Source organism: Pelophylax lessonae, assembly GCF_965119305.1.
Source record: "Pelophylax lessonae genome assembly, chromosome: 4".
In the NCBI taxonomy this organism is placed as follows: Eukaryota; Metazoa; Chordata; class Amphibia; order Anura; family Ranidae; genus Pelophylax; species Pelophylax lessonae.
This window is the reverse complement of record NC_138771.1, coordinates 79,063,736-79,188,628: the sequence shown is the minus strand read 5'-3', so window position 1 is coordinate 79,188,628 and position 124,893 is coordinate 79,063,736. Positions and strand designations below refer to the sequence as shown.

The following is a 124,893-nucleotide window of genomic DNA, read 5'->3' as shown; positions in this document are numbered from 1 at the left end:
ATCAAGGGGTTAAATGTAAGCCTAAGAGAGTGATTCTAACTGTGGAGGGGGTGGGCTTGTGTGATGATCACAGAGACATGCGATCCTATATAGCAGGATCGCATGGTCTCTGTGATCATGTCAGGGAGAAGTACAGACGGCTGTGTTTACATCAGCCAACCGTCCTTCTCTGTCAGTGGGGAGAGATCGCCGGTGTCAGGCGTGATCGCCCCTAGCTCCTCCCCCCCACATGTACGGGGCTTTGCCTGGAAGAGTCAGCCTGCCACAGTACATCTGCAGCGGCTGGACGTAAAGTGGTTAAGGTCAGTGACCAATATTAAGCAAAAAGAAAGACTGGGCAAAAAAAGGCATTCATGAAAGAGTTCCAAGGCAAAAATCACTGCTGACCAAAAAGAACACAAAGGCTCGTCTTACATTTGCCAAAAGGCATCTGGATTATCCCAAAGACTTTTGGGCAAATATTCTGTGGACTAATGAGACAAAAGTTTAACTTTTTGGACGGTGTGCGTGCCGTTACATCTGGCATAAAACTAACACAGCATTTCATAAAAAGAACATCATACCAACAGTTTAGACAGTGAGCCTGAAATAAACAATAAAAGGTAATAGGTACCCACATCCATATTGACATCAAAATGGAAAAAAATCAGGGACAGAGACTGTTGTCCTCAAGACGACAGTCTCAAAAATAAAAAGGGGGAGGGGGGAAAAACCCAAATGGGTAATTGGACTTTCTCTGCTTTTTTTTTAAAAAAAGGAGAACACGGACAAGTAGTCCGACAATCGTTCATTGGACACAAGACATCTAAAAAATACTTATTATAGTCAAGACACAGTGCAGTAATTCATATTTAGGCGTATATTCCTCAACATGTTTCGTGGTGGTGATCCGCTTCTTCAGGAAGACAGGTATATACACGCTCTCTAAAAATAATGACAACATGTGAATGGGTGATACCAATAAATAAGTATGCAGCATAAAATATACAGAATATACAAACAATAACACAAAAAAAAAAAAAATTATTTTACTTTTTGAAATGTGGACAACATGGACTATTGTAGATAAATCTGGTCAAATAATGGTATAATGTGTAGTGGTAGTAAAAGCCTACTCAGAAAGAGAAAAGAAACAGGAAAAAGGGGGGGGGGGGAGAGGAAGGTAGGAAAAGGAGGGGGGTGAAAAGGGGAGAAGGAAGAGGAAAGGGGAGGACACAAAATAAGGTGAGTGAGAGGAAATACTAGTAAGGTACATAAATGATTAAAGTAAGCTGGAAGTAAAAAAAACTGACCTGTGTTGATATACACATGTGAAAAATACCAGTAGAATCAGAGAATTTTAAACATCAAATGTGACCTTGATAAGGTATATTCACATGAAGAAAGGGTACAGCTGCAAGGTAGGAATCATAGGGCCTCAAAAAGATGTTCGATAGGCAGAAAAAGCCATTTGTGGAAACTATGAACCCTGAAAAATGGGGGTGAAAAAAAAAAAAAAAAAAGCTTAATATCACCTGTAGTGATAGGTACCGAGAAAGTTCAATTACCCATTTGGTTTATTCCCCTCCCCCTTTTTTGAGGCTGTCTTCTTGGGGACAACTGTCTCTGTCCCTCATTTTTTCCATTTCGATCATACCAACAGTCACACATGGTGGTGGTAATGTGATGGTCTGGGACTTCAGGACCTGGACGACTTGCCATAATTGATGGAACCATGAATTCTGCACTCTACCAGAAAATCCTGAAGAAGAATGTCCAGCCATCAGTTCCTGACATCAAGCCCAAGCGCACTTGGGTTATGCAGCAGGAAAATATTTAGAAAAACACCAGCAAGTTCACCTCTGATTGGCTCAAAAAAAAAAAAAATAGAATTTTGGAGTGGCCTAGTCAAAGTCCCAACTTAAATCTGGTTGAGATGCTGTGACATGAACTTAAACAGGCTGTTTGTGCTTCAAAACCCTCCAATGTGGCTGAATAAAACAATTCTTCAAAGAGTGAGCCAAAATTCCTCCACATTGCCAGTCAAACACGTGATTGCAGTTGTTTCTGCCAAGGGTGGCACAACCAATTATTAGGTTAAGGGGGCAATTACTTTTTCACGTAGGGCCAGGTAGGTTTTGACAGTTTTTTTTTTCTCTTAAGGCCCCTTTCACACGGGTGCCTCTGTGTAGCTGATTCTGCATGCTCATCGGTTGATCACTCTGCTGATCCCCACTGAGCAGGCAGATGACAGGTCCGCGTCTGTTGCGCTGTGCAGAGTGGACACGGACACAGTCCCATTCTCCTCTATGGCGAAATCAAACAAAAACGGACTGCCTGTCAGTTTCCATCTGATCTGTTGGACTGATAGAAAATAGGACCACCATCCTTCTGGTTTTTTCGGACAGGATCAGATCAAATGGCGGCGCCACTCCATAGGATAAACTGGAAGGTCTGATCAGGTTTACCTGAAAAACTGACAGGCGGACCTGAACGGACACAGCCCATGTGGCACATGTCCGTTTACACCCACTGCTACATAGAGAAGAATGGAGGTTCCGATCAGGTCCGCCTGAAGAACGGACAAGCGGACCCGATTAGAACGTTTGTGTGAATCGGCCTTTACCTGACATGATTCTAATCCTAGTGGAACTTCGGAAAAAAATGCAACAGAGTTGCCAGTAGTTTGCCACATCATTCTCCTTTGCATCCTTGATTAATGTTTCAGTGTACTTGTAAATTTTGTCATTGGATGAAGACAGAATAATGCTTAGCCTTGGATTAGACGAGTAACTGGCACATTCATGCATAGCACCAGAAACCACGTGCAGATACCTTTTTGATTTGGACTGGTCTGGATATCGATTATGTATGGTATTGACTGCAGAGCGATCAACTGAGAATTGCCTAAGTTACTGTATTGCAAATATATCTGTAGAATGCAGATCCCTTACACATGTGATGAACGTTTATACTGTATTTAGACTATATCAATTAGTATCAGAGTCTGGCACTAATTCACAGTGATGTTTGATGCATATCTGAGCCCACTTAATCCTTGGAATTCATAAAGTGCTTTGCAGACCATAATCGGAATTCTGTTTAGTACACTTTTGGTAGGTAAAGCTGAAGTTTATATGTTTTGGGGATACAGCAGCAGACATTATTTGTGTCATGTTGCTTATCCCATTAGGCCTCGTTCACACAGGACACTGTAACCCATGGCCTGTGTAGGGCCGGGTTTACAAGGAGAGGGATGTGCTGGTGTTCCGTGCATCCCTGTGTAGGAAGTCCTATAGCTGTCAATCGGGACGCAGCAGCTGCACGGACACAGCCACTGCTCCCAACCTGATATCCATGCGGATGCATGGCCCTAAACTTACCGGGTTGAGCTTTTCTCAAACACAGCCTGGTGATGGATCTTAAAAGAACACTTAGTAACCCATGGAGGAAGCCTAGGGTTCCACCAAGCTCTGGTTGAGAAATGTTTTTGAAGAGTGTAGGCCACTTGAGTGATTTAGTAACAGTCTGTGTGTTAGGAAAGAAAGAAGAGCAGGGAACTGGTTGCAATAGCGGCTTGTGCTTGAGAGATGCTGGGATCATGGAGGACCGGCAATCATTCAATAGAGCAGCATGCATCGGAAGGAGGCTGTGTGGATTGCCATAGGTTTGAGGTCATGGACCACAGTAGTTGGCTCCACAGGCTGAGCATGTCTGGTCTAAAGTCTGTACGCTAAAAGATGCTCCTCCTCTCAGAAGGTTTGGATAAAAGTTGGCCACTATAAGGCCAAATGTTTGTGAACCATAAACCATTGCGCCTCGGGCCACAACAAGACAGAACATGCACATCTCTTGGCAGTGTAGGCTACTTTTGTAGTCTCCATAACTACTTTTCGGGTAAAGAAAAAGAAAATGGATGTCCTGCTCCATGGGGGGGGGGGGGTGTGTTTGCTGTCCCTGCCATTTGGTATCCCATATACAGGAACAGGAATGCTGTATATGAGATACCAAAATAATCTTCCTTTATTCTCTAATGCAGTATTAAACCCAAAACACTTATGATATGGCAGCTTATCATTTCTTAGATCTGATGGCCACATTAGTTTTCTGTTCCAAGCTTTCTTCTATTTACATCAAGTGATCCAGGCCATTAAGTATGTGGTTCTAAAAAAAAAAAAAAAAAAAAAAAAAAAAAAGCTCTCTTGCAAATGTATCAGTTTACAGGGATTTGACAAACCATTCAACACGGACAGGGGTGCTTACAATGATCATTGAGCAGCCAAATCCTCCGGGGCTAAAGTGGTTAAAATCTGCTAGTACATATAACACTACCCCCCACTGACAATGCTGCTGTCCAAATGTACCCCCTGTGCACATTCATCCAGAGTTGGGGCACTCTAATACAGGAGATATGCTATTGGCCAGATCACCTGGTGAAACAAAAGGGGAAAAAAAGCCTATAAAAAGAATGCAGTCACCACATCTAATGATTGGTAAGCTGCAATAGAATACATTTCTGGCTTTGGGTTTAATACTGCTTTAAAATAGCCAGAAGGAACAAATTCTATTCTGACATGTTTCGCGATAGGTACAGCACAGTGCTACGCTTCGAGCGAAACAATGTGACAATAGAATTTGTTCCTTCTGGCTATTTAATAAAAGATTATTTAGCGTCTCGGGGTACAGCATTCCTGTTGCAGAGATTAGCGATTTCTTCTGGGGAGATGAGACAAGCCAGCATTTGAGAAGTATTTATGGATTGTGAAGCCTGATCTCAACTGGACAGCCTGTGAAATATCGGACATTGAATAAACCCAGTGAAACAAAGTTATAATTAGCAAATAAATATTTTATTATAACTGTATTGTGCAGATTCAGTACCATCTTCTTTGCTATAGAAGTAGTATGCTAGCAATGTGGTTTTTACATTTTGAAATCATTATACATATTTGAAGGCAAAAGAATTAAATGTATTTACTAAAACAATTAGATAACACACCGAACCAATTTCAGCACATCATTTTTCCACTTAAGTTTCCAGTTTGGTTATACATGTACAGTGCAAACAGGGATCCGTGCTCAACAATATGTATATTTACAACACTCAGCCACCCATAGCAATAAACGTCAGTGATGTGTCCCATGATAGCTGTGATATCATCAGTCATTTTTTCAAAGTGGTACTTAAGTCATACATTTTTTTCTTTTACCATCATGCAAAAAACCCTTCTGTGCTTGTTTCTGCCCCCCCCCCCCCCCCCCCCGGTACTTACCTGTATTGATCCAGAGCTGTGCTTGTCTGGACTTCTCTCCTTTCTCTTACAGACTTGGCTGAGGGAAGTGGAAGTCATTGGCTCCTGCTGCCATCAGTCAGATCCAGTGAGGCGGGGTCTAGCCACACTATGTTCATCAGTGGACTCACACAACCCAGCATGTGTGCTACTATAGGAAGCGGCTTCCTCTGGTGGCACACACACAGAGGAGGAGAGCAGAGACCTCTGGTGGGGGACCCTAGAACAGGAGATTGGGCCTGCTCTGTGCAATACATTGCACAGAGCAGGTAAATATAACGTGTTTTTTTTTTTCTTTTTTTAGAAAAATAAAATAAAAATTACAAGTCACTTTAACCCTTGGCCTCATGAATTTGGAGCCATCTAATTCAAAAAGAACAAATAAAACTTTAAGTACATGTCCACTCAAACTTTTTTCATTTGCGTGGGGAAGGTTAAGAGCCCATTCAGACTAGCGCGACTTGTCAGGTGACTTGTCAGCCTGACAAGTCGCGGTAGGTCGCAGTCCATTGAGTAGTACAGGACCCGTTCTAATAGGAGCGACGCAAGTCGCTCCGACTTAGAAAAAGGGTCCTGTACTACTTTGGGGCGATCTGGGAGCGACTTGCATAGACTTCCATTATGTGAAGTCCCTGCAAGTCACGCCGAAGTCACGGTGCACGCGACTTCACAGGTCGCCCCCCGAAGTCGGATTGCCTCAGTGTGAACCGGCTCTAAAAAAGGATTTACCCTTACTACTTCTCTTGAGGACATTGTATTACTAGACAGGACGTGAGGGGAACTAACCAACAAGAACACAGATGGTAATAAACTGCTTTTCTTTAGTAAAGTAGGGGTAGGCTAAAGTCTCCATCAGCGTCTTTAAGCTGCCTTTGCCCATATTGCAAATTTTCCCTTATTTCCTGTCTGGTGAAACCATTCTTAGCAGGGCAGGGAAACTCTCCGTAATGGAGTCACCCAGCAGAAGGTTCTAATCTTTCTCTGTCCAAATCTAGGAAAAAAGATTAAAGGTATTTTTGCACTAAACTAAAAAACAGATTACTCTAGAGCCTCCAACATGAGGTCCCCACCTCATAAAGACCCCATTCAATCTACTTGCTAGTTACATTTCTTGATAGAAAGAAGCCCATCTATTCAACTAGAGTGGGTCCCAAAGAGCATCAATATATCCAAATGGCAGAGCTGGAATCCAATATTGGGAAAACAATTGCAGGTAGTGGAACCTATCTTAGTACTTCAAGTGGTTCTAAAAGGCAGGTTATCCTAATGCATTCTGTGCATTAGCCCCCTAATACTTACCTGAGCCCCATCTAGATCCAGTGATGTTGCACAAGAGCCTCAACCATCCAGGACCCTCCCTCATTGGCTGAGACCGCAGCTGTGAGCCATTGGCTCACACTGCTCTTAATTAAAGCCAGTGAGCCAATAGGGAGATAGAATGGACACAGAGCAGTTTCTTGGCTCGGGTGCCCCCATAGCAAGCTGCTTGCTGTGGGGGCACACAGCCGGAGGGAGGGGCCAGGAGTGCCGGCAAAGGACCCGAGAAGAGGAGAATTGGGGCCGCTTTGTGAAAAACCAACTGCACAGGTGAGGTAAGTATAACGTTTAAAAAAAAAAAACGAGACTTGAATATCACTTTTAGAGATATCGGAATCCTCTCTGGGTTTCTGGCCCCGTTCACATAGGGGCGATCCGACTTCGGGTGGCGACCTCCGAGGTCGCGGTGCGAGCAGCGCGCCGCGACCTCGGAGCGGCCGCCACGGACTTCATAACATTGAAGTCTATGGCAGTCGCCTCCTGGTCGCCCCAAAGAAGCTCCGGACCCTTTTTCTAAGTCGGAGCGACTTGTGTCGCTCCTATTAGAACGGGTCCGCAGCTTCCCTATGGAAGGCGACCTGCGGCGACCTGTGAGGCGACCAGGTCGCCTCTATGTGAACGGGGGCTTAGAGGACAATTGTTTTGTTTTTTTCAACAAATCCAATACTTTGAATCAGATGAGCCTAAGGGATATTCCTAACTGTATACAATTCATTCAGGGCCTTGGGAGGAAAGTAAATACACAACGTTCGCTCAAATAGTTGCAACACCAGGTTGTTCATTTTGGCAATGATTTAAAGTTTTTTGTTCTGTTCAGGGTCGCGCGGTTTCTCATTGTATGCATGAGATTTATAATAGGAGAGTGTTAAAACTTCTGGCTGATTTTACTTAATTGGGTGCAGGCTCTTGCGGTTTACAGTATGAATGTGAATGAAGCCGGCACTTTATGGTCATTTTTAAGCAGCGTGCATAAAGGCAACACAGCCTCCCTCCTCAGGGCCTTGTCTTTTTTTGCTTCTATTTCTATAATACAGCAGAGGTAAAAGCAGACCCACTCACTACAGATGCCTTCCTGTCTCTCACAGACAGAAAGCTTTCGTCAGTCCTTAAAAGTTCCTCACAGAGGTTTTAGGAGTTTGACATTCCCACTCTACATGGGAGAAGCTCTGTAAAATCTGGCTTCAGTCGATTAAATGATCTCAGATGATGGTAAATTGAGTTGACATTAGTACAGTTGCAATCCTTGCTGGATAGCAGGGAACATGTTTTCACTTGTTGGTCAGAGACCGAATACTTTTTTTATGTAATATGCGCTGGTAAAAGGGTTGTTTAGGCCCCTGCAGCTATGGTATAATACTACATAGGTTAACAAAAAAACCACGGTGGCAGACTGGACTTGTAGTTTTCTCATTCACAAATTTCTGTGAATGAATGATGCAGCTGTGCGGGTGCATTTTCAAAAGAGGACAGCCTATGTGAACTTATCCTTTAACAAAATTTCAATGGATCAGCATAAGGAAAACAAAAGAATTACTGCACAAAGTGCATGAAAACAAGTGCATTAACGTGAGGTATCAATGTGACAGAACCGGTGTAGCGCTGAAAGGGACCATTTTGTACTAAACTCAGATTACAAGTATCTATGCATTCAAAATGGGGCATAGATTTGAAGGAGAAGTGCAGCCAAAGCTTGTTTGGCTGTACTTCTCCTGTGCGTCACAGAAATGCAGTTCGTTCTGCACTCCTGTGACCCATTTTCAGCAGACAGCTGGCTGAAGCCCGCTGTCGGCTGACGTGACAGAGGCGGTCAAGGGTCGGGCAAGATCGTGGTCAGGATGAAGAACTGGCACCCGGCTCAGCCTCTCAGCGAGCCGCTAAGCCGGCTGATCCCGTCTCCTCCATAGCCCAGCGCTACAGTGAGCGTGGGGGGCACAGCAGAGAGGTGCTGACTAACCATCATCAGCTCTCTTCTCAGGAAGCTGCGAGAACCAAGCAATCAGCGGTCCTTGATTACTAAGTTCTCGGTGTTAGAGAGACTGGGGGAGAGATGCAGCATAGCACTGATGCTGCATCCACCTAGGTAGGTATGATTTTTTTAAACACCCCCCCCCCCCCCAAAAAAAAAGAAAAAAAGAAAAACCTACATCTCCTAATAGCATTTACAAATGTAATCGTGCATAACACTACTTAACAGCAATTTAGATTTTTCTGAAATTGTGGTTAAATATGTACGAAAAAGATTTTATGCTATTTTCAGTTGAACTTACGTTAAATATATGGATATCTTTTCGCAATTACTACCTCTCTCAGCACATCTAGTGTGGAATTGATTAAAATAGGATACTTTTTTTGTGTGAAAGACAAGAACTAAGCAAATATAAATGCTAAAATAGTGTGTGTTCAGTTTTGGAAAGTGGGGAGGAGGTAAATCAGCCACAGGGGCCGCGCAGGGAATTCAAACCGGAAAAATTTGCAAAAAACTGCAGGATTCTCAAGAAATAGAAGAAACTACTGGACAACAGCACAGCTGTGTCTACCTAGAACTCCAATTTACATCCACTGTAGGTCAATTGAGCCTGACCGAATCAAGGATGGCTGTCATCATATAAATTGACACATTAAAAGTGAACTGTCCCTTATGAAAATAGCATTTGTGTTCTAAAAGCATGGCCTCTTTAATCTAATAAAGATATAAAAACAGGCAGAAGCTGCCATATAGCTTCTGAGTGTCAAAAAAAAAAAAAAAAAAAACTTCCAACGAACGCAGTAAATTAGAAATAAATGTAGATAGTGTAAAAATTTAAATACGTCTTTGTATCAGCTTCCTGTAATCCCGACCAGCAGACTGGGAAGTGGAGAGGCAGCATTAGCAGTCAATAAGGCTCACCAGTAGTGCTCATGTACAGACTGTGAACATAATGGCAGAGAGCAGGAGAAGGACCTCATCAGCATTCTGCTGCTCTTTTGTTAGTCAATCAACAGGCTGGAGTGTGTTATGACTAGTTTACTTGACTACACAAATGCTGCTGAATTTGTGAAGGCCAATGAAAAAGTCTGTAGTGTCCATCTAGCAGGGGGTGCCTGAATCAAAGTAAATAATTTTGCAGGCATATACTATATATGATAGTTGTAGTATATTTAGTCCTACAATTTACCTTAAAATATTTATCAACACTTTGTGGCCACAGATTGGCACATCTGTTTGCACAGAGCTAACTGAAAACCTCTAGGTTATGAAAGTACCATCGTTTGTCAGCACAGCAAACCGTTTAAAATGTACTGTTCAAAATAAAAATCAAGTATAACACTGGTTGATATGCAGAAAGTTAAAGAAAACCGAGTTATATTTTATATACAACATTGCTTCCTTGGGCTTCATTCACATGTGCAGCTAAGGGGTGGTAAAACAGGGCAATTGAGCTGCAGTTGCTCCCAAAAAACCTGCCTCAACCTGGACATGCAGTCCCAAAAATGACAGCATGTCACATTCAGCGGTTGTTACCGCCGCTGAAAGCAACTAATTCAAGTCTATGGGGCCACCCAGCAAATGCACTCAATGTATGCAACTGTGGTCTGGTGCTGTGGCACTTACAGGGTTAAATCAGGCGATGAGGAGACTTCATAATACTGTCTCTTCGCTGGTAAAAATGCCCTCTAAAGAGTGATACAAAACAGATCTCTCTTCAGATGGCACTGCACATGTGAGCAGGCTCTTAAACACCTGAATGGGCCGTGTAAATAACAGTTTGTTTATATGGCTGAAGCTACATATGCAAGCCGCCTGTTATTCTACACAAAGGCTCTATGGATACAGAGGCATGCCTAATTGGACATGCATGCAGGGGCAGGTGAGCGGCCCAACGCACACCGTCTGTATTCAGAACCACGCACCCATCTCTGCACACCTTTGGAATTAGGACATGTAGCGGTGTCCCCATAGAGTATCATATGCTGCCTGTAAGCAGCTCCAGACTCATCAAGCTGTACGAATCACAGAATGTGAACGAGGCCGTATTGTTTGGAAGGCGAGGCTGTCGAGGTTAATTTTTAACAGCACAAAACTCTGAAAAAACACTGTTTAGGGATATCATTAAACTTCATAAAAAGGTTAATTATAGCACAAGAATCAGGTCACTGTAAACCCGAGTGAACATTTCCTTCTAAGTTATTAGACAGAGGATCACTGCAGCACAGAAATCAGGTGAAGAGAAAAGTGGAAGAATGTAAAACATGAAGCTTGGTCATTCGTCCCCTGAGGCTGCATTGTAAACCTGTAGTGTGATTAGAATGATGGTTTATGGAGACTGTGCTTCATCAGGACTGAAATCTAACTCAACTGCTCAACCTTTGGAACAGAAAGCCAATAAAACTGGCCTGGAAGAATTTGCTTTATGGAGTATTATAACCATTTAGCTGGTAGGAATGTGAAAGAATTGCCAGGTAATAGGTCTCTTGTGGGCCAAGTGATGAATGACGGCACTCCTGTATCTTAGAAACATGTGTCCTATCAAATAAAGACAAAGTTATTCGATATGATCACCAAAATAGTGTTCTTTGGATCCTCCTGTCAGGGCTTCATTTCTTCACCCTAAGATGTGAGGTATGTGCAAACTTGCTTATATCTGTAAACAGCATTTTAAAATTGGTCTCTATATATTACTTCACAATGGTGCATTGCCTTTCTTTCCGGTAGCATCACAGGCTCTGATAAAAAGTGTGCTTCCCTGGTGCTGCAGAAGGCACCATCTCCTCTTCAGAAAGGGTTCAAGGTGAACGAATATATTGCTGTTTTCTGCTGGGTCTGTGGCAAGGCAGCAGCAGTCCACAGGACTTAGGCACTGGAACAGGTGGCGCAAGCTGTGCTCTCTCCTTGTCTGTAGCTTTGCATTTGAATAAAGCACTTGTACATTCCATATGTGTTGAGTAGTATCTGCCTGGCTTTGCTTTGTACGTCCTCCCACTTTGATGTTGAACCAGGACCTGAAATTAAAAATACAAAATAAAATTTTGCCTTTTCAGAAAATAAAGACTTGTACTTCCCTCCGTGGGTAATAAGCTGTCGTTGCCTATGCAGCCGGTTTAATGGTCCGGCTATTTGAAATCCCTGCTCTTCTCCCTCTTCTTTCCGGAATGGATGAGCGTGATGTTCTGGTCCTGTCCAGCCAGAATCACTCTGGTCCATCCTGAAGTGGTGCAGAAAGAGGAGGGAGAAGAGCGAGGATTTTAAACAGTCAGACCGCTACACCAGCTGCATGTGCACTGACAGCTCATCACCCATAGAGGTAAGATACAGCAGGGACCCTGGGAAGGGTAGGGAGGATTATTGTGTTAGTTTACTTTTTCATTTTTCTGAAAAAGGTGAACCAACTCATGAAAAATATTAAAGTACGTCATATTGATCCCACACCGAAATGCTCAATAATACAGACAACACTGCAAGCTGCTAGACTAACTACAAATACCAATGCATTAGACCAGGGGTCAAGCAAAGGGCCAGTTCACTGTCCTTCAGACTTTAGGGGGGCCAGTGGGAGTAGAACATGACTTAAGCTTGGTGATCAGTGGGATTAAAAAGTAATTACATTGTGCCTGTGGTCAGTAGTGGCAGGAACCGCGCCACATCCCCGGGTGTCAGCGGCAGGAAACGCGCCACATCCCTGGGTGTCACCGGCAGGAAACGCGCCACATCCCTGGGTGTCAGCGGCAGGAAACGCGCCACATCCCTGGGTGTCAGCGGCAGGAAACGCGCCACATCCCTGGGTGTCAGCGGCAGGAAACGCGCCACATCCCTCGGTGTCAGCGGCAGGAAACGCGCCACATCCCTCGGTGTCAGCGGCAGGAAACGCGCCACATCCCTCGGTGTCAGCGGCAGGAAACGCGCCACATCCCTCGGTGTCAGCGGCAGGAAACGCGCCACATCCCTCGGTGTCAGCGGCAGGAAACGCGCCACATCCCTCGGAGTCAGCGGCAGGAAACGCGCCACATCCCTCGGTGTCAGCGGCAGGAAACGCGCCACATCCCTCGGTGTCAGCGGCAGGAAACGCGCCCCATCCCTGGGTGTCAGCGGCAGGAAACGCGCCCCATCCCTGGGTGTCAGCGGCAGGAAACGCACCCCATCCCTGGGTGTCAGCGGCAGGAAACGCGCCCCATCCCTGGTGTCAATAGTGTTCCAACATTTATATCCGTGGAAGGATGTATGGCCAATCACTGGTGCCAGTGGAAGGAATAGGGCCCCACTGTTAATAACAATGAGAGGAATTTTGCCACACTGTCGGGGTCAGTGGAAACAATGGTGATCATCGGTATCAGTAGGAGGATATAAAGCTCTTAATCAATGAGTGAAATAGTGCTCCAAGGGTCGCAAAAAGGCAAGCAAAGAGTGCCATCTGGCCCTTGGGCCACAGTTTGGGGACCACTGCATTAGCCCCACAGCAGGGGCCTTAATGCCTCTGTGGCAATAATATCCCAAACAGTGCTGTGTTGTCATCTCATTAAAAGAAGCAAAGAGCTCACAGAATTTCTGCCAGGATCAAAAGGCATTTTTCTCTACTTGCAAAATTTTCAAAACAGATAAAACATGGGGGACCTCTGCATATATTGAAGAGATACACTGCATTTTAATAACCATGCTTATTTAAGGGAACACAGATGGCAAGCCTAGCATTTAGTCATTTTATTTTCTACGTTTTTTTTATTTTTTTATTCTGTGTACACTGAAGTTGTGTTTACAGAATTGTCCAACAATTACGAATGGTCTACAACAGAAAGACTGAATGCAAACCAATCTAGCTGACTGATGAGATCTGCAGGTACATGTAAAATACAGTATACTCCATCACAAAATCTTTTTAGCCAATTTTTACATTTGTACATTTAAAGGGTTAGATCACCTTTACAATAAAAGATCCCATGCATCCTAGCATCCACAGTACATTAAAAATAATGCCTGGGTTTTGAAAAAAAAAAAAAAGATTATTTTTAATATATCTTATGTATGACCTCTCCCAAGCCTGTCAATACGCTTCTGTCCTGCCTAGATGGCAAAAAGGATTTTCACCAGCATACCTTGGTATATTAACCTTGTCCTTTACTCATATAAAGTAACAGGCATCACAGGCCGATGTTTTGGGACCTTGCAGGATCCCTTTTTCAAGGCGGATTAAAAAAGGGATTCTGTGAGGTCCTGAAATGCTGGCCTGTGATGCCTGTTACTCTATGTGAATAAAGGACAAGATTATCACTATACCAAGTTATGCTGAAGATCCCCATTTTCCTGTGAATGCATAGTGACATCATCCACTAATTCTCTACACAAACTGTGGGCAACCCTGTAAGGAGTGGGACAGATACACAGATACAATACAACTACTCTGCCTAGATGAAAGATTCGCCAGACTTTGGGTGGGAGTTTATAAGAATGAGCGATCTGGCTTGTTCAAAATGCGTGCTTGTGCAGTCTCTCCCCTTCACACAATGCAGCGTTCAGCCTCCGCTACAACAAAGGGAGAGAGCACACTGTACAGGCGCAGGTTTTATTTGAATAAGCCAAACCTGCTGTTTCTGGGAACCTGGTGGGCGCACTCAACATCTGGTAAATCATGGCAGGCAGGTGGAGGGGTCACTTACCTAGGATTTTTTTTTTTTTATGACAGGTTTAGGAGAGGCCATGCACAGCCTACACGTGTGACATACAAAATAATTATTTTTTCAAAACCAGAGTGATATTTATTTATTGTAATGCGGATGCTAGAATGCATGAGCAATTTTATCGCAAAAAGTGAAGTAACCCTTTAATGCTGCATTATAGTCTACTTTAGAATTATAATCACAATTCAGCACCAACTTACTGAGCTGTAAATTGATTATGGCAGCAGATTTCCCTGTGGTCAGTGACCAGACATTAAGTTCTTCTACAGAGTACACGTCCTCTATTTTCATTAGGTCATGTTTGATTTGATCCACATTCAGGTGCCTCGGAACGCCTGGAATAAAGTAAAGTAGGATTTCATAAGCTGGGACATTCATGTGTAAACATGTTCTGCATATATTGCTAGTATAAAATGTTATTACCGTTTAATCATAAGCCGACACTCCCTACAGAATAATTACACAATAGCCAGCTTGTGTAAGATGATTATTGCAATCAAAGATCCCCTATTGTCAGCAAATTGCACAACAGTCAATGTAAAACTCCAAACATGTCAGATATTAAAAAAATAAATAAATAAAGTTATAACCGTGTTTATAGGATTCTGCTTACCTTCAAGTATTATAAGCACGGTGTCTCGTATAAGCTTCAGGGTTGTGATGACGACAAGTACAGAGAATACGTAGGTACAGATTGGATCAGCAATTTTGTATTCTGGCTGAAAAGATAAAGTTATTTGTTACATCCTCTGATTTTGCCTTTCAAAAATATCTAAAATGGTATAATCCTGTCCTTCAATCAAGATATCATTTAAATGATACACTGCCAGATCTAGGCAAGGCCTAGTATCTTTGGTTGCATTTCCTAGTAGAAGGAAACGGAAAACAACAATAGTTGCCCTATTCTGCAAGTGTGAAAATTATTTTCATAACCACAAGTCAGGCAGAGGGCAACTGATTAGCCACCAGTATTGCCCGTTCTCTCCCTGCAGCTGACCGTTCCCCCATTACGGACTTGCCGTGCTTTGTTCTGCACTGTATCCTTGTGTGCAGGTAGCCATTTTGGTAAAGGGTTTTGCTTTTTCATGTCAGACTCTCCAGTGAGCAGCACTCCTGAGACTTCCAGTCAGAGGCAGCAGTGTCTTAGATCTCACACTGCAGACATACAGCCATGAAGCTATTAAAGAAGAGCTCTCTACTATGTAAGCTTTAGAAATTGCCTTCCCTCTGCCTTCACAAATGCTGCACATTGTTTCTAAAAAGCAGCGTAAATATTGGTTTTAAAATCGGTTTCCTACGGTCATGTGACTGCACAGCTCCAGGTCCTTGTTTGCGGCTGGGAAAGCCGCCAACGGTGAGGAATTCCCAGAGCAGTGATGTCACCCTACCAGTGCCAATGCTCTCGGTGTTGAGGTCTCTTACTGCCCCGGCCACTCTTCACCATGTCACTGCTCTGGCCACTCTTCGCCATGACCCTGCTCCGGCATCTCTTCGCCATGACACTGCTCCGGCCACTCTTCGCCATGACACTGCTCCGGCCACTCTTCGCCATGACACTGCTCCGGCCACTCTTCGCCATGACACTGCTCCGGCCACTCTTCGCCATGACACTGCTCCGGCCACTCTTCGCCATGACACTGCTCCGGCCACTCTTCGCCATGACACTGCTCCGGCCACTCTTCGCCATGACACTGCTCCGGCCACTCTTCGCCATGACACTGCTCCGGCCACTCTTCGCCATGACACTGCTCCGGCCACTCTTCGCCATGACACTGCTCCGGCCACTCTTCGCCATGACACTGCTCCGGCCACTCTTCGCCATGACACTGCTCCGGCCACTCTTCGCCATGACACTGCTCCGGCCACTCTTCGCCATGACACTGCTCCGGCCACTCTTCGCCATGACACTGCTCCGGCCACTCTTCGCCATGACACTGCTCCGGCCACTCTTCGCCATGACACTGCTCCGGCCACTCTTCGCCATGACACTGCTCCGGCCACTCTTCGCCATGACACTGCTCCGGCCACTCTTCGCCATGACACTGCTCCGGCCACTCTTCGCCATGACACTGCTCCGGCCACTCTTCGCCATGACACTGCTCCGGCCACTCTTCGCCATGACACTGCTCCGGCCACTCTTCGCCATGTCACTGCTCCGGCCACTCTTCGCCATGTCACTGCTCCGGCCACTCTTCGCCATGTCACTGCTCCGGCCACTCTTCGCCATGTCACTGCTCCGGCCACTCTTCGCCATGTCACTGCTCCGGCCACTCTTCGCCATGTCACTGCTCCGGCCACTCTTCGCCATGTCACTGCTCCGGCCACTCTTCGCCATGTCACTGCTCCGGCCACTCTTCGCCATGTCACTGCTCCGGCCACTCTTCGCCATGTCACTGCTACGGCCACTCTTCGCCATGTCACTGCTACGGCCACTCTTCGCCATGTCACTGCTACGGCCACTCTTCGCCATGTCACTGCTACGGCCACTCTTCGCCATGTCACTGCTCCGGCCACTCTTCGCCATGTCACTGCTCCGGCCACTCTTCGCCATGTCACTGCTCCGGCCACTCTTCGCCATGTCACTGCTCCGGCCACTCTTCGCCATGTCACTGCTCCGGCCACTCTTCGCCATGTCACTGCTCCGGCCACTCTTCGCCATGTCACTGCTCTGGCCACTCTTCGCCATGTCACTGCTCCGGCCACTCTTCACCATGTCACTGCTCTGGGAATTCCTCACCGTCCGCTCTTACAGCAGCCACCCAGGACCCAGAGCTGTGCAATCATGTAACTGCTAGGAAACTGATAAAAAAAAAAAATGCATTTACATTATGCTTATTAGAATCTTTATGCAACATTAGTAAAGGCAGAGGTAGGGCAGCATTTAAAGTCTACTTAGAAGAGAGCATTTACTTCTACTTTAACACAGAAGTGCTTAGGCACCCTAATATACCAGGAACTGCACTGCTAATTTTCAGAGAATTCACATCAAATACGTAGTTTTTTTTCCCAGGGTACCGCTTAAGCGCATTTCTAGATGTTCTCTACAACATATCAAATATTTACTATTTGAGTTTAGGTTCACTTCAAGGACCTATTCACACCAGGTGTGGTGGGTTTGTGCTGAAAAAGTAGTACAGTATGCAGTAGACCAGCACAATGCAATCCACTGCCTTGCACTGCATTCAATATAAATGAAATAAATGCCACTTTGTGATATTTCTTTAAATTTTTAAAGTTCATAAAAAAAAAAAAGGTAACGCACCGGTACTGGCACATTAGCACTGCTGTCACCCTGCCGTATACCAGTGGCTGCATTTTAGCACAGAAGTTGCTGTGAATGGGTCCTAATAAAACCCTCTTTTTTTCCATTATAGGCTGACAATTATTCAAGAGGATAAAAAAAACACTGATTACAGTTCTTAACAGATGAACACCGAACCCTCAGGTTGCTGGCTTATTTTGTCAATGAAGCCGAAATGTAGTAATTTTGTCATAGCTGACATGATGATGATCAAGAACTATGGTTGGTTTCTGATTACTAGCAGAGCATGAACCGGGACTGAGAGCCACCATTGCACACAGGAGGCTCTCAAAGGAAGGAGGTTTATTAAAGGATAAGTTCACCTTTCTGAACATGTTACACCCAAATTTAAGGTGTAACATCTTCAGCATCAGACCCCTATTCTCTAGGGTTGCCACCTCATGCCTTTAAACCAGGACACACATTAATTCCACAGGTTCTGTGGCTGATTAAGGTGGTTAACTGAACTTAGTGCCTTATGTGCATTCTATTAGGCTCAGAACCTGTGTAATCCATTTGTGTCCTGGTTTAAAGGGATGAGGTGGCAACCCTACTCTCCTCCAACCCCCCCCCCCTTTCCATGTAACAGCAAGCCAGGGATCTTCCCCCTGCACCCACTTTCAGAATTCAAAGAGACGGTAGCCATGTGAATCAAACTACAACTACTGTCAGCCTTTGCAGCTGTCGGCTTGTAGTTCTCAATAATAAGAGGCATGGAGGAGCTCGGCTAAGAGGAAAGATTAGAGGAACTGAATTTATTCGCTCTTGAGAAGAGGAGATTAAGGGGGGATATGATCAACATGTATAAATACATAAGGGGTACATATAGTGAACTTAGTGTTCAGTTGTTCACTTTAAAGGTCAACACAGAGGACAAGGGGCACTCTTTACATCTAGAGGAAAACCGATTTCGTCTCCAAATACAGAAAGGTTTCTTCACCGTAAGAGCTGTGAAAATGTGGAATAGACTCCCTCCAGAGGTGGTTCTGGCCAGCTCACAAGATTGCTTTAAAAAAGGCCTGGATTCTTTCCTGGGTGGACTAAATTTAAGTGGGTACGAATATTTATAGGTAAAGTTGATCCAGATAATATCCGATTGCCTTTCGGGGGATCAGGAAGCACTTTTTACCCTGCTGTAGCAAATTGGATCATGCTTTGCTGGGTTTTTTAGGCCTTCCTCTGGATCAACAGCGGGTATAGGATTGTGTATATGGGATTGTATGGTTGGGTTTTCATTACTGTTTTTTTTTTGTTTTAGTTGTTTTATTGGTTGAGCCAGATGGACTTGTGTCTTTTTTCAACCTGACTATGTAACTACCAGGATGCTGTTGAGAGCTCTAGGTAGTTCATTGAGCTTCCTGTCATTCAGTAACTGCCTGCCTGTATCTGAAGTACAGACAGTCCGCAGGACCGTGGATGTACACCTACGATTGCTGATCATGGATGCAATGGTTTACAGTCTAACAAAAATGAATAAGTACATAAATGCACAATGTTTTACCTGCGAAAAAAAAGGGCATTTATTATTATTATTGTGTGTAGAGGGTAAAGGCTCGTGCTGGTCTGCACGACAAGGTAATGCAGGCCAGCCACAGAGCCTGGGGGTTTAAATGTGCCACATATACTGAAAAAATATTTCCACACTTCCAAGCAATATTTAAAACAATGGATACAAATTTTATTAGTGTTTGTTTACAAAATAATACCAGAGAAAGGGAAAGACATACATATACAGTACACAGATAGTATATTAATTATATTCATTACACTCCAGGAAGCCCAATAATAGGGGCTGTACAAATAGAAAAGGAGCTGGAACTACGCGTTTCGTAGAGAATGCTTCTTCGGGCTCCAGCAAGTAAACAAAAACTAATAAAATTTGTATCCATTGTTTTAAATATTGCTTGGAAGTGTGGAAATATTTTTTCAGTATATGTGGCACATTTAAACCCCCAGGCTCTGTGGCTGGCCTGCATTACCTTGTCGTGCAGACCAGCATGAGCCTTTACCCTCTACACACAATTTTTGCTCTTTGGGGGAGGTGCCAACGAATGTCTGTTTAAAAAGCCGCTATCTCCCCTACCACAATTTTCCTTATTATTATTATTTTTTTGTAAAGGTGAAGCAACGTATGTAGATTGCAGATGGCAAGGGGTTAAGGGAAAAGTGTACTTTTAAAACACATTAGCTCTTTCAATAGTGACACCCAACAGCTCTCCAAATATATCCTGTTTATCCTGTTATTGCTGCCTTTTCTTTTCCTGTGAGCACAGGCCAATGCAACTAAAAACATTTGTCTCCATTGTGTCTGACTAATCAACAGTACAGAAAAATGGTTCGAAGAGATTTTGATAATTGAGTGCCAAGAGACCTAAATTTAAAGTTCCATACACCACTACAGACAAGGTGACTAAACAAAGTAATGTTTACACAGACCTTGGTCTGTAATGATTGGTCTCAAAAGAACAAACTAATGAAAGGCAAAGGTGAAAGGTTATATTTTCCCCAAAGTTGTTTGGTATCCTATGTATAATAGATTAGCTAATGTATTTAGGAGGAGAACAGTTATCCCCTAGGTAAAACCAATCCACTCTATTAGAAAGAACTGTTTAGAGACAGAGGACCACTCTTCTCCAGGCTGATTAAAATCGGTATTAAACCCAAGAGAAAACCTTTATTATACTGCAGATTACCACATCTTACAGTGAGGGGAAAAAAGTATTTGATCCCCTGCTGATTTTGTATGTTTGCCCACTGACAAACAAATGATCAATCTAATTTTAATTGTAGGTTTATTTAACAGTAAGAGACAGAATAACAAAAATATCCAGAAAATGCATTTCAAAAAAGTTATAAATTGATTTGCATTTTAACCACTTAAGCCAAAGACCTATTTCTGACACTTTTGTTTACAAGTTAAAACCAGTATTTTTTCCTAGAAAACTATTAAGAACCCCCAAACATTATATATATATTTTTAGCAAAGACTCTGGAGAATAAAATGGCGGTCATTGCAATATTTTTTGTCACGCGGTATTTGCGCACCGTCTTTAAAAACGCCATTTTTTTTGGAAAAATTACGAAAAATCACATTTCACTGCATTTAAAAAAAACTAAACAGTAAAGTTAGCCCATTTTTTTTGTATATTGTGAAAGATGATGTCATGCCGAGTAAATAGATGCCCAACATGTTACGGTTTAAAATTGCGAACACCCGTTGAATGGCGACAAACTATGATCAATAGAAATCTCAATAGGCGACGCTTTAAAATTTTTTAACGGTTACCAGTTTAGAGTTAGAGTGTGGCTCTTTTTTTTAAATTATTGCTCACGCTCTGGTGATCGCGGCGATACCTCACATGTGTGGTTTGAACAGTGATTTAGTGATTGAACAGTGATAGGTGTTGATTGCATATTAATTTGAAGTGTATATTCATTTTAATATATTTATTATTGCTCTATTTTACACACATATACCTTGTGCATTACTATATCACAGTTTTATACTTATCTATTTATTTTATTCACACCTAATATACCGGCAGCGCCAATTACCCTATTTCCCACACACCATTTTATATAGTCTTTGGACTGTAGTCTGGGATAGGCTGCAGCCCATCTCTATATATATCCTTTTATTCCTTGTATAACCTTAGCGCGGATTTTACTCTTACCAATTAAAATTGGGTCGTGGATGGGTATTCTAGCATGACAATGACTCAAAGCACACAGCCAAGGCAACAATGGAGTGGCTCAAGAAGAAGCACATTAAGGTCCTGGAGTGGCCTAGCCAGTCTCCAGACCTTAATCCCATAGAAAATATGTGGGGGAGCTGAAGGTTTGAGTTACCAAACGTCAGCCTTGAAACCTAAATGACTTGGAGAGGATCTGCAAAGAGTGTGACAAAATCCCTCCTAAGAGGTGTGCAAACCTGGTGACCAACTACAAGAAGCGTCTGACCTCCGATTGCCAACAAGGGTTTTGCCCCCAAGTACTAAGTCATGTTTTGCGAAAGTGGTCAAATACATATTTCACTCATTAAAATGCAATTTTATAATCAATTTATAACTTTTTTGGAATGCGTTTTTCTGGATATTTTTGTTGTTATTCTGCCGCTCACTGTTAAAATAAATCTACCATTAAAATTATAGGCTGATCATCTCTGTCAGTAGGAAAATGTACAAAATCAGCAGGGAATCAAATACTTTTTTCCCCTCACTGGATGCGATGGATGCAATAGTTTCCTTTAGTCTTTTCTTTCTTCTCTTTTCATGTGGCGCTCCAGCCTGTCTGTTTTTTAACGGAAAAACTTTCTTGCAGTTACAGGGATGAGAGAAATCATTTGACCCCGACAGGGGTGCTTAAACTGATCAGTTTTTATGTAAAACATTTATCCCAAAAGAAAAAAAAATGTATTTTGCTGTAACTGCTTATAAAGTGTTAGCTGGAGTTCATCTTCAATTTGTTAGTGTGTAAATTTGCTAGTCCATTAAAACTCCCACCCCCCCAGACGGACAATGCTGCTGTCCAAAGGTGCCCCTGTGCTCCTTCATCCAGAATCACCAAACACAAAAAAAGGTGTGGGGGGGAGCCTAAAAGAAAAACGAATGCAGCCAAATAAAAATGATTGGTAAGCTGCAATATACATTTTTGGTTTTGGGTTTAATACCACAAGTTCATTTCCCAGAAACAATGTAGACAAGGATAAAACTGCAGGCCATTCAGCTGCCAATAGCACAAATCTTCATTAAAGGCAGCCCAATGGCTGCAGAGTCACGTATACAAATAATTACTGTACACTTAACACTGTAAGGAGCAGACAACCTTATCGTTGGCTGGTTACTTAGCCTTGAGGACCTGAAAAACTTTTTTAGGCTTCACTGGCTGCATGCTTGTCAGGAGGTCAATAAAACCAGAATCCGGACTATAGCCTGATACTGCACCTTTAAAAAGTCAATGACAGATTCCATTTAGCGATCGTTGCAGACTGTGCAATTTTGTGGCAATCTATACACATTGTTCAATTAAAGGGGTTGTAGAGGTTCATTTTTTTCTAATAAAAATAAGACATGTTCTACCTAATTGCTCTGCTCAAGGGTTTTGCACAGAGCAGCCCTATTTCTCCTCCTCTTCTGGGGTGCCCCACAGGCGCTCCTGGTTCCTCACTTTCATCGGGTTATCCCACGGAAAGCCGCTTTACATGGGGGCACCCATGCGGGCTCGCTCCCAAGTCCCGCTGCTACGTCCATTAACAGAGACAGTGGGACTTGGCTCCGCTTTACTGGATTGATTGATAGTAGCAGGAGCCAATGGCTCCTGCAGCGATCAACCTGTCCAATGGAGAGAGACGGCGGCAATCGGGCTCATCACTGGATTGGATCAGGGCTCAGATAAGAAAAAGGGGGGGGGTCCGGGGGCAGCTGCAGCAAAGCAAGTTTTTCATCTTAATGTATAGAACGCATCAAGGTGAAAAACCTTGAGACTTCACAATCATTTTCAGCTTTTTCATTAAAAAAACAAAAAAAAAACAGAATTTTTGTAAAATCTTACCTGTAAAATTCCTTTCTCCGAGTCCTCCGACAGTCGCCGCCTCCTCCAAGTCATCACTATTGGGTATGGACTTCCGCTCCGCAGGAGTAGCTAGGCATAAGACTTAGTCAAAAGAACAAAAGCATTTGCATAGACACACCCATGGGGGCTGTCCCACTGGTCAATACCCCCCTGCAGTGATCTCTCCCAACTCAGTTTGGTAGAATAGCAGTAGGTAAACAAGAAAAAACCCCAAAAGAGGGGCGGCGACTGTCGGAGGACTCAGAGAAAGGAATTTTACAGGTAAGATTTTACAAAAATTCTGTTTTCTCTTACGTCCTCCGACAGTCGCCGCCTCCTCTAAGTCATCACTATTGGGATGTCCCAAAGCAGTGTAGACATGAGGGGTGGGAGACGCAACTGTAGAAAAGGCAACGCAGTACCCACATCAGAGAAAGGAACCTTACACGCACAGTAAGAGAACCTTCTGGGCAACAGAAAAGGCTCAACAGGAGCAACAGCCCAGGAAAGCAAATAACCCCTGACAACATCCAAGGAATGCAATGCAACCTCCTTAGGATGCTTAGGCTTCGTACAAAGCGAAGGCAGGACAATGTCCTCATTAAGGTGGAACTCAGAGACCACCTTAGGAAGAAAAGACGAATGAGGTCGCAAGACCACCTTATCCTTGTGAATTACCAAGTAGGGAGAGCGGCAAGACAACGCCGCCAGCTCCGACACTCTGCGAGCCGAAGTGATCGCCACTAAAAAAGCAACCTTCTTAGACAGCAGAGGCAACGATATCTCCCAGATGTTTTCAAAGGGAGCACGCTGTAACACGGACAGAACCAAGTTCAAGTCCCATGGAGGTAAAGGCTCCCTCCTGGGAGGAGCCAAATGTCGAACACCTTGAATGAAGGTGCGAATTAAGGAATGAGACGCCACAGGGCGTTGGAAAAGAATAGCCAGTGCAGAAACCTGGCCCTTTATTGTGGCCAGCGCCAGGCGCTGGTCCACACCAGCCTGAAGGAAAGCCAACACTCTTGACACCGAGTACGAGCGAGGGGAGAACCCCCTGGACTCACACCAGGTGAAAATAAGCTTTCCATGTACGGTAATAGATTTTACCAGACAAGGTTTTCCTAGCCTTGATTAGAGTAGGAATGACCTCAGGGGAGAGACCCCTGTCCCTCAGGACCTGGGTCTCAACAGCCAGGCCGTTAAAGCCAGCGACTGTAAAGCAGGATGGAAGATCGGTCCCTGAGACAGTAGATCTTACCGCATCGGCAGCCGCCAAGGAGGCACCACTGCCAGGTGAACAACGTCGGCGTACCCGGACCAGCGCGGCCATTCTGGCGCTACCAAACTCAGCAAGTGCGGTTCCGAGGCTAACCTACGAAGGAACCTGGACAACAACTAAATCGGAGGAAAGGCATACATCAGACGATACTGATGCCAAGGGGCCACCAACGCATCTGAGGTGTCTGCCAGAGGATCGCGCGTTCTTGCCACCCTGTGGTTTAGCCGAGACGGGAACAGATCCACGTCCGGAGATCCCCACTTCGCACACAGCATTTGGAAGACCTCCGGCTGCAGGAACCATTCCCCCTGGTCCAGGGTCTGGCGGCTCAGATAGTCGGCCTGCCAATTCTCCACACCCGGAATGTGAACTGCTGAAATCGCCGGGACATGAGTCTCAGCCCAAGACAGAATGGCGGCCACCTCCCGGTGCCCCCTTGGTGGTTGATGCAAGCCACCACGGTAGCATTGTCCATCTGTACCCGAACAGGACGGCCCCGAAGTCGATCCGACCACTGGAAGAGACAGAGTTTGATCGCTCTCAATTCCAATATGTTGATCGGAAGGGAGGATACCTCCTCCGACCAAGTGCCCTGGGCAGACCGGTTGCCCAGGACTCCACCCCAGCCCGACAGGCTGGCATCCGTGGTAATCACTGTCCACAGTAACGGACGGAAGGATTTGCCTTCCGACACAGCCGGGGACTGGAGCCACCACAGAAGGGCCATTCTGGTCCGGCGACTCAAAGAGACACTCAGATCCAAGGACTGAGGTAGTCTGTCCCACCTGGCCAGGATCTCCGCTTGAAGAGACCGCGTGTGAAACTAAGCGAAGGGTATCGTCTCGAAGGTCGATACCATCAACCCTAGGGACCGCATGCAGGTCCCGAGTGACGAGGATGGATTGTCCCTGAGAGACCTGATCTCGTCCTGTAAGGTCTGGAGCTTGTCCTCCGGCAAGAACACTTTTGCCTGAGCAGAGTCCAGGATCATTCCCAGATAGGGAAGACGAACCGAAGGAGACAAGGACGACTTCTGCACGTTGATGGTCCATCCGAACTCCTGGAGCGTCTGTACCGTGGTGGACAGATCGCGCAGTAGGTTCTGGCTGACACTCGATCTTAAGAGGAGATCGTCCAGATACCCCAAGACCGCAATGCCCTGTGCCCTTAGCAGGCCCAGAACAGGGGCCAGCACTTTGGTAAAGACCCTTGGAGCCGAATCGAGACCGAAAGGTAACGCCACAAACTGATAGTGGTCCTCCGTGATTGCGAACCGAAGGTACCTCTGGTGACCCTCGAAAATGGGGATGTGTAGGTACGCATCCTTCAGGTCTATAGAGGCCAGGAATTCCCCTGGGCTCAGGGAGCCGACCACCGAGCGGAGAGATTTCATACGGAACTTCCGAACACGCACGAAGCAGTTCAGCGCTTTCAGGTCCAGAATAGGACGTACCTTGCCCTCCTTTCTGGGCACAGTGAACAGATTGGAATAAAACCCCCGAAACCTGTCTTATCGGGACAATCACCCCCTGGGCAAGGAGGTCCTGCACCGCTTGATGCAGGTCCTGCAGGCGTCCTGGAGTCAAATGAAGATTTGAGGGAAAAAATCTGTCGGCCGGCCGGGAAAGGAATTCGATCTTGTATCCTGATAGAATGATTTCCTGAACCCACCTGTCCGGAATTCGGAGCAGCCAAGGTTGGAGGAAACCGCACAAACGTCCCCCCACCCCTGAAACGGATGAGGGCGCCCCTTCAGGCAGAGGCGGATTGACCCGCCGCACCGGCATTGCCGGATTTCTTCTGGCTACCATGGCCCTTGAAGGGCTTGCCCTTGGTCTGATTCCAAAAGGCACGAAAGAACCCTTGATTGAGTCGAGAGGTGGAACTCCGCTTGCCACGAAAGGACTTGTTCTTCGGGTTCAGGGGCAGCATGGTGCTCTTTCCCCCCCGTGACGCCTTTTACCAAGGTATCCAACGCCTCGCCAAAAAGGCGAGAACCTGCATAGGGAAAATCAGCAACTGTTTTCCGTAACATCTGGTCAGCCGACCAGCTCTTCAGCCAGATCAATCGACGGTTAAGCACCGCAACACTAGATAGGCGTGCAACCAAGGGAGCCTCATTTAAGGCCGCATTGCACAAATACATGACTCCTTGGTGAATTTGGTCCACCATAGCCAGCGTGGCAGGCGGGGCAGAATCAGACGCGAGGTTGCGCCTAAGCACCTTAGTCCAATCAGCCACCGCCTGAGCCACCAGAACGGACGCGAAAACAGGTTTGAGCAAGGAACCCGCCACCGTGTAGGAATGGCGGGCCAGAGACTCCAACCTTCTGTCCGTGGGATCCCGAAAAACTGGGGTCTCCTCAGTAGGAATCAAGGTAGCCTTGTTTAACATGGCCACAGTGTGATCCACCTGTGGAGGCACACACCAGCGCGATTCCGTAGGCGGCGCAAAGGGATAAAGCAACTTAAACCGACTAGGGACCATGAATGGACGCTTTAAAGTGCGCCACAGTTCATTCACAGTATAATGAAACTCAGCGGGGCAGGGAAAAACCTGCGCCGACTTGCGGGTCATGTGTACCAAAAGAGGACACAACGCCCGGAGGACTGGGCTCATCCTCCAAGTGTAGCGTTTCTTTCACGGAAGAAATCAACTCATCCATGGTCGTGCGTTCCTCAGGCGATCCCGGGGAGAAACAACCCCCTCCACCTCCCCCTCAGACCCCAGAGGGTCCAAGGATGAGCGAGACCCTGAAAAGGGCACGCCCGCCGCAGAAGCCACATCACCATCTGAATCAGAGGAGATAGATAATCTGGGTCTTTTCCTAGCAGCACGTTCAGCCATCAGCACCTCCATTTTGGACACTAAAGAGGCCACTACGGCAGCCAAATCAGGTATAACAGGGGCCACAGCAGGACTGGGGTCCCCCACCAGGACTGGAGGGAATTTGCTGTCCTGAGAATCCATTGCCCAAGTTAGAAAACAACAGTGCAAAAAAAGGTACTGGCCCTTTAAAACCGCTGCGGAGGTTTTAGAGCCCCAAAAAGAAGAAACTGAGCCAGGAGAGACAAAACAGAGTTAAAGAAGAGACAGTCTGCAGAGCCCCCACAGAGTGTTACCACATCGATCGCTGCTTAAGAGGAAAAGGAAGTGAGGTAATCGGAGGCTGAACTAATAGCTGCAATAACCCAGGGAAAATGGCTGCCCATAGAACTGAATGGGAGGCTTCGGCAAAATGGCCACCGAACATGTGCTCGGAACAATCGTTCTGCCACACGCAAGATGGCGCCGGATGGCGCCAAAACAGCATGTATTGTAGCCCATAGTGAAGCCAGACATGCTTTCCCATACTAAAAATGGCGGAACGCACGGTTTTTCCCCGCTGCGGCCGCCACACACACAGTCTGCACCCCCAAAAACACTGAAGTGACACAGGGGAAAGGGCCCCCAAAAAAACACAGCACCGCATGTACAAGAGACCCCCGCAGGGATCGCATCAGGGAGCCCCACACAGGCACAGACATAGGGGACACACAGCAACACAGGACTGCCACCCCAGACAGAGGCCCCACACAGAAGTACTTACCTGTACCAGATGGCGTGGGGTGCCTCTATGAACGGAAAGCTGCTGTCCTCATCTGACAGGGAATGCCGTTAGCCAAGGACAGGACACTGCAGCACTGCAGATGTGTCCAGTGAGGTAGCCACCTCACGGCTGCATCCCTGCTGCGAGCAGGGATGGGTCATTCATAATGCCAGGACGAACACATGGCTGAACGCTCGATGGCGGGCTGGGGGTCCCTCTGACCCTCTGCCCTGGAGAACCAGGGCGGTCAGTCCGATTCCCAGCTCCTCAAGAATCCATCTTCATCTGAAGAGTCGACTAAAAGCTAAAGCTGACAAAATAAACAGCTAGTATAACAAGAAAAAACTGACATTTTCAAAGAAAATCAAATAAAAAAAAAAAAAGAAGATTAGAAAGGCTGAGACTGTAGCCCCAGCACAGGGAAATCCTAACTACTCCTGACGCTAGGCAGAAACAAACTGAGTTGGGAGAGATCACTGGGGGGTATTGACCAGTGGGACAGCCCCCATTGGTGTGTCTATGCAAATGCTTTTGTTCTTTTGACAAAGTCTTATGCCTAGCTACTCCTGCGGAGCAAAAGTCAATACCCAATAGTGATGACTTAGAGGAGGCGGCGACTGTCGGAGGACGTAAGAGAAAACCCGATTTGGTTTCTAGGCAGAGCCGAACCAGATTTTGCACTCTCCAGTTTTAGTAAATAACCCCATCAAGTCTTGTGCATCTATTCTGTGCTTATCCTACTCCTTCCATTTAAATTTCTCCTGTTCACCCCTACATCATACTATTATCCCTCTCATGCAGCTATATTAATATGGCAGCTATATAATGGAAAGTCGATAATTCACACAACACCATGACATAACCTGTAAACATTACTGTGTTCTCAAAGACTACACGTTGGTCTAGTCCTGTCCCTGACAGATGTACAAAGAAGCTGACATGGCTTTTGGAAATACAAACATGAAAAGGTTATGCAGAAAAACTAGATGTACAGCATGTTAGTCTGCATTGAAAAATCATCTAGTAAACCACCATTTCAAATCTATTATGATTGAAACTCCTGAAACTATTATTGCATTCATGAGCATATCATATAAAATCTGTTGGTGAATGCAATGCTGATTTGTTTAAATGCAACGGAAATTCATTCCAAGCCACAATGTCAGAATGCAGGTGAAGGTTTTACTGCAGTTCTTCCAATGCATCCTCAAGGGAGGGCTGTATGAATGTGATCAGGAACAAAATGCAATGGCAAAATGCTGTTCTATACATTATGGAATGTTTATCCATGGCACACTCCCTTCCTGTCCACAAATTGAACTCAATAAAGCGGACAGCATACTGGACTACAGGCCCCTACATTGGCTTTGCTAAAGATAAAATGTAAAAGTTTTACACTTTCAACAATGTACGATAGTCTTAAAAATATCAAAAAGACATGTCATGTAATGTTATGTTGGTAGTAGCAATTTCCTCAGAAGAAAGCTAACTTCGTAATTGTCTGTAGCACTGTTAAAGCCTGCAGCCACAATAAAAAAAAAAAAAAACTTTAAAATCAGCACAACAGCAGAATATGTCCCTTGTGTTGATTCCTCTGCTGTTAGTAGTAATTGCAGAGGCCCAGCTATGCCCGCTCTTTCTGCCCAGCTGCTTTATTCATAGAAGGCGTAATACAGCTTCCATTATCGGAACAAGATCTATGAATTCAGGGGGTGGTGCATTCATAAAAGCTGTAGTACGGCTTCTATTACTGACGTAGCTGGCCAGAAAGGGCGGGCATAATCATGCTCTCTTGATGAGCCTGTGACAGCCCTTTAGTTGTATTACTCCTACCACCATAATCCTTTGGTGGGGAAGGGGCAAGATGGAGAAAGATTACTACTAACAGCATAGGAATCAGCACAAGGGATATGATTGTAAGTTATGCCCCTTACTGACCAAATTATGTCTCTTCTGCTGATTTTTCTGTTTATATTGGCTGCGCTTAGGCTTTAAACTATAGTTAATTATGCCTGCAATGTTACCTGCCAAGTTGCCGGGATTTACAACCGCAGGCACATTTTCAGAAATTAGTTCTATAGCAGCTCACTTTTTTTTTTTTTTTATACAAAGGCACATAAGAGAACGTTGCCATCATCCAGATGTGCTGTAGTGTCAGTATATGTGCAGGTATATACAAGTGTGGGTATAGGATTGTGTATATGGGATTGCATGGTTGTGTTTTTTTTTTTTGGTGAGCTAGATGGCCTTATGTCTTTTTTCAACCTGACTAACCATGTAACTATGTATATACTCAGGACCTTCCTCTTTTCCCTGCTTATAGTAATCAGTTAGGCAGGGCATAGCTAGGGTTTGTAGACTAAATAGGAGCAAGTTTCTCTGATGACCAGCTCGTCTTCTCATTATGGAATGAACACCAAAAGGATGGAATGGCTCCATGAGGCACTGGTAAAATTAAGCAGTTTACATTTTGCACATAGAAGCAGGCTAGATGTGACCCACCTTTTCAATGTTGTGGGATAATCCCATATACAGTACTGATATGCACCACAGACAAAGGGAAATATGGCCAAGCCCTGTTACCATAGGGGTAAATTTACTAAAGGTTAGTGCATGGGATTTGAAGGTCACATGACTTTTTTTTTTTTTTTTAAATATCGCATGGAATAATAAAAGTCAATTCATCAAAAAAATATTGAATGTGAGGTATAATAATAAATACCCAATATTTTGTTAAAATAGTGAGATAAATACTGCAAAAAAACATGAGATAAATCACAAAGGCCGGGTTCACATATGAGCGTCTGTGGGTTCCAGCCTGGGGTCCAGTGCGTTTCTGATCCAAATCTTTTGCCTGGATTCGCATCTGCACCAGACCCTTTTGGCATCCGCATAGCGGCCACCCTGGACACGTGTGAACCGGCTTCATTAAAAGCCAGTCACACTTGCATGTCATGCAAATTGGATGTGGTAAAAACCACATCTAATTCGCACATGTGAACCTGGCCTAAAGTCAATTCACCAAAAAAACACACATTCGTTACTTATCACCTCGTATTTGCTGGTGGAATTTTAGAAATGTGCAAAATATGCCCTGGTTCACACTGAATGTGACTTTGAAACTGAGCTACTTCACTTGAAGTAGAACGATTTAAAAGGCGCAGATCAGTGCGATTTCAGGTGCGACTTGCCTGACATCTGCGCGACTTCATGCACAGATATCTATGCAAGTCGCACCTAAAAATCGCCAAAAAATAGCGCAGGCACATCAAATCGGTGCGGCGCCGCAAAGTCGGAGTTGCACTGATTTGAAAAGCTCTATTGCTGACAATAGGGAACTGTCAAACCGCATGACAAGTCGTACCGGAGGCTAAGAATTATAGGAACTCTGCACTGGCCAGGAAGTGAAAAGTATACAATGCAGCAGCATGAAAATGTTCACCTCTGAGCTCAGGAATGTATATAAACTAACATTTTATCAGAGGGAAATCGTTTTGTGAATGAAAGCATATTACAGAATAATGTTTTTATAGGTCGCCTGCCATAGAGAAGCTGTGGACCCGTTCTAATAGGAGCGACACAAGTCGCTCCGACTTAGAAAAAGGGTCCGGAGCTTCTTTGGGGCGACCCGGAGCGACCTGCATTGACTTCAATGATATGAAGTCCATGCCGGCCGCTCCGAGGTCGCGGTGCGAGCAGCGCACCGCGACTTGTGAGGTCGCCCCGGCAAGTCGGATCGCTCTAATGTGAACAGGCTCTAGATTGTGAAAAAACAGCGCCAAAAAGAACCCCAAATTTAATCTCTAAATATCACAAAACAAATATTTAAGGAATTTAGGAAATAACATTTTTTTGTGAATTGACTACTTTTGAGATAAATACTGCATAAGTTATAACTCAAAAATTAATGCGGTATTCATCTCTGAAGTGATTTTACCCCATAGTCACAAAGTACAAAAAGCATGCACTGTCCACTTTTGAATGTACTGTATGTGGTATATACAGAAAGAGGGCAAAATTACCTTGAATCGGATGATGTATGCAGCAATCAAAACCCCAATGCTTTGAGCAAGATCTCCAAGCGCATGTACAAATGCCGCTCTCACCGCAAGGCTACCATGGCTGTGGCCATGAGGGCTGGGAGAAGAACTTGTTGGAGCACTATGAGAATGCGAGTGGGAATGAGGATGGCCCGCCTGGTTTAACAGAAACCCCATTCTGCAGACAAAAGAAAAATAAAATGTCAGGAGCTGAAGAAGAAAGTCCATATAAAAGATGTTCTACGTAGCTCGGAGAGTTCCACTTTGATTTATTTATGAGACGGTCAATATTGGACTTCATTCAAAGTAAACTACATAGTGTGTACAAAGTAAATGCCAGCAACTGAATAAATAAAAAGTGAGCACAAGGTTCTTTCTCAGCATACCTATAGGAAAACAGTGAAGAAACAGATAGCACCTTTATTGCAAGTAACAAATCAACTAGAAGAAAAGCACTTGGCTAATCTGTGTATAGATATTGTGGTGTCAAATTGTCCAGATTTTCTGGCAGCTTTGCTACAATTGTTTTCCTAGCACCTGGTGAAGTTTGCCAAATTGGAGAGGCAGGGGTAGCACCCATAAAATTACTATTAAAGCATCTGTTTGTTTTTTAGCACTTTCAGCAGCCAAATTAATCCCTTACCGATTATGCAGCTTATTCATCTTTTATCCTTTCCTTAAGTGATTGTAACGTCTCGTTTTTTGTTAAACAAACATGTTCTACTTACCTCCTCTGTACAGTTGGTTTTGCACAGAGCAGTCAAGATCCTCCTCTTCTCAGGTCCCTCTTTGCTGCTCCTAGCCCCTCCCTCCTGTTGAGTGCCCCCACAGCAAGCACCCAACTAAAGCTGCAGTTCCGTGTGTCCATTCAGACACAGTTGTGAATCAGCCCCACCCCCCTCTCCTGATTGGCTGAGACACAGCCGTTGTGATATTGGCTCCCGCAGCTGTCAATGAAAGTAGTTTAGCCAATCAGGAGGGAGAGTCCCGGACAGCCGTGATCAGAGAAATAGATTTTATGGTATTCAAAAACCCCATTTTCTCTTTCGTTCATTGACAGACACAGCTCCTGATATTCTTAACCACTGGGTTATACTGCCCCCTACAGGAGTAGGACACTAGGCAGAAAAAAAAGAACAAGTCTAGCTATGCCCATGGGCAGTCCCAGGGGGTATACTCCCTCTCTCTGTTATAGGCACTCAGTTTAGTTACAAGCAGTGTCTGGAGAATTACAACTCCACATAGGGGTGGGTGCTGTGTCCATCAATAAACATCAGAGAAATGGATTTTACTCAAAAATCCCATTTTCTTTTTCATTCATTGATGAACACAGCTCCTAAAATTCATAACCATTGGGATGTCCCAAAGCAATGTAAAACATGGAGGGGATGGAACAGCAAAAAAAACTCCTCAGGCTAAACAGTAGCCAACCAGGCAATGGGAGCTCAACCAAAACAACTAGAGCCCATGTGAAAAAAAACAAAAAAAACAATACACCCTCAAAGAGGATCAAGTCCTCTAAACAGCAGCCTGAAAAACCTTGCGGCCAAAAGAAGCATCCGCAGATGCCAAAACATCCACTTTATAGAACTTTGTGAAAGTGTGCACCGACGATCAGGTGGCCACCTTGCAAACCTGCGTCAGTGATGCCTGGTGACAAAGCCCAGGAGGCACTATGCGCCCTAGTAGATTGCGCCTTAACAGGGAAAGGAGAAACCTGACCCCTGATGGAATAGAACAGACAAGGAATCAATGCTCAAGGTGGTGCAATTGCCTGATGACTCACACAGGTGAATGCCCCGGCTCGCCTCTGTGAAAACTTGATAAAAGAAAAGGAATTGGCAGCACTCCAGGTTGAGTCAAAATCCAGATTTATTGACTGGACATCCAAATAGGACAAGCGTGACAAGGTAGACGCGTTTCACACACTGACTGTGTGCTTAATCATCCTGATGGAATAGGCCTGAATCACCATCTGTCTGATCCATATGGCAATGGTAGCAGAAGGTGCAGACAACCCTTTACGAGGTCCATCTGTGAGCACAAATAGAGGGTCTCACTTCCTGAAAGACTCCGTAGCTGCCAGGTACACCCTAATTGCCCCGACCACATCCAAAGCATGCAAGACAATTTCCTTTGGATGTTTAGGCCTGGAACAAAAGAAAGGCAACACAATTTCTTAATTCAAATGAAAATTAGAGATAACCTTTGAGAGGAACGATGGACAGGGGTGAAGAACCACCTTATCTTTGTGAATCACCAGGTAAAGTGGACAGGATAACGCCGCCAGTTCCGCAACCCTGTGCGCAGAGGTCATAGCCACCAAAAAGGCCACCTTCTAGGACAGCAGGAGAACCTCCCAAGGATTCTCAAATGGAGGCTTCTGGAGAACCGAAAACACCAAATTGAGATTCCAAGGCGGCAACTGAACCCGCAATGGAGGAACCATACGTTGGACACCCTGAAGAAAGGTACGCACCAGGGAGTGTGTGGCCAAAAGTCATTGGAAGAAGACCGCCAAAGCCGACACCTGGCCCTTGATGGTACTTAAGGCCAATTTCTGTTCAACCCCTCATTGAAGGAAGGTCAAGATCTGAGCCGAGAAGGAGCGAGGATTAATCCTAAGAGACTCACACCACGCAATGTAGGTCTTCCACGTACAATGGTAGATCTTCCTAGAAGTAGATTTCCTAGCTTTCAACAGGGTAGGAATCACTGACTCCCATAAACGCCTATTCTTCAGCACCTGGCGTTCAACAGCCAAGCCGTCAAAACCAGCAACTGTAAAGCAGTATGGAAGATCGGTCCTTGGGACAGCAAATCCTCCCTGAGAGGAAGCTTCCAAGGACATCAGCGACCAGCCGCACCAGATTGGCGTACCAAGCCCGGTGAGGCCAGTACGGAGCAACTAAGATGACCAGAATCCCTTCTGCCTCGAACCTACATAGAAGCCTTGGCAGAAGAGGGAAGGCATAAATCAGACAATACTGACCCCAAGGGGCCACCAGCGTGTCTGTGGCATCCGCCAGAGAATGCCTTGACAGAGCCATAAACCTCTGCACCTTTTTGTTGAGTCGAGACGCAAAGAGGTTCACCTCGGGGATGCCCCACCGGAGACACAGTTGATGAAACACCTCCGGATGAAGGGACCACTCCCCTTGGTCCAACGCCTGCCAACTGAGGTAATCCGCCTACCAGTTTTTCCATCCCAGGAATGTGTACAGCGGAAAGGGCTGGAATGAACCGTTCTGCCCACCTTAGAATGCCGGGTACATCCAGAGCCGCCAAGACTCTTCTTGTGCCCCCTTGGTGATTGACATAAGCCAAGGCCATGGCATTTACAGATTGAATGCGTACTAGACAACCATGAAGATGGTCTGTCCAATGGTCCAGACACAGTCTGATCGCTTGGAGTTCCAAGACACTGATCGGTAGTCTGGACTCTTCCAGCGTCCAGATCCCCTGAGCAGAATTCTTGCGGAGGATGCCTCCCCAGCCAGACAGGCTGGCATCCGTGGTGACCACTGTCCAAAAAAGGGGAGGAGGGATTTGCACAGCCGAAGCGCAGGAGAACGAAGCCACCATATCAGGGACTCCTTCGTTCCCGACTCAGCTGGATCCGATTGTCCAGAGACTGCGGAGTCTTGTCCCATTTGGTTAGAATCTCCCTTTGCAGGAACCTCGTATGGAACTGTGCAAATGTAAATGCCTCGAAGGTAGACACCATCAGGCCCATCACCAGGATGCAAGTCTGGAGGGATGACCATCTGTTGGACAGCAGGAGATGAATTGCAGCCTTCAATTTCTGGAGTTGGTCCAGAGGAAGGAGTACTCTCCCTAAGGCAGAGTCCAGAGTCAGGCCCAGATAGTCCAGCTTTGTGGACTGAACCAGAGCAGACTTCTGAAAATTTAGAATCCAGCCGAACTCCTGCAGAGTTTGCCTTGTGATCTCTAGGTTTTTCATCAGCCGAAGGAGACTCCGCTCGCAGAAGGAGATTGTCCAAAAAGCCAAGTACCGCAATCTCCTGTTGGCGTAACAATGCTAGAACCGGGGCTAACATTTTTGTGAAGACCCGAGGAGCAGGGGCGAGACCAAAAGGGTAAAGCCACAAACTGATAATGCTCCTCTCCCACGGCAAAGCAGAGGAAGTGCTAGTGACCGGCACATATTGGAATGTGAAGGTAAGCATCCTTGATGTCGATAGAGGCAAGAAAATCCCCCTGATGCAGGGATGCCACCACCGTGATCTTGTACCTGGACCGAATTACTTTGTGGATCCACTTGTCTTGTACCAGGGAAGTCCACGGGTCCGGAAACCAGCGAAGACGTCCCCCTGCCCCCGATACGGGTGAGAGCACACCTTCATGCTGAAGATGCCTTGTCCGTGGGTCTGGAGGAGCCCGCTCTTGGCTTGCCAGACCAGGTTCGTTTGGATCCTCCAAGAGGAGGCCCTGAAAGGCTTCGAGCCCTTGGCAGTTGACCCTGAGGGACAAAAAAAACAAAACAAAAAAAAAAACTTATGAGCCAAGGGGGGGGGGGGGGGGGTTACGTCTACAACAAGGATCCTTGCACCTAGTAGCCTGCAGAAGAAAAGTACTCTTTCCCCCTGTGAGACCTTTAATGTCATTCAGGGTATCCCCAAACAGGTGATCCCCTTGAAAGGAGAGCTCAGTCAAGGTCTTTTTAGAAGTCTGGTCCGCAGGCCAGCATTTAAGCTAAGAGACACGCCAAAGGACCACTGCTGAAACAGAGAGCCGAGCCACTAGAGGAGCCGTGTCCAAAAAGACATTACAGATAAACTGTAGAAACTGTAGCCCCTGGTCCGCCAATTCCACAAAGGCAGCCCCGTTCTCCCTCCAGGTCACAGCATAAAAACTTAGACCACTCGGTCAGAGTTTGCGACACCAGGGTAATGGTGAATACCGGCCTGAGTGCCGAACCAGCCAAAGTGTGCATATTGCAGGCCTTCGCCTTCCTGTCAGCTGGATACTTAAAGGCCAGGGACTCTTCAACTGGAATCATGGTTGTCTTGTTCAATCTGGAAACTGGAGAGTCCACCACTGGTAGAACAATCCACTTCCTAATAAGGGACTCCTCATAGGGGTAACACCTAGTAAATCACTTAGGGACCCCAAGGGGATGCTTTGGTCATCCCCACTCTTTAGCGACAATTTTGTCAAAATAGGCAGGAAAAGGAAACGCCTTTGCTGCTCTGGATGGCTTATAAGTGCCAAAAGCTAACCTGCGCCTTCGTTGCCGCTGTAGCTGCGGCCTCCATCTTCAAGGTCTCACACACAGATACAATCAGTGCTTCCGCCAGTGCCTTTTCGTGCGCGGTTGCAGATGTGGAGGAATCATCCTTACTATCTGAGGATTCCGGGTTACGTGGTCCCAGACCCAGCAGGGTGACCCACATCAGATTCAGGATCCAATGAGACAGATGAGGCAGGGGGCGCTTTTTGCTAGTCCGTCGCCCGAAAGCCACCTCCACCTGGGACACAAAGGACTCCAGGACTGCCGTCAGTGCATCGATGGATGGTGGGGACCCGGAAGACCCTGCAGCCTCAGAGAAGGGGGTCAGGTGGGGAGATGTGCTCCAAAGACTCCATGAGTCACCAGGGGGACCCCACAAAGTGTAAAACACTGCAAAGGGACAACGTCCACCGCACTGGCAGCACCACCCCGTTGCCAGGCACAAGCACTAAGCGATCCTCAGCAGAGAGGGAGAGAAGCCCACCAGACTCACCACCCAGCAGAAACGGGCACCTGCAGCCACTAGCATAGTCTTTACTCCACGTGCAAAGACCAGGAAGGGAAAAGATCCAGGAGTCAGCACCAGGGGATGAGGAGGGACTCCCACCGCCGAATTGGCTGCCCACAGGGCTTCACTGTCATGGTCACCGCTGTTTTCAATGGCAAGCCACTGCAAAATGGCCGGACTACACAAACATGGCCACCATGCATAGAAACACAGGCTATAGTAAAATGGCGGCCTCCCTCAGCGCATAGGGACACAGGAGGGATCCCTAGGCCTCAAGGACAGACCCAGACAGGACAGGGGCTCTGGCAGAAGCCCCCACCAGGTACAACACCACCCCCCGGCCCCCATCACCAGCACAGCGCCCTGCCCCCACCCCAGGTGGTGGACAAGACAACCCTCACAGCCCCAACATACAAGGGGGGGGGGAGGGGTGGGGGGGGGGCAGATGAAAGGGGGAGTGCTTGACGGGAAGAAGAGGAACCCGGGGGTCCTACGGTCGCAAGGAGGGGACCACACCCACCCCAAAACTCTACAGGGGGAAAGGGGGGACAGCTACTCACCATAGCAGGAACCAGACGGGCACCACTCCAGACAGAACCCTTACCCATTAAAATGGGGAGGGGGCTGTCAGCCAGGAGGAATGCTGCGACTCAGGCCCCAAGCTTATAGCATCTTACTGAAAAAGACTTGAGGCTGTAATTGGTGCCAAATGGGTTTCAACAAAGTATTGAGAAAAGGCTGTGAATACTTATGTACATGGGTTTTTTTTTTTTTTTTCATTTTTTATAATTTTGCAAAGATTTCAAACAAACTTCTTTCACGTTGTGATTATGGAGAATGTAGAATTTTGAGGAAAATAATGAATTTAATCAATTTTGAAACAAGGCTGTAACATAACAAAATGTGGAAAAAGTGACGCGCTGGAATACTTTCCGGATGCACTGTATAAAATATAAAAGGTATCCTGCCCATCCCGGGAAAGGCTCTAGTTCCTGCTGGCCCCATTATAAATGCACATACAATTTAGTTATTTAATCATCATGCAAAAAACAGAATGCTCTATGCAGGAATACTGCTGTAGGTCCCAACACGTTTTGCAAATATTTACTGCTTCTTCAGGAGACATGCAACAAAATAGTTCAGTGTGCATATGTGGCATCACATCCAGGGAAAAACACAGAATTATTCCAACAGCAGATATGGGGTTGCCCTAGAGAAATCCATAAGACTGTGACAATACTGGACAAAAAAAAAAAATGTAGATTGCTTGATGGAACTCCTGATTAATGGAACCAAAACAAGTCCCTGAATATTTTGAATTTACAGCCAACCATTGAAGGATAATTTAACACTTAGGATATGACTATACAATGCATCTAATCTGTAGCAAACTGTAAATCGTAGCAGGCAGTCCGATCCACGTCCAATCGCTACAGAGAACAATTATTGTGCAAGCTGTTTGTAGGAGCTGATGAGCACCCCTACTCTCTCATACAGTTAATGTATAAAATACCGGTTGCAAGTGTAGGCATCTTCTCCATCCAAATAAAGTTCAATACTGATCAGAAATGTCTTACAAAAAGCTGATTTGTCCATTTAAATCCCACTCAAGTGATAAATAAATGTACCCATAAAGACAGCTTTTGTTGTAACTTACATGAGGTTTACAGCAACACCAACAGCTGCTGTTATCAACATTACATCTCCATTAATAGTATAGTCCATATGGATAGTCCTCTGCGCTGCTTCATAGAGCAGGAAGCCTGTGAGAATGTACACCAATAATACACTAATAATAGCAGACAGGACCTCTACAATAGAAAAAAAAAATAGAATAATTAAACAATAGGGAAAAGTAGCAGATTAAGTAATGCAAATTTATCAAGAGCTCTCTGCAATGCAAGAATGGTGATACACAGCTGCAAACATTTATATTAAAGCAGATTTCAATCAAATGACAAAAACTTGAGACGTTAAAGTATATTTTCACCTTTGCTGTTACATTTAAGAAACCCTCCACTACAGGTTTGATATGTGTTCCAATTTACACAGCATAGCTAAAAAATTATTTAAAATAATTCATTTACCTTTTTTCCCCCCCAGAGCAGGATTATATACAAGGACAGCTTCTATTGTCCATTAAAGCTTTGGATGTGCAATTAGGGGACAGTTTTAGAAAAAGATTTGTTTTAAAGTGCATTATCATACAATGTAACACTCAAGCCTTGAGATTTTGAACCCTTTGTTAGGACAGAGAGTGCATATCTACTTTTACAACTGATGAGATCTGTCAAACAGTACAGACAGGGTTAATTATAGTAAACATAGTATCCTAGCCCCCTCCTTAAGATCACATAGAAGGGGAAAGCTAGGTAGGATTTTCAGGCAAGTAAAAAAGGTAGTATTTTTAAAATACTTTTATTAGGTTATGCTATGTGAATAGGAACAAGCTATAAATATAAAGTAGGTGCTTTCCCAAAATGCACTTAAAAGAGATTTTTTTTTTTTATTTATACGTACCTAGGTGGATGCAGCATTGGTCCCGATGCTGCATCTGTCCCCCAGCGCCTCCAACACTGAGAACGGAGCGATCAAACACCCCTGATCGCTTGGTTCTTATAGCTCCATAAGCAGAGAGCTGGTGACTGTCAATCAGCTGCTCTCTGCTCTGCCCCCTCCCCGCTCACTGGAGCTCTGAGCTGTAGAGGAAGGCACGCTGAGAGGCTGAGCCAGGTGCCGGTTCAGGCATGTGGGTGGATCCTGACTCTATGGTCGTGATAATACCAGAGAATGGACCAACTCTGTGATGTCAGCAAAGAGCTGCTGAAAACGGGTCACAGGAGTGCAAAATGGACTGTATTCCTGTGATCCACAGGAGACGTATATCCAAACGAGTTTTGGCTGTACTTCTCCTTCAAACATATGTCATTTCATGAATTGTTTTAATTGTTTTTATATGTAAACATCCATGTATCCTTATGCTCACACATTCCATGCCACCATTGGTTCTCTTTTCAATGCACATGGATGTAAACGCTGCACTTTTCACATCTACTTAATATTCTCAGGGGGAGCTATCCCTAGCACAGATAAAAACATGGATCAACTTTTCACATCTACCTAGCTGGACTAGTTACAGCTTTCTTGTAGTCCCTTAGCAAAAGTTTTACAAATACCTTTCGGAGCCTGCCAGTGAAGACCACCTAATGCAGCTTCCTATAACGGGGTGGCGACAATGCTGCACTGCTTCTGAATTCAGAGCATGTAGGCCATGCCTGCTTGTAGCACTACAAACCAATGAAAATCATGTTGCAGGGTTGTGGCTATCAGGTATTGTCACTGCAACCTCTAACCCGTTTTTTGATCGCCTCTGCTTGAAAAAACAGTCCTTCAATTTAGTCTTTGGGGGGGGGGAAAGGAAAAACAAGGAGGTGGGTGGACTTTTGATAGTGTGCAAGTATACCACACTAACTCTGAGGGCAGTTCTTGGGAATGGAAGAAGCTGTTCCAACTAGTAGACAAGGAAGAAGTAAGGCGCCTCTGAGTGTAGCCGATAACCCTTTATTACACAAATGATAAGCAGACTTACACTTGGAATGACATGTGTCCTCACGGCTCGGGGTCTTCTCCTGGTCCCGTGACTCGTCCCGTCTTCCGACTGTCCAGCAGCAGGGGGATGACGCCAAAGGGGGAGCCCAATCAGGAGCGGTGAATTAATGCGAGGCTGCAGTGGAACGCATGCCTCGCTCATGGACTACACCGAGCATGGTGATGTAAGGGGACGGTAACACGTTTTTCGGAGCATGCACAGTTGTGCTCCTTCGTCAGACCGAGCACAACTGCGCATGCTCCGAAAACGCGTTACCGCCCCCTTACATCACCATGCTCGGTGCGGTCCGCGAGCAAGGCATGCGTACCACCGCAGCCTTGCATTGATTCACCGCTCCTGATTGGGCTCCCCCTTTGGCGTCATCCCCGTGCTGCTGAACAGTCGGAAGATGGGACGAGTCGCGGGACCAGGAAGAGACCCCGAGCCGTGAGGACGCGTCATCCCAAGTGTAAGTCTGCTTATAGTTTGTGTAATAAAGGATTATCGGCTACACTCAGAGGCGCCTTACTTCTTCCTTGTAGTTTGTCAACCAGCACCTGTTCCTACCTAGTAGTCCTGCTCAGTGCTTTATGGATTGGCAGCAGTGCCTCGGTTGATGAAATCCTCCCACTCTGAGCTGCAGTGTCTGGGAGGGGGGAGTGTGTAAGACACAAATGAAGGAGGATTCTGCTCAGTCAGGAAAGGTAAAGAAAGTTTTTTTACTTTATTGAGGCTTGTGCATCACATGGTAACTGGATTTGCCACTTGCTTAGGAGCCTTTATTTGTACATTAACCACAGTAGTGCAGAGCGGTCAGCCCATATACAGGACTTAGCAAGTATTGACTTCAGGCAATTATGATCGGTCCAGAGCCCATGGTGGGTACACATTTGAAAGATTTCCCCGACAATCACTGGTATAAACAAGCAGTCTTAAATAATGTACAATTGATCTAAAGACCTGGAATTTTTCAGCAATATTTAATCAGACAAATGATCATTCCTATTATCACCATCTTAAAATAACATGTACATATTATGCACATGCATTTTCTGAACTTGGAAGCATTGTTTCAAAATTATCTTGCACTGTCCTATGAATATTTTGTAATACTTTGCACTCTCAAGAACTTCCCTAAAATCTCCATAGTATAAAAAATGCTTGTACACCTAATGCTGACATGCATGCTTGTGGAACAATCTTTCATTAGAAAGATTGCTTAGAAATCTGACTGTACATGCAGCCAGCCATCAATAAATGATTGTAGGTATCTTGTTCTTTTTCACAATAAAAAGGCATCTTCAAAACAACCCTGTTGCAAAATTCTCTGAGCTATCATCCCATCTCATTATCTTCAAGTGCATAGAGAATCTTCTTTATAGGAGGGCAGGGGTCTTATGCCTTGTACACACGATCACATAATCGGACGACTTATCGTTCATATTTTGTTGCATGATATTAATATCAAATTCAACAATGCGTACTAAACATATGATTTTTTTTTCATACGATTCTAGAAAAGCTTCCTGGCTACGTAGCTACGTATCGGATGGTGCAAAACAAAAACAATGGCAGCCAGGCTTTTTCCAGGTTATTTTCGTATTTCTGATCATGCGTGGTCTTTGTCTATCGATTTTTAGCGGACGCATACTGTACTGATTAAACAATTGTCGTTCGCTAGGCTATCGCACGACAAACGTTTTCGGGTTTGTCCCTTCAGATTTTGTTGGACAAAATGTCATGATCGGCTATCGAAAGCTGTGTACTAACGATCAAATTATTGTGCGATCAATTCGAAAGCGATTTTTTTTTTGTACGATTATTTGATCGTCTGTATGAGGCATTGGTTACCCATCAAACGTGTACTTCCTTCTACCAGGCCCTATTTCAATGTTGTGTCCTGTTATGACCTAGGGGCCGGGCAACAGAGGCACAGCACTCAGTGCGGGACAAGGAATCAGGTTCTACTGAAAGTGTGTCAAATGAAAAGGATTCCAAAAGCACTGAAACTCTTGAAGAGTATGAAGATTGGCCAGGAAGAGAGACAAGCAAGTAGATTTCTTCTTTAGATCTCCTTCACACAGGTGTTTACTTGCATACACCAGATTCCAGCCACAGGAATAAGCAAGTTCTGACAGCTGGAATGACAGGCGCATGCAAATAACAGTAGCCACTCAACCTATACAAAGTAATGACAGGCTGACATCAGCCATGTCTGTATGCATATAGTCGCACATCTAGCAGGTGTGGTGTGCGGCTAGGTGCAAACAGCGACAGTTGCTGTCAGCGTGTCTTTCAGGGGTGGCCCGTCCATTGGGGGCGCAGGGGCGCCGCCCCCCTATCCATATGCAGGGCGCCGGATGCATGGATTCCAATAGGGGATTTTTTTTTTTGAAGCACGTGATTAGAGCCATAGGCTCTAATAGGCTCCAAAAAAGGGTGGGCTCTGAGCCCACCCAGTTGTGTGACAATAGCGAATGAATATTGTCACCTCAATGAGGTGAAGAAGAATCCTAGAGTGTCAGCTAAAGACTTACAAAAGTCACTAGCAAATGCCAACATCCCTGTTAGCGAATCTACAATACGTAAAACACTAAACAAGAATGGATTTCATGGGAGGATACCACAGAGGAAGCCACTGCTGTCCAAACAAAACATTGCTGCACGTTTACAGTTTGCACAAGAGCACCTGGATGTTCCACAGCAGTACTGGCAAAATATTCTGTGGACAGATGAAACCAAATTTGAGTTGTTTGGAAGAAACACACAACACTATGTGTGGTGAAAAAGAGGCACAGCACACCAACATCAATACCTCATCCCAACTGTGAAGTATGGTGGAGGGGGCATCATGGTTTGGGGCTGCTTTGCTGCGTCAGGGCCTGGATGGATTGCTATCATCGAAGGAAAGATGAATTCCCAAGTTTATCAAGACATTTTGCAGGAGAACTTAAGGCCATCTGTCTACCAGCTGAAGCTCAACAGAAGAAGGGTGTTGCAATAGGACAATGACCCAAAGCATAGAAGTAAATCAACAAAAGAATGGCTTCAAAAGAAGAAAATACACATTCTGAAGTGGCCCAGTCAGAGTCCTGACCTCAACCCGATTGAGATGCTGTGGCAAGACCTCAAGAAAGCAATTCACACCAGACATCCCAAGAATATTGCTGAACTGAAACAGTTCTGTAAAGAGGAATGGTCAGGAATTACTCCTGACCGTTGTGCACGTCTGATCTGCAACTACAGGAAACGTTTGGTTGAAGTTATTGCTGCCAAAAGAGGTTCAACCAGTTATTAAATCCAAGGGTTCACATACTTTTTCCACCTGCACTGTGAATGTTTACATGGTGTGTTCAATAAAAACATGGCAACATTTCATTCTTTGTGTGTTATTGGTTTAAGCAGACTGATTGTCTATTGTTGTGACTAAAGCCCCGTACACACGATCGCCCGTCTTTTGTCCGGTGCTGTCCTGTCGGCTGAAAAGTGCTAAAGACTGCACACGAATTTTGTCGGCCAACAACAGCCGACTGCAGAAGTGATGTCATGTGATGGTTAACTTTCCGTGTGTTTTTTCTTTTCTGAGCATGCCCAGTCTTACTAATCTGCTGTCTGTCGGCCGAATTCTGTACTGACTGGCAAACAATCGGCCGTTCTGGTGACGGCCAACAAATATTTTAAAGTCTGCACGACAGATTCTGTTCGGCCGAAAATGCGCTGTCGGCTGTCGGAAGCATCATACTAACAAGCCTACAATCGGCCGATCGGTTGGCGGCCGAATATTTACGGCCGACAATCGGTACGCGTGTACGGGGCTTTAGATGATGATCAGATCACATTTTATGACCAATTTAAGCAGAAATCCATATCATTCCAAAGGGTTCACCTACTTTTCCTTGCAGCTGTATACAGGTAAACTGCGATGTGAAAGATGAAACTAAGCAGGTTTCATAGGAGACCACGATCAGAATATTACCTTGAATCTGTATTTCAAGCCTAAATTTTATTTTTAGGAGCAAATCATTTTTACATTGTGATATTTGGCTTTTGACTTTTCTATAAAAAACAGTGTCAGATAGCAAACATAAAAGCGTTTCATCCTTGTGGGTCTTGTACAAAAATGCCACAATAATTAGTGTATACACCACATATAAAACACGTTGCCAGGAGGGGTTTATACTAGTGATCGACCGAAATCGTTTTTTTTAATGCCGATACCAATATTTTGGTCATCGGATATCGGTATCGGCCGATATTTCCGGACATTTAAAAAGATTTTTTTTTTTTTCACAGGTACTGTTGTGGAGGGATCTGTTGTGGAGGGATCATTACAAGACAGCCGACCGTCGGCTATGGACGCCGGTACCGGGGTGATGCCTCTAGCTGCTGGCATCACTCCGGTACAAGCACTTTCCCAAAATATCGGCAATATCGGTAACCTCAGGGGCTGATTCCGATATATATCGGGGAAAGTGCATATCGGCCCCCGATATATCGGTGTTGCCGATAATCGGTCGATCCCTAGTTTAAACACTATATATTGGGGCATTTTTGTACATGGCATTTGTAGTGAACAAGGCCCACAAGGCTGAAACGCATTTACATGTGCTGTCTCACACTGTCTTTTATGGAGAACCAATACATTTTGAAGATTTAAGTAGCAAGGAGTTGCGGATTCTTTTCACGATTGCCTTTCCGCACCCGGCAGCGCTAGAAAATTCCCTCATCTTTTGGGTAGTAGCGCCCAACCTCTGCTTTAATTTTAGAAACTGCTATGTATACCTGCCTACTATTATCGCCTTGTACAACATGAGCATTATTAATACACCAAAGCTCATATTTTAAGACATGTATTGCTTTAATTTAAGCCATGCATAAAACTGTAATCGATTTTTTTATATTATACTGGTCACACTTTTGTTGCCTAAAATTGATGAGATCATTTTCTGCAGCTGAAGTGAAAAAAAAAATTCGGCTTGCAAATCCTATATATAAGCACATAAACATATAAGGTTACAGTTGCTCAATATGCAACCTGAAATGGATTTGTTTTTAAAAACTCTAAAATATAAAAAAACGCACCTAAGCGATGGAATCCAAAGGTGAAACGTTTGTTGGGAGACTTTTCAGAAAGCCACAGTGCAAGCAAGGTCAAAATAATACCGCTGAGATCAGTTAGCATGTGAAGTGCATCAGTCATAATGGCGAGGCTGTTCGCAAAGTATCCACCTGTAATAAAATCATTAGAAAGTCAAATAACCTGTCAAGAATTCTCCATTAAAGCTGTAAATGAATAAGACACCTTTGAACACAATGCTGGAGGGAATGAAATACAGTATAGGCCACGAGTGGGAAAGAAGTTAAGCTATGCATTATGCTATATTAAATTTACAAGATTGTAAACATCCCTATTCTACTGTCACTAGGAGACACAGGGATCAGAATTCATAATTAATGGATTAAAATGTTGCAATAACAGAAAGGTATTTTTAATGCTAATTCTTACTGCAGATTAGAACATTATAGGATAAATTCCCTTTTTTAAAGAAAATACAAACGCACATTTTTTTTCAGTTAATAAATGTGCATTTATTTTTATTTTTGTTCTAAGGAGCCTGCAGAGCTGATCACGGGTGCAATGCCTAGCTCCTGCAGACTCGGCATAGCTGTCGGCTCGTACCTCGTATGGGCAGGCAGTTCATTGCCTGAGAGCAGGAAGATCAATGGACTACAGGAGTGCTCACCGGTGCCCTTGCCGCTCATTGAGAACTACAAGCCATCAGCCTCAATGGCTGACGGTACTTGTAGGCATTCATTCACAGGAAACTGAAGAATGACGTGGCTGTATGGACGGAGACCTGCATGGCCGTGCTTTTTGTAAATTTTGACAGTGGGTCCAGCTGAAAAAACTGGAACATGTAACAAGTTCAAAGGGTGAAATTATCCTTTAAAGCCATCACCAGTCATTTTTATATTCTCCTGTTTGTACATAAACCCAAAACACACATGGATTTTTTTTTAGGGGCTCGTAAACACCGCCTGTACGCTAAATTCTCGCTTTTTTTTAATTCTTTATTTAAAGGATTGCAACAGCATTGCAGAGTCAGGTAAAAAAACAAGAACATTGAGAGGTTAACAATTAAAGTGGTATTTATTTTATTTTTTTTAAATAACATGTTATACTTACCTGCTCTGTGCAGTGGTTTTGCACAGAGCAGCCACAATCCTCTTCTTGGGTCCCCCGCCAGCTCTCCTGGCTCCTTTCCCTTAAACAGTGCCAGAAAAAAAAAAAAGCTGCTTGCTATGGGGCACTAGTACATGCTCGCTCCTGAGCCCCGATCTATGTGTCCACAAGATGCACAGAGCCGTGGCTTGGTCCCACCCCCCTTCTCTCCTCATTGGCTGTGATTGACAGCAGTGAGAGCCAATGGGCTCCTGCTGCTATCTCAGCCAATGAGGGCGAGTCCCAAGACAGCCGAGGCCATCATAAACATTGCTGGATTGGAGGGAGCTCAGATAAGAATGGGGTGGCCAACACAGACTTTAAAGACATGGCTCAGCCTCGCCCCCACTTTCTCCTCATTGGTTCACTGGCTGTGATTAAAGAGGTTGTAAACTTGTTTAAAAATTTTTTTTTTTTTTACAACCTGCAAGAGAAAGACATAATGAGCTAGTATGCATCGCATACTAGCTCATTATGAAATACTTACCTTAGAACGAGCCCCCGCCGTGCCGCTCTCTTACCTGTATGACGGGCGACATGACATGTCGCTCGTCTTCCAGGATCGCGGCATCCGGTCATCTGATTGGCCGGAGCCGCGGTGACGTCACTCCCGCGCACGCGCGCGGGAGCCGACGGTCACGGCACGAGGCTCTGAAGGAACGGCACGATCAGCCGTTCCTTCAGAGCGCATGCGCCAGTGACGTCACTGGCTGCATTAAAGGTAAATATCTCCTAAACGGTACATGTTTAGGAGATATTTACAGTACCTATAGGTAAGCCTTATCATAGGCTTACCTATAGGTACAACTTCCTGAGGAGGGTTTACTTCCTCTTTAACAGTGGGAGCCAATGGCTGTTTGTCAGCCAATAATGAGAGATCAATGAAAAGAGGGCGAGTGCATTACACCGCATTACCTAACATGGCGTGTAATTAAATAATCTAATAATGGGTGGCTGCGTACAACCTAATTGTGTTCCCACAACTGTGCAATGAAAAAGAACTTTAAATAATATGTTGCTGCGCCTCTACTCTTACTGAAGTGTGTTAATCATTGGGACATCCCATAAATACTCCTGTGTATTTATCTATGAATAACTCAATATTCCTAGTGCACATGAAACAGTGAGTACAATCTTCCACAACAAAAACTGTTAGTAAATGTAGTTCATAAGTGCATCCACAAACAAGATGATCCACACTAAGGCTCGGTTCACACTAGGGCGACCTGTGAGGCGACCTGGTCGCCTCACATGTCGCCTCCCATAGGGAAGCTGCGGACCCGTTCTAATAGGAGCGACACAAGTCGCTCCGACCTAGAAAAAGGGTCCGGAGCTTCTTTGGGGCGACCAGGAGGCGACCGCCATAGACTTCAATGTTATGAAGTCCGTGGCAGCCGCTCCGAGGTCGCGGCGCGCTGCTTGCACCGCAATCTCGGAGGTCGCCCCAGGAAGTAGCGTCGCGTTAATGTGAACCGGCGCTCAAAGTGCTGGTGCTTCAGTGACTCCCACCATCTCTCACACTATGTGCTCACCGCTCTGTTTAACCTCTCTTACTAGGTCAAAACACGCTTGCCCCTTTGCTGGGATATGCAAAGATGGACTCCTCTATTCCTTCTCCTCCTCCTTTCTTCCACCAGGTAACTCTGGTAGTGACTGAGTGTATGGCCCTTTAAAATGGCGTTTCTCCCATGTGGTGGTTCATGCAAAAAAAAAAAAAAAAGGTTATACTTAGTGTAGTAATTCGTATAAAACTTAAAAATGTAGTAACCTTCACAGATTAAAACTTTCAGCTTGTTTAAAAATGACAGGAAGTCACGTGACGACACGCGTAGGGTGGAGTCGGTTGACGTTTGCAGAGACTGGAAGTGACGCGGGAGCCACCAAGCAGTTTTAAACAAGCTAAAAGTTTTAATCTGAAAATCTAAGTTACTACATTTTTAATTCTCTGCCTCAACTCTGTTCCTGTGTGTCTCTTCCCTCAATTCAGTACAGAGCTCTCCTCACTGAGGTCTGCAGAGCGTAACTTCAGCTCTCTGCCCCCTTTCTACTGACAGTTCAAACAAGCTGTATAAATTCTGCACTTTTAAGGGATGTAGAGAAGAGAAGACTGCAAATAGAGAGGTCAAGCGCAATAAAGAGGTCATGAGTGCTGAGATGGCAGGGGCCACAGGGGAAGCAGCTGAGCCCAGAGAACCTGTGGACAACTGGAAGAGATCTGGCAACCTTCACTTTGGGAATTCGAGATTTGCCCCAGGAAGGGCCTAAAAAGAGATGTGTGCTGAACTGGAAAGGCACTAGTGGCAGCAGTGAGGGGTGATCAGCATTGAGGTCTACTTAATAGAGGCAGATGGCTTGGGAGACCCATTTGTAGAAGCTTCTCTATATGGCACCTGCAAAGAGGCATCTAGATAAGAATCCTACTCTACTGTACTGCTACTACCGAAAGCATTTGTAAAACGTAATTTTTTTTTTTTTAATAAAACAAACCTGTTACACATACCTGTAACATGCAATGGTATGCACAGAACCGCCCCAAACCTTTTTTCTGGGGTCCCCTGCTGGCACTCTAGACTCCTCTTCTTCTAGGTGCGCCATCAAAAGAAGCTGCTTTCCATGGAGGCACACCTGCAGGCTCGCTCCTAAACCATGTTGTGTGTGTCTATAGACACACACACAGCGCAGCCTCATTGGATCAGACAGCAAAAGGAGCAAATAGCCCTGTCTCCAGCTCTACGAAGAATCTGAAAGCAGCAGGAGCCAATGGCTCCCACTCCTGCCTCTCTGTCCTGTTAATGCATAGAAAGAGCAGAGAGCCGCTACATATGGGCACAGCTCTGGATTGAATGAGACCTCGGGGAGGGTGAGGTGATACAAGTACTGGGACATTTTGTACTTTAATGTGAGGAAGGGCTGGCCACAGGAGGAGCAGCTGAGCCCAGAGAACCTGTGGACGACTGGAGGAGATCCGCCAACCTTCACTTTGGGAATTAGATATTTGCCCCAGGAAGGGCCTAAAAAGAGATGTGTGCTGCACTGGAAAGGCACTAATGGTAGCAGTGAGGGGTGATCAGCGTTGAAATCTACTTCATAGAGGGAGAAGGCTTGGGAGACCCATTTGGAAAGCTGCTTTGGGAGGTTTAGGAGGCGATACAATTACTGGGACGTTTTGTACTTTAATGTGAGGAATACAATAGAGTAAAGAACATCCTGGCTTTAGAAGGCTCTCAATCTGATGTGTGCCGTTCCCCTGAGCCTCAGGTGACACACATATCTCTATAAAAGCAGTAGTTGGTTTCAGAAAACTATTGTACTGCTCGGATCTGGAACAGAATCTGTTAAGGCTTACGGTAAACCTAGTCTAGTGAAACCTGTTAGATCAGCCTACTGCTAAACATAGTATTATTCGGGTGTTTTCAATTAGATCACTTTACAAGATTTTAATTAAATGCTGGGTTAGCAAAACAACAAGAATATATGTATTTCCTTGTCCCGATTAGCTTACAACAAAACAATACTTTCTTTCTTTGCGGCTTTATATTATATATCAGGTTACGCAGAATAAGCCTTCATGGAAAATGTGTTCTCTTTAAAAATACAGCACATGAATTTAATAAATAATTCTCCTGAAAAAGGATGTGGGTTTCCTTCTATGCTGTAGAACGACAAACACAGCTAATAATTTCCATATAATTAAAGTTTTTGCTGTTTATCAGTGTTCTAGAGCAGCGTTTCTCAACCTTTCTTCAGTCAAGGCACCCTTTAAAATTATGGACAGTCTCGAGGCACCCTTTAAAATTAAAGACAATCTCGAGGCACCCTTTAAAATTAAAGACAATCTCGAGGCCCCCTTTAAAATTATAGACAATCTCAAGGCACCCTTTAAAATTAAAGACAATCTCGAGGCACCCTTTAAAATTAAAGACAATCTCGAGGCCCCCTTTAAAATTATGGACAGTCTCTGGACAACCCTTAAAATTATGGACAGTCTCGAGTAGAGCTGCACGATTCTGGCCAAAATGAGAATCACGATTTTTTAGCTTGGAATAAAGATCACGATTCTCTGTGTAACAAAAAAAAAATTGGGATAACTTTACTGTTACGTTTTTTTTTTATTCATTAAAGTCTATTAATTGCGTTTGAAAGACTGCTGCGCAAATACAGTGTGACATAAAATATTACAACAATCGCCATTTTATTCTGTAGGGTCTCTGTAGGCATTTGGGGGTTCCAAGTACTTTTCTAGCAAAAAAAAATGATTTTAACTTGCAAGCAACAAATGTCAGAAAAAGATCCAGTCTTTAAGAGGTTAAACTTCCTTTCTCCCTGGCAGAGGGAAGGAAAAGATACAATGTAATCATTTTTGTTTATAGTTATTGGGAGACTTTGCTGATAGCCATTTGCCAGGAGGCTTTTTTTTTTTTTTCCACAGCTGTTCTCTCTGCTATGCAAAGAATCGAGCATATTTCAGGGTTAGATCGTCAGGAGGGGTGAATTGAGATCGCGATTTTCATACGATTAATCGTGCAGCTCTAGTCTCGAGGCACCCTTTAAAATTATAGACAGTCTCGAGGCCCCCTTTAAAATTATAGACAATCTCGAGGCCCCCTTTAAAATTATAGACAATCTCGAGGCACCCTTTAAAATTATGGACAGTCTCTGGAGAACCCTTAAAATTATGGACAGTCTCGAGGCACCCTTTAAAATTATGGACAGTCTCGAGGAACCTATTCTAAAAGTTTTACATAATGCAGCAACATTAACACATGTAGGAAACGCAACATTGGAGGTGATTTTTTTCTTCCAAAAGCAAATACACTTTTGCACCCTGGTACTACTAGTATTCCAATGTTTCTCTTCTCCCTCAGTTTCTCTCCATCAGTCAGCTAATATCACCCTAGTGCTGAGGAAGAGAGGCAGAGGAGGTTCAAACAAGGATGCTGTGGATGCAACCAACATCCTCCTTATCAACTGATGACATCATTGGTTGTTAGGATGCCAGTGTCCAGAAGGTTGTAATGGTGCATAATGAAATGTTTGATTAAGGGCTCTTTCACACAGTCCGTTTGTCAGACGGGCTCAGTTTATTTCAGCAGGGAATCGATCCGCCGATCCCCCGCTGAGCAGGATGACGACAGCTGTTCTCTGCGCTGTGTGCGGAGACACAGCTGTCAGTTCCCCATGCATCTCTATAGGGGAATCGGATGGGAACGGACTCATCCAATCCGATCCGCTGGACGGATGGAAAATAAGGGTTTCCATGTGTCCAGATTTGACATGTCCACCGACATCCGATGCCCCATAAAGATGCATGGGGTGACCGTTCAGATCCGTCAAAAAAACTGACAGGTGGATCTGAACGGTCCGCCTGTATGAAAGGGGCCTAATTTTTAGGCATTTTGCCAAGGCACCCCTGAAGAAGCCTCAAGGCACCCCTGAAGAAGCCTCAAGGCACCCTGGTTAAAAAAAGGCTGTTCGAGTGTAACACTGCCTTTCATATCGGAAATATTTGATATATTGTAAAGAAAAGCAGAAAAATATCTATTATACCAGGACATCAGAATCCGCTGTACCATAAGGAACAGTTATCATTTGCATTTTTACTTGGGAAGATGGAGGCTTTTAGGAACTTTATAGGGCCATTCTATGCAAACATTTTCTAGACAAGTCTTTTTCCACTAGGGTGCCTTAGCAAAATGCCCAAAAATTGTATACAAGCCAGAGGGTGGAACAAGTCTGTCAGTCACACAAAGGCACAGGTTTTCATTGTGCTGCATTACGACCTTGGACACCATGTGGGCCATCCACTGGAATCCTAACGGATGGGGTCATTGAATTTTAAGGAGGACATCAGGTGCCTGCCCAGCATCTTTGGTTGCCCCTCTCCTGTTCCTCTCCATTAGCACTGGGGTCACTTAAGCTGAGTGAGGGAGATAAGATGTTTGGAGGTCTAGTCAGTACAAAGGTGTATTTGCTTTGTAAAAAATAAATCAACTCTGATGTCGGGTGTCCAACATGTGTGGATTCTACTGCATGATGTAAAACTTTGTTTCGTTTTTTATATCTTATAACAGGATGCTTTGAGATGAAAGAAAACACTGTCCTAGACCAGCTGTGTTCTACTCAAAGCAGAGTCTCAGGGCCACATTTCTATTCACAAGTCAGAGGACTGCATCTAAATCCAACGACAAAACATTCCAGATATGAGAAATATAAATCTGTTCTGCTACTTGAATGTTAATTTTAGTACTGTAAAATCACCCTATAAACAGTTCAGGTAATTTCATGTTTGACTACTAACAATTGAAAAATTAACAAAAAAAATAAAAAATTTATATAAAACCTTGCTCGCAAAAAGGAGGCTCAAAAGGCTGCACATTGAACGGCCCTGTTCTAGAGAATTTTATAAGAACAAAAAAACTACTGCAACAAAATGTTAAAATTTCTATTGGGCAAATCAATTTAGGCTCCATTCATACCTGAGCATAACGTTTTCAGGCGTTTGGAGGCAGGCATTGATATCTAACAAAAACGCCTGTAATCTGATTCAAAAAGAAGCTTGTACTTTATTGAGCTTCAGGCGTTTTGCTTCAGGCTACAAAACGCTCATATGTGACCAGGGGCCATTGAAATAAATGGGATTTTGCTTGTTGGGTGTTTTGAGACTTCAGATATGAGTGTTTTACAAGCTGAAAAATGCTCAGGTGTGAACAGGGCCTTAGGTCGGGTTTTTTAGAATGAAGGGAATACCAATTATAAAGCTGATCCTCGCACTGTCCTGCTTTATTATATCAAAGTATGTTCAAATGGAGGACAGTCAGCAGCAGAGCCAGGAACCAGTTCTGTAGACAGAAGTGGTCAGAGATCAGTGGGGTGACTGTGCAGGGAACCTTTACCTTTTATCTTCATTGTTCCAGCTAAGTCTAGAAATGTCTCTCTTTTTTTTTTTTTGTTGCAGAACTACAAACAGCTGTCATATAATTTTTAGCAGAGAAGACAATCTGGTATTCTTACAGCCTGAGTAAGACAGTATTAGTCATACAGAGTTCATTTCAGTGTTGGCTGGGATGACCAGAAGCTCCGACATCTACCTTAGGATCCTTTCACACAAACGATCCGATCAGATCCGCCTGTCAGTTTTTTAGGCGGATCTGATCGGATCCTCCATGCATCCCTATGGGGCACCAGATGTCAGAGGAGACATGTCCGCTGACAGCCGCTACTATCCGATTCTTGATCCTGTCCGTGAAATCTGGACGGATGGAAACCCTATTTTCCATCCGTCCAGCAGATTGGATCGGATGAGAACGGACAGGTGGTCCATTCTCATCAAACTCCCCCATAGAGGACAGCGGGGATCTGACAGCTCCGTCTCTGCACATAAAGCGGAGATGGAGCTGTCACCTGCCTGTTCAGCGGATCGATCCCCGCTAAGCAGAGAACGGACCGCGTCGGACGGTGCATCATGTGAAAAGACCCTAACAAAGACAGTTGGGGACCTTTCACATGGGCGTTCCATTCGGGCCATTTTTGGTTATAAAAAAGAAAAATGGAAAGAAATTCATTCCTATGGACTTGCAGATATAAACATCTGTGTCCATTCAGGTTCAGGTCAGTTTGTTAAACAAAAGAGGGCCGCATTCCTTTCCATTTAGACAATCCAGATGGAGATAAACAAATGTTGTCTGTTTACATGTGGTCTGTTTTTGTCAAGAAACATTTTTTGTTTATACTTTTTTCACCTATGTATTGTTTTTTTTAACAAAAAAAAAAAAAATACAAAAACTGATGTAAACAGAAGACGGGTGTGCAAACTGAACTGCAGATGTACTGTATGTTCAACTAATTTACCTTTAGGCCCTTTCTGTCTCCTTTCTGCCTGTCAGTTTTTCAGGTGGACCTGATTGAACCATCCAGTCTCCTCCATGGAACAGCGGATATCAGCAGACACAAATCCCCACTTGATCCGATCCTGCCTGCCAAAAAACAGAGGGATGATGCTCCGTTTTTGGATCAGATGGAAACGGACAGGCGGTTTGTTTCCATCCAATTGCCCCATAGAGAAGAGTGGGTCTGTGTCCGATTTGCATAGCAGAGCTGACACGGACCTGTCATCTGCCTGATCATCTGGAATCAGCAGAGTGGAATGAGCAAGCAGATTCCACTTTTCTGGGGCGCCCATGTGAAAAAAAACTTTTCCCCTGCAAGGCAAAGATGTATTGTGCTAGTATGCATCGGATACTAGCGCATTATTTGAAATTTACCTTACAACAAAGCCCTCCAACGGTGCGCTGTCAACACTGACAGGGCTTCCATCTTCACCCGGTCTTCCTTATTGGGTTTGCGGGCTCCGTCCGGTCCTTTGAGTGCATGCTCTGGTGACGTCACCGGCTGATACACAGGCAAATATCTCTTAACGGTGCAAGTTTAGGAGATATTTACAGTACTTACAGGTAAGCCTTATTATAGGCTTACCTGAAGGTACAAACAAACAAATAGACTTTACTACCAATTTATTTAGTATTCATTGTTTTTATTTGCCTTTCAAAAACACTCTGAAAAGCAATCCACCGATCACTTTTCAGAGGATAACGGTAAACAGGACAAGTAGAGGGGGTGAATCTCCCTAACATGAATACAGACAAGTGTTCTAATCCCTCTAAGGTTATCTAAAAAAGGGTTGGCCTTCAGTTGTACATCAAAGTAAGGTGGCAGCGCTTTGCATTGTATGGCATCTCCGGGAGTGTACTGGGTTGCAGTGCACAGTACGGTGTCCCTTGGGGGTATATTGGTTTGCAGTGACCAGTGTGGTGCCCCGGGGGTGGGGGTGTATTGGGAGTATGGTGTCCCAGGGGGGGTGGGGGTGTATTGGGAGTATGGTGTCCCAGGGGGGGTGGGGGTGTATTGGGAGTATGGTGTCCCAGGGGGGGGGGGTGTATTGGGAGTATGGTGTCCCAGGGGGGGTGGGGGTGTATTGGGAGTATGGTGTCCCGGGGGGGGGGGGGGGTGTATTGGGAGTATGGTGTCCCGGGGGGGGGGGTTGTGTATTGGGAGTATGGTGTCCCGGGGGGGGGGGTTGTGTATTGGGAGTATGTATTGTGTCCCCAGGGGGGGGTTTGTTGTGAGTATGGTGTCCCCGGGGGGGGGGGGGTGTATTGGGGGTATGGTGTCCCGGGGGGGGGGGGGTGTATTGGGAGTATGTATTGTGTCCCCAGGGGGGGGTTTGTTGTGAGTATGGTGTCCCCGGGGGGGGGGGGTGTATTGGGGGTATGGAGTCCCCGGGTGTATTGGGTTGCATTGTATGTATGGTGTCCCGGGGAGGTATATTGGGGGTATGGTGTCCCTGGGGGGGGTGTATGGTGTCCCCGGGGGGGTGTATTGGGGGTATGGTGTCCCCGGGGGGTGTATTGGGGGTATGGTGTCCCCGGGGGGGTGTATTGGGTTGCATTGTATGTATGGTGTCCCGGGGAGGTGTATTGGGGGTATGGTGTCCCGGGGGGGGGGTGTATTGGGGGTATGGTGTCCCCGGGGGGGGGTGTATTGGGGGTATGGAGTCCCCGGGGGGGGGGTGTATTGGGGGTATGGAGTCCCCGGGTGTATTGGGTTGCATTGTATGTATGGTGTCCCGGGGAGGTATATTGGGGGTATGGTGTCCCTGGGGGGGGTGTATGGTGTCCCCGGGGGGGTGTATTGGGGGTATGGTGTCCCCGGGGGGTGTATTGGGGGTATGGTGTCCCCGGGGGGGTGTATTGGGTTGCATTGTATGTATGGTGTCCCGGGGAGGTGTATTGGGGGTATGGTGTCCCCGGGGGGGTGTATTGGTGGTATGGTGTCCCCGGGGGGGGGGTGTATTGGGGGTATGGTGTCCCCGGGGGGGGTGTATTGGGGGTATGGTGTCCCCGGGGGGGGGTGTATTGGGGGTATGGTGTCCCCGGGGGGGGGGGGTGTATTGGGGGTATGGTGTCCCCGGGGGGGGGGGTGTATTGGGGGTATGGTGTCCCCGGGGGGGTGTATTGGGGGTATGGTGTCCCCGGGGGGGTGTATTGGGGGTATGGTGTCCCCGGGGGGTGTATTGGGGGTATGGTGTCCCCGGGGGGGTGTATTGGGTTGCATTGTATGTATGGTGTCCCGGGGAGGTGTATTGGGGGTATGGTGTCCCCGGGGGGGTGTATTGGTGGTATGGTGTCCCCGGGGGGGGGTGTATTGGGGGTATGGTGTCCCCGGGGGGGGTGTATTGGGGGTATGGTGTCCCCGGGGGGGGGGGGGGTGTATTGGGGGTATGGTGTCCCCGGGGGGGGGGGGGTGTATTGGGGGTATGGTGTCCCCGGGGGGGGTGTATTGGGGGTATGGTGTCCCGGGGGGGGGGGTGTATTGGGGGTATGGTGTCCCCGGGGGGGGGGGTGTATTGGGGGTATGGTGTCCCCGGGGGGGGGGGGTGTATTGGGGGTATGGTGTCCCGGGGGGGGTGGGGGGGTGTATTGGGGGTATGGTGTCCCCGGGGGGGTGTATTGGGGGTATGGTGTCCCCGGGGGGGGGTGTATTGGGGGTATGGTGTCCCCGGGGGGGGTGTATTGGGGGTATGGTGTCCCCGGGGGGGGTGTATTGGGGGTATGGTGTCCCCGGGGGGGGTGTATTGGGGGTATGGTGTCCCCGGGGGGGGGTGTATTGGGGGTATGGTGTCCCCGGGGGGGGTGTATTGGGGGTATGGTGTCCCCGGGGGGGGGGTGTATTGGGGGTATGGTGTCCCCGGGGGGGGTGTATTGGGGGTATGGTGTCCCCGGGGGGGGTGTATTGGGGGTATGGTGTCCCCGGGGGGGTGTATTGGGGGTATGGTGTCCCCGGGGGGGTGTATTGGGGGTATGGTGTCCCCAAGGGGGGTGTATTGGGGGTATGGTGTCCCCAAGGGGGGTGTATTGGGGGTATGGTGTCCCCGGGGGGGGGTGTATTGGGGGTATGGTGTCCCCGGGGGGGGTGTATTGGGGGTATGGTGTCCCCAAGGGGGGTGTATTGGGGGTATGGTGTCCCCGGGGGGGTGTATTGGGGGTATGGTGTCCCCGGGGGGGGGGTGTATTGGGGGTATGGTGTCCCCAGGGGGGTGTATTGGGGGTATGGTGTCCCCAGGGGGGTGTATTGGGGGTATGGTGTCCCCAGGGGGGTGTATTGGGGGTATGGTGTCCCCAGGGGGGTGTATTGGGGGTATTGTGCCCCCGGGGGGTGTATTGGGGGTATGGTGTCCCCAGGGGGGTGTATTGGGGGTATGGTGTCCCCAGGGGGGTGTATTGGGGGTATGGTGTCCCCAGGGGGGTGTATTGGGGGTATGGTGTCCCCAGGGGGGTGTATTGGGGGTATGGTGTCCCCAGGGGGGTGTATTGGGTTGTATTGTATGTATGGTGTCCCCCCCAGTCCCCAGCTCTCACCCAGCAGCTCGGCCCCCATGAAAAGAAGGTATAATATAGCGGCCAGGCCCAGCCTCCTCTTCACCGTCCTGTCCCTCCTCTGCTCCCCCCGGTTCTGGCACCTCTCACACGGCTGTGTGCGGACGGGAGGCTCCGGGGGATCCCTCTCCAGTAAGGAGTCATCATCGGAGGACAGGGCCAGGGTCCCCCCATTGATGGTCGGGGCGTCCTCGGATACCAGCACCCTCAGCTTATTGATGGAGGGGGGCAGCTCTCCGTCCGCCGCCTCCTCCGATCCATCCGGGTAGTCGAAGCCCGTGTCATCGCTCAGGTAGGGTGGCTGCTCGTCCCGGCGAAGCTTCAGCCGCAGAGCGCTCCACCAGGCTGGAGGCCGCCGCCACATGGCAGCCCGCACAGCTCGGAGCTCTGACAGCCGACCCGTGTCACTCTCCGCACTCCTCCACTTCCGGGTTCCAGCCGCTAGGGCTCTAAAAACAATCGGTCACATGACACCGCGGGGCCGCGCAAGGGAAACACCGAACCACGTGTCTGCCGCGGACGAGCATCAAAATGTCACATGACACTCACTCACCTACTGGGGTGAATGGGCGACCTCTAGCGGTAAAAGTACACATTCCGCTCTATTGAAAACTTTCCTTCATCAAGCTTTATTGACATCAACGTTAGCGCGAGCAGGCTTGTCTCCAAAGAAGTAAACGAGCTATTTCCGGGTTCTCCTAGCCGGGGATCACATGCCTGGATCAGGCTGAAATCAGCTGAGAAGGGGAAAGCTGGATTTCATGGAGGAAGAAGGCAGCGGTGATGGACAGACAGTAGACAGCAGGATACCCCAAGGGGGAGAGGGTGCAGCAGGTAGGTGGGCCGATCAACCTGTCATATGATCTGTATTATGGAAGTTCCATGCAATCATCTGATTGGTCAGTAGAGGAATAGGACTGTCATTGCTGGCCTCCTGCTTATTATACTGCCTGCCTGTCATGGTGATCCTCCTGGTGAAGGGAAGTCAGAACCTCTGATGTAAATCTCACCACACACTGTACAATCTGATCGTGCAATCACCTTCAGCTCTGCCATTCACTATACAGTACAAGGGCCTGTCTGATTGGATATTATCTGGATGGGTTGTTTAGGTCTGACCTCATATTACACAGTTTTGGGAAATCTACAGATCCTACAATCAGATTGTATCGTTTATAGTCGGCCTATTGGCTGAGTCACATGTGTGGAGCATTTTTTTTTGCACATCGCATTCTTAGGCACATTTATAGCGATGCATCATGAAAGCGCATCAAAGATGCAGCATGGAGGACTTTAAAGCGCTTACAACAAAACGCACATTCCAGTATAGTTCAATGGTAGCACGGCTAGAAACACCGTATAACACGCATAGTAAAACTGCACCGCACACGTGAACTGCCCCTTAAGCTGGCCATACACTAGCCGAAAAATCGTTCCACCTCACGTTCGAAAAATGAAAAATCGTCTGTGAGAGCAGACGATCGTGCCATCATGTAATGACCGAATTTTGAACGATAAATCATGCAATGGACATAAATGAATCCGTTTTTCGTTCAGTTTGTCACATTTGCCTACTGCAAACAGGTCGGCTGAGAAACACATTAACCTTTCAATTTATCGTTCGTTTATCGTTTGGTCGGCGGATTTTCAAAACTGTTCCTTCAAATTTTCAACGATTTTTTATTTGTGGCCATTACCTGGACGAAAAACGAATGATCGGACCAAATGACAGATTTTCGAGCGATCTTTCGGCTTGTGTATGGCCAGCGTTAGGCTAGGCTCAGGTATGTGCGGGTGGGGAACATGCGAATAATTGTGTGCGTTCCCAAGCCACAGGCAGGACACATTGTGGGGGGGCATTCAATTCTTACTGGCATCACCATGAATCACAAGACGCGGCTCGTTTTCACATGTGTGACACTGCAAGGTGCCGCAGTACCCTGCGGTTCTGTGCAGCTGTGTTTTTAACCACTTTATTACCGGGCCATAGCCAAAAAGGCAGCTACAGCATGGCTCGCTTGTTCTGTGAGGGCGCCCATAGACGTTCTCCCAGAATGCACCCTCTGGGGCATGCATGGGGGCGCACTCTGTGATCGCTCTGTCCAAAGGATCACAGATTGAGTAAAAGGACCTATCACAGCGGCCCATTACCATGTGATCTGCTGTGTCTATCACATGTAAACAAATGGAAAATCCACTTCCTGTGCATAGTATATCGATCTATGTGGTTGTTGGCTATAGATCAGCTATTGCTATTGGAAAATGAATTGATAATTTATTGAAGTATGTGTGGCCAACAATAATCAATCCGAAGGGAAGTTATGGCTATTCGATCATTTGCTGATTCATTCATAAATCTGAAGTTGAATGCATCATCCGATTTTTGTGTATATGGTGACCCTAAATCTAATCACACCTAGGAGTTTATGCTGGAGGACTGTATAAAGGAGGAGATGTGATTCTTAAAGTGGAATTAAACTCTGCAACTTTTTTTTATTAATAGACCCCCTACAGGTTTCTGATATACTGGTACATTATGGCGGACTTACCTGCAAAGAAACCCTCCAGTGCTGCACTGTCAGTACTCCAGACATGTCCATCTAATGTCAGTCTTCCTTGCAGGTTTGTTCTGTTCAGCTGCTTAAACGGCCTGGCTGCGAAGATGTCACTCCTGTATGCACACTGGAGTCACTAAGGCCCCTTTCATACTTGTACGACTCCAAAGTTGCGCTGACTTTGGTGCAACTTTGGATGGGTGCAACTTGGATACGACTTTGGCTTTGACCAGTTTTAATGGACAACTGTTGCACACAGGTTGCAATGTATAACATTCAGGTATGACTTTCATGCAAATTCTGAGGATTAATATTGAACTCTATAGCCCTCAAGTTGCATTAAAGTCGGACCAAATTAGTGGCAGCAAGGCTTAGCCATAGGATGCCAAGTGAGAGTTCCGAGATAGAGGCAGCCTGAGGACCTGGTTCTGAGCGCAGGAGCAGGGTTGCTCAGCATCACAAGTTTCTTTCGGACCAAATTAGTGCATGATCTACTTTGACTTTGCTGCAACTTTAAGTTGCACTTCTCTGAATGGGTATCATTCGAAAACATGTGGAACCACATGACGTGCAACTCTGATGTCCAAAGTTGCATGACAGATTGCACAAGTGTGAATGGAGCATTAAAGATAAGTCCACCCCAACACTAAAATCCCTACATCTATAGATTGCCACGTTCTAACACTAACCTTTCTAGCCCTGTAAAGAAGAAATCAGTTTACTTACCTTTTTTGAAGCTGATCTGATCCGATCCCACACTGAGCTGTCACCAGCGGCTTTGCTGTGGAGGCGGGTGCAGAGAACACAGCCGACAACGGAAGCCCCATAGTAAGTCTATGGGTAACGCCAATTCCCATTTATTTTTCAGCTGGTATTGGCCGTGTCCTCTGCGGAGCTTCTGCCGCTGGAGACCGGGTCGGATCGGCCTAAAAAAAAGGTAAGTATACTGATTTCTACTTTACAGGCCTAGATAGGTTAGTGTTCAATCATGGAGATCTATAGATGCAGGGATTTTAGTTTTAGGGTGGACTTACCCTTTAACTTCTTCCCATCCGCGCTACAGCCTATATACGGCTGCAGCGCAGACTCACATTTTCGGGAGGCCGTCTTTATACGGCCTCCCAGAAACAGTCTCCCCGCACGCTCCCGCGAGCGCGCATCGGGGAAAATCTGTGTCGGCCGTGTCCCTTGGACACAGCCGATCACAGATCGTGGTGAATGGCCAATCACAGCGGCCATTCACCACGTGATCGGACCGTCCAATGAGAGATGTGAACATATGAGATCATCTCTCATCGCCAGCTCTCCTTCCTCACACGGAGCCTGCAGTGTGAGGAAGGAGGGAGAGCTGCACAGCGCTGGGGACACAGAGGAATGTAATCAGGGCACCGATCACCAGTGCCCTGATTACTAGAGGTAAAAAAAAACATACACACAGTGCCCGCCATCAGTGCCCCCCATCAATGCCCACAATCAGTGCCCATCAGTGCCTGCTCATCTAGGCACTGATGAGCACTGACTGGCAGCACTATGGGCACTGAGTGTGGGCACTGATGGTGCTGCCCATCAGTGCTCATCAGTGCCGCTCTTCAGTGCCACCTATCAGTGTCCATCAGTGCCCATCAGTGCCACCTCTCAGTGCCCAGCAGTGCCGCCTCTCAGTGCCACCTCAGTGCCACCTCTCAGTGCCACCTCTCAGTGCCGCCTCTCAGTGCCCAGCAGTGCCGCCTCTCAGTGCCACCTCTCAGTGCCCAGCAGTGCCGCTCATCAGTGCCGCCTATCAGTGTAGCCTATCAGTGCTCATCAGTGCGGCATATTAGTACCTCCTCATCAGTGCCCATAAGTGCCACCTCATCAGTGCCCATCAGTGCAGCCTCATCAGCGCACATCAGTGAAGGAGAAAATTTTATTTTCAAAATTTACTCGCAGAAAATAAGAAAAACTTTTTTTTTTTTTTCAAAATTTTCTGTCTTTTTTTTTTGTAAAAAATAAAAAACTCAGAGATGATTAAATACCACCAAAAGAAAGCTCTATTTGTGTGAAAAAAATGATAAAAATTTCATATGGGTACAGTGTAGCATGACCGCACAATTGTCATTCAAAGTGTGAGAGCGCTGAAAGCTAAAAATTGGCCCCCGCACTATATATCCTAAGCTCTGCTTGCCCATCTGTGGGCCCAGGACTCTCATAGTGGTGGAGGGGAAGGAGGAGAGCAGACACGCATTAACTCTCTTCCATGTCTTGTTACTGACCCTGAAGTGACGTGTGACTTTCACTTCCGTGTCCCCATTGACAGTTTTCCCAGCCATCAAAGCCAGGAAAGAAAGTAATGCAGTGTGATGTGCATTGCATTATATTCAGTGGAGCACATGAGAGACATGCAGGGTCTTAGACCCTAGATGTCTCATTAAAGAGAACATGTCACCAAAAAAATCATCACGCAGGGGACTTTCTGTCCTCTAATTGATTTTAGAAAAAATAATAAATTAATTATAAAAAATTAGTTACACCCAAGCACATAAAATCCCCCCTCCCCCTAAAAAAATGAAGGACCACCCCACCCCCACATATACGCAGAGTTGTATAAAGTACTCCAAACCCATACTTGAGTAAAAGTACAAGTGCTCGATCAAAAAGTGACTTGAGTAGAAGTACTAAAGTATTCAACATTTTTTGTACTTAAGTATTGCAAGTAGTTTTTTTTTTAAATTTTGCTACTCAAGTACTGAAAGTAAAAGTACCAGTAGTTTTGAAAAAAAATTGCTACTCAAGTACTGAAAGTAAAAGTACAAGTACTGTGTTATGTAGTTATTAAAGAAAGAAGTCAAAAGTTTGAACATCATATTGTTTTTTATTATTTCAAATGCAGCTTTTATTTATGCATACTAGGGCTGCAACTAACAATTAATTTGTCTGTCGACTAATCTATCGATTATTTTTACGATTAGTCGACTAATCTAACGATTATTTTTATTTTATTTTTTTTTGCTTAATTGTTTTTTTTGATTAGCTAATTAATCCTGTAATTAATACAGACCCCTCAGTAAGCCCCCCTCCCAGTACAGACCGCACAGTAAGCCCACCCACCTAGTACAGACCACTTAGTAAGCCCCCCTCCCAGTGCAGACCCCTCAGTAAGCCCTCCCACCTAGTACAGCTGGCAGACCCCATGAACCCCAATAACAGATCCTATACACCCCCAGCTGGCAGACCCCATGAACCCCAATGACAGATCCCATGCACCCCAATGACAGATCCCATGTACCCCAATGACAGATCCTATACACCCCCAGCTGGCAGACCCCATGTACCCCAATGACAGATCCTATACACCCCCAGCTGACAGACCCCATGTACCCCAATGACAGATCCTATACACCCCCAGCTGGCAGACCCCATGAACCCCAATGACAGATTCTATGTACCCCAATGACAGATCCTATACACCCCCAGCTGGCAGACCCCATGAACCCCAATGACAGATCCCATGTACCCCAATGACAGATCCTATAAACCCCCAGCTGGCAGACCCCATGTACCCCAATGACAGATCCTATACACCCCCAGCTGGCAGACCCCACGAACCCCAATGACAGACCCCATGTACCCCAATGACAGATCCTATACACCCCCAGCTGGCAGACCCCATGAACCCCAATGACAGATTCCATGTACCCCAATGACAGATCCTATACACCCCCAGCTGGCAGACCCCATGAACCCCAATGACAGATCCCATGTACCCCAATGACAGATCCTATACACCCCCAGCTGGCAGACCCCATGTACCCCAATGACAGATCCTATACACCCCCAGCTGGCAGACCCCATGAACCCCAATGACAGATCCTATACACCCCCAGCTGGCAGACCCCATGAACCCCAATGACAGATCCCATGTACCCCAATGACAGATCCTATACACCCCCAGCTGGCAGACCCCATGAACCCCAATGACAGATCCCATGTACCCCAATGACAGATCCTATACACCCCCAGCTGGCAGACCCCATGAACCCCAATGACAGACCCCATGTACCCCAATGACAGATCCCATGTACCACCAGCTAGCAGACCCCATGAACCCCAATGACAGACCCCATGAACCCCAATGACAGATCCTATACACCCCCAGCAGGCAGACTCCATGAATCCCCAACAACAGATCCCACACACCCCCCAGCTGGCAGACCCCCATGTACCCCCCACTGACAGGTCCAATAGACTCTGACAGGTCCCATGTCCCCCCAGCATTAGATCCCATGTCTCCCATGCACCCCAATTCCAATCCCAGCATATGACTCCGGACACTCACTTAGTAAATGCCTCTCCCAGGTCTATGACCACCGCGGTCTTCTCTCCCCCCGTCCCCAGCCCCTCGTACGGCGGCATCTCCTCCTCCCCGGGCCCGGTGTTCTGCTGCTGTGCACTGATTTCTCCCGGCCGGCAATACTTCAAGCGGCGTTGCGGCCGGCCAGGGGGCGTGTGACGTCACACGTTGACGCATCGACGCCTTTCACGCACGTCGACGATTTTTTGTAGTCGACGTATTCGACTACGTCGATGCGTCGTGGCAGCCCTAATGCATACAGTAGCATTTATTTTCGTATGCGCTGATAATACACATGTTTTGAGCTTCATGAAACCTGCCATCTACTGTTCTGGCAGTGGTAATTTTTATAATTGTAACGAGTAACTATGCAGCACAAAAAAAAATATTGGAGTAGAAGTATTGAAATCATTGAAAAAATGTAGTGAAGTAAAAGTGGAAGTAGGAGAAAAAAATTCTACTCTAGGAAAGTACAGATACCGCCTTTCGGTACTTAAGTAAAGTAGTGAAGTAGTTCTACTTAGTTACTATACATCTCTGCATATACGTATGTACAAATGTAAACGCACGCCCCGGCCCCCTACGCCTAAAAACATTGATGGTGATACACATGTTCGATATCGCCGTGCACACCTGAATGAGAGCAATAATTCTAGCCCCAGACCTCCTCCATAACGCTAAACTGATGACTTACAGGAGGCTTTTAATGCATCGCCTATGGAAAATATAGGGTACTGAAGTTTGTCGTCATTTCACAGCAACACGCAAATTTAAGGTTTGACGTGTTGTGTATCTACTCAGTGCAAAGCAGCTGGAAATTTGTGTCGGGGTGGGTGCATAAAGATAGATTAGCAGACAGTTTGTCTATTCACAGCACAGTTATGCATGATTCTTCCTTCTTCTGCCTATGTGAAGGGGGGGGGGGTGTTCCTTTCCTCCAATCAGCTGTCACACAGTGTATGCCCAGACTCCACACCCAGTGCTGGAACAGGAAGAAAAAATTCTAACACAATGTTCACTTTCTAAACAGTGTAGAAATCTGAAGACAGCAGATATACAAATAAAACGTAAATGGGGAGATTTGTTTTATCTCTGTGTATCATCTGAGGCTGTTCACTTCACTGGGTATATCTGAGGGTTTACATCCACTTTAATGTGTTTTTTTACTGAAATTTTGCAGAACCTTTGCGGTAATATCGGGTGACATAAAAAATTGGCACTGCCACTATTTTATTTTCTAGAGGGTCATACGGCTATATAAGTGAAGGGGATTTGTTGTAAAAAATAAAGCTTTGTTAGTTGAAAAAAATAACTGGCCCCCAACTTTTTAAGCTGGCTCCAAGATTCAAAGCAAATTTGTCCAGCCCTGACTTAATCACAGCACAGCTTGAAAATATCAACGAAAATGGCCGCACTCCAACAGATATAATGATGCTTCTTAAAACCAACGGACAGTCAATACAGGTTGTAGCGGAGGAGTAGTTCAATCTACAGGGTCTCCGCTGGTAGACAGGAAAACAGGTAATATTCCAAATAGGCAGGTACAGCATGCAACAATCCAGGTAGCGTTATACCATCCTTCCCTCCCAAGGACTAGATGACACATAGGCTGGGAGTCAACAACACTTTTATTCACAGGCTTTTAGTATTTATGGGATTCCCCATGCAAGGGGCTTCCCCACAGACATTCCAGGGGCTGTACAGCAGCGGACCACATGGGGGACTGAATATTTGTACCTTGAAACAGGCAGTCTCTCAATACACACCCCCTGCGGAGAGATGTCTCCAGTCCAGACCATTGTCTGTGTCATGAATCCACACAATTAGACACAGAAACAGGAGGGGGGGGTGGGGGAAGAAGGGCTGTAGCATTACATTACAAACACTTGGTTCTTAAAGGTATACACATGCAATAAACATAATGCCTACACGAAGGACAATATACAGTGGCTGTATTTGCCACACAGGTTATAAAAAGGTAAACGCGTTTCACACTGCTGAACAAGCATGACTTTACATGTGAAACGCGTCTACCTTTTTTTATCCTGTATTGACTGTCCGTTGGTTTAATAAAGAAGCATCGTTATATGTGTTGGAGTGCGGCCAGTTTCGTTGGTATTTTCAAGTTTGGCGGTGGTGAGCACCCACAGTTATTTGGATCCTTCAGCGTGAGCGGTGTGTGCACCTGTTGTTATTTAATCACAGCACAGAGCATACGCAGCTCAGTGTCCATTACTGCTGACAGGCAGGGGGAAGCATTCAGGACAGAATAGACCAATAGGGACCAATAGGTTCCCTTTTGTCATTAAAAACCCTGCCTGTCAGCCTTTTTATTATTATTTTTTATTCATATTTATTTATTTATTCAAATTATTTAAATCTGCTTGAAAGGCAAACTCAAGTTTTCAGGCTCTGTGAAATGTATGACACAGCAGTGCCCACTCACAGCGTATAGAGAATATATGTCATAGAAATTGAGAAAGTAAATGTGTGGGATCTTCACAAGATCATTCAGAGTAATAGGAGTGGGCTAGAGATAATTGAAATCCAATGTGGTAATGACTATATGATTTTATATTGTGGACATAGATCCGCTTTAAATGTAAGCAGTATAATTACCTGAATGTGACCAATCCGCCTCCTATGATTAACATGCTGCAAGTTATTTATTCTTTTCTTCTATTACTTGAATATCCTTTAGGGCCAAGTAATGACACAATCGACGAAGGATTGCCAGACGACCAGCTTGATGTAAAGTCTGTGGAGCAACTCAGTGAAGGACTTCTAGCTCATTACTTACCCAATCTTCAGAATTCGAAGCTTGCCTTACAGGAACTCACGTATGTAGAAAGCATGCGATTGTCAACAGAGGTCACACTCCTGTCCCCTTTTAGGCCTCATTCACACTGGCCATTTAGCCGTGATGCATGGGGTCTGGCGTTTCAGTGGGAGTGGAAGGTACAGGTGCAATGCCCAGCTCCACCGCTGGCAGCTTTTAAAACTCTATGAGAAACTGACAAGTGCTGCAGTTGGATGGTGCACCAGGCAGTACCAACATTTAGGACAGTATGCCACTAAAGATGAATGGCCAAAATGCTAGCAGTTTGCATTCCATGCATTCATTCCTAGGCATATACTGCCCTAAACCTTAGTACCACTAAATGCACCATCTAGCTGCAGCAGCTGTCAGCCTTTCATAGAGTTTGGGGCTGAAAAGTGCACCTGTACCTTCCAACCGCTGCTAATTGACGGAATCTCTTGCACTGGGACTAAATGCTCAGTGTGTATAAGACTCAGTTTACATTGGTGCGATGTGGGAACCCTGCATATCCACTGTGGGTTCCCACATCGCACCTGACTCGCAGGCAGTTCACACTGCCATATGCAACCCGCTGGGAGTGTCAATACAAAGTTAATGACACCCTAAGATCAGTTTGCATATCGCAGTGCAAACTGTCAATTCAGACAGGAATCGGATCACATGGATGTTAACAGCCATGCGATCGATCCGATTTTGGTGCGGACCAAAAAAGGGTGCTGCTCCTGTTTGATCTGAATGCGAATCAAATTCAGCCATACAATATGTATGGCTAAATTTGATTTGCACAGCCATGCGCTGGGAATCACATGCAATGTTTGCCATCGCTACAGTGTGAACTGGCCCTAACACCCTAATGTTTTATTACTATATATAAAACACATCTCCTTTACCCTTCTTATAGAAATGATGCCACGCAGTGAGTATGGGATAATGCACAACTACTGTGGTTCTTTGGTGTGCCTTATTATTCCTTTGTAAGGTTTTCTGTTGCTGTTATTTTATCCTTTATTTGGTGCTATTCATTTTTTCTTGTTTTTTTTTTTTTGGTTGAAGTTTTGCTTAAAGTGATACTAAAAACACACCGTTTAATTTACATTGTCCCTTCTCTTTCTCTTTGTAGATAATGGCACTGTAATTATTTTAATTAAAAAACATCTAAGTACATTTTCATTATACAGCTGTCACATGATCCAGATCATTGCCTGCCTGTCTGCAGGGAAACATAAGCAGGAGGAGCTTCTAGTCCTCTGCTGCTGGTCACATGTTAAAAAAAAAAAAACAGCTTTTGGAATACAGAGTAAAAATACATAATTTAATGAGAAGAACCGCCCAAGCTATTTTGGCTGTACTTCTCCTATGGATCACGGGAGTGCAGTTAGTTCTGCACTCCTGTGACCTGTTTTTAGCAGACAGCAGGCCAAACCCGCTGTCAGCTGACGTCACAGAGCGGTCCAGACTCGGGCAAGATCACAATATTAAAATCGGGATCCGCCCACATGCCTGGACCAGCACCCGGCTCAGCCTCTTAGCGAGCTGTTGAGTGCCTGAGCCGGCCGCTCCTGCCCCCTCCACAGCCCAGTGTTCCAGTGAGCGGGGGGGGGGGGGTTAAGAGAAGTCAGCAGCTCTCTGCTCAGGGAGCCCTGAGAACTGAGCGATCGGTAGTGTTAGATTGCCCGGTTCTCAGTGTTAAAGCCAGCGGGGGACAGATGCAGCATCCTCCACCTAGGTAAGTATGATTGGGTAAAAAAAAAACTCCATACTTCTCTTTTAATATCAATAAACTGTTGGTTTTAAATTGGCATACAAATATATATTTGAAATCAATTCTTTTATTATTTTGGCAATAACATGGTGTGGGCGGACTTTTGCCAGTCACAGGCTGTGTCGCACCCCTCAAGCCTGTGTCTTAGAATAACTGGGAGATGAAGCCACCATCAACCTACATGTAATACTCCTCCCCCGTGTTTAGCTGGTTAGTGGGCATGGAAGAGGAGGGAGTGGGCTGTCATTTACCACTGTGTATACGCCCACATGTGTGACTCTATAGTCACATGGGCTGCTCAGATGTGATAGGGAGGAAATGATCAGTATAGAAACTCACTGAAAACTGAGCATGTGCAGAGTTGCCACCACAGCTTCAAAATCCCTAGCTGTATTGGGCACATGAACAGAAGGTGAAGATAGAGAGCAGCAGGATCAGCCAGGTTTTTATGCAGTATACAGAAAACTAATCTCATAGTGACTTAATGAGTATGAACTAGGGATAGACCGATATATTGGTCACAACGTATCGGTATCAGCCGATATGGGCCGCTACAGCTTTTTGTACATTTAAAGTTTTGAAAAATAAAGACGATTTTTGACACAAATCTGGTACTGAACATGTTCATTTTTGTTTAATGCTTAATGGCTGGCTTGCTGGCACCCTGTGGTGGCTGGCTGTCTTGCACCATGTGGTGGGCGGCTGGCTGGCACCTTGTGGTGGGTGGGTGGCTGGCACAGGGGCTGTGGGTGACTGGCTGGTACAGGGCCTGTGGGCAGCTGGCTTGTACAGTGCCTGTGGCTGGCTTGTACAGTGCCTGTGGCTGGCTGGTACAGGGCCTGTGGCTGGCTGTCTGGCACCCTGTCTGTTGCGTGGCTGCCTGTCTGGCACCCTGTGGTAGGTGGCTGGCTGGCACAGGGGCTGTGGGTGGCTGGCTGGTACAGGGCCTGTGGGTGGCTGGCTGGCTGGTACAGTGCCTATGGCTGGCAGGTACAGGGCCTGTGGATGGCTGGCAGGTACAGGGCCTGTGGGTGGCTGGCAGGTACAGGGCCTGTGGGTGGCTGGCAGGTACAGGGCCTGTGGGTGGCTGGCAGGTACAGGGCCTGTGGGTGGCTGGATGGCTCACTGGAACAGTGCCTGTGGCTGACTGGCTGGTACAAGGCCTGTGGGTGTGGGTGGCTGGCTGGCACCGGGCTTCTGTGGGTGGGTGTATGGCTGTGATACACTCCCGCGAGACTAGTCCTGACTCCAGACGAGGCTGTCCAAGGTGAGGGAGGCGGCCTAAGAAGGCAGGATGACATCACAAAAATATCGGCCAGTTCTGATATATCAGCCTTGACGATAATCAGTCGATCCCTAGTATGAACAGCATGTAATACACCATTTATTGATAGTTTTGTATGATGTGGGTTTAGTGACACTTCAAAGTAGAACTAAAGGCAAAACTTTTTTTTTCATTTTGGATAGAGCGGAAGGGAGGGTTATGAGTAAAACCCCTGTCAGGTTTGTTTTCGCCATCTGTGTCCCATTGGGGAGATTTCCCTTCACTTCCTGTCCCATAGCCAAACAGGAAGTGATCGGAAATACCTGCAAATTAAGGGAATTTCTTTGGGGACCCCCAGGTCACCAGAACTAGTGTCCCCATTGGAAGATTTCCCCTTTATTACTTTTTTGGGGAGAACCCTAAATTTGGAGTTTTTCTTTTCTTTTCACTTTTAATAATAATGGTAAACAGGACTAATAGAGAGGGTGAATCTCCTTAAGAGGGACACGGACCACAGTAAGAACCTGACAGGTGTTCTAATCCCTCTCCCCTCTATCCAAAACTAAAAAAAAGTTTTGCCTTTATTATTATTATTATTATTATTATACAGGATTTATAAAGCGCCAACAGTTTGCGCAGCGCAGCAGCCTTTAGTTATACTTTAAGTATCTATGTATGAATATGAAGGATGAAAGATATTTAATGGTAAGGTAATAAAATATGAAATGGGGATCATCACTTCCCCTTTGCACGCCCTGCAAAATTATTGGTTGTTCCGGAGTTCCCCTTCTTTTCCCTAATGAAGGGAATTACCAGTTAGATATGTTAAAGATTGCACTGTGATTGAGCATCCTATAATAAATCACCTAAATGACCAAGGAAGATTGGTGCAGTAAAGTTTTGGTGTAGCAAAAGTTCAGATTGAACAACCTTTTTCATTTTAGTTCCCCGGAGAAGAAGGCCTCCTGAGGAGAAAGCATTTATCCTCTGTGTATGGGGACTCTGACGTTCAGCGGCGGGTACAGGTGTGCCATCTAGCCCAGCTGCTGGCAGCTTGTCAAAGAGAGGCTGACCGCTGCTGTGGCTGGACAGGGCTGAATAGTGCACATAGCTATATGAACGTTTATTAGTATGCACCCGGGGGGGGGGTCAAATGGGCTGAATGCAAGAAGTCTGTGTTCTGAGCATTTTTCCCTTTGTGCATACTACCCTAAACATTTGTACAGCTAGACTGCAAGCAGCGGGTCTAGACAGGACACCTGCACTCACCACCTGCAGCTAAATGCGGGAGCCAAATGCAGCAGGGCTATATGCATAGTGTTCATGGGGTCAAACTGTTCTTGAGCCTCTAATGACAATTGTTGCAAGACAAGCCTGCATACTTGCCAACTGTCCCTTTTTTCCTGGGACAGTCCCTGCAAATAGGAGCCTGTCCCAGATAATTTATATTGTCCCTGGAAGCGCCTGTTATGGGGCTGCCCATAAATGTTATGCAGAAGTAGTGCAGCTGAATGGGAGACTTATTCCAAATCTGCTACTGTGGCCTTAAGTTTGAAATTCCTTTTTTAATTTCCTGTAATTCTCTCTATATTGAGTAGACTCTATAATCTGATAAGTAGGCGAGATTAATTATGCAGAGTGGGCGGAGCTTTGGGGAAGTTGGTGTGGTAAGTAATTGATAGCTGCGCTGCAAAGTGCCCCTGGAAATTGTTTTTAAATGTTGGCAACTATGAGCCTGCTGTATTTAAAAGTCCATGTATCGTTATTAATAACTCTGGACAGCCTAGTTTAGGGATCGGGGATTTTTTATGAAAAATTTTATTTAACCACTTAAGGACCACACCTATTTCTGACACTTGTTTAAAAGTTAAAATCAGTATTTTTTTGCTAGAAAATTACTTAGAATCCACAAACATTATATATTTTTTTTTAGCAGAGACCCTAGAGAATAAAATGAAGATTGTTGCAATACTTTATGTCGCACCATATTTGCGCAGCGGTCTTACAAACGCAGTTTTCTTGGACAAAATACACTTTTTTTAAATTAAAAAGAAAACCGTAACCTTTGCCCAATTCTTTTCTATAATGTGAAAGATAATGTTGCGCCAAGTAAATTGTTACCCAACATGTCATGCTTCAAAATTGCGCACACTTGTGGAATAGCGACAAACATTGGTACTTAAAAATCTCCATAGCTGACGATTTAAAAATGTCTACAGGTTACCAGTTCAGAGTTACAGAGAAGGTCTGGGGCTAGAATTATTTCTCTCGCTCCAACGATCGCAGTGATACCTCGCATGTGTGGTTTGAACACCGTTTACATATGTGGGCACATCTTGGGTATACGTTCGCTTCTGCGTGCGAGCTCGGAGGGACGGGGCGCTTTAAATGTTTTTTTTTCCTTATTTATTTTACCTTTTTGTTTTTTATTTTTACACTGTCCCTTTTAAGTGTTGGTTCACACTAGGGCGACACGACTTCAGGTGACTAATGCCATCGCCCGTGCACCGCGACTTCGGCACGGCTTGGAACGACTTCACATAATGGAAGTCAATGCAAGTCGCTCCGACTTTGCAAAAAAAAGGTGCAGGAACCTTTTTCTAAGTCGGAGCGACTTGAGTCGCTCCTATTCGAACGGTTCCAATTGCACAGCACGGTCCGCTACTTGTGAAAAGTCGGAACCGTGTGAACCGGCACTAAAAAAAAAAAATGTTTTGATTACTTTTTATTCCTATTACAAGGAATGTACACATCCCTTGTAATAGAAATAAGCAGGACAGGTCCTCTGTAATGTGACATCTGGGGTAGAGATGCACCGAAATGAAATTCTTGGCCGAAGCCGAATAATAATGAAATGCTTGGCCGAAGGCCGAATACCGAACGCGGTGTTTCGCATTTTTTCCATTTATTTTGCCAATTTTTTCACCATTACAATAATTAAATGGTAAAAATTTGCTTTTTACTATTTTGTGTTGCTTTTCAGATAAATAAATCAAATAACAAAAATACAATTTCAAAATATTTATTTAACACTGAACATTTTTGAACATTCCAGCAAATATTATACAAACAAAGCACAATATAACTTAAAATAAATAAATTAGTAAAAAAAAAAAAAAATTTCTGCCATCTTTGAAGCCCTTTTCTTGATTAGCCTACCTTAGGCCTATAACTGACTGCTGAAAGAATGTAACTCTGTATGTCTACAACAACAAATGTGCATTGAATAGTGCAAAAACTGTGGATGAACCCAAAACAAATGAATAACTGTCCTAGACATAAGCCTACTTAGCCTACTTCTTCAGGAAAAGTGGCAGGTTCTTCTTTATGAAAAGTAGTTTCTCTGCTTTCTCACATGAAAGTCGGTTCCTCTTCTCATCGATGACATGAGATGCAGCACTAAACAGTCTCTCACTGTCGGTGCTTGTGCATGGAGCAGACAAGTACCTGCAGAAATCAGAATAGTTGAAAATTTTATTGCAGCGTTCTGACAGTTGCTCATTTCAAAACGAACAATGTCTCCCATACAAGTAGCCTACCTGCGTGCCATCTGCGCCAAGTCGGGAAAGCGGCCTTGATTGGTCCTCCAAAATTCGAGAGGGTTATTGCTCCTGGGGATGGGGACTTCTGAGAGATACCCATCTAACTGTTGAGCGGTCAAGCTTGTCCTCGGTCTTGCAAATGGGTTATTCTCTTGGAGGATCTCATCGAACATGTCAGACAGCGAGACTGTGCGTGGCTCATCTGTAGTACGAGCCCGTTTACTCTCTGCGCTGTTTTCATCTCCTGCGCTGTGCATCACCTGACCGTCTCCATCACCTAGCGGCTTTCCCAAATCCAACTCGGCCTGGATCATTTCTCGTGTGCGCATCTTTTTCCCCACATCCAAGTAATGATCTTTATATCGTGGATCAAGCACAGTCGCGATGCAGTACAGGGGTTCTGAGTCCGCCTGACTAAATCGTGTGCTGACAGCTTCTAAGAGCGCACTTTTAGTTGTTTTCACTCCGTGGTCTGTTTCAGCCTCTTTGTTTAAAAGACGCTTTAATGCTGCAAGTAAGGGTATGACGTCTGCCACAGATGCATCAGATGAGCTTATCTCTTTTGTTATCTGCTCAAAGGGGGCGAGAAGAGAGAGAACGTTCTCAATTAACACCCACTGGTGTGCGGTGAATGTCGCGGGCAGGTCATGATCTGCTATGTATGTAGCCAAGACTCGCTTTTGCGTAAAAAGGCTTTCCAGCATATAATATGTACTGTTCCACCTTGTGCTCACATCTTGTTGGAAACGTTTTTGTGGCATTCCGAACTGTTCTTGGATAGATTGTAGGCGCGCATAGGCAAGCGGTGAATGTTTAAAATGGCCAACAATTTTCCTGCCTATCGCTATCACATCTGCTATACTGCGCTGACTCAACAATCCCTCGTTGACCGCCAGTTGAATTGTGTGTGCCATACACCGTATGCCTTTCAGATTGCTATCTTCCATGGCTTTAGCCATATTTCTTGCGTTGTCACTGACTACCGCATGCACTTTAGATCGGTCGATACGCCAAGTGTCAAACATGTTGGCGAACGCCTCGGATATGGCAACAGCTGTATGGGACCCTCTAAACTCTTGTGAGTGAAGCACAATCTTTTGTAGCTTGAAATCTGTGTCGATCCACTGCGCAGGTAAACTCAGCATACTAGTGGGGCTCACATCCGAGCTCCAAATATCAGTCGTGAAGCTGAGGGCTGCAATATCTGTGGCCAAAAGCTCATGGACGTTAGTTGAAACGACGTTATACATCTCAGGTAAGCACACGTCTGAGAAATGCCGTCTACTAGGGATGGTGTAACGGGGCTCAATATGGTCTATAAGCCTGCGAAATCCAACATCCTCTACAACAGAGAATGGTTGATCATCCAATGCGATGAATTCCATTATCCTTGTAGTAATACCTTTAGCTTTGGCACTGTCATTGGCAAACTTTTTTGCCTTTTCTAAGAAGTCAGCCACAGATGGAGTGGGTGTCCTAGGACTGGGAGCTACTTTTCTTTTCGCTGCTGCTGTTGCCGTAGCCGCCGTGTCTTTCTCGTACTCTGCATGATGTTCGTGGTGTCTTGATTTTAAGTGATAGATTAAACTTGAAGTGCTGTACGTTTTTGCAAATGCACCCCCTCTGGACAATTCAGCAGAACAATGTCTGCAAACGGCCGTTTTTGCCTCTTTCTCTGACACTTTAAAGTGCTTCCACACTGCTGACATGTTTGCTGCATAAAGCGTGCGCCTCTCACTCTACGCGGGTTATTTGATTGCGTCATTAAAAACTTAATTGTTCGGCAAAATTTATTCGGCCTATTTACTTATTCCGAAAGTGCTTTTTTGGCTATTTTCGGCCGAATAATTTCGGTTGCCGAACATTCGGTGCATCACTAATCTGGGGTCAAACAGACCTCACATCTCACATCTACACTTCAAAGCAAAAAAAAAAAAAAAATTGGCCGTTGGGCAGGAGCGACGTATGACATTGCTTAGGTCTTCCAAAAAATAAAGGAACAGAGCGCACACCGCCCTAGTGTAACACCATTTATTTGAAGGTAATAGAAGCCATAAAAACAGGTACTCACAAACAGATAGGAAGTCATGCATGGAAATAAATATTCCCCGATGATGTTTACAGGGCTCTCTCCTCCTAGCCTCGGCGGCTCAGCTGTTCGTCCTGCACTAGTCAGTGAGTATCGTACGGCTAAGCCAACCGCCTCGGATTACTCAAGGAGACTCGATGTGGTAAGCCTGCGCACGGTCCAGCCGCCGCCGCACACCCTCCAAGAGCCGGATGCTATAGCCGCTCAGAGAAACTGACAATGCGGTTAAGCAGAGGGAGACTCCACGATCGGGACCCAGAGCATGAATTGCATGGGGTTGCTAAGGACAACGTTTCGGAGGCGTAGCCTCCTTCTTCAGATCTCAATCAACTAGGGCGGTGTGTGCTCTGTTCCTTTATTTTTTGTACAGCTGCTTTGCCTCATATCCCATGGAGGGTTAGGAGAGCTGCCACGCTTCATTCATGTGTTTCACCACAGGCCATATTACAAGATTTCCCAGCTTGAGAATCAATCTCCAGGATCTGCGCAGGGACTGGTAATGTGTGTTTTCTCTGTGCTCAGGTCTTCCAAGGCTGTAGAATCGAGCGAGGGCCATCTTGTCCCCACTCAACTTCCTGCACAGCACCTCAGATTACCGGATCATTTTACCCGCTACCGACGGCTCCGGTAAACGGGGAAAACGACCGGGATGGTGGACACCTTCCCGCTGCCCATAAAAGTGATCCCACGGCGAATCTGCTGCTGGGACCACTTTTATGTTAATGAGAACCACCGACCATGTAGAGAAATACCGGGGTATGGCAGCTATCTGTTGCCATACCCCTGGATTTAACATCAAAATAGCAACGTTATTACACGGTGGGTGGTCCAGAAGTGGTTAAAGCAGTATTAAACCCACAAGCAAATTTTTATACAAAAAGGCGCATTTGCTTGTTTATAATTTGACCAGCTACCCCATCTGGTGAGTCAGTTTGGGGGATACGGTGGAAGGATCACGTTGGGTGTTTTGCACGTTTTTTTCACAGAAGAAATTGTACCACATGATAGATACTTTTTTGCATTTTTTAATATTCACTTGGGAGTTTAAGGAAGATTGAATATTGTCTTTAAAAAAAAAAAAAAACATTTATTTTGAAAATAATTTTTTATTTTCATTTTTATGTGGTTTTTGAAGTTACACATGTATAAGGGCTCTTTCACACGGTCCGCCTCCGTAGGCGGATCCGTGTTGCTCAGCGGGGATCGATCCGCGATCCCCGCTGAGCCGGCGGATTACAGCTCCGTCTCTGCTTGCAGTGCGGAGAAGAGGGAGGTGTTGCAGCCCCCGCTGCTCTCTATGGGGAATCGGATGAGAGCGGACCGGGTTTCCATCCGTCCAGATTTCACAGACAGGATCGGATACGGGTGGCAGCGGATGTCAGCGGAGGTGTCTCCGCTGACATCCGATGCCCCATAGAGCTGCGTGGAGGATCCGATCAGATCCGCCTAAAAAACTGACAGGCGGATCTGATCGGACCGCCCGTGTGAAAGAGCCCTAAGATAAATTTACTGATGAATTGATTAGGCATTTTTATATACATATATTTTTATTTGCTCTGATTGCACCACACAGATATTTTTTTAATTTCACATTTTTGCACTAGCACTTTTTGACGAATTGATTAGGTATTGTTTGTGTGTATGTGTATACATATATTCGGGATCGACCGATATCGGTTTTTCGTTGCCGGTACCGATATTTTGGCCATCACATATCGATATGGGCCGATATTTTGTACATCCTATGTCAGGGTCCAAGTCTTCTCCTCCTCCAACCATTAGGTGTTGATGCTCATGTAAGGGTAAAATGATGTCACATATGTTATTGAATATGCCACTCACATATGTACAAATTAAAGATATAAGCAATTCCACATTAGCAGATCTGCTGGCAGATCGGTATCTCTCACCCACTTGCCGTAAGTGATACTGCTCCGTTCGGCATCCACTCAATATTGCTCTGTCTCTCACCCGCTCCATCTCGGCATGTGACCTCCGAGATCGTATGCCAGATAAAGCGGTATCACCTGGGTGTCGCTTACAGCAAGTGGATGAGAGACGGATCGGGTGGGTGGGTGAGTGGTAGATGGAACGGGTGAGAGACAGAGCAGTATTGAGTGGATGCCGAACGGAGCGGTATCACTCGGGTATCATTTACGACAAGTGGGTCAGAGATACCGATCTGCCAGCAGATCTGCTAATGTGGAATTGCCTATATCTTTAATTTGTACATATGTGAGTGGCATATTCAATAACATTTGTAAACGGAATTATGCTGTGTGACATAATTTTACCCTTACATGAGCAATATTTGAAATATCGGTAACATCGGCCAGTTCCAGGACCGATACAGATATATCGGCCCTCAATATATCGACTTTGGCAATAATCAGTCGATCCCTAATTAATGAATAAAAAATAAAAAAATAATATATTTTATTTAATATAATTTAATATATATTATTATTATTATTTTTTTTTATTCATTTTGATTACACTGCACAGATTTTGTTGCACTAGCACTTTTATGAGAAAATGTATGCCGTATTTATCGGCATATAACACGCACTTTTTCCTCCTAAAAATGGAGGAAAAAGTAGCAGTGCGTGTTATACGCCGATATAAGAAAAAAAAAAAAAAGTCTAGAAAGCACTAGCAGCGCCGAGAGGTAGAAGGGGGCGGGCGGCGCAGAGGAGAAGGGAGGACACGCTGTCATCGGAAGTCCCGCCTCCTATGCCGACGTCAATCATAGGCGCCGGGACTTCCGATGACAGCGCATCCTTCCTTCTCCTCCGCGCCGCCCGCCCCCTTCTACCTCTCGGCACTGCTTTCTGGACAAGTGATTTGTATAGTGGCACTGGGGAGGCAGCAATTATGGGTGCTGGCGAGGCAGCAAATATGGGTGCTGGCGAGGCTGCAATTATGGGCACTGGCGAGGCTGCATGTATGGACACTGGCGAGGCTGCATGTATGGGCACTGGCGCTAGCGAGGCTGCAATTATGGGCACTGGCGAGGCTGCAATTATGGGCACTGGCGCTGGCGAGGCTGCATGTATGGGCACTGGGGCTGGCGAGGCTGCATGTATGGGCACTGGGGCTGGCGAGGCTGCAATTATGGGCACTGGCGCTGGCGAGGCTGCATGTATGGGCACTGCGCTGGCGAGGCTGCATGTATGGTCACTGGTGCTGGCGAGGCTGCAATTATGGGCACTGGCGCTGGAGAGGCTGCATGTATGGGCACTGGCGAGGCTGCATGTATGGGCACTGCACTGGCGAGGCTGCATGTATGGGCACTGCACTGGCGAGGCTGCATTTAAGGACACTGCGCTGATGAGGCTGCATTCGTGGGCACTGGTTAGACTACATTTAATTTTTTAAAAATGTTCTGAGTTCAAAGCTGTTTATTTTAAATTTCAGCTTTTTTCCTGAAATTTCTGCCCTAAAATTTAGGTGCGTGTTATACGCCGATAAATACGGGTATTTTCTGTCTTGCACTGTTTTTGGATATGAGTTTTGAAAAATTATTTATGACGCACTGTGATGCATTAGCACTTTAGAAGAAAGGACAATATTTTTCACCTACTGTAGGGAGTACAAACTTGCACTGATAATTTTTTTCTACTTTTGATATGGGATCACCTGCAGTTTATCCAGATTCCTTTTTTGTGTTTTATGACCATTAATTACCCGGGCGACTGATTCTTTTCTTGCCTAGTTTTCTATTTTTTTATATTGCAGCTTGTAAATTCTTAGATGTGTTGGCCGCATTCATTTTCTTTTTTATTTTTTTTTCCCCCTTGTTTCCACCTGGTGATCCAGCCTCTAAGTCTGTTGTCTTTCAACAGAGGGGCATTTTAAAGAAGTACAGTGGTGTGAAACACATCAGCCTTTCCTAAGTCTGTGTCCTTGTCCTGGTGGCAGTTTTATACATATTTCAATAAATCTATTGGACCGACGGAGGTCTGCAACCAATTTCTTTCCCAAGTTGTATACACAGATGCGAGCCAGGGCTAGCACCCAGTCCCACCTGTCCTCAGGATTACACTTCTCACCTGGAGCAGCGAATTTACCTCTCAGTTTTTCCTGTTTCTCAACAGAACAAGCTGTTCTGCAGCTGTATCAGTTTAGAGCAGGGGTCCTCAAACTACGGCCCGCGGGCCGCATCCGGGCCCGCGAGGGTCCTGAACCCGGCCCACCAGCAATTGCAGAACCGCTGTCTACTGACATTACTTCTTTTTTTCTGTATGTAGGAAATCATCTGCGGTGGCTGCCAATTGGCTGTGTTACTGCCGCGCTGCATTCTGGGAGTTGTAGTCCTGACCGCACTCAAGTTCCTTGTGGCGGTGGGTGTGGAGAACTGAGCAGGGGCGCGCAGCAGGAAACTACAACTCCCAAAGATTTTAAAGGCAGGCAGAGGCGGGGCACACGGCCCAATAGGGAACATGTTACACACATCACATGACCCACTCAGGCTCTCCGCTGGATGGCTGCAACAGTGCAGCATGAAGTTTTTAGAAGAGTGAGAGCAGCCTTCTTTGGACCGAGAGTCTGTGGACTGGAGCCTGCCAGGGGACGCATGTTACTGGCTCGGGCTGGGCACTGGCTGCAGCTTGAAGTGGTCATCACCCCCAGGAGGCCGAGCAAGGACCTGCTGAGCTGTCATCGGCATCGCTGAGGTGATGCACCCTGACACCCCCAGCTGACCCCCACATCCCATCTCACCCCCCCCCCCCCCACATGCCATTTACCCTGCCCCAGTGCCCTGCCCACCCAGTAACCTCAAAACAGGAAATAGCCCCCAACACTGTCTGGCTGTCAGGTCCTGTGCTGGCTATGGCCTGTTGGTCCTGCTGAGAGCTGGCCATGGCCTGTGGATCCTGCTGAGAGCTGGCCATGGCCTGTGGATCCTGCTGGGAGCTGGCCATGGACTGTGGATCCTGCTGGGAGCTGGCCATGGCCTGTGAATCCTGCTGGGAGCTGGCCATGGCCTGTGGATCCTGCTGAGAGCTGGCCATGGCCTGTGGATCCTGCTGAGAGCTGGCCATGGCCTGTGGATCCTGCTGGGAGCTGGCCATGGCCTGTGGATCCTGCTGGGAGCTGGCCATGGCCTGTGGATCCTGCTGGGAGCTGGCCATGGCCTGTGGGTCCTGCTGGCCACTGAGTCCTGCTGACCTGTAGGTACTGCTGGCAGCTGGCCATGGTTTTGGTGCTGCACCCCAAGCTGGGAGCTGGCCAGTTTCCAGAAGAACCTACAGGCCAGCAGCCAGCAGGACCCACAGGCCATGGCTAGCTTCCAGCAGAACTTACAGGCCAGCGGCTAGCAGGACCCACAGGCCATGGCTAGCTCCCAGCAAAACTTACAGGCCAGCAGGACCAACTGGTGAGGCTGCATTGATGGGCACTGATGAGGCTGAGCTAATGGGCACTGATCAGACTGCACTGGTGAGGCTCCATTGATGGGCACTGGTGAGGCTGCTCTGATGGTCACTGGTGACGCTGCATTGATCCTTAGATCTCAGTGGTTCATGCTGGGACTTGAAGTCCTTTAATTTTGGGAGGTATGATTTTCCAAAAAGTGAAGGACTGCAAGTTCCAGCATCAACCCCTCAGAGCTGAGGACATGACACCCCCTCCTAACTAGTGAAGGACTACAAGTCCCAACATGACCCCCTGAAATCTAAGAATGTAACCACCCCCCAAAAGTGAAGGACTACTAGTCCCAGCATGAACCCATCAGAGCTGAGGACATGACAGCCCCCCCCCCCCCCCAACTAGTCCCAGCATGAGCCCCTGAGATTTAAGAATGTGACCCCTTAGAGCTCGTGGGTTCATGCTGGGACTTGTAGTCATTCACTAGTTTGGGGGGGGGTCAGGTCTTCAGTTCTGAAGGGTTCATACAGGGACTTGTCTGCACTGCTTGCACTTTAGTTTCTGAGGCCATGGTTTTAAATATTGTACTGTTTTTTGTGCATTACAAATACAATAGGTGCATAGGAATTCGTTCATATTTTTTCTTTCTATAGTCCGGCCCCCAACAGTGTCTGTGGAACAGTGAACCAGCCCCCTGTTTAAAAAGTTTGAGGACCCCTGGTTTAGAGGGTTGAAACAAACCATTTACCAATGACAGGGGTGCTTACAATGATCAGCTTTCATTTACGTAAAACCTTTATCCCTTTATAACCTCTCTAATACAGCAGGTGCGTTACTGGCCAGATCACCAGGTGAAAACAAAGGGGAAAAATTAAAAAAAAAATAATTATAAATGAATGCAGCCACATAAGCTGCAATATATTCCATTTATGTTTGTGGGTCTAATATTGCTTTAACTCTAAGCCTTTTCTACACCAACCCTTTATTGTACCATTCCTGCTCAAAATTGTTTGTGATTTTGTTATAGAACGTTGAATTAAAATGGATTTAATTTTAAAGTGAAAACGGATCTCTCCAAAGGGATTTCAATTAAAAACGATAGAAAAACATGAAACTGATTGCATAAGTATACACCCCATCTAAGACACTTACTCAACCAACCATAATTTGTTGAGTGAAGATCTCCTGTGTGTAGTTCAGTGATTTCAGGTGATTGTAGTAAATATACGGTGTTCTATTACTACTACTTGAATTATCGTGAATTGGGTATTTTATATTTGCAATGCATTGAAGGAAAATCAAGTTTTGAACATGTTATAAATTTTCTTATAGGCAGAATCAAGTGGTATTACTGGACACTCTAGATCAGGAAATCTCCAAATTCAAAGAGTGCAATTCAGTTCTGGACATCAATGCCCTGGTGAGTTCTATTTAAATGCCTCTTTTGTTTATTTGAAACCTAACTCCATTCAACATTTTTTTTAAATAAAATGGTTCCTGCATGTTTGGATCCTAATCCAAACCCACCAGAAGGAGTCTGCCAGGAAGCTTTCATATTACTGAGCCAATGATCTGTGGCCAGGTCATTCCCCACAATAGCAAACGTATACAGTGGGTGTATATCCACTTGACCTCCAGAAAATTGACCCCCCCTTTATGACCAGGCCATTTTTTGCTTTACGGCACTGCGTTTCTTTAACTAACAATTTTCCCACAAATAGAGCTTTTTTTTCGTGGTATTTGATCACCACTGGGGTTTTTTTTTTTTTTTTTTGCGCCATAAATAAAAAAAGACTGACTGTTTTGAAAAAAACTAAATATTTTTTACTTTCTGCTATAAAACACATCCAATAAAAAAAAAATAAAAAAAAAAAATGTCTTCATAAATTTAGGCCAATATGTATTCTGCTACATATTTTTGGGAAAAAAAAAACAATAAAAATCCCGATAAGCATATATTGATTGGTTTGCACAAAAGTTCTAGCATCTACAAACTATATATAGATATATAGAGATATATACTAGAATTTTTTATTTATTTATTTTTTTAATAATAGTGATGGTGGCGATCATCGACTAATAGCAGAACTGCGATATGGATATATCTGACACGAAGTAGAGCCAGTGACACTAATGCAGTAATCCGTGCTAAAAATATGCACTGTCACTGTACTAATGACACTGGCTGGGAAGGGATTAAACATCTAGGGTGGTCTGAGGGTTAAATGTGTGCCTAGCCAGTGTTTTTGTGTGTGCTGGTTTCACTAACGGATGTGCTGGATTTTAGTCCCTGCTTTGCCAGGAAACAAAATCCAGCACATCCCCGCCAACAGGACAGAGCTCTGTAGTGTTTACAAATGCAGAGCTCCGTCCAGTGAGTCTCTTCGCTGATCAGCAGGTGCCAGCAGTCATCCAATAGTCGACACCTGCTGATCGGCTTCTGCTGTGACTAATCACAGCAGAAGCGAAGCGCTGGCATCCTCCTTTCCCCCCTCTACCTTGAAAGTGCAGAATCGCGCATAATAACATAATTCTACACAGAACGGCTGCCCTGTAGCAGTAAAGCTACAATAGGGTGGTCGATAACTGGATATACATGCATCTGTGGGGTGGGGAATGGGAATGCCTCAGTCGCTTTTGATAGGTCCAGTACAATGACAATTTCCAAGCTCGCTCGGGTGGATTCAGACTAGGATCCAGACACCGTGCCATTGCTCACCCCTATTCTTTAGCAGCCACTTAAATAAAAAAAAATAAAAAAGAAGCTCTGGCTGCAATACTAAACCTAATTCCAAAGCTGTCCCCCAACGTACTTTTCTTTTTCCTTTTAGGATATTCTTAGGCTACACCCATATAATTCCCTCTTTCAGCCCATAGGCTGAATGGAAGAAAATCAATCGATTCCTCCATTCATGCTAAACAGTGTGGATGGAGGTACCTGCAAAGCCTTACTTTTCTATTCAGACCAAAGCGTAAAAGAATGCAGTGCTTCTAGTTACCAGCCTGAAGAGTTTAACTTAAAGAAAAAAAAGAAAATCATTCTGCCTGGGGAGCCTTCAATAGGAATAGGCGTGATTGAGGGGCAGAGGGCTAAACTTAAGTTGAACATTAAAGTCGAATAAAAGTTTCCCTGTTACATAGTTAGTGAGGTTGAAAAAAGACACCAGTCCATCCAGTCCAACCTATTGTTTGTTTGTTTGTGTGTGTGTCTTTGTCAATAGTACATTGTATACCCCTGTATGTTGTGGTCATTAAGGTGCCTATGTAATAGTTTTTGAAACTATCGACACCCCCTGCTGAAACCACTGATTGTGGAAGAGAATTCCACATCCTTACCGCTCTGACAGTAAAGAACCCTTTACACAGTTTAAGGTTAGTAGTGGCCACTTGTCTTTTTAAGTTCCCTATGCTAGGGTCGCCAGTACGGTATTTGTACATTGATATCATATCCTCTCTTAAGCGTCTTTTCTCCAGAGAGAATAAGTTCAGTGCTTGTAGTCTTTCCCCATAGCTGAGATCCTCCAGTCCCTTTATTAGCTTTGTTGCCCTTCTCTGGACTCTCTCCAGTTCCAGCACATCATTCCTGGGGACCGGTGCCCAGAACTGGATGGCATACTGAAGATGCAGCGGGACCAGAGTCTTATAGAGTGGAAGACTTATTGTTTTATCTCTGGAGTGAATCCCCTTTCTAATACACGCCAGTATTCTGTTGGCTTTGCTTGCAGCAGCTTGGCATTGCATGCTATTGCTGAGCTTGTCTTCTACTAGGATCCCCAGGTCCTTTTCCATCCTTGATTCCCTCAGAGGTAGGTTCTCCCCCTACCGAGTAACTTGTGTTCTTATTTTTGGCACCCAAATGCATTACTTTACATTTTTCAATATTAAACCTCATTTGCCATGTCGTTTTTTTTGTTCAGGTCTTCTTGTAAGGCTTCCACATCCTGCGTAAAGTTGTCGCCCTGCTTCGCTTAGTATCAAATACTGAGATTGAGCTGGTTATCCCTTCCTCTAGGTTGTTTATGAATAAATTAAACAGGATTGGTCCCAGGACAGATCCTTGTGGAACCCCACTTTCCATATCCGCCCAATCCGAGTACTCCCCATTTATCACCACCCTTTGAACTCTCCCCTGTAACCAGTTTTCAATCCAGGTACTCACCCTATGGTCCATACCTACATACCTTAGCTTGTACAGTAAGCGTTTATGGAGAACTGTATCAAAGGCCTTTTCAAAATCCAGATACACCACATCCACAGACCTTCCTTTATCTAGATGGCAGCTCACTTCTTCATAGAAGGTTAATAGATTGTAGGGATGCACCGAATGTTCGGCAACCGAAATTATTCGGCCGAAAATAGCAAAAAAAGCACTTTCGGTGTTCGGCCGAATAAGTAAAAAGGCCGAATAAATTTGTGCCGAACAATGACGTTTTTAATGACGCGGATGGTGGGTCGGTAAGCCCAGATTGCGGGTCCCCGACCGGCGACCCGCCATCCCCGAGCATCACTGTAAACATAGCCGGAGGCACTACAGGAAGCAGAGCGGATGCTTCCTGTATAGCCGCTTGGCGCCAGCTTCTGTCACAGGCGGAGTGATACCAAATGTACTCCGCCTCCGCTTGTGACAGGGCACAGGAGCCATACAGCAAACATCGACTCTGCAGATGGGAGGGAGGTAAGGAGAGACATGAGAGGACAGAGACGCGAAAGGACAAGAGAGAGAGACACGAGAGGACAAGAGAGAGAGACACGAGAGGACAAGAGAGAGAGTGAGAGGACAAGAGTGAGAGGACAAGAGTGAGAGGACAAGAGTGAGAGGACAAGAGTGAGAGGACAAGAGTGAGAGGACAAGAGTGAGAGGACAAGAGTGAGAGGACAAGAGTGAGAGGACAAGAGTGAGAGGACAAGAGTGAGAGGACAAGAGTGAGAGGACAAGAGAGAGAGGACAAGAGAGAGAGGACAAGAGAGAGAGGACAAGAGAGAGAGGACAAGAGAGAGAGGACAAGAGAGAGAGGACAAGAGAGAGAGAGACATGAGAGGACAAGAGAGACAGAGGGAGGAGAAGAGAGAGAGAGAGAGAGTGAGAGGACAAGAGAGAGAGAGAGAGACATGAGAGGACAAGAGAGAGAGAGAGAGATAGACATGAGAGGACAAGAGAGAGAGGACAAGAGAGAGAGAGAGAGACATGAGAGGACAAGAGAGAGAGAGAGACATGAGAGGACAAGAGAGAGAGAGAGAGACATGAGAGGACAAGAGAGAGAGAGACATGAGAGGACAAGAGAGAGAGACATGAGAGGACAAGAGAGAGAGACATGAGAGGACAAGAGAGAGAGAGTGAGAGGACAAGAGAGAGAGAGTGAGAGGACAAGAGAGAGAGAGTGAGAGGACAAGAGAGAGAGAGTGAGAGGACAAGAGAGAGAGAGTGAGAGGACAAGAGAGAGAGAGTGAGAGGACAAGAGAGAGAGAGTGAGAGGACAAGAGAGAGAGAGTGAGAGGACAAGAGAGAGAGTGAGAGGACAAGAGAGAGAGAGTGAGAGGACAAGAGAGAGAGAGTGAGAGGACAAGAGAGAGAGAGTGAGAGGACGAGAGAGAGAGTGAGAGGACGAGAGAGAGAGTGAGAGGACGAGAGAGAGACATGAGAGGACAAGAGAGAGAGAGAGACATGAGAGGACAAGAGAGAGAGAGAGACATGAGAGGACAAGAGAGAGAGAGACATGAGAGGACAAGAGAGAAAGAGAGACATGAGAGGACAAGAGAGTGAGAGGACAAGAGAGAGAGAGTGAGAGCACAAGAGAGAGAGAGAGACATGAGAGGACAAGAGAGAGAGAGAGACATGAGAGGACAAGAGAGAGAGAGTGAGAGGACAAGAGAGAGAGAGAGAGACATGAGAGGACAAGAGAGTGAGAGGACAAGAAAGAGAGAGAGAGAGAGACATGAGAGGACAAGAGAGAAAGAGAGACATGAGATGACAAGAGAGAGAGACATGAGAGGACAAGAGAGAGAGACATGAGAGGACAAGAGAGAGAGACATGAGAGGACAAGAGAGAGAGACATGAGAGGACAAGAGAGAGAGACATGAGAGGACAAGAGAGAGAGAGGACAAGAGAGAGAGACATGAGAGAGAGAGAGACATGAGAGGACAAGAGAGAGAGAGAGAGACATGAGAAGACAAGAGAGTGAGAGGACAAGAGAGAGAGAGACATGAGAGGACAAGAGAGAGAGAGTGAGAGGACAAGAGAGAGAGGACAAGAGAGAGAGAGAGACATGAGAGGACAAGAGAGAGAGAGAGAGACATGAGAAGACAAGAGAGTGAGAGGACAAGAGAGAGAGAGAGAGAGACATGAGAGGACGAGAGAGAGAGAGAGACATGAGAGGACAAGAGAGAGAGAGACATGAGAGGACAAGAGAGAGAGAGTGAGATGACAAGAGAGAGAGAGACATGAGAGGACAAGAGAGAGAGAGAGAGAGTGAGAGGACAAGAGAGAGAGAGAGAGACATGAGAGGACGAGAGAGAGAGAGACATGAGAGGACAAGAGAGAGAGAGACACGAGAGGACAAGAGAGAGAGACACGAGAGGACAAGAGAGAGAGACACGAGAGGACAAGAGAGAGAGACACGAGAGGACAAAAAATTGGTAAAATAAATGGAAAAAATGCGAAACACCGCGTTCGGTATTCGGCCTTCGGCCAAGCATTTCATTATTATTCGGCTTCGGCCAAGAATTTCATTTCGGTGCATCCCTAATAGATTGGTCTGGCAGGAACGATATTTCATGAATCCATGCTGATTACTACTAATACCGTTTTCAATACCAAAATGTTGTATATACTCCCTTATCATCCCCTCCAATAGCTTGCAGACAATTGATGTTGGGCTAACCGGCATATTGTTCCCCAGGATATATCTCGGGCCTTTTTTAAATATTGGTGCCACGTTGGCTTTTCTCCAACAAGCTGGTGCCATTCCCTCCTGTAGACTGTCCATAAAATTTAGGAACAATGGTCTGACTATCACCTGGCTGAGTTCCTTAAGAACCCTCGGTTGTAAGCCATCTGGTCCCGGTGACTTATTTATGTTACGTTTTTCAAGTCTAGCTCTGAGTCTTTCTTCTGTTAACCATGAGGTTGCCACCTGTGACGTGGTGTTAACATTACAGTCTAGGTTACTGTATCCCCCCATTTCTTTTGTGAAGACTGAGGAGAAGAATTTATTCAGAATCTTTCTTTGCCTTCTCTCTGTCCTTTTTATAACCAGATTTCCTTCATCATCCTTTAGGTGGCCAATATGTTCTGGCCTCACTTTCTTACTATTTTAAATATATATATATAATATACAGTGGGGATCGACAGATTAGACATTCTTATAATATGTCAACAAAAGTTAGATTTTATTTCCATCATTGACACTTCCACAATTACAGAAAACAAAAAAATGGCGTCTGCAAAGGTTTGGGCACCCTGCAGAGTTAATATCTTGTACTGCCCCCTTTCGCAAGTATCACAGCTTGTAAACCCTTTTTGTAGCCAGCCAAGAGTCTTTCAATTCTTGTTTGAAGTATCTTTGCCCATTCTTCCTTACAAAAGTCTTCCAATTCTTTGAGATTTCTGGGCTGTCTGTCACGATGATTGAGAACAATCCATGACACTGGCAGGTCTCAGCCTTGCAAAGGGGGCAGTGCATGCTATAAATTCTGCAGGGTGCCCAAACTTTTGCAGACGCCATTTTTTTGTTTTCTGTAATTTTGAAAGTGTCAATGATGGAAATAAAATCTAACTTTTGTTGACCTATTATAAGAATGTCTAATCTGTAATTTGATGCCTTTTGGAGATTTTTCCATCTTTCCTTGGCTTCTTTATGCACATTAATACAAATTTTTACCTGGGGTGCCCAAACTTTCGATCCCCACTGTATGTGTGTGTGTGTGTGTGTGTGTATATATATATTTTTTTAAATATATATTTAAATAATATTTTATATAAATTTCTTTCTTTTTTTTTTTTTTTACTCTCCACCGCAATGTGCTTTTGTGTTCTATCTTTGCCGCCTTGATTGCGCTCTTACATTTCTTCTTGCATTCTTTGTAATGGTGAAAAACTGACAATGGCCTTTTTTTTTTTTTTTTTTTTTTTTATGCATTTTTACATTGCAGTTTAGCCACCCAGGGTTTGTTTTAGCTCTTTTAAACGTATTCACTGTTGGAATGCACTGGCCAATACCTTTATTTAGTATGTTCTTAAAGCACTCCAATTTTCCTCCATGTTCTTTTTTTTCCTAGGATTCTATCCCATTTAATATCATCTAGCAAAGAGTGCAGTTTAGGGAAGTTGGCTCTTTTTGAAATTCAGTGTCCTTGTATTTCCCATTTCTGTGATTTATACTGAAACTAATTGATCTGTGCTCACTGTTTCCTAAGTTGCCCCGTATTTCTACATCCTCGATCAGGTCTGTATTATTCGTAATTAGTAGGTCTAGTAACGCATGAAATTGTCCTGCAAAATATTTATAAAATGGCAAGCCCTAGATGAATATGTGGTTCCTTCTGCCTAGTCTATATCTAGATAATTAAAATCCCCCATTATAATGACATTTTCCATCCTTGCCACCATTCCAAGCTGTGATAGGAGGTCCGCCTCCCCCTTCCCACATTTTAGGGGGCATTTTAGAATTAGTGTTTTGCTGCAGCACTAGTTTATCTATAGACTTTGCAGGGAACATTTGTCTCTGTTTTTGTCACTCCCCATCGGTGAGATTTCTCCCCAAAATGAGAAGAAATCTCCCCTCTGACAGCTGAGACTTGAACAAATAATAGATATCTCCTCTACACCTGTTCCAGAAAACCTATTTGAAGCCAACCCGGATCTCCTGTGATATTAGTTGTGGTCTAAACCCAGAAGCAATTCATTCTGTTCTAGTACAGTGCCTTGAAAAAGTATTCATACCCCTTGACATTTTCCACATTTTGTCATATTACATCCAAAAACGTAAATATATTTTATTGAGATTTTATGTGATAGACCAAAACAAACTGGCACATAATTGTGAAGTGGAAGGAAAATGATAAATGGTTTTCAACATTCTTTATAAATAAATATGTGAAAAGTGTGGCGTGCATTTGTATTCAGCTCCCCAAGTCAATATTTTGTAGAATGACCTTTCGCTGCAATTACAGCTGCAAGTCTTTTTGGGGATGTCTCTATCAACTTTACACATCTAGAGAGTGACATTTTTGTCTATTCTTCTCTGCAAAATAGTTCAAGCTCTGTCAGATTGGATGGAGAGAGTCTGTGAACAGCAATTTTCAAGTCTTGCCACAGATTCTCTATTGGATTTAGGTCTGGACTTTGACTGGGACATTCTAAATAAGAATATGATTTGATCTAAACCATTCCATTGTAGCTCTGGTTGTATGTTTAGGGTCGTTGTCCTGCTAAAAGGTAACTCTCTGCCCCAGTCTCTAGTCTTTTGCAGACTCTAACAGGTTTTCTTCTAAATTGCCCTGTATTTGGCTCCATCCATCTTCCCATCAACTCTCACCAGCTTCCCTGTCCCTGCTGAAGAAAAGCATCCCCACAACATGATGCTGCCACCACCATGTTTCACAAAGGGGATGGTGTGTTCAGGGTGATATGCAGTGTTAGTTTTCCGCTGCAAATAGCGTTTTACTTTTAGGCCAAAAAGTTCAATTTTGGTCTCATCTGACCAGAGCACCTTCTTCCACATGTTTTCTCTGTCCCCCACATGGCTTTTTGCAAACTGCAAACGGGACTTCTTATGACTTTTTTTCAACAATGGCTTTCTTCTGGTCGCTCTTCCATAAAGGCCAGATTTGTGGAGTGCACAACTAATAGCTGTCCTGTGGACAGATTCTCCCACCTGAGCTGTGGATCTCTGCAGTTCCTCCAGAGTTCCCATGGGCCTCCCACTTTTTAAGGGACCAAAAGTAATGGGACAGATTAACAATCATAAATCAAACTTTCACTTTTTAATACTTGTTTGCAAATCATTTGCAGTCAATTACACCCTGAAGTCTGTAACACATAGACATCACCAGACGCTGGGTTTCATCCCTGGTGATGCTCTGCCAGACCTCTACTGGAACTGTCTTCAGTTCCTGCTTTCTCTTGGGGCATTTTCCCTTCAGTTTTGTCTTCAGCAAGTGAAATGCATGCTCAATCGGATTCAGGTCAGGTGCTTGACTTGGCCATTGCATAACAATCCACTTCTTTCCCTTAAAAAACTCTTTGGTTGCTTTCGCAGTATGCTTCGGGTCATTGTCCATCTGCACTGTGAAGCGCCGTCCAATGAGTTTTGAAGCATTTGGCTGAATATGAGCAGATAATATTGCCCGAAACACTTCAGAATTCATCCTGCTGCTTTTGTCAGCAGTCACATCATCAATAAATACAAGAGAGCCAGTTCCATTGGCAGCCATACATGCCCACGCCATGACACTACCACCACCATGCTTCACTGATGAGGTGGTATGCTTTGGATCATGAGCAGTTCCTTTCCTTCTCCATACTCTTCTCTTCCCATCACTCTGGTACAAGTTGATCTTGGTCTCATCTGTCCATAGGATGTTGTTCCAGAACTGTGAAGGCTTTTTTAGATGTTGTTTGGCAAACTCTAATCTGGCCTTCCTGTTTTTGAGGCTCACCAATGGTTTACATCTTGTGGTGAACCCTCTGTATTCACTCTGGTGAAGTCTTCTCTTGATTGTTGACTTTGACACACATACACCTACCTCCTGGAGAGTGTTCTTGATCTGGCCAACTGTTGTGAAGGGTGTTTTCTTCACCAGGGAAAGAATTCTTCGGTCATCCACCACAGTTCTTTCCGTGGTCTTCCGGGTCTTTTGGTGTTGCTGAGCTCACCGGTGCGTTCTTTCTTTTTAAGGATGTTCCAAACGATTGATTTGGCCACACCTAATGTTTTTGCTATCTCTCTAAGTTTGTTGTTGTTGTTTGTTTTTTCAGCCTAATGATGGCTTGCTTCACTGTTAGTGACAGCTCTTTGGATCTCATATTGAGAGTTGATAGCAACAGATTCCAAATGCAAATAGCACACTTGAAATGAACTCTGGACCTTTTATCTGCTCCTTGTAAATGGGATAATGAGGGAATAACACACACCTGGCCATGGAACAGCTGAGCAGCCAATTGTCCCGTTACTTTTGGTCCCTTAAAAAGTGGGAAGCACATGCAAACTGTTGTAATTCCTACACCGTTCACCTGATTTGGATGTAAATACCCTCAAATTAAAGCTGAAAGTCTGCAGATAAAGCACATCTGTTGTTTCATTTCAAATCCATTGTGGTGGTGTATAGAGCCAAAAAGATTAGAATTGTGTCAATGTCCCAATATTTATGGACCTGGCTAAAAATGAAGCTGGGGTTGCTGTGCAGCTAAAGCAACTGCTGCTGCCAATAAAAGAACTGTCTGACACAATGGGGCTGATTTACTAAAACTGTAGAGGGCAAAATATGGTGCAGCTCTGCATAGAAACCAATCAGCTTCCTGGTTTTATTGTCAAAGCTTCATTGAATATGCTGAAGTTGCTTATAAACACCAAAATACACAGCTACAAATGGCACTTTTCCACTGCAAGTACCGGCTCGTACCGGCTCGGCTCTACTCGGCCCTGCTTGGCCCGGTTTGCTTTTCCACTGCTGGTACCGCATGGTATAGTATCGGAACGGTTCGGTACGGTACGGTATAGGTTTGCTTTTCCACTAAAGTAGTACTAAAGTTAAGTGGGTGGGATAACAACGGGGTGGGTGGGATTCTCTGACCAATCAGTGGCTAGTAGTGACTGCATGTAAAGGATTGTGGGATATGGTACCAGTTTTGGCGTTTTTCCACTGCATGGAACCGTACCGGTTCGGCACGCTTTTGGGCTTTTCCACTGCTGGTACCGCATGGTATAGGGTCGTAACTGTTCGGTACGGTACGGTATAGGTTTGCTTTTCCACTGCATGGAACCGAACGGTACGGCTCTGAAAAAACAGTACCTACTCGATTGTGGTTCCAACAGGTACCAAACTGGTACCATATCCCACAATCCTTTGCATGCAGTCACTACTAGCCACTGATTGGTCAGAGAATCCCACCCACCCCGTTGTTATCCCACCCACTTAACTTTAGTACTACTTTAGTGGAAAAGCAAACCTATACCGTACCGTACCGAACCGTTCCGACACTATACCATGCGGTACCAGCAGTGGAAAAGCAAACCGGGCCAAGCAGGGCCGAGTAGAGCCGAGCCGGTACTTGCAGTGGAAAAGTGCCATTTGGTACCTGTTGGAACCACAATCGAGTAGGTACTGTTTTTTCAGAGCCATACCGTACCGTACCGTTCGGTTCCATGCAGTGGAAAAGCAAACCTATACCGTACCGTACCGAACCGTTCCGACCCTATACCATGCGGTACCAGCAGTGGAAAAGCACAAAAGCGTGCCGAACCGGTACGGTTCCATGCAGTGGAAAAGCGCCAAAAGTAATATTGTTACTTTAGTATCTACTTTGTTTCATTCTTCTGCAGACCAGATGGATGAACTTCCATCTTCAAATGCTGTTAGTTAACCACTTGACCTCCGGATGATTTACCCCTCTTCATGACCAGGCCATTTTTGCGACATAGTATTGCGTTACTTTAACTGACAATTGAGCGGTCATACAACTCTGTACAGAAATAAAATTGACACTGTGTGCCTAACCTGTGTTTCACTCACTGTTGGGGAGGTGCTTTTACTTGGGGAAGAGATGGAATTTATTCCCTGCTTTAGAGGGACATAAATTCCATCCCTTACCTCCCGAGGTCAGATCGGCAGGTGGTGAGGACATCAGGTATCGCGCACCTGCTGATCAGGTTCCGCTGTGTAAAATCACTGCGGAAGCGAGCCGGCGGCAGCGCGCATGCGTGCCTCCTAACTGGAAGAGTCTATATATATATATATATATATATATATATATATATATATATACATATACACGCGTGATCCAGCGCACAGTGGCCACCCTGTAGCAGTAAAACTGCTGTGGTTAAATAAGAATAGCCAAAGCTTTCTTGGCCACACTTACTTGTGCTCTTCTGTGACCCAGAATCAGCAGACATCGGTCTAAAGCTTGCTGTTACCTGATGTCACAGAACCACTTCCAGGCTCTGGATGGATCCTGACCATTTTGTCGGGATCCACCCAGATATCCAATTCACAGCTGCTTCAGCTCTCAGTGTATGGCTAAGAGCCTGAGCCAGCTGTGCCAGCCCCCTCTAAAACCCGGTGCTGCAGTGAGCGCTGGAGGGGCAGAGTGAAGAGCAGTGATTGGCAGTCACCACTCTCTGCTCAGAGTGGGCCAAGAAATGAGTGATCAGCAGTCATTTGATCACTCAGTGCTCAGGCTTAGAGCCGGTGAGGGACAGCTGCAGCTTGGAGGTGAATATGAATGTATGTTTGTTTTTTTTGTTTTTATAACTTCAAACTTCTTCTTACAAGCATCCTGACAAGTGGGGGAAAACTTTTTTTTTTTGTCTATTATTAACCCATAGTTCACACTAATTAGCTTCCCCTTACCATTCTCCTTTTAGCTGGTAGGCCGGCTATAGACAGTTCGAATCTCAGCTGGTTCAGCAGGAACCGGACAAGATTTGAACTAGTGATCGACCAATATCGTTTTTTTACCGCCGATACCGATATTGTGGTCATCGGATATCGGTATCTGCCGATACTTTTGGACATTAAATTTTTTTTTTTTTTTTTTTTTAATGTCTACAGGTACTGTGGTGGAGGGATCTGGGGGTCTAAAATACCCCAAACCCCTCCTCTGCACTTAAAAGCATTTTAGTTTTAGTTTTGAATGCTGTAAATTTTTTTAATTCGGCACCGGAAGTACCCGGAAGTGATGTTCCGGGTACGCGGCGGCGCCGAATTCAAAGAAATGGAGACCTGTTTCAGACGGCGGCGGTGAAGGTAGGATTCCCGGGTCTCCCAGTGGGATGGCAGAGCCGGGGCGAGCCGCGGGAGGGGGGGGGGGACGTCCCCTCCCGCTCCTTGGAATGACAGCCGAGTGGTTTCTCAGCCGCATTGGTTGTCATTACAAGACAGCCGACCGTCGGCTATGGACGGCGGTACTGGGGTGATGCCCCTAGCTGCAGGCGTCACCCTGGTGCAAGCACTTTCCCTGAAATATCGGCAATATCGGTAAATCAAAAGCCGATTCCGATATATCGGGGAAAGTGCAGATCGGCCCCTGATATATCGGTGTTGCCGATAATCGGTCGATCTCTAATTTGAACTGTATATGGGCAGGCTGAATGCACCAAGTTGATCGATTAATCCACTTGGGTGCAACCAGCCTGCCAAATTTACTTGCAATTATCACTAGTGGCTTCTTTAGCCGCTAGCAATAATCGCTGTCTTCACAATGTCTCGTCTCAGGTATTCCCCTGTCAGTACTGCCTGTGTGGATGGGGAAATCGTGCAAATTGCTTTCCTGCAAACCATGGTTGCAAGAAAGAAATGTGCACTGATTATGGCCTGCTTTATTTTCCTGCTGATTATAAATAGCTGAGCAATGCTTTGTACTAGAATCATAAATTTAGTGTCATTTTTAACTCTTTTGCTGCTAGTTCTGTATGTCATATGGACCTGACAGCGGGGGGGGGGGGGGGGGGGGTGGCGTTTCACACACAATTGGGTGAATTGAGTGTAAAACTGACAGGCAGATACCTGCCTGTCAGGTGAAAACATTTGGGTGGCTGCGCTGCCTCCCGACTGCTCACACACACCCCTACCATGTATTCCCCGAGACCAACATAGTGGGTGCTGGCAGGTAGAGGGGAGAGAGGAGAGCGGACACACATCCGCTCACCTTCCCGTCTTGTGTTTTTATGAAGGGGCTAGGAGCACCGAAGAGGGACCCAAGAAGAGGAGGATCTGGGCTGCTCTGTGCAAACCCACAACACAGAGAAGGTAAGTATAACATGTTTGTTATTTTTATAGAAAAAACTGAGACTCTACAATCACTTTAAAACAATATATGTGTTACAGTATTTTATCCTAAAATGGAACTTTAACATTAAAAAATGGTGATCAGGCAGGATTTTTAAAGCAGAAGAGACATAGTATGTCTCTTCTGCATTGACGTTACATTCCTACCTGTCCGTACTCTATACCGAGCTGCACATGCACAACTTAGTGTGGAATTTTGGTAATGCTGAGATGACTGCACTCCTGTGGATGTGCAGGAATGAACTCCTCTTGGCCTGGCCAATGAAAACAACAAGGGATTGCTACCCAGAAGCGGCTGGGCTGAAAGATGTCAGCAGCCGGCAGGAAGCTCCGGGACATTGCAGCGCTGGAGAGAAGGTGAGTATAGTTGCACTTTAAGTAATGACAAAGATATTGCCAAACAAAACAGGTCGATAGCAGAAATGTAAAAACTGCTCTGGTCCATAGGGAGTGTACAGGTCTGAGAGGGAAAGTGGTTAGATGACCAATAAAACCCTTTAAGGGCTCTTTCACACACTATGTCCGTCAAACGGACTCCGCTTTTCTCAGCGGGGGATCGATCCGCCGATTCTCCGCTGAGCAGGAGGATGACAGCTGTGTCTCCGCGCTGTGTGCGGAGACACAGCTGTCAGTTCCCCATGCATCTCTATGGGGGTAATCGGATGGGAACGGACCGTCGGTCCGTTCTCATCCAATCCCATCCGATCCGATCCGCTGGATGGATGGAAAATAGGGTTTCCATCCGTCCAGATTTGACAGATCGGATCGGGTCGGATGTCATCGGACATGTCTCCGCTGACATCCGATCCCCCATAGAGATGCATGGGGGGACCGTTCAGATCCGCCAAAAAACGAACAGGCGGATCTAAACGGTCCGCCTGTGTGAAAGGGGCCTAAATGTTATTTCACCCTCATTTGTTGCTTTTTCATGCATGTGCATGATTGCACTTGTAGTCAGGGGCGTAGATAGGGGGGAGGGGATCAAAACCAGGGATGCTGATGGGGGGGACCACCAGTCCTCCTGTAGGGGGCCTGGGCACACGGGGGGCCCCAACAGAATTGGGAATCCGCGTGGTCGGGCAGAGGGGCAATTACAGAAGAAAGCCCTGTGCGGCTCCCTGCAGCGGCTGAAAGCCAGTTTCTCCCCCCTCCTGCCATCTTTCAGCTGCTGCAGGGAGACACACAGACACAGGGCATCATTTCTGTAACTGCTTCTCCGACACCGATCCCCCTCCGTTTTCTGCCTGCTCCTGATTCCCCCCCCCCCCGTGTGTCCCCCTTTCACTGTGCCATCCCCTCTCCTCCCTCCCACAGCTTCCCTGTCCTGTAAATAAAAATAACAAATTGTAAAAAAAAAAATGACAATTGAACATTGTATTAAAAGAATTGTAAAATAAAATAATTGTTAACATTTTTAACTTTTAAAAAATGTAAAAAAACTTTTAAAAAGGGCTAAATCAAATAGGTTCTCCGTTATGTTTGTGTCCGCTAATAATGATTTTAGTAAAAAATATTGACATACCACTTACCGCTGCTCATAGGTGTGTGCAGCCTACTGCATTATGGTGTGCACCCCAATGCTCAAACACACATCCCTCTCTCTGCAGCCTCACCTGCCCTGGACGGTGAATGAATGGGAAGTGCTCTGTGCTGAGCGGCTTCTTGTTCATTCACAAACGGAAGCATAGTAAACACAGTTTACTACACTTCAGTTATGAATGAACACATTGAGTGAGTGTGTTCACTGTGTTTATTTAGAAAGGGAAGGCACCACCAAATGACATATTTACTAGCCCCTTCCCCCACTCCTCCATCCTGAAACCTCTCCCCCAGCAGCTGGGGGGGGGGGGGGGAGAAAGGAGAGTAGGGAACCCAGCAGCACTGTGGAGCGGGGAGCCAACACAGAGGAAGTCCAGAAAGTAGGGGAATGGGCACCACACGTGGTGATTAGGGTGTGCCCAGCCACCCCCTGCGCACGCCTATGCCGCTGCTGCCATACATAGATAAGTGATTGGCTTTTTCTTTTCTTACTTGTGCCCCTCAGCTCTCTCACCTGGCACCACAACTGGTCTGCCAGAACTAGACTGGACTATCTGCTCTCCAGTGTCCTGGTTTTTTTTTTTTTATTGCATGGAAAAGATTTTGAGCTGAAACATTTATGGCCTTATTTGTAAGATCCATTCATACCAGCTGCTGTGTCGCATTGCATCAGCTAGTGTGTATGGTAAATTTTCTGTTGTTTTTTCTTTTAATTCTGCGATAAACTAGAAATTAGGCATGTATGAACCCTGCACAGTAGTATGTACGGTTCTGTACCCTGAGTGTAATATCTGTCCTTATTCTGTATGTATGGACTCTGCACAGTACCACTTCTCTTTTCCTGCATGCTGGGTGTAATTCTCAGTATCTGTTATTCTGTATGTATGGGCACTGCACAGTACCACTTTTCTTGTCCTGTATGTTGGGTGTAATTCTCAGTATCTGTTCCTATTCTGTATGTATGGGCTCTGCACAGTACCACTTCTCTTTTCCTATATGCCGGGTGTAATTCTCAGTATCTGTTCCTAATCTGTATGTATGGGCTCTGCACAGTACCACTTCTCTTGTCCTGTATGTTGGGTGTAATTCTCAGTATATGTCCTCCTTCTGTATGTATGGACTCTGCACAGTACCACTTCTCTTTTCCTGCATGCTGGGTGTAATTCTCAGTATCTGTTATTCTGTATGTATGGGCACTGCACAGTACCACTTCTCTTGTCCTGTATGTTGGGTGTAATTCTCAGTATCTGTTCCTATTCTGTATGTATGGGCTCTGCACAGTACCACTTCTCTTTTCCTATATGCCGGGTGTAATTCTCAGTATCTGTTCCTAATCTGTATGTATGGGCTCTGCACAGTACCACTTCTCTTGTCCTATATGCCGGGTGTAATTCTCAGTATCTGTTCCTAATCTGTATGTATGGGCTCTGCACAGTACCACTTCTCTTTTCCTATATGCCGGGTGTAATTCTCAGTATCTGTTCCTATTCTGTATGTATGGGCTCTGCACAGTACCACTTCTCTTTTCCTATATGCCGGGTGTAATTCTCAGTATCTGTTCCTATTCTGTATGTATGGTTTCTGCACAGTACCACTTCTCTTGTCCTGTATGTTGGGTGTAATTCTCAGTATATGTCCTCCTTCTGTATGTATGGACACTGCACAGTACCACGTCTCTCAGGATTTATGCACACAGCCGCAACAAGTGCAGCGTATTTATCAGCTGTGTCCAGGCGCAGACATCCATAGATAAGCCCTGTGTGTAACTACATGAGAACAGCTGCAGTGACTGTCAGCTTGTCATTATATAAAAAGGCTGAGCAGCCAGTGTTATTTGCATGGCCCGGCCTTTTCATCTCCAAGAATCCACTGATTCTTACTTCTGGAATCCAGTGGCTGTATGTGAACCCCCATGTGAAGGAGGCTTTAATCTGAATGCGTTATAAAAAGCTGTGAGTGCACTGCCGGCCACAATATAGTGGTCTTTCCAATGCTCAGGTAGGGTTGCATAGTGAGGATGGCTTGGCTATTATCAAGTTTTAGTCTCTGTTCACACATACTGCAGTAAAATCCTAATGCTTTATGTTTTCTGTTCTGGGCCACATCATTCATAAAACCCGGAGGAAGAAAAAACTGTTCTTTTTGCCTATGGCAACCAATCAGATTGAATTAAAGCGGTTGTAAACCCAAAAAGTAAAAAAAAAAAAAAAACTGCAAGACAAAGGCATAATGAGCTAGTATGCATCGCATACTAGCTCATTATGTATTACTTACCTTAGAACGAAGCCCCGACACAGACCCCCCGGACATCGCTGCGGGCGCCGCCATGATCCCTCGCCGTCTCCTCCGGGTTCGGCCGGAGCCGCGATGACGTCACTCCCGCGCGCATTTTCCAGCAAGCTCCCGGCAAGCAAAACTGAAGGTCCCCCCGTACCTTCAGAGCGCATGCGCCACTCGCGTGAGCGGCTGCATGCACTGCAAATATCTCCTAAACCGTGCCGGTTTAGGAGATATTAATTGTACCTACAGGTAAGCCTTATTATAGGCCTTATTATAGGCTTACCTGTAGGTAAAATTGTAAAAAAGCGGCATACTACCGCTTTAAGGACCAGAGAAAACAGAATGATTTATTATTATGGGCAACACAAATAGTTTTCCCTTTTTCCAGTCTTTGTGAATTTGGTGCAGTGTAAGACTTGTATCCGTTGCCTTCACCTGATCCCCCCCAGAACTAAAAATTATCTACGGCCCTGCTTGTAGTGGAGGCCTAAGAAGTATTTCTAAACACTGGTACAGCTAAAATGTTGCTCCTATTATTGTTTATTCCTATCCTGTCCTATTAACCACTTGCTGATTAGCCTCTGTAAAATACGGCGGCAGGTCGGCTCTGTTACATGAAACGACATACCGGTACGTCGTTGTGTGCCACAACTAGTGGGGGTGCGCGCGCACGTGCCGATAGGCTAGAGGGGGAGCCAATCAGCAGGTCTGGCGGACGCGATGTCCGCCAGGCACACACGATCGCTCCCCATAGAGACAGAACGGCGGTCTGCCGAAGTAAACACAGCAGACCACTGTTCTGTCAGTAATGAACACAGGGATCCTGTGTTCCTCCTATTTAGGAACACAGGTCTCTGTGTTCATCCAGCAAGTCCATCCCCCACACAATTAGAAAACATCCCCTAGGGACAAATGTAACCCTTTGATCGCCCCTGGTGTTAACCCCTTTTCTGCCAGCGTCAGTACAGTAACAGTGCATATTTTTGTTTTTGGCACTGATTACTGTAGTAATGTCATTGGTCCCCCCAGAAGTGTCAGTTAAGTGTCTAATCAGTCCGCCGCAGTCCCGCTTAAAATCACTGATCGCCGCCATTAATAATAAAAAAATAAATAAAAATTACACAAATCTCTCCCCTAGTTTTTAAACGCGATATCTTTTGAGCAAACCTATCAATATAGACTTATTGGAATTTTTTTACCAAAAATATGTAGCGGAATACATATTGTCCAAAATTGATGAAAAAAATCTTTTTTGGGAATGTTTTATAGCAAAAAGTAAAGTATATTGTTTCTCTTTTGTTCATTGACTAACACAGCTCCTGATATGTCTAACCATTGGGTTATACTGCCCTCTACAGGAGAAGGACACTAGGCAGAAAAAAGTCTGGCTTTGCCCATGGGCAGTCCCAGGGGGTATACTCTCTCTCTCTCTGCTATAGGCACTATAGCCTAGTCAGGAGTAAGGACCTAGTTCCTTGCTGTGATTTTAGGTCCAGGCAAATAGGGCGCTAGCTGACGATGGGGGCAAGGGGGCTGCACCACCAGCGACCGGGCGAGCGACTGTGCGGGGTTGGGGGGGTTGTACCTGGTTAGGGGCTCCTGCCAGGGCCCCCCTTCCTGTCTGGATCTGTCCTTGAGACCTGTGTTTCCCTCCTGGGTCCCTGTACGCCTCGTTCTGCCGCTCGGTGCCGCTATTTTGTTGTAGCCTGTATGTTTGTATACATGGCGGCCATGTTTGTGTAGTCCGGCAGCCATTTTGCTGTCGTTTCCCATTGAAAATAGCGGTGGCCATGACAGTGGAGTCCTGTGGGTGGCCAATTCGGTGGTGGGAGCCCCTCCCCTGGTGCTGACTCTGGATGTTTTCACTTCCTGATCGCCGAATGTGTAGTGCAGAATATCCTGGTGGCAGCAGGTGCCTGTTTCTGCTGGGTGGGGAGTCTGGGGAGGTCCTCTCCCTCTGTGCTGAGGATCGCTTGGTGCTTGTGCCTGGCAACTGGGTGGTGATGCCAGCGCAGTGGGGTTGTCCCTTTGCAGTGTTTTACACTTCTTGTGGGGTCCCCTTGTTGACTCATGGAGTCTTTTGAGCACATCTCCCCATTTGATCCCCTCTCTGAGGCTGCGGGCCCTCTGGGTCCCAACATTCCATCAATGCACTGATAGCGGTCCTGGAGTCTTTTGTGTCCCAGGTGGAGGTGGCTTTCCGGTGACGGGCTATCAAAAAGCACCCCCCACCTTCCCCTGCCTCATCTGTCTCATCAGATCTTGAATCTGATTCGGCCATCACGGACGTGGGTCACCCTGCTGGGTCTGCAACCTCACACCTGGAATCCTCTGATAGTGAGGATCATTCCTCCACATCTGCAACCGCGTACAAAAAGGTACTGGTTGAGGCACTGATTTTATCTGTGTGTGTGACCCTAAAGATGGAGGATGCAGCTGCGACTGAGGCGCAGGTTTCCCTTTGGCACTCAGAAGCCATCCAGAGCGGCAAAGGTGTTTTCTTTCCCTGCCTATATTGACAGAATTATCGCTAAAGAGAGGGGATGACCAAAGTGTCCCCATGGGGTCCCTAAGCGCTTTACAAGGAGTTTTGAGGTGTCCCTTCTTAAGAAGTAGCCTGATCCACAGGTGGTGGACCCTCTGTTTTCCAGATTAAACAAGGCAACCATGATTCCAGGTGAAGAGTCCCCAGCCTTTAAGGATCCGGCTGACAGAAAGGCACAGGCTGTGGCCCACAATATGTACACTCTGGCTGGTTTGACAATGAGGCCGGTATTCACCATTGCCCTGGTGTCGCAAACTCTGACCGTGTGGGCTAAGCTTTTACTTTGTGACCTGGAGGGAGAACCGCTCCCCCCTGTCTTTGCCCAGCTGGCAGGCCAGCTGGTCCAGGGTCTGCAGTTTAACTGTGATGCCTATTTGGATTTGGCTCCCCTAGTGGCTCGGCTCTTTGTTTTGGCAGTGGTCCTTCAGCGTGTCTGTTGGCTCAAGTGCTGGCCTGGACCAGACTTCTAAAAAGGCCTGGACTTAACTTCCCTTTCAAGGAGATCGTCTGTTTGGAGCTACCCTGGGTGACATCATTAAAGGTCTCACTGGGGGGGGGGGGAGAGTACTTTTCTTCCACAGGCTACTAAGGGCAAGGAACCTCATCATAGACGTGGGCCTTCCTTCTCGGCTCATAAGAGGTTTTTTCGCCCCTCGGGGTCGTCTGACAAGGACTCGAAGCCCTTCAGGGCCTCCTCTGGAGGATCTAAATTAACCTGGTCTGGCAAGCCGAGAGAGGGCTTCTCTAGATCCGTGGACAAGACTCCTTCAGCTTGAAGGTGCGCCCTAACCTGTATCAAGGGTGGGGGGACGTCTTTGCTGGTTTATGGACCTGTGGACTTCCCTGGTGCACGACAAGTGGGTCCACCAAGTCATATGGTCCAGCTACAAGATCGAGTTTCGCACTTGTTCCCCAGCAAGGTTCTTTCCTTCCAACTTGCGCCTGTCCCTGGTCCGCTTACAGGGTCTGTTTGGGGTGGTACTGGGGTCCTTACTTCCTGGTCCAATACTGGACCTCAAGGCGTTAAACTACTTTATGCGGGTGCAGAAGTTCAGAATGGAGTCCATTTGAATGGTGGTGGCATCCCTACATTAGGGGGATTTCCTTGCCTCTATCAACATCAAAGATGCCTACCTTCACATTCCAATGTGTGCCAGTCACCAGTGTTTTCTCCTCTTTGCTGTGGGAGAGGAATATTATCAGTTTGTGGCGTTCCCCTTTGGTCTCGCCTCTACTCCTCGGGTCTTCACAAAAGTGTTGGCATCGGTGCTAGCTTTTGGTACGCCAACGGGGTATCGCAATACTGGGCTACTTGGATGACCTCCTTCTGCGAACGGAGTCTCCTGCTCTGATGGAAAACCTGGAGATCACAATGCGAACTCTGCAGGAGTTTGGCTGGATTCTGAATTTTCAGAAGTCTGCTCTGAATTTGTCCATGAAGCTGGACTATCTGGGCCTGACTCTGGACTTAGCCTTAGACAGAATGCTCCTTCTTCTGGATAAACTCCAGAAATTGCAGGCTGCAATTCGTCTCCTGCTCTCCAGCAGATGGTCATCCCTCTGGACTTGCATGCGGGTGCTGGGCCTGATGGTGTCTACCTATTCTGACCAAATGGGACAAGACTGCGCAGTCTCTGGAAATCAGATCTGGCTGAGTCAGGGAAAGAAGGAGTCCCTGATATGGTGGCTTCATTCCCCGGGATTCGGCTGGGCAAATCCTTCCTCCCCTGGCATTGGACAGTTGTCACCACAGATGCTAGCCTGTCCGGCTGGGGAGGTGTCCTCCGCAAGCATTCTGCTCAGGGGATCTGGATGCTGGAAGAGTCCAGACTACCGATCAATGTTTTGGAACTCCGAGCGATCAGACTGTATCTGGACCATTGGATGGATCATCTTCAGGGTTGTCCAGTACGCATTCAATCGGACAATGCCACCGCCATGCCTTATGTCAATCACCAAGGGGGCACAAGAAGTGTCTTGGCGGGTCTGGAGGCGTTGGACCAAGGGAAGTGGTCCCTTCATCCGGAGGTGTTTCATCAACTGTGTCTGTTGGCTTCTCGGCTCAACAGAAAGGTGCAGAGATTTGTGGCTCGTTCAAAGGATCCTCTGGCGGACGCCACAGATGCGTTGGTGGCCCCGTGGGGTCAGTAAACTCTGATTTACCCCTTCCCTCCTCTCAAGCTTCTGCCAAGACTTCTCCACAGAATCGAGGCAGAAGGGATTCTGGTCATCTAAGTGGCTCTGGACTGGCCTCACTGGGCTTGGTGCACCTATCTATTATAGCTGGTCGCCATTGTTCCTTGAAAGCTTCCTCTCAGGGAGGATCTGCTGTCCCAAGGACCGATCTTCCATCCTGCTTTACAGTCACTGGCTTTGACGGCTTGGCTGTTGAATGCCAGGTGCTGATGGATAGGGGTTTATCTGAGTCGGTGATTCCTACCCTGTTGAAAGCTATTCATTAACCACTTAAGGACCAGGCCTATTTCTGACACTTGTTGTTTACAAGTTAAAATCAGTATTTTTTGCTATAAAATTACTTAGAACCCCCAAACATTATATATTTTTCTTTTTTTAGCAGAGACCCTAGAGAATAAAGTGGAGATTGTTGCAATACTTTGTAAGACCGCTGCGCAAATACAGTGTGACAAACGCAATTTTTTGGGAAAAACTACATTTTTTTAAATGAAAAAAAATAAGAAAACTGTAAACTTAGCCCAATTTTCTTCCATAATGTGAAAGATAATGTTACACCAAATAAATGTATACCCAACATGTCATGCTTCAATATTGCACACTCTCATGGAATGGCCCCAATATTGGTACTTCAAAATCTCCATAGGCGACGCTTTAAAAATTTCTACAGGTTACGTTACAGAGGAGATCTAGGGCTCAAATTATTGCTCTTGCTCTAATGATCGTGGTGTGGGTTGAACACCATTTATATATGTGGGCGTGACTTGCGTATGCGTTTGCTTCTGCGCGCAAACTCGGAGGGACAGGACGCTTTAATTTTTTTTCTTTATTTTACCTTTATTTTTTATTTTTACACTGTCCCTTTAAAAAAAATATAATAATTTTGGTCACTTTTATTCCTATTACAAGGATTGTAAACATCCCTTGTAATAGAAATAAGCAGGACGTCCTCTTTAATGTGAGATGTGGGGTCAAAAATACCTCAGATCTCTAATCTACACTTAAAAGCAAAAAAAAAAAGAAAACAATTTCTTCTTTTCAGCAAGAAACAAAATGGGTCCTTTAAGGCCGTTGGGTAAAAGCGATGTATGACGTCGCTCCGGTCCTCCAAGGCCATAGAGTCGAGTGGGGGCCATCTTGCCCTCACTCGACTTCCTACACAGCACCTCAGAGGACCAGACAGATTTCCCTGCTACCGAGGGCTCCAGTAAGCGTGGAAAACGACCGGGAAGCAGCGGGAGGGGCACCTCTCCCACCACCCCTAAAAGTGATCCGCAGCGAATCCGCTGCTGGGACCACTTTTTTTGTGAAAGAACACCGCTGGCCGAGTAAGAAATTCCTGGGGTTATGGCAGCTATCTGCTGCCTTAACCCCGGAATTTACCGTCAAAGTACAGACGTAAAACTGCAGCAGGCGGTCCAGAAGTGGTTAAACAGGTGTCCAGCAGACAGTTGATTATAAAAGAGTGTTATTTAACCGCTTGCCGACCGCCGCACGACTATTTACTGCGGCGGTCAGCCCCTCACAGGCAAAGCGACGCAGGTCTACGTCGCTAGCCTGTGAGGCTCTAGGGAGCGAGCGCGCGCCGCCGGAGGCATGCTCCCGCGCGGTCACGGACCCCCCCCCCGCGCGCGTGTGCCCGGCGGACCCGATGTCCGCTGGGCACTCGTGATCTTGCGTTACACCGGAAGAAAGGCAGGCGACTAATGTAAACAAAGCCGTCTGTCATTCTTCCCTGTGTAAGAATGGAGATCACATGGTTCTACTATGTAGGACCGTTGATCTCTGTTCTTACACTAGTAGCCACAGCCAATCACAGTTAGAAACACGCCCCTAGGGACACACTTAACCCCTCCCTTTCCAATAAAGTTAACTCCTTCACTGCCAGTGTCATTTTTACAGTAACAGTGCATATGTATAGCAGTATAGCACTGATTACTGCAGTAATGTCACTGGTATCCCCAAAAGTGTAAAAAATGTCAGTCAAGGGTCCGATCTGTCCGCCGCAATGTCGCAGTCCCGCAAAAAAAGTCGCAGATCGCCGCCATTACTCGTTAAAAAAAAAAAAGACAAAAATCTTTCCCTTAGTAAACGCAATAACTTTTGCGCAAACCAATCAAAATACGCTTTTTGCGATTTTTTTTTTTTTTTTTTTTTTTTTTTTTTTTTTTTTTTTACCAAACATATGTAGCAGAAAACAAATTGGCCTAAAATGTTAAAAATTTTTGATTTTTACATTTTTTTGGAGGGGGAATTTCATATAAAAATATTTTAAAAATATTGTTATTTTTGCAAAATTGACGCTATTTTTTTGTTTATAGCGCATGATCAAAAAATCGCACAGGTGATCAAATACCACCAAAAGAAAGCTCCGCTTGTGGGAAAAAAAGGACATCAAATTAGTTTAGGTACAGCGCCGCACGACCGCGCAATTGTCCGTTAAAGTCACGCAGTGCCGAATCGCAAAATAGGCCCTGGTCAGGAAGGGGGTAAAATCTTCCGGGGCTTAAGTGGTTAACAAAGAAAACCCCTTCCCATTTCATGCTGTCAGCAATGGCACTACATGGAAGGAAAATGTCACAAGGCCTGAGAAAGAAAATCATTTCTTTACACAAGAAAGGTGAAGGCTACAAGAAGATCAGCAAAGCTTTACTTATCAGTCAGAATACTGTAGCAAAAGTGATACAAATATTTAACAAAGATGGAACTGCAACCTTCTCACAGAGACGTCCAGGCCGTCCATGGAAATTAACCCCTCGACAGATGCGTCTTCTGATAAGAAGGGTTGAAGAAAATCACCATGCAAGTTCATTGCTGTTAGCTAAAGAAGTAGAAAGCCAAACTGGTGTGATTGTTTCCAGTGACACAATACAGCGTACACTACAAAGGAATGGCATGCATGGGTGTCGTCCACGTAGGAAGCCTCCCCCAAAGCCCATGCACAAAAAAAAGCCCACCTAGAATTTGCCAGGGCCCATGCTGTAAAAGAAAATGACTCCTGGGACTCTATACTCTGGAGTGATGAGACCAAGATAAATGTTTTTGGAAATGATGGCTTCAAAACTCTATGGCATTGCATAGGAGGAGTTACAAAGAAAAATGCATGGTGGCAGTGTCCTTCTGTGAGTTTTGCTGGTGTCGGAAAGCTGCATATCATTGATGGTATCATAAATTCACAGATGTACTGCTCTATTATAAAAGAGAAGATGCTACCATCATTCCATGCCCTTGGTCGTTGTGCACTTTTCCAACATGACAATGATCCACAACACATATTTAACCACTTTACCACTAGAGCATTTTGCTGTCTTACGTCTGGGATACTTTTTGCGATTCGGCGCTGTGCGACTTTACCTGACAATTGCGTGGTCATGCGACGCCGTACCCAAGCGTCCTTTTTTTCCCACAAACAGAGCTTTCTTTTGGTGGTATTTGATCACCTGTGCGATTTTTACTTTTTGCGCTATAAACAAAAAAAAGAGCGTTTATTTTGAAAAAATAACAATATTTTTTTATATGAAATTCCCCCCAAAAAAGATGTAAAAACCAATTTTTATTAAAATTTTTGGCCAATTTGTTTTCTGCTACCTATGTTTGGTAAAAAAAATCACAATAAGTGTATTTTGATTGGTTTGCGCAAAAGTTATTGCGTTTACTAACTAAGGGAAAGATTTCTGTCATTTTTGGTGTTTTTTTTTTTAACGCGTAATGGCGGCGATCTGCGTTTTTTTTTTTTTTTTTTTTTTTGCGGGACTGCGACATTGCGGCGGACAGATCGGACCCTTGACTGACATTTTTGACACTTTTGGGGGTACCAGTGACATTACTGCAGTAATCAGTGCTATATATATGCACTGTTACTGTAAAAATGACACTGGCAGGGAAGGGGTTAATTTTATTGGAGAGGGAGGGGTTAATGTATGCCTGGTGCTTACTAACGTGTGGGGGGGGGGGAGGTGACTGTGTGACACAGGGACAGATCCAGGGTTCAGCTATGCTGAACCCTGAAATCTGACCCTGCCTGTCACTTAGGAGATCCGCCCGCTCTGTTTACACAGGCGGGCGGATCTCCAAACTAGATTCCCCGACGATCGGGGAAGAGCGGCGGCGATCGCCGCCGCTCCTCCCCTGGCCCGACTCCCACTGTAACTGAAAACAGCGGGAACGAGCCTCCGGCGGGGCGCGCGCGCTGCCGAGAGAGGGGAATGTCTGGTGACATAGACCTACGTCGCCAGACGATAACGAGCCACTGTGCCGCAGCACAGTGACCAGTGGTAAAGCGGTTAAGGCCACTGTTACATTTCTGAAGAAGAACAGGATGAAAGTGATTCAGTTGCCAAGTATGTCTCTTGATCTGAACCCAATGGACCACCTTTGGGGAATTCTAAGAGACAAAGCAAGAACAGCATCCATCTTAGATTCATTCTGAAGCTGCAGTGTTAGGTAGAGCAGGGAGAGTGCTGCTGCAGCTGAATTAAAAGGGAAATTGTTAGCTAGGCCAGTGTTCTGTGTCCACTCCTGCTATAAGGACAGCGTCCTGACAGCACCCCAAAAAGCCCTTTTTAGGGCTGGTATATCAGTCTGCTTTTTTATATATTGAGCATCTCTCTCCACTCAGCATCCAGGTTCTAAAAGAGGTCTTTCTTGAAGAATGGAAAAAGATTGATAGTGCAAAAGGTCACCAGCTTGTTCATTCCATGCCTAGAAGACTTGGTGCTGTCCTTACAAATCATGGATGTCATACAAAATACTAGATGTAGTAGTTTTTATTGTGGGGTGTATTCATTTTCGCATCAACTACTTTGAATAAAACTGAGGATTTTGTAATCCGAGTTATATTAACCTTACTTTCATGTAATGAGCTAAACAAATGTTCTATAAAACTCAGTTTTGTCAACATTTTGGAAATTGTTCTTGTGTTCATTGAGATATTAATTAAAATCTTACTTTTCAAAAGGGGCATACTCCTTTATGCTGAGCACTCTATACAATAAATCTATATATATATATATATAGATATATAATTATTATTTTTTTTTTTTTTTTGGCATAGCTCTAAGATGCCTGCACTTTTTGTCATGTCTTTAGAAAATGATGAATTGCAAATATCTAATTTGTTTATTGTTCTATGGCTTTTTTTGTAGTTTTCAGAAGCCAAGTATTACCATAACAAGTTGGTGAATATTAGAAAGGAAATGATGCTTCTTCATGAAAAGACCTCAAAATTAAAGGCGAGTTTACCTCTTGTAATGTGCTGCATAAATTGTTGGCATTATATGAATCTTGTATAATAATAATAAGAAGAAGAATTTTATCTTTAATGTTGATATTTGACATATTTCCCATCCCGCCTGAAAAGTGGCATTTACCGTATTTATCGGCGTATAACACGCGCCGGCGTATAACACGCACCTAAATTTTAGGGCAGAAATTTCAGGAAAAAAGCTGAAATTTAAAATAAACAGCTTTAAACTTACCAGTGCCCACAAATGCAGCCTCATCAGCGCAGTGTCCTTAAATGCAGCCTCGCCAGTGCAGTGCCCATACATGCAGCCTTGCCAGTGCCCATACATGCAGCCTTGCCAGTGCCCATACATGCAGCCTCGCCAGTGCCCATACATGCAGCCTCGCCAGTGCCCATACATGCAGCCTCACCAGCGCCCATAATTGCAGCCTCGCCATCGTCAGTGCCCATACATGCAGCCTTCGCTAGTGCCCATACATGCAGCCTTCGCCAGTGCACATACATGCAGCCTTCGCCAGTGCCCATACATGCAGCCTTCGCCAGTGCCCATACATGCAGCCTTCGCCAGTGCCCATACATGCAGCCTTCGCCAGTGCCCATACATGCAGCCTTCGCCAGTGCCCATACATGCAGCCTTCGCCAGTGCCCATACATGCAGCCTTCGCCAGTGCCCATACATGCAGCCTTTGCCAGTGCCCATACATGCAGCCTTTGCCAGTGCCCATAATTGCAGCCTCGCCAGCGCCACTATACACATCCCTTTTAAAAATCTCCAGAAAGCAGCGCCGAGAGGTAGAAGGGGGCGGGTGGCGCCGAGAGGTAGAAGGGGGCGGGCGGCGCCGAGGATGAAGGATGTGCTCTCATCGGAAGTTCCGGCGCCTATGATTGACGTCGGCATAGGAGGCGGGACTTCTGATGACAGCGCGTCCTTTCTTCTCCTCAGCGCCGCCCGCCCCCTTCTACCTCTTGGCGTATAACATGCACAGCTACTTTTTCCTCCATTTTTAGGAGGAAAAAGTGCGTGTTATACGCTGATAAATACGGTATGTTTCTTTGCAGCCTCAGACTTGCCTATATGATGGTAGAATAGCTCCTTTTTGGTGAAGTGTAACCCCAGAGATGTCAGTAAAGCTCTTAGAGCCAGCAAGATGTAGAATTGGAGAGTAGATTCATATTCCTTCTTGAAATGTTATGGTGGGATATAGTATGTCCCTGGTTACTGATATGGTTTTAATGAAGACAACAAAAGTGCTGGATTCTCATGATTTTAGTGAAATGGAGAGTCCTGGGTCTGGGATTTAGGCTGTGTCCCTGAGCTTAAAGTTTATGTAAACTCTTACCTTGTAAAACAACCTTTTGATGCATTCTATTTTGGGGCCCTCCCTGGGGGTCCCGGAGACTGCATGGCACGCCGCGGGAGCCGCCATTTTGCTGTGGTTCATGATCTCTGTGTTCCCATTAGTTTTGTATGGTATGGGCAGCCATTTTATGTATTTCCCCATTGAGAATGTATTGCGGCCATTTTCTTGAGGTCCGTGGGCTGGACAGACAGACAGCTTTTTTTATGATAGAGGCAGAGTTTCTTCCTCTTCCTGTACAGCTCAGTGTTACTTTCATTTTCTAGACTGATCAGACTGGACTTTTTTCTCTGGGCTCTGGTAAAGTTTTTCTGGGAGTTCCCTGTAGGTTTTTTCTCCCTCCTGCTCTGCTATTCTACTATATATAATATACTATTTAGGGTTGGGGTCCGCAGTATTAGCGGTGGGACTGCGTTTTTTGCGGTCTTAAAGGAAATAAATATTTTTTTTTGAAGGCCAGGAAGTCGTCTTCATTGGACGTGGAAATCGTACATTTCATGGTGTTATCTGTTCTTAAAAAATTTTTTGAAAGAATTCGGGGGATTTTGCTGCAGTCCTTGTCTCAGAAGGTTGCCTTCTTGGTGGCTATCACTTTTGCCCGCAGAGTGTCGGACTGGCGGCGTTGTCTTGGCGATCACCTTATCTGGTAGTACATAAAGATAAGGTGGTACTTCGACCTAATTGGTCGTTCCTTCCTAAGGTGGTTTCTGATTTTCAGCTGAATGAAGACATTGTATTGCCTTCACTTTGTGCAAAACCTCAGCATCCGAAGGAGCATGCTTTGCATTTTTTGGCTGTGGTTCGGGCAATCAGGGTCAATTTACAGACCACTAAGTCCTTTTAAAAATTGGACGCTCCTATTGTCCTTTCTGATGGACCTCGTAAGGGTATGGCTGCGTCTGCTGCGACCATTTCCAGATGGATCAGGCAGACGGTGGTACAAGCCTATTCACTGAAGGGTCCGGTTCCTCCGGTCCCAGTGAAGGCTCACTCTACGAGAGCGCTGAGTGCCTCTTGGGCTTTTCGCCATCAGGCGTCGGTGTTACAAGTTTGCAAGGCGGCAACTTGGTCGTCTGTGCATACGTTCGCTAAATTCTACAAGGTAGATGTGTTGGCATCCTCGGATGCTCCTTTTGGCCGCAGAGTTTTGCAGGCTGCAGTTTAAAAGAGAATTCCTTTTGTTTCTCTTTGAGGGTTCCATTGTTTCCGGGTGAGCTCCAGTTGTTTTTGGTTGAGCTCTATTTTACCTGGTTGACTACTTTAGCCATTGGGGAATTCAGTTTTTTGTTTCTGTCTTGTTCCCACCCCTCATGATATACTGCTTTGGGACATCCCTATGAGTCTATGAATATGAAGAGCTGCCTCTGTCAATGAACGATAGAGAAAACTGGATTTTTGTAAAATCCTTTTCTCTGAAGTTCATCGACAGATGCAGCACCCGCCCCTCTACTTCTGAGTTATGTTTTTTTTTTTTTCTAACACTGCTTGCAACCAAACTGTTTGAGAATAGCAGAGCCTGAGGGGTTATGCCTGCTGGGACAGCCCCCATAGGCGTGGACAAGTTTTTTTTTCCGCCTAGTGTCTATCTCTAGAAGGAGGAGCATAACCCTATGAGTCTATAAATAGGAAGAGCTGCGTCTGTCAATGAACTTCAGAGAAAAGGATTTTATGGTAAGTTCTTACAAAAATCCAGTTTTTTATTTATAGCAGGAAAGAGTTACTTTTGTCTGAGATGAAGAGGAAGCCAACTTTGGTTTGTTATATTGCTTTGGACAGTATGTGATTCTGTACATCGCATTTGTCAAACACAAGGTCCATGGGCCGAACCAGCCCGCCAGGCCTTCTCATGGGGCCCTTGCATCGGCTTTTCAGCTGGAATGTGGCAGAACTTTATTCCGCTACCTCTGGCTCTCACCCTCCACTCTCACTCCCTCTCCCTGGTGTCACTTGTAAACACAGAAGCCTTCTGTGTTTACAAGGGACAGCTTTGCTCTCAGTGGCTCTTAGATCATGCACTCACGGCGGGGAATTGGGGGTGATAGATCTCCAGAATCTGAGGGAGAGAATAATCTCCCTGCAAGGGGATACAGATCCACCTACACAGGGAGATACTAGAGGCAGGGGTACCAGGTAGGAGAGAGTTGCTAGAAAGCCTTGGGGGGGGGGGGGGTTGGGAATGAGGTTGCACACTCTGCACCCCTGAACTCTGTACGTAGTGCATTCCTAAACCCTGCACTCTTTACACAGTGCACCCCCAAACTCTACATAATGCACCCTTAAACCCTGCACTCTGGACGTAACACACTCTTGAACTCTGCACTCTATACCTAGCGCACAGCTGAACTCTGCACTCTGTACGTAGCTCACCCTGGAAACCTGCACTCTGTACGTAATGCACTCCTGAACTCTACATTCTGTACGTAGCACACTTTGGAACCTTGCACTATGTATGTAGCGCACTGCACATACAACTGGCCCTTTGAGGGCCACTATACTGCTGATGCGGCCCACAATGATATTGACTTTGACACCCCTGCTGTACATCAATATTCACCTATGATTGCAACATCCCTTTTCCAGACTATACTACCCTTTTCATTTATGGAGCAGTTACTGATGGGTGTCTTGTCTTGTTTTTCAGAAGCGAGGCCTAAAATTGCAGCAGAAGAAACAGGAGGAAAATCTTAGGCAAGAACAGCAACGTGAGCGTGATCTGGAGAGAGAAAAGCAATTAACAGCCAAGCCAGCTAAAAGGACATGAAATGGAGGGCATGTCTCGGCCCATTCATGAACTCTGCATCCTAGGCATTTCCATTTATTTATGGAAAACCCGCGCTGATACTGTTCAAGCTGAAGGCAGTTATCAAAAATTCTAGTCTGCATTTTTTATGCTTTTAACCTTCCAGTCCAGGTTTCTGCTTGCCCGGCTTGCACTGATTGAGCACAAATTTCAAATGCCTTTCAAGATAAGCTTGGGTGCAGTCATTGTGTATGATAAAGCATGTGAAGAAAGTCTATCCAAGCAGTGAAGAGAATGTACTAGCTGGAGCATAAATTCTTTTCTTTCTGTACGAAAGCACAGACTACTTTTTTTCAATTAAATATAATTTTATATATAGTGTTAGGGAGCTTAGTAGGAAAGCAGAGACCAAAATATGGTATTTACAGTATAAGACCTGCTTCGGATGACCTTGGAACTGTGCTGCCATCTACTGGCTAACATCAGGAAGGCAATTTGCAGTATCTTTAAATATATGCCTGTGATATTTAAGATGGAGACCAGTTCCTTTATCATTTAAATTAGGCAAAGATCTTCTCCTTGCACTGTGTAAATTATTATTATTATTATTTTTTTTTTTGTTTTTACATACCTTTATGAATTATGAAACTGCATCAGGGATGGAGCCATCTGCAAATTGCTTGCTGCGGAACTTGTGCTGTATGATAGTCAGTATTGGTCTGCGTGAGACGCATTGCACTATTTTTGCCTGTTACTTGATTGTAGTCTTGTAAAATGTTTGAAAGCTCCAGAAAACATTGAGATGAATTATGCACCCAAGCAACTTTTAAATATTTCTACTGTCATTAGCAGGCAATAGAAACGTGCTTGTTTCTAATCTGGTCACATAACACAGGTGCTATTTAGAAAATCTTCATCCCTTTCTGCAAAAAGGGTAATGCCTGTTTTTGCAGGATCCAGCATTCATGTATCATGTAAAAGAATTAAAGAAATAGTATATATGTGTAGCCACTCTTCCTAAGCAAGCCATAGCTATAAATATTGGGAGTGTGAACATGCATCCTACAGCTGCCAAAGATTTCCAGTAATTGTCTGTAATTTCTATAAACTGTCTAAAAAGACTACAAGTAGAGAATACAGAGTTTGGAGATATGGAGAGATGGGAATTATTCATTGGGGATGCCAACTGCAGTGAATGATAACTAGCATAATGATATGATTAATGAATGATAAATAGCAATTTGCAGGAGGAAGTAGGCCAGAACCTCTGATTTCAGAACTCCAAGTGCAGGGGTGTCAAACTCAATTTCATTGCGGGCCGCATCAGCATTATGGTTGCCGGTTATATATGTAGGATTAGATGTCCAGAGCACCCCACGCCCCCTTACATCCTTATATGGGATGTCAAGAACCCCCCCCACCATCAGAAGTCAAGAGTCACCCACCCTTCCTTACATCACAATGCACCCCCTTACCTTGTGCTGCTGCCATGAAGGAGATGTGGTGGATCTGGGAAGAAGTGCAGGGCCTGAAGGAGAACCAGAGGAGGGCTGGAGTCAGCTTCCAGAGTCTGCTGAATGCTGAGACCAGGGGAGGCAAAGGCAAGGTGGTGTTGCGGCTGCACAGAGAGGTGAAGGATCTGCAGGAAGAGTTCTGCCCTCCTCTCTGCTGCGGACTGCTAAGAAGGGGGGGTGGAAAAGATGAGCCTTTCTGCAGCTGCGCAGAGGAGTGCAGGATCTGGCAAAGGAGTTCTGTCCTCTCTGCTGCCGACTACAGAGACAAGGTGGGGGCAGAGACAAGGGGGGGTGCTGCAGCTGCAGGAGAGGTGCAAGGGCCACATGAAATGGCTTGGGGGGCTCGATTCGGTCCGATGGCATTGTGTTTGACACCTGTGTCCTAGTGCATTGGTGGTTAACTATCTTGATGTAGTGGGTCTCAAGTGTGGCTCCTGTAATCACCAAAGGGCCGCACATAATATTTAGTTAATGCAATCCTACAGAATACTGTCAGAGATAGCAGATATGCTGCAGGAGATGGTTAGGATTTGCAAACATGCTATATGGGAGTCTGGGGACATGCTTCAGATGACAGTCATATGCTTCAGGCACATTACATGAGACTGCTGGAGATCCCTGTTTTTACAGCAGTTTTACAAATGCATGCTTCCACATTTGTGCTCCCTACAGTAGCCCACTTAAAAATGACATGTGTCCCAGTAAGATCCATTATAATAGGAAAGAAGGAAAAAAAGAATGGGTAGCACAGAACAAAGGATTGTATGCAAGAGATAAACCAAACCATTTACCTACTAGAATCCTGTCCTATCAATATTTTTCCTTCTCTGGATATGTGGCACCTCTAGGTGTCTGTTTCCATTGCGACTGTAAGAGGGAGAGCTGCCGCTCATTAGTCTGCAATCCACCCATCACTGCGGCAACAGTTGGCAGCCTAATGGAGATCGTCAGCGCTCCACGCATATGGAAGGCTCTTCTGGATAAAATGCATCAGAGTGAGGCTTGGCCTGGTTGGACATTTGGAGATCTTGTCCGGAGCAATAAATTATTTTTAAATCTGAGGTCAGTGGATTGCAGCCAGCTTCTTTTTTAATGCAAAAAGTTGAACTCTTGAATCCTTCTAATAATAAAACGGATCTAATGGATTTCCCATAATTCCCTGTCCTGATGGGAAGTAAGCAGTAATCTCCCCAAAGGGGACAAAGATGGCTAGACAAATCAGGCGGAGGCTCTAACTTATGTTTAGAGAATGGTATGATTTTATTTTTGATATTGCTTGAGTTGGGTTTTAGGTTTTGTTGACCTTTAAATATATTCAAGCTAACTGTTAGGCCTAATAACTACTTAAAAATGTAAGAATTCTGCTCTACGTGGCAAAAAGTAAATATGTATAATGGGCAGCGAACACGAAAGTAGTATAGCCAATTAAAATCCTATACATACACATGTTATATAATTAACTACTTGCTGTCCAGGGACATTTCTGATTGAAAATAAAATGGTGGCTATTTCTTATGTCGCACGATATTTGCACAGCTATTTATCAAATGCAAATTTTCAGGAAAAATATACATAAAAGAATTCTTATGCACACAGACACAATATAATATCAATTTTTTGTTAAAATAAAAAGACAATGTTGCGCTGAGTAAATGAATATCTAACATGTTAAAGTGGTTTTAAAGGCTCAAGGTTTTTTTTTACTTTTATGCATTTTCTGCATGGGGGTAAAAAAAAACTTCTGTGTACAGGAGTCTGCCCAGCCCCCCTTATACTTAGCTAGATCACAATGTGACTCGGGTATGTACACGAGAGCCTCGGTTCTTTAGGGATTCTCTCTCATTGGCTGAGACAGTAGCCAGAGCCTTTGGCTCCCACTGCTGTCAATCACAGCCAGTGAGCCAATGGGGAGATAGCAGAGGCGTGGCCAAGCCATGTCCCCGTGTGTGAATGGACACACAGAGCAGCGACTCAAGAGCGCCCCTGCTTGGGTGCCCCCCAGAGCAAGCAGTTTGCTCTGGGGGCACTTGGCAGGAGGGGAGGGCCAGGAGCCTCAGTGGGTGACCCCAGAAGAGGAGGATTGGGCTGCTCTGGAAAACCACTGCACGCAGCACCAGTAACTATTGTTACTGTGGTGTACCCACTTGTAGGTCACAAATCTAGGTACAGGCCTATTGTGCTTTTTGTTAATAAAGTTGAACTCCAGGCAAACTGCTAAATGCACAAATGACATACTGTATATTGGAGCAGTTTCATCTGCCAAATGATTTGCAGTCCTGACATTTACACAGCTCTACCATACAGTACAGTCCTGCCTGGCCTACCAGAGACCTGATTTTTGTCTGCTGCTTCCAGGCCTTGTCCTTCCTTCAGTCTGTAAATGGACAGTGAATAGAGAAGCAGCACCCTTACAATCTCATCTCTATGTCACTTTGCACTCTCCTACTATCCACCTCCTCCTTTGCGCTCCTTGTACTGCAACACAACTGATTGGATTCTTTATGCTGCTTCTCTTTCCCCCAGTTTGAGCTTTGCTGTAAAAGGACTGCAAGAAGCCAGGACAAAATTCAGGTACTTACACTGCTTGCATTGGAAAATTTATATTAAGTATCATATTAAATATTTTTCAATGAATATAAATACAATAATATGAAACAAATTAATTTCTGTCTTTTATATCTGCTAGGACTTCAGCTTTTAAAGAAAAATGATACTGAGAGAAATAAATAGTTTTCTGTAGCTGGCCTCTGACTTCAGTACTTTCTGAATAACTCACCTAGAACAAGTATGCAGCAAGTGAAGTCAGAAGTCCTGATATAGTACATGTTTGTTCCAAGTTAGCATTCAGAAAGTACCAAAGCCACTGGATTGCCGTGACAGCCAGGCAACAAGTATTTTCAAAAGAAATGGTCAGCGAAGGAAGCTTTGTGTTTCTTTTTTTAGATGTTTCCTTTTAAATCTCTGATCTTGCCTAGAGCTTAATCTTCGCCCGAACTGAACACTCATTAGCCTCACTTAACAGAGGTCAAGGTGAGTGCTTATGTTCCATCTACAGGGTAGATCTGTGATGAAAATCATGCTGCAAGCCTGATAACCGTATACACTTTATTTAAAAAGATAGATACTAGGGCGATCATACTAGACCCATTGCCTGGATTTATTATGTCCTGAGAGTCAAGGCCCGTACACACGTACCGATTGTCGGCCGTAAATATTCGGCCGATGACCGATCGGCCGATTGTAGGCTTATTAGTATGATGCTTCAGACAGCCGACAGCGCATTTTCGGCCGAACAGAATCTGTTGTGCAGGCATTAAAATTTTTGTATGCCGACACCAGAACGGCCGATTGTTCGCCAGTCAGTACAGAATTCGGCCGACAATCAGCAGATTTGCAAGACTGGGCATGCTCAGAGAGAAAAAAACACAAGGAAAGTTAACCATCACATGACATCACTTCTGCAGTCGGCTGTTGTTGGCCGACAAAATTCGTGTGCAGTCTTTTGGCACTTTTCAGTGGACAGGACATCCCTGGACAAAAGACGGCCAATCGGTCGGCCGACGATCGGTACGTGTGTACGGGGCTTTACACACAGGTACAGCAATATAATAACACATCCTACATCAAACACTTCACTCATTAAAGCAGTATTAAATCCGAAAGCAAACATTAACCACTGCAATACCGGGCCCTTTCACCCCCTTCCTGCCAAGGTCAATTTTCAGATTTCAGTGCTGCCGCACTTTGAATGACAATTGCGCGGTCATGCAACACTGTAACAATATGACATTTTTATCTTTTTTTTTTTTTTAAGTGAGGGAGAGAGATAGAGCTTTTTTTTTGGGTTGTTTTAATCATAACTTGGATTTTTGACCAAACGAAAAAAGATTTTTTCTGTTATAAAATTTTGCAAATAAGTAATTTTTCTGTTGCACTGATGGGCACTGATAAGCTACACGAATCACCTGCACTGATAAGCTACACTAATCACCTGCACTGATGAGGCTGCACCCATAAGCTACACTAATAACCTGCACTAATAACCTGCACTGATGAGGCTGCACTGATAAGGTACACTAATCACCTGCACTGATGAGGCTGCACCCATAAGCTACACTAATAACCTGCACTAATAACCTACACTAATAACCTGCACTGATGAGGCTGCACTGATAAGGTACACTAATCACCTGCACTGATAAGCTACACTAATATCCTGCACTAATAAGCTACACTAATAACCTGCACTGATAAGCTACACTAATAACCTGCACTGATGAGGCACTACTGATCAGCTACATGAATCACCTGCACTGATAAGCTGCACTAATCACCTGCACTGATAAGCTACACTAATCACCTGCACTGATAAGCTACACTAATGAGGCGCTATTGATAAGCTACACTAATAACCTGCTCTGAGGCGGCACTGATAACCTGCACTGATGAGGCTGCACTGATAAGCTACACTAATCACCTGCACTGATAAGCTACACTAATAACCTGCACTGATGAGGCGCTACTGATCAGCTACATGAATCACCTGCACTGATAAGCTACACTAATCACCTGCACTGATGAGCTACACTAATAGGCGGCACTGATAAGCTACACTGATAACCTGCACTGATGGTCAGTGCTCTGATTATCAGTGTAAACAATGTACTCACTGTGCCCTGTCAGCCCTGCTGGTCAGTAGCTCTCCTTTGCTCACACAGAGACTGCGTCTGAGGAAAGGAATTCTGAAAAACGGTAATACTGATTACATGTGACCAGCTGTGATTGGACGCAGCTGATCGCATGGTAAAGGGCTGCTGTGATTGGCTCTATACCGCAATCTGTGATCAGCTTGGACACAGTGTTTACAGAATGCACCCAATGCGTGTGCCAGGGGGTGCGTGGGAGGCGTGAATGGATGTCATCCCAGAACTAAAGAGCTGTGCTGTAGCCATACTAGCACATTATGTGACACTTACCTCCAAACGAAGCCCTCGTCGTTGCCGCTGGAGGCCGCATCCATCTTCAGCCTTCTGGGTCTGCGGACTCCAGCTATGCTACTGGCTGGGAGCCGCGGGATGTCACTCCAATGCATGCGCGCGGGAGCCACCGGTCACGGCACAGGGATCTGAAGAAAGGACATGGGCGGTGGTTCCTTCAGAGCATCATCGGCGCACTATACAGTAAGTATCTCTTAAACGGTGCAAGTTTAGGAGATATTTACAGTACCTATAGGTAAGCCTTATTATAGGCTTACCTATAAGTACAACTTACAGAGGGGGGTTTACAACCACTTTAAGAGTTCCCTTCACTGGAACTAAGGGGCCAAGCCCAACCCGTGAAAAACAACCCCACACCATAACCTCCCACCCCCCCTCACCAAATGATTTGGACCAGTACACAAAGCAAGGTCCATAAAGACATGAATGAGCGAGTATGGGGTGGAGGAACTTGACTGGCCTGCACAGAGTCCTGACCTCAACCAGATAGAACATCTTTGGGATGAATTAGAGCGGAGACTGCGTGCCAAGCCTTCTCTCCAACATCAGTGGCAGACCTCACAAATGCACTTCTGGAAGAATGGTCAAACATTCCCATAGAAACTCTCCTAGGCCTTGTGGACAGCCTTCCCAGAAGAGTTGAAGCTGCAAAGAGGGCCAACCCTACAGACTAAGACTGGAATGCAATTAAAGTTAATGTCCATGTAAAGGTAGGTGTCCCAATACTTTTGGTAATATAGTGTATTACATTTTTGGTTTAGGATTTAGGGGGTTGTAAAAACAGGTGGTTGAGCCACAGTTTTACACCCCCAACCACCCACCTAAAAAAGAAATGCAGGCACTCAGGGCTGAACACATGCTGCAGTCGTGATGCTGTGCTTCGGGCAGCATCACTCTTGAACACAACACATTAAAGCTAATGGGGCGTACCTCTTCCTCGTTAAAACAGGCACTGAGGAGGCGACCTATCACCTCCCAGCCACCTATCAACTGCCCTCGGAAAAGTATTCAACCAAGGATTGCGTTTCATAGGGGTGGCAAGTGCTGCTGCAGGTGAGAAGAGCCCTAAATGCCTGTAATAAAGAATATGACATTGTTTACAATATAGTAAATTGCAATGAACCTTGTGTAGAGTAGAACAAAACTGTGACCCTGCAAACTGGAGATGTTATCTTCAGCAACTGATTTGTATTGTAAACTGATGTGAAGGTTAGAATCTAGTGTCTGGGAGAAACATTTGCAGCCCTTGTTTTATACAGCGACTTTTGGCCCCTTTCAGACTTGTGCGACTTGTCCTGTGACATGGGACTGCAAAGCTGCATGACAAGTCGTACCCCATAATTTACAATGAGTACCGTTCATATTTGTGCGACTTCATAGTAGTCCCTGCACTTCTTTGGTTCGACTTTGATGCGACCGTAGGTCCATAGACTTCAAGATTACACAGGCATTGCTTCAAGTCGCGTCAAAGTCACATCACTTTCATGTCGTACAAGTGTAAAAGGGGCCTTAAAGCGGAGTTCCGGGCACAAAATCGATCTTTTTTTTTTGTGCCCGTCTGCTAGTTCTCCTTCACCTGAAAAGGAATTGGATAGTTAGGTTTTTGTTTTTTTTTTTACTCACCTTGTAATTGAAGATCGAAAATACTCACCTCAGTGTACTTCCTCCCTCAGCGCCCCGGCTCCGCCGTCACTTCCTGTCTTGCGATGATTCCTGGGAGTTGAACGTCATCGCTCCCAGGAATCAATGCAACGGCACCGGCCCCGCTCGTCACTTCCGGGGCGACGCCGCATTCCCCTGCTAAACGCTGCATTCCCCTGTGGAGGAATGCGGCGCCGCACCGGAAGTGACGAGAGGGGCCGGTGCAGGCGCATTCTGGGAGAAGAAGACGCGGAAGAGGACCGCGCCAGCTTCAGCTGCCCACAAGAGAGATGGCAACGCTGTGGAAGAAATTTTATAAGTGAGTATTTCTTCTTGCAGGTAAGTGCGAACCGGGACAGATCAGAGGCTAGCCATTGTGGAATGTACTAGCCCTGACTGTCCCGGGGGTATGTTCACTGAAAAATGTTTTCTGTGCCCGGAACTCCGCTTTAATGTCCTCTTTTTTTTGTAAAACTTGTTTTTCCTCTCTTGTGTATGTACAGTGCTTTGCAAAAGTATTCGGCCCCCTTGAACTTTTCGACCTTTTGCCACATTTCAGGCTTCAAACATAAAGATATAAAACTGTAATTTTTTGTGAAGAATCAACAAGTGGGACACAATCATGAAGTGGAACGAAATTTATTGGATATTTCAAACTTTTTTAACAAATAAAAAACTGAAAAATTGGGCGTGCAAAATTATTCAGCCCCCTTAAGTTAATACTTTGTAGCACCACCTTTTGCTGAGATTACAGCTGTAAGTCACTTGGGGTATGTCTCTGTCAGTTTTGCACATCGAGAGACTGAAATTTTTGCCCATTCCTCCTTGCAAAACAGTTCGAGCTCAGTGAGGTTGGATGGAGAACGTTTGTGAACAGCAGTTTTCAGTTCTTTCCACAGATTCTCGATTGGATTTAGGTCTGGACTTTGACTTGGCCATTCTAACACCTGGATATGTTTATTTGTGAACCATTCCTTTGTAGATTTTGCTTTATGTTTTGGATCATTGTCTTGTTGGAAGACAAATCTCTGTCCCAGTCTCAGGTCTTTTGCAGACTCCATCAGGTTTTCTTCCAGAATGGTCCTGTATTTGGCTCCATCC

General features: G+C 45.6%; 2 protein-coding genes across 2 annotated transcripts; one reads left to right on the top strand and one right to left on the bottom strand.

Annotated features, from left to right (window-relative positions):
- Positions 1-10,762: 10,762 nt before the first annotated feature.
- SLC30A4 (solute carrier family 30 member 4) lies at positions 10,763-59,491 on the bottom strand. Its single transcript, XM_082254043.1, has 7 exons — positions 58,983-59,491; positions 46,428-46,574; positions 39,414-39,567; positions 31,977-32,172; positions 14,848-14,953; positions 14,435-14,569; positions 10,763-11,567 (listed from the first exon to the last, which is right to left on the bottom strand). The coding sequence occupies exons 1-7, from the start codon at positions 59,362-59,364 to the stop codon at positions 11,419-11,421; spliced, it is 1,269 nt and encodes a 422-aa protein (XP_082110169.1). The 5' UTR covers positions 59,365-59,491; the 3' UTR covers positions 10,763-11,418.
- A 134-nt stretch (positions 59,492-59,625) lies between these two features.
- BLOC1S6 (biogenesis of lysosomal organelles complex 1 subunit 6) lies at positions 59,626-116,239 on the top strand. The gene is made up of 5 exons (XM_082254051.1): positions 59,626-59,834; positions 68,587-68,725; positions 84,066-84,153; positions 111,442-111,528; positions 115,542-116,239. Exons 1-5 carry the CDS (start codon positions 59,762-59,764, stop codon positions 115,659-115,661), a joined length of 507 nt encoding a protein of 168 aa, XP_082110177.1. The 5' UTR covers positions 59,626-59,761; the 3' UTR covers positions 115,662-116,239.
- Positions 116,240-124,893: the final 8,654 nt, after the last annotated feature.

Bases quoted from the DNA above. Each gene is read 5' to 3' on its own strand.
- SLC30A4 (XM_082254043.1), bottom strand. From the start codon at position 59,364: ATGTGGCGGCGGCCTCCAGCCTGGTGGAGCGCTCTGCGGCTGAAGCTT. The intron at 14,954-31,976 runs GTAATTTTGCCC...TTATCTTTTCAG, and splicing joins CATACATCATCCGATTCAAG to CCAGAATACAAAATTGCTGA. The intron at 14,570-14,847 runs GTAAGCAGAATC...ACTTTATTCCAG, and splicing joins CGTGCTTATAATACTTGAAG to GCGTTCCGAGGCACCTGAAT.
- BLOC1S6 (XM_082254051.1), top strand. From the start codon at position 59,762: ATGGAGGAAGAAGGCAGCGGTGATGGACAGACAGTAGACAGCAGGATA. The intron at 68,726-84,065 runs GTATGTAGAAAG...ATTTTCTTATAG, and splicing joins CTTGCCTTACAGGAACTCAC to GCAGAATCAAGTGGTATTAC. The intron at 84,154-111,441 runs GTGAGTTCTATT...CTTTTTTTGTAG, and splicing joins TTCTGGACATCAATGCCCTG to TTTTCAGAAGCCAAGTATTA.